At 50.5% G+C, this 139,849-nt stretch overlaps 6 protein-coding genes across 12 annotated transcripts; 3 read left to right on the forward strand and 3 right to left on the reverse strand.

Annotated features, from left to right (window-relative positions):
• Window positions 1-5,615: 5,615 nt before the first annotated feature.
• Ccdc27 (coiled-coil domain containing 27) lies at window positions 5,616-23,472 on the forward strand. Its single transcript, XM_050153398.1, has 12 exons — window positions 5,616-5,795; window positions 6,470-6,596; window positions 7,571-7,681; window positions 8,455-8,609; window positions 13,947-14,126; window positions 14,725-14,817; window positions 15,084-15,489; window positions 15,766-15,896; window positions 19,171-19,248; window positions 19,504-19,716; window positions 21,946-22,050; window positions 23,225-23,472. Exons 1-12 carry the CDS (start codon window positions 5,616-5,618, stop codon window positions 23,345-23,347), a joined length of 1,902 nt encoding a protein of 633 aa, XP_050009355.1. The 3' UTR covers window positions 23,348-23,472.
• Window positions 23,473-24,001: 529 nt separating this feature from the next.
• Window positions 24,002-27,471, forward strand: Smim1 (small integral membrane protein 1 (Vel blood group)). Of its 2 annotated transcripts, none has more exons than XM_050153301.1 (4): window positions 24,002-24,162; window positions 24,446-24,570; window positions 26,339-26,481; window positions 26,675-27,471. In XM_050153301.1, the coding sequence occupies exons 3-4, from the start codon at window positions 26,372-26,374 to the stop codon at window positions 26,799-26,801; spliced, it is 237 nt and encodes a 78-aa protein (XP_050009258.1). In that variant the 5' UTR covers window positions 24,002-24,162; window positions 24,446-24,570; window positions 26,339-26,371; the 3' UTR covers window positions 26,802-27,471. The 2 variants fall into 2 exon arrangements, with proteins under 2 accessions (XP_050009258.1, XP_050009259.1); XM_050153302.1 differs by having other exon boundaries at window positions 26,363-26,481.
• A 1,510-nt stretch (window positions 27,472-28,981) lies between these two features.
• On the reverse strand, window positions 28,982-38,136 carry Lrrc47 (leucine rich repeat containing 47). The gene is made up of 7 exons (XM_050153300.1): window positions 37,522-38,136; window positions 33,376-33,828; window positions 32,275-32,391; window positions 31,438-31,553; window positions 31,003-31,105; window positions 30,427-30,516; window positions 28,982-30,298 (listed from the first exon to the last, which is right to left on the reverse strand). Exons 1-7 carry the CDS (start codon window positions 38,134-38,136, stop codon window positions 30,053-30,055), a joined length of 1,740 nt encoding a protein of 579 aa, XP_050009257.1. The 3' UTR covers window positions 28,982-30,052.
• Window positions 38,137-45,528: 7,392 nt separating this feature from the next.
• Cep104 (centrosomal protein 104) lies at window positions 45,529-76,874 on the reverse strand. 4 transcript variants are annotated; one of them, XM_050153203.1, is made up of 21 exons: window positions 76,507-76,874; window positions 72,346-72,472; window positions 69,694-69,867; window positions 69,360-69,498; window positions 67,896-67,958; window positions 67,538-67,620; window positions 65,614-65,941; window positions 64,353-64,580; window positions 62,358-62,555; window positions 61,833-62,000; window positions 61,156-61,329; window positions 57,994-58,170; window positions 56,029-56,235; window positions 55,408-55,515; window positions 54,069-54,105; window positions 53,078-53,144; window positions 52,789-52,897; window positions 50,626-50,764; window positions 50,464-50,531; window positions 48,035-48,125; window positions 45,529-47,350 (listed from the first exon to the last, which is right to left on the reverse strand). In XM_050153203.1, the coding sequence occupies exons 2-21, from the start codon at window positions 72,456-72,458 to the stop codon at window positions 47,235-47,237; spliced, it is 2,787 nt and encodes a 928-aa protein (XP_050009160.1). In that variant the 5' UTR covers window positions 72,459-72,472; window positions 76,507-76,874; the 3' UTR covers window positions 45,529-47,234. The 4 variants fall into 4 exon arrangements, 3 of the variants coding, with proteins under 3 accessions (XP_050009160.1, XP_050009159.1, XP_050009161.1); XM_050153202.1 differs by having other exon boundaries at window positions 72,346-72,497; XM_050153204.1 differs by lacking the exon at window positions 62,358-62,555 and having other exon boundaries at window positions 72,346-72,497.
• A 195-nt stretch (window positions 76,875-77,069) lies between these two features.
• Dffb (DNA fragmentation factor subunit beta) lies at window positions 77,070-87,649 on the forward strand. 3 transcript variants are annotated; one of them, XM_050153205.1, is made up of 8 exons: window positions 77,070-77,257; window positions 77,414-77,540; window positions 79,131-79,319; window positions 81,169-81,248; window positions 83,581-83,751; window positions 84,771-84,871; window positions 85,680-85,842; window positions 87,242-87,649. In XM_050153205.1, exons 1-8 carry the CDS (start codon window positions 77,135-77,137, stop codon window positions 87,401-87,403), a joined length of 1,116 nt encoding a protein of 371 aa, XP_050009162.1. In that variant the 5' UTR covers window positions 77,070-77,134; the 3' UTR covers window positions 87,404-87,649. The 3 variants fall into 3 exon arrangements, with proteins under 3 accessions (XP_050009162.1, XP_050009164.1, XP_050009163.1); XM_050153207.1 differs by having other exon boundaries at window positions 85,637-85,842; window positions 87,242-87,385; XM_050153206.1 differs by lacking the exon at window positions 85,680-85,842.
• On the reverse strand, window positions 87,625-92,604 carry CUNH1orf174 (chromosome unknown C1orf174 homolog). Its single transcript, XM_050153209.1, has 4 exons — window positions 92,463-92,604; window positions 90,050-90,163; window positions 88,669-89,133; window positions 87,625-88,254 (listed from the first exon to the last, which is right to left on the reverse strand). Exons 1-4 carry the CDS (start codon window positions 92,475-92,477, stop codon window positions 88,147-88,149), a joined length of 702 nt encoding a protein of 233 aa, XP_050009166.1. The 5' UTR covers window positions 92,478-92,604; the 3' UTR covers window positions 87,625-88,146.
• Between the last annotated feature and the right edge of the window lie 47,245 nt (window positions 92,605-139,849).

Below are 139,849 nucleotides of genomic sequence, written 5' to 3' on the forward strand. Positions count from 1 at the left end.
GTGTGGCACGAGTACAGACGCCCACTAGCCAGGAATTCACCAAGAGAGGCTGTCAGCCTTTCTGTGCTCCAAGATATAGGATATTGGGGACTTCCAGGAAATTTGTTAAAGACCTTAAGAGCTGTTGCCTCTCTTAGTGAACTCCCAGAAATGGCGCTATACCAGATGGCATGGGGAGCTTGTCTGGTGACACAGAAGCATTTAGGGAGGGTCCTTGAGTACTAGATGACTCCAGGCCACTTCAGGACAGGGGGCTGAAGAATTTCATATGAGCCTCTAGACTCACAAGATGCCTTAACTGGACTTGACATTTAGATATGACACTCCCCTCCACACACTCTCCACACGTCTGGGGTTAGTGAAGGTTTATAAACCACATAGCCTCAGGCTCACAGAGAGGGCGACCTTCTTCCTCAGTGGGCTGCTCACACTCCAGGCACAATGTGGGGAGTGCTATCTAGTTCCATTGTTGTTTTGAGCCCGATGACCTTGGGAGAAAGCTGGTTATGCATGACTGTCCTCTGAGGCAAACCGACACCATCTTTAGGAGTCCAACTGAGTCTGCTTACTAAGCCTCATTCCATCTGGGCTGTTGGCCATCCTTCTTGGAGGAGGAGAGTATCGTGGAACCCTCACCTCCGTATCCGGCTACCCTCCCATCCAGGTGTATGCAATTCTGATCAAAATTGCGTGTGACCTCATAGTGTCACGGAAGAACTAGAGCGCCAGCTACACAGCTACAGGGAAGCCATCATCCCCGCTGGGTGCAAACCCTTCACCCATGCTCCCACCCCCCCGCCCAGTCCCTCAACCATTGCTGTGAAAGTAAGCCTAATGTGCTCTTTGGGATCCTCCCCCATGAACTTTACTGGACCCACTCCCTAGTTTATGGTTGAGATCTTAGGAGGAGCAGGAGATAATTGTTCTTGTCTTCTCCAGGAAGAAATTTTAGCCACATTGGCTTTCCCCCAGGGAAGAGCAGAGGCATTTTCACTTCCAATTTGTCCCTACGTTGCAGTCTGGATGTGGGTCTAGGAGAGACTTGTACCCTGGTGGTTTTGGGCAATGACAGTTGAAGTATATTCTAGCTGACCCTGTTAGCTGGAAAAGACTCACCCCCAGGCTGGGTTAGTGCTGAGACTGGACCAGGCGGCCACTAGATGGAGCCACAGGATTTCCTGAGGCAGGGATGAGACATTAGCTGCAGCTGTAGGCTGAACTTTCCCGGTGTCTCTTTTCTCCTCTAGCTTGGCCTTTCTGACTCTCCAGACCCTTCCTCATTAATTAAAGACTTTGAAAGCTGCGCCTAATAAAAGGGGAGGAAATCTGGGCTCCGGGCTAGTTTCGAAGCTTTTCTTCCATTGAGCAAATACATAGGTGATGATGGGGCTCTTGAGGCAGGTCCCAGCCCAGGTGCCAGGAGAACTGTGCCTGCCAGGAGCGCCCCATCCTATGGGCTGGGGGTGGGGAGGATCACCAAGGATCTGGCACCAGGTGGCAAAGGCCCACAGGCCTCCTGGGAAGACAGCGGTATGAGGCATGGTGAAGTCAGTGTGGCCTCCAGCTGTCCCCAATCTATTCCAGCTCACAAGGGCTCCGTGGCTCAACTCAGGTGAACCAGATCCAGAAGCAGGTACAGTTGGGGAGGGGGAAGGACTATATTAGGGAACAGCTCTCTAGCCAGGGCCAACATCTTGTGGGTGTCTCCTTGCTGAGGGTTGGGGCTCTTGTCTGGGGGCTTGATGTCAGAGCTGGCCCAACAGAAGCAAGTTCTGGCCTGTGCAGGTGTACCTGTCCCCAGGGGCTTGCCATCTTTACCTCGGAGTCCCTTCTCTAGACCCACAATCTCTCTGCTGGTGAAGTGTCTCCTCTCAGGGGATCACCTTGGCTCATAGACAGCTTTTCTTGATAACTTATACCTTTGGAAAATTAGCCTCTTGGCAAAAACAACAAAAACAGACATTTTAGGGATCTGACGTCCCAACTGAATTTCATTATCCATTATTGTAATTCCTGAAACACACAGGCTGCTGTTCTGTGAGGCACACATCACCTGTGCAAGACACAGTCCCTGGGTCTACGAGCTGGTGTGCCCGTAAGGCTCACACACCTCTGGTGGCTGTCCTCACTTCACGAGTGCCTAGGGGAGAACTCAGCAAGCCGCAGTAGAGACCCAAGACAGCAAGCAGTGCCAGCTCCCAGGGACTCCTGCTTCATTCGACGGGGCTGCCGGTGCCGCCTGTCTGCACTGAAGCCCATGCCACACACATAGCCTCCAAATTTGGAGAAAATCTGTTAATCGCTCCTTGAAATAGCAAGACTAGAGTTCTGATTCATTTATTAAATTTGGATGTCCGTCCCAAGGTAAAACTTTTTATTTTATGGCTGTCACCTGTCCCTCTGCATTTCTGTAGCAGAACTGGAAGTCCACTAGGGTGCCTTAGCGACCACACGTTTATAGCTAGGCTAAACTGAAAAAAACAGAGTGGAAAACAGAAAAATAGGCTTTTTTTTTAAACTTTACTTACTTTATTTTGTGCGAATGAGTGCTTTGCCTACACGTGTATGTCCTTACCATATATGCACACCTGGTGCCCGTAGAGGTCAGAACAGGGCATCAGCTCTCATATGGATGGTTAAGAACCAGCATGTGGGTACTGGGAACCAAACCCAGTCCTCTGCTCTTAACCACTGGGCCATTTCTTCAGCCCCGATATGTGACTTCAAAAATATTTATTTTAGGGCTGGAGAGATGGCTCAGAGGTTAAGAGCATTGCCTGCTCTACCAAAGGTCCTGAGTTCACCCAGCAACCACATGGTGGCTCACAACCATCTGTAATGGGATCTGGTGCCCTCTTCTGGCCAGCAGGCATACACACAGACAGAACATTGTATACATAATAAATAAATAAATATTTTAAAAAATATATTTATTTTAAAGCCAGGCATGGTGGCACATGCTGGAATCCTAGCACCTGGGAGACAGGTAAGTGAGTTGGAAGCCAATCTGGTCTACATAAGTAAGTTCCAGGACAGCCAGAACTACACCCGTCTCAAAAATACATATATAATTTTATTATTTATTTATTTATGTTTGTTTAGTGTGTGTGTATGTGTGTGTGCACACGTGCGTGTGTGTATGTGTGAGCATGTGTGCACTCATGAGGTCAGAAGAGGGAGTGAGTCCTTTGTAAGAGCAGTCCATGCTCTTAATGGTTGAGCCACCTCTCCGGTCCCATTATATGCCTTACGCCTTTCAAATGGGCAGGGTTGTAGCAGTCCTGAGATTGCTACAGTAGCACACAGCTGGCCTTAGAAGCACTTAGAAGCCATACTGGAAATTCACAGAATAACAACCTGAAGAGAAGCCAGTAAGGCGAAACTGACTTCTCTAGGTTTAAAGCGATAAAAACACCCTTTTTCTTTTCCTTCTCTTTGGAACAGTTTCTCACAAGTAGACAGGGTATGTCGAACGCAGGCCTCGAGCACCTCCCTGCTCTTCTCTTTCTCACTCTCCACCCCTCCTCTCTGTCCCCTTTGTCCCCCAGAGAGACAGTTTCATATCGACTTCCACGTCATAAAGACATACGCGTTTGGATGTATCTACGCCAATGAAGAGAACACAGTGTCTTTCTGAGACTGGCTTCAGTCACTAAATATGACTGTCTCCACCTTTATCGTTGTCCTGGAAAACAATTATTCTTTGTGCTGAAGAAAACCTTTCATGAATGTCAATCACACCTAGTTCTCCACCCCTTTGTTGCTGGTTCCATAGCTTGGCCACTGTAAACAGCAATTAGCCCCATTTCTTATTAAAACCTGTCCAAAGATCAAACACAAAAGAGACTTATTTTGTAATTTTATATTTGGCCATAACATTTTAAAAGCATCTGTGGGTCCTTAGAATTGTCTTGGAAGGTATTCTAATCTTATTTCTGTTACTGTGGCAAACACCACAACCAAAAGCAAGCTAGGAAGGAAAGGGTTTATGTCAGTTTGCTGGTCATCTCTGTCACTGAGGGCAGTTACAAAAGGACCTCAAGCAGGAGCCTGAAGCAGAAACCACGGAAGAACATTGTTTATGGGCTCACAGGCTCACACGGGCTCACACGGGCTCACAGGCTAGCATGGGCTCACACTGCAGCTTCTGTATACACATAGGAACTCCCAACGAAGGAGATGCTGCCCACAGTTGGCTGGCCCTCCTACATCAAGACAACCCTCCACAGGCCAGTCTTAACTGAGGGTTTCCTTTCAGATGGCCCCAGGCTGCACTGAATGGACAACCAGAGCCAACTAGAATAGAAGGGAGAAAACCATGATTTTCCTTCAGCCAGCGAGAAGTCCCTCTCCCAAAACGGCTGATGGCCCAGGGGTTTTGTCCTTGCTTTACTATCTCAGGTCTGATCCTTCTTTGTGTAAGCCTGGTCTTGCTATGGTGCCCAGCCCTGTGGAACGCAAAATGGGGGCTCAGTGGCCCAGTGAGATGCTCAGCAAAACCAAGAAAAGGAAAAGGGGGCAGAGGAGAAAACAGGTACTGTTAGGAATATTCTTAAGATGAGCCTCTCTGCCGACGCAAATAATTCCAATCAGACCAAATTAGACCAAATAGAAGATGCCCACGTTTAATGCGGCGTCCCCACGTGGCCCAGAAAGCAGGGCGAGAGGAAGAGAGCTTGGGAGACCACGCTAAACACGGAGACCACGTTAAACACGGAGACCACGTGTTCCCTTTTCTGTGGGAGTGGTCCTGGCCCTCCCTGGCCAGTGCTTGGCTGGCTTTCCTGGAGATGGAGTCGGGACCAAGGCGCCTCCCAGGGGAAGGAGCTTGAAATAGAGCTTCCGGCTCCATTCCTGCTCCATTGGTGCTCCAAGAATGGGTGCCAGGGGCTGGAGTGACGCTTTCATCCAAACACCCCAGGCTTCTTCTTGTATATAGGGGTGTCAGAGGGCTGGGGTCTCACTTTTGACCAAACAGGTACTAAAATAGTCAAGCCAAACCAACTTCATTGGTAACTACATCAACGACCAGCTGGTGGAATCTGCCAAATAAAACCTGTCTGCCTCTGCCTCCCTAGTGCTGGGATTAAAGATGTGCACACCACCGCCCGGCTGATCTCCAGGGCTCTTATTATGAAGGGGGGGATCACTGTTTCTCGTGTTGCAAATGAAGGGGGTGATACTCTGTAATGAAGTGTTCTCTCAATATGCACAGTGAATGCGTGCCAATAAAAGAAAAGAAAATTCCTACTCCTGCGCCCAACAAAAACGAGAGAGGAGGACTCTGGGCCCCTGAGATCAGACGACTTCCTTTTCTCTTGTGACCTCCTGAGAAGTTGTGGGAAAGGCATTTGTGTCTGCTCCCCAAGTCCTTTACCTAATTGCAGAAAATTGAGGAGACTATGACCATCCCCTGTTTCTATGGAGACATCTGTGATGACACACACTGCTCCCAGGAGCCTGTAGGACAGGAGCATTGGAAGCTTGTCTTTTCTAGCTTGGACCCCTCTGAGGGTTCAAGCTAAGGTTGACTTCCCCTCCATAACCGGCGCTGTACAGAAGCAGTAGGCCCTGTGCGATCATTCAGGGTGACTGCCTCTGGTTCCGTCTTCTCGATGAAGAAGGAGAACTTCCCTGAGGAGCTCAGTTTGGCATCTCCTCAGATCAGCAAGGGCCTGGTGCTGCTTCAGAGCATGGCCAACCGAGACTCCCGCGGTCTAGAGAGGAAGCTGCAAGAAGACCATCACAGACCCAGCAAGTCGGCCCAGGCCATCAGTCGCTACTACCGCAAAGTGGTACGGAGTTGGGTGGAGTAGCTCTAACTTCCCGGCACAGCCACCAAGGAGCGAGTCGTTCCTCTTCCATGCCAAAGACCCATGGGAGCTAGCAGCCAGCAGAGCTTGGCACATGCCTATTGGCAATCTGCCACACAGAGTCCAGGAGGCCTGCAGAGTGCTGCTTCTGGTGTGGCAGAGCCCTGGCTGGCCTTGCCCGGCTTCCTGAAGGACTTATGACCTCCTATCCAGAGCCCCCAGGCTTTCTAGGGGGTAGCTGTATGGAGTAGCTGACTTCCCCCTCTGCAGACCTTGGCTCTTACTTGGTCTGGACAGCCAAGCCCAAAGGAGGAAGTCAACTCTGAACCCTGAGCAAAGAGACCCCATCTGTCCTGAGTGTTACAGAGGAAGATGAAAGAGAGAGAAGGGCCCAAAGAAGGGAAGTCCAGATGGAAAAACTACCTGCACCCACCATACACCAGGGAACCAGGGATGGTGATGGCTGTCCCGGTGACTTCCTAGTTGGGTGCTGAAAGCCCAGCCAAGGGTTGTCTCTTATGCAGAGCCTTCTGGGAAAGCTTTCCAGCTGCCAGGAAAGGGGCGGCCCATTGCCACGAGTAACAGCATAGACAGGGCCCCTGCAGCCATCCCGTAGGCACAGCCCAAGCCCCTGGTCTCACTTTTTCTCCTGCCAGAGCCAGTTCAAGAAGCTCAATAGCCCTAAAGGCTTTGTGTCTGAAATGGAAGAAATGAGAAAGGCCTTTCTCATGCGGCCTGGATGCCCCCAGTTCAGTACCAGAGCTACATCTGTATCTCACGTGGGTAAGACCACCCTCCCCCAGACCACCAAGGGTGACGGGAACAACCTGCTGCCTCCTGGAACCCTTCAGCTCGTAAGGAGCCTCTGGGGACGCTTCCGAAATCGTCTGTGGGAGCACAGAGTCTCTGGGACCTGCACAGAGGCTGGGGGATGGCGAGATGCGAGAGGACAGACCTCACACTCATGATTGCTCCTTCTTGCTTTGCTGTTGCAGTGTTGGGGTGGGAGAGGGTTGGAATTTCTAGAAGCTTCTTAAGTCCACGGACACTTCAGTGGGAGCAAACACCCCAAGGACTCCTAGAAGTCTTACATCTTGTTTTGCTGAAGCCCAGGAGAGCACTCTGTGCCTACCCAGGGCACATTACTCAGAGTCAAGGCTACATCCCAACCTCTTGGATCCCTGACCTGCTCTTGTCCCATGTCCCCAACACCAACTTGGGGACTTGTCTGTGAAGTTCAGCAATAGCCCAGCATAGGCTCCACTCCCCGAGAGGAGCTGTGGGATTGTTGTGGGGTGGACTGAGGGCCAGAGTCTAGTCTGTACCTACATTAGCTCATAGACACCTCCATCAGTCCGCTCAGGTGATACACTGTGATTAGGCGGGTAAAAGACAGAGCATATGGGATCTTTTATTGTTGTTTTTGTTTGTTTGTTTGTTTGTTTTGTTTTGTTTTTTTGAGGCAAGGTTTCTCTGTAGCTTTGGAGCCTGTCCTGGAACTTGCTCTTGTAGATCAGGCTGGCCTCGAACTCCCAGAGATCTTCCTGCCTCTGCCTCCCTGAGTGCTGGGATTAAAGGCGTATGCCACCACCACCCTGTTTAAGCCTCTGTTTTGATGGAGCCCAGGGTTCAGTGCCGTGCCTCCATCAGGAAGACTTACTTGTTCCTGGCCTCCTGTTTAAAGATCACATGACAGCCTTGACCCTAGAGATCTTGAAACAGTGAGATCGTCACCTCTGGCACCTCGTACATTCCAGGTTCTGCCACTACGATTGATCTGCCCAGGGACACATGTACCAGCTCCGGAACCTGGAAGATGTCCGAGGACCAGCCCCTGGACAGGCAGGGCTCTGCCACCAGTATGGACGGTAAGGGGATCCTGGAGGTCTCCGCCTTCATCTTCTGGGGTCCTGGGCAACAAAGCTGCACCCCAGGGATACCTGATGTGTCCTCATGGAACTCTTCCTAGCATTGCCTGCTTCTCAGAAACGCTGAGACACAGGCTACCCAGGTCCAGGGCTGTAGTGGGACTCTCCTCTCATTGGTGGAAGACACTACCATTGTTCCTTGTCTATAGCTGAACTGCAGCTGAAATCTGTGTCCTCTACCTTCTTTGTGCCCTTTCCTTCCAGCCCCTAGGGTGCCCCATTCTTGAATAACGAAATAAGCTTTCCTTTGCCAGAGGGTGAGACAAACGTGATAGTTTCAGATAATAACCCGTAGTGAACAACTCCCTCCAGGCTTTAGAAGGTGAAGAACCCCAAATTCTAAAACAAGACTCTGGGGTGCAAGAGGACTGGGTCATGGGGTCAATAAGGGCAGTAGCAGATGGCTTCCTGTCCTGATTCCCAGGCTTTCCTTCTTCTACCCTGGGGTCTGAATATGGACTTTGATACCCGGCCACCCTCCTGAGTGTATTCTTGGTGCGTGTGGACAGATGTGGTGGTTCCAAGGGCTATACATAGGCCTTGTGTCAAGGAGACACAAACTTTAAGCTTTTAGTTTGGCAGTGGATGACAGCTGACTGGACAGATACCGGCCTCTGAGGGAAGGTCTGGAAGGGTGGATATTATCATGGAAGATTCCACTGCATATCCACAGGGAAGAATCCAACTGCCCTCTGGCCCGTGTTCCTCCACAGAGCGCCTCTTTTCATTCAGCAAGAGTGCTTGCGAGCTCAACTACTCACGCAAGAGGAGTGAGCCCCCCACCACGAGCCCCACCAGCAGCCCAACCATGGTCAAGAGGTCCCAGAGAACCAGGATGCCCTGGTATATCTCAGTCATCCATGAGAAGGTAGGGTCCCACACCTGGTCCGGCATCCTGCCCACCCCCCAGGGGACTGTTGTTCTACTGTCTGGCTAGCTGTAGCCTAAAATGACACCCAGACACCCTACATTGGCTGCTATTAATCCAACGATTCTCACACACACCTTCTGCCTCCTTCCTTCCTGGTGTGTGGCACTTTAATCCACACAGAACTAGTTAGCATGTGTGGCCATCAACCAGTCTGTACACCTTCAGCCCAGAAATCCCTGTGAGTATGAGTTAGAGGCTAGCAAATGCCCAGAGATCTGTGCATAAGCCAGCACATCTGGTGGGATCCTTTCTTTAAATAACAAACAAACAAACAAAGTTGATGCTTGTAAGAGTTGAGAACACAACTCACTTGTCTGTCTTAGAATTATGTTGAAATTTGGCATCCAGGCTATTCTGGCCTTGTTTTTAAAAATTCAGAAGCACTTCTGTAGTGATATTTTGTTTGTAATCTAACAAACAGAGCTTGCTTGAAGATCAGGGGGCAGAGCTAAAGCCACTAGTTAGCCATGGAGGCCAGGCAGTGGTGGCAGACTAATCTCAGCCCTGGGGAGACAGAGGCAGATGAATCTTTATGATTTCAAGGCCACCCTAGACTACACAAAATTGAAGCAGTCTAAAAGAGAAACAGAGCCAAAAGGTGGTGGCTCACACCTTTAATGTCAGAACAAGGGAAGTGGAGACAGGAAGGGATATGACTGGACGGAGAGAGGAATATAAGGCGGGAGGAGAAAGGAGCTCGGTTGCCGTCTGAGGATTCAGTCTGAGATGCAGTCTGAGGATTTGGAGAGATGGTGTCACCCCTTTGGTCTGAGCATTAGTAGAGGTAAGAACTCTCTAGCGGTTGGCCTCTCTGCTTCTCTGATCTTTCAGCTAACATCCCCTAGTATCTGTCTCTGGGTTTTTATTATTAATACTAATTAGAATTCGTTCTACACACTTCATCTAGGCTTTGGGAGATTCTCAGTTATCACTATTCCCCAAACTCTGAAGCATTTGTTTTTCTCTCCTACCATTTTGCCCCCTGGGGCTCAAACCCTGGGTCTTTCATGTGCTTATAGCACCAAACCTTCTACTACTTTTTATTTTGAGACAGGGTCTCACTGATTTGCTCAGGATGGCTTTGGACTCACTCTACAGACCAGGCAGGCCTTGAATTTGCAATCCTCCTGCCTCGGCCTCTCAAGTGAGTTGGAATTCCATGCTTACAAAACAGACAAGTTTTAGTAAATCACAGGTTTTACGTCTTTACAAGGTAGGCGTTTCCTCTTTTCTGCTTCCTGCAGTTAGCAGGCATGTAGGAACGGTCTGACTCCTGAAAGTCTGTGTCACTAACCTAATGCGGTGCAGCAGCAGGGAGCGGTGCCATCATGGCCTGTGGCTCCTGCAGCGGCGGCCTCTTCATTCCCGAAGCCACTGGCTCCTGACGTGTCTCCTCCTGATCAGCTGCTTTCTCTGTGCTAGGCTTTCTCCCAGTGTTGGCTTTAGGACGTGCTGGTTTTTTCAAATGGACGCTTGCTCTTTCTAGGTCTTGAATCCATGTGTTCATGCACGCATGTGCAGGTGCATGTGTGTGCACGTGAACATGTGTGTAAAGGACAAAGGTCAACCTTGGCTGCTGTCCTGCCAGTGCTGTCTGCCTTGTTTTTGAGACAGAGTCTCTCACTTGCCTGGATCTCACTGATTAGACTAAGCTGGCCCCAAGGATCTGACTGTGTCATCCCAGGGCTAGAATATAAGTGTGCCCCCACTTCTGGCTTTTTTAATGTTAGGTTAACTTTAAATTATTGGCTTTAATAGAGTGAGACAGCTTTCCATTTTGATTTTATTTGTATTGTCTTTTTAATAAATTATTTCATGTGTATAAATGTTTTATCAGCATGCATATCTGTGTTCTCTGTGTGTTGTCTGGAGAGGGTACCAGACCCCTGGAATTGGAGTTACAGATAGTTGTGAGCCATCGTGTGGGTGCTGGAAATAAAACCCTGGTCCTCTGGGAAAGCAACCAGTGCTCTTAACCACTAAGACATCTCCTCAGGTCCAACAGCTATTTTACGTGGGTTCCAGAGATTAAACTCAAGTATTCCTGTTTGTGCAGCAAGTAACTTTACTGGCTGAGCACCTCCCCAGCTCCCATCCATTTTTTTTAAAAGCTAGTGGGGCTAACAGGAAAACCCTGCACACTTGTTGAATGCACAAGGAAGAACACCATTGGACAGAAGCAAATGAATTTCTGCAAGTCCCAGCCAGGACAGGCCCCTGACAGCTGGCATATGTGTGACATGTCCAGAGGCTCAAAAGTGTGTCTGTCTGTCCCTTGACCCAGCCCTTCTACCTCTGCCATGCTGGCAAAGACGTTCACCACCAGGCTGCCGCTGCTCACCCACCAGGGTGGAAGCCTCTGAGAGATGGCGACAGGCCTGGCTCCCTCCAGGAGCTCAGATGGCATTACTGGGATTGTCTTCGTGTCTTCCTGAGAGGTTGTAGTGACAGGAGAACCACTTGCACCAGCGTATTTGGTCCACGCCATCTTAGCAGTCCCCAGCAGGAAATGTGCCCAGTTTCCCCGGCGGCAGTTCTCAGACTGCTTGAAGGCACGTGCACATGTCTGAGATCACCTTGGTCGGAACAATAAGATGTGTTCTCTGGTATTGTTTTCCCACTTTGCTTTTTTATTTTGAACATTAAAAAAATTAATCGTCATACAAATAATTCCCACACCCCTTTTACATTTTCCAATGCTACGGTGTTGTATGCTGGCTTCTTTCTGATGTGTGGGGGGCGGGGGCAGGGGTATGTGTGTGGTTTTTGTGCTTGCAGACACATGCAGGCACATGTACCCATGTGCATACCTGTGAGGATGGGAAAAGGACCTTGGCTGTCCTCTCCAGTTGCCCTCTGCCTTATTATTCCCTTGAAACAGGATCTCCCACCAAACCTGGAACTAGCTGTTTTTTGGCAAGGCTTGCAGCCAGCATGCTCCAGCTATCTTCTTGTTTGTACCGGGGTTACAGGTGCACAGGGTCTCACATCTGGCTTTCTACGAGGGAGGTGGGAACTCAAACTTGGGTTTGTAGGTGGAATTCTTCATTGGGACGGCCAACTCCCAAATAACCACTCAGAGGCTTATTAATTATAAAGGTTCAGCTCATAGCTCAGGCTTATTACTAACTAGCTCTTATATTTTAAATTAACCTGTATTTCTTATCTATGCTCTACCATGTGACAGTACCCTTTAACAACAGGGAAAGTTCATCTTTCTTCTCTCTGCATCTCCTTGTGACCCCTGAGATTTCACTCTCCTCAGCATTCTCTTTCTTTGCCCTGAAAATTCTGCCTAGCCATTGGCCAATCAGCTTTTTGTTAGCAATGAGAGCAACACATCTTCACAGTGTAGGGAAGGATTATCCCACAGCACAGGTTCTCACGCTTGTACAGCCAGACGTTGATCTTTCCAGCCCCACTTGCTTCTTTCTCGGATTTGTTTTTATTTACGTATGTACATGCATGGATGGACCTGTATGTGGCTATGCGTGGGTGCCTTCAGAGGCCAGAAGAGGGCATCAGATCCCCTGAAGCTGGAGTTATGGGTGGTTTTGAACACCATGTGGGTGCCAGGAACCAAACTCAGGTCTTCTGCATTCTTGCTCACGAGCCATCTTACCTCCTTTTGCTTCATTTCCCCCTCCCATTCCTCCTTCTCAACCCTCTCCCTATACAGTTAACTCTTTACATCCTCTCAGTGCTGGGGCCTGAGCCCAGGCGCCATACATTCCGAGCAAGAGTTCCACCAATGAACGATGTTCCTAGCTCTCTGTCTACTCTTGTGAAAACTTCAGAATGGATATTGTTAAATTGCCCACGTATGCTTTGCATTTGTGATCCCCCTGCTTCAGTCTTCTGAATAGTTAGGAGTTCATCAATTCTTGTGTCTCACACTTTCCCCTGGTTTCTATTTTCATTAGGCTCAATTTTTGGTTCTTTTCTAAATTTAGATTTTTGAGGTATCTATTTTTTTCATTTCTTTTTATGTCATGTGTATGGGTGTTTTGTCTGCATGAAAGTCTGTACACCATGGGTGTAAGGTACTTGTGGAGGCCATAAAAGGCCAGGACTCCTAGAACTGGAGTTGCAGACAGTTGTGGGCTGCCATATAGATGCTAGGAACTGAACCCAGGTCCTCTGCAAGATCAACAAATACTCTTAAATACGGAGCTATTTCTCCAGCCTCTAAGATGGCTGTTTATATTAGTTTATATTTCTCCCAATAAGAAAATCTCAAAACCACAACCTGGCATTTATTTATTTGTTTGTGTGTCCCTGTGTGACTTTCTTCAATGTGCAAATACCCTCAGGACCAGATGAGGGTGCTGGCTCCCCTGGAGCTGGAATTACAGGTAGTTATGAGCTGCCCTGCATGGATTCTAGGAACTGAACTCTGGTCCTCTGCAAGAGCAGAGTAGAGCTGGGCACGTGGGACAGACCTTTAATCTCAGTAGAGGCGGGAAGATCTCTGTGTGTTTGAGGCTGAACTGGTGACAGTCAGCTAGAGCAACAGACACTTGTCTCAGAAAAAAAAAAAAGTATCATTCTTGAGACATCTTTACTTCCATCACAGTTTCAGATTTACCCTGAGGTGTGACAATGGCCCCACATTCAATTTCATTCATTCATAATGTTTCCTAACTTCTCAAGTGGTTTCTTCTTCAGTCCATAGGATACACAGAAGCCTATGACATTATTTCAATTAACTTGAGAGATTTCTAGTTGTCTTTCCTTCCAGATTTTTCCTCCTGCCTGGAAGCCTTACCTTAGTCTTTCTCTGAGTTCATATCTGCTGGTGAGGAACTGTTAGCCGAGGATGCCTTTAACATGCCTTCTGTTGAAGAACTGACAGTTGAGATTTTGAGAAGGCAGACTGAGGGGCTCCCTAACAAGCTCGTTTGTGGGGGGGTCACTCTTGGGTGACATTTCCGCATAAATGTGTGGGCCACCAAGAATACAGGTATCCTGAATTACAGCGGGAATGCTGACCAGGCTCTGGTCCTGACCTAAATGCCTTTGCGCAAGGATTTAGGGTTCACGCCCAGGACAGATGCTAATGCTGTACAATCCCAGGATGTGGCTCCCGGGATGTGGCTCCCGGGGCATGGCTCCTGGGACGTGGTTCCCCAGGAATGGCTGCAATAAAGAGCTGCAAAACTTGTCCTAGGGTTTAAGTGTCCGGGAACTACTGTTCTCTGGGTGGCTGGGAGGGGATATGGGGACAGTTGGCCTTGCCTGGTGGCCCAGGAGTCGTCTCTGGTTTCCACATAGGATCATTCCCTGGTCCGGCTGGGAGAAGAACTCCGGCGCCTCTCGGTGCTGGAGACCCAGATGCAGAAGAAAGATCAGGAGATCTTGCTGCTCCAGAAGGAGAAGGAGGCCCTGAAGAAGCAACTGAAGGCCCTCCTCAGAAGCAAAGGCACAGAACCATCTTCCTCTTCCATCAAGACGGTGAGCCTTCTGCCAGGGGCCTATGGGAGCACTGAGCTAGTCCCAAGGGATAGCTCGTGGACTGAGATAGCCCATGAGCTGCAGGCCCTGCTCTCTCAGACATTAGCAGAGGGTGGGGGAGGCGGGACCCCTATGCCCAGGAATGGCCCTTGGATTGGTCCAAGACTTGATGTCTTTCACACCTGATAACAGCTTGTGCTTGTCCGGGCAGATGTGAAGTGGGAGCAGGGAGGAGGCTGGAGGTCATGGGCAGTGCCTGGGTACCTTGGGAAAAACTGCCCACACAGATAGACTTGTGCTCCCCCATCCCCTCCAAGGGCTCTAACGCAGGCATGAGAGGACAGGGCAGGCAGATGAACTACAAACAAGCATGTTCACTGTGCAAGTGGTAGGGCCCAGAGCCCCGTTGTTCCCCAGAGCTGCTCATGCACAGACCATGGCCCTGTTCTACTGGATGGCACTGCTCCCTTGCCCTCTGCCATGGTTACCGCTTGGAGATACTGATGTTCCCTTCCGGGAAGGTGAGGGACAGGGGCACTCCCACCTGGAGCTCCTGTGGGAGTTTGGAGAGCTTGGGGTTTATAGCAGCATCTGACAGGATCGGTCATTTGAGGCCTCGCTGAAGCTGGGAAAGGTGAGCATGCTGAAGATGCCACACAAAGAAGAGGAGGAGCTTCAGCCCTGGATGCAGGTGTGGAGCAGGCTGAAGCCACAGGCTTCACTCCTTAGATGCTCCTAGGGGAGGAGGACCCCTAGGAGGGAGGCCCCAGCCACAGTGCCCCTCCCTGCAGCCCTGAATGTTGCTGGCCCTCCCTAAATGCAGATGAGGCCAATGGGCAAGCTCAGTCAATGCCCCTCCCCCACCAAGAGCACAGGTACTGAGAGGCGGAGGTACTCCTCTCTTGTACCTAAAGATATTTGTGTCAACGCCCAGTCCCTTTTCTCTCTGTTCCCCAGATGCAGGATGACTTTAACATGACCGAGAGCAGCAAGGAGCCACCGATGGAACCCGGAAGTGTCGTGGAGGAAAAGGGTCCCAAGGGGGCCCCGGAGGAGGCTGGAACTACAGCCAGACCTGGGAGCAGCATGGGCAAGATGGGGACTTTGCGTGAAGAGGGCCCTGAGGAGGAAGAGGAAGAGGAGGAGGAAGCAAATGGACTAGCAGAGGAGGAGGAGGAGGTGGTAGAGGAGGAAGAACTGTGGGAGCTGAGGGAGGAGGAGGCCCCGCGTCCCAAGAGGTCGTACTCCCTGACCGAATCCTTTGAGGAGGAGCTGATGGCCCAGCTGGTGGAGTATGAGCGCCTGTTGTTGGATTTCCAGAGTGAGCTGGAACTCACCAGAACCAGATATTCCCTGGCCACAGGTAGGAAGGGCCAAGGGGCGGCTGCCATGGGGTGCGGGCGCCCAGTTCCACTGCCTCTGCCCAGCGGGCAGGAGAGGCAGGAGATACAGGTCCCTCTCCACCTGGAGTTGCACCAAGAAAGGGTAACGGGGCATTCAGACAAGCAACCCGGGACCTGGGGCTCACAGCTGGTCCTCATTCCCTCGCTCTGCCTGTGACCTGCCTCGCTCTGCCTGTGACCTGCCTCGCTCCGCTTGTGTCCTGCCTTGCTCCGCCTGCGTCCCGCCTCGCTCTTAGGAGCCATCATATCCTTACAACGGCAAACCGACTTCCAGGAGTCTCAGCTGCGAAAGGTCACCATGGAAAACGAGCTTCTGGAAAAGGAACTCCGCGAACGAAAGCGGCAGATACAGGCCATGACCGACAAGGTGGCTGTGCACTCAGCAGCGCCACTAACCAAGTCCAGGGCACCAGCTGGTGGTAGTAGAGCTGAGATTCCTATCAGACTGTGGACAGCCTCAGTCCTACTGTCCTTTGGTCTGTGTCCCTATGTCTTCTGCCATGGTAACCCTGGTTACTTCCCAAACATTTGCCGGCCCCTGATCCCTAGGCTGAGTTTATCCACATTTAAAGTATGCTTAGCTTCTGGGCCTGCTCACGCTTCTGTTAACAAATGCCTGAGACAGAACATGTTATGAAGTAGAGAAGTTTATTTTTACCCAGGCTACCCCACAAGTGCCTCTTCTCATGGCCCCCATCCCATAGCAATGACGTCTAAGTCTTCTAGCAAATTCTTCGGGAAACTCCACTATAGCATCAGATAATGCGTCTCATAGAGTCATCTTCACTGTGACATCATCAAAAGACTTCCTCTTCCCCAGCGTCCTCATCTGCCTTCCAACGGGGCAGGCACTCTCCCTGTCCTTGGCTCACCTAATGTCATCATATCCCAGCTTCCATTCTGTGCTAACATCATTTCCGCAATCACTTGAAACATGTAAGAGTCCACTAAACAACACTGAGATTCCTGTCATGGTCTTAAGCTTTGCTTCTGCACCCACGGCCTTTCCTTTCTTGTTTCTGTGCAATGCATTTCTAGGTTTTTTTTTTTTTCCAGAAAGGAGGTATGCCTGTAAGCTTTGGGAACACAAACCACCTGCAAACGCCTCAATTCTACACGTTAATAACCACCAGATTGACCACAGTTTGGAAATCATTATCCCACCCAGCTGCAGAAGCATTGCCCTGCTGCGAAGGCAAAGACATTGTTCCTGTCACTTCCAGGCCTGCTGGTGGGAAGTCTGAGGTCACCTGTGTGTTCTTAAGGTTATCTGTTGGAAAGCTGTCAGATCCTGTCCCGGGCGGGCATCCTGAGACCTGGCAGAGCCGTGCCTTAGTGCCCGGAGGTGAATCACCTCACACTGTGCGGCAGGCACTGCGTGGCCCTCTGGAAGTGTGTCCTGTGTTCTAGAATCTTTGTGTGCCCTGCTGTTCACTTCCTCATTCTGTTTAGTTCTGTTGCCACACGTGACAAATGCCCTGATAGAAAGTAACTTAGAGAAGCCCGGCAGTGGTGGCGCACGTCATTAATCCCAGCACTCGGGAGGCAGAGGCAGGGGGATCTCTGAGAGTTCGAGGCCAGCCTGGTCTACAGAGCTAGTTCCAGGACAGCTAGGACCATTGCACAGAGAAACCCTGTCTCGAAAAAACAAAAAAGAAAAAGAAAGCAACTTAGGGGGCACAAGGTTCACTTTAGCTCACGGTTCCAGTCCATAGTCCGTCAAGGCAGAGCCAGAAACAGCTAACGTCCAGTCACGAGGAGAGGGAGTGGATGCTTAAATGCTTAATGCTCACACAGCTTTGTCTGCTCCTGCATAGTCTCGGACCCCAGTCAGGGAACGACTGCCCATTTTCAGGCTTAGCCTTTTCAAATCAATTAACAATCAAGCCAATCCCCCACAACAGGTATGACCACAAACTAGCATGATCCAAACAATCCTTCATTGAGACTCTCTTCCCAGGTGTGGGTTGTATCAGGTTGGCAGTTAAACTAACTACATTCTTTTCTAGATTATTTTACTTTTTTTTACCCCACTCCTCCCCTCTTCTCTCCCTCCCTCCTCCCCTCTGCCCTCTACACTCCTGCAGGCAAATGGAAAGACCTAGAAAAAAATGTACTGACCAAGGTAACCCAGACCTAGAAAGACAAATATCATATGTACTCACTCATAAGTAGATAATAGACATAAAACAAAGGACATCTAGCCTCCAGGCCACAACCCCAGAGAACCTAGGGAACAAAGAGGACCCTAAGAGAGACATACATGGGTCTGCCTAGGAAGGGGAAAAAAAGATGATTTTACTTTTTAAAGTAAAGATGATGGTGGCACACGTCTTTAATTCTTGCACTTGGGAGGCAGAGGCAGGTGGATCTCTGTGAGTTCAAGGCCAGCTTTGTCTACGTGGTGAGTTCCAGGACAGCCAGAACTACACAGAAAAACTCTCGAAAAACAAGCAAAAAAATTATGTATGTGTGTGTACATATATGTATGTGTGGATGAATGTGTGTGCATGAGTGTCTGTGCTCACAGAGGCTAGCAGAAGTCAGCCTGGCGGCTGGAGTGAGCTGCTTGTCATGGTGCTGGGAGCTAATCTCCGACTGTCTGCAAAGGCAGTGAGCTCTCTTAGCTGCCTGGTTATCTCTCCAGCCAAACAATCACGATCTTCCTTTCTGATTTCCCTTAGGGAGCTCCAGGAACTTGGATTGGCCCTCTCTTTGTGAGCTGCCCTTTCTTTTAGCTTTCTGTCTCCTTGTCCCTTAGGTTTCCTCAACTCCATCCGTAGCTCTGCTTGGGAGTTTCAGTTTCATTGTTTGAAATGTCCATCTATGCTTTGAAGGTTCTTTTTCTTCTTTTTCCAAACGCCATCCCCTTTCTATTTCACAAGAGCCCTGTCCTCTCTTCCTGCAAAGGCAGCATTGATGGGAGCTTGCTGTCACGTTCTGTGACAAGGTCTAGAACTGAGCCCCAGGCATGTTCATGACAATCCTCCTGCCTCTGCCTTCCTATCCTGGGATCACAGAGTCACTGACGTTTCAACATCTGGCTCTTTCATTTCTGACGAGCCTCCCTTGGTCTCTACTACTTATGTTTGTTAAACTGGCTGCCCCAGGGCTACCTGGAAACTCGGACTTTGTGGTGACCACACTGTGCTCCAGAGTGGCCCCTGGAGAGTTTCCGTAGAGGTCTCCTCTGGTGTCCGGGGCAGTCAAGTTTCCTTGAAAGTGAGGGGCTGAAAGAGCGTCTTGGCTAACAAGCAAAGGTTTCTTGCTCCGGTTCTGGGCCTGGAGGACAAAAAGCTGAGGATGTCCCCACACTCAGCTCACAGGAGAGGGTGGCATCTTCAGGCCTGAAAATGACTAGTCTTTACCAGAGTGGATAAAAGGGCAGGTAGCTGCCAGGCCAGGGCCTGTCTTTGGTTTCCCTGTGAAGGGCTTAGCGTCTGGCTTTCTTGGCTCTGCCATGTTGGATGCCATCCACTGCTCTGTTTCCCATCTCCCACTGTGTCCTTGGCTCTCTCTTCTTGCATGTCTGCAGAAACCCACGGCTTTTTCTTCTTGGGAGGGTGAGGAGGCAGTCAGGTGTCTGTAAGCCACCTGCCCTGGGCCTGGGACCCACGCTGACCCCACTGTCTGCCCTGCAGTTCTCCAGCCTCCGGGAGGAAAAGAAGCAACAGGGGATAATGGGACTCATTGAGAAGGAAAACCTTATCCTCCAACAGGTGATGGCACGGGCACCGCTGAGGCCTGGGCTGGGCTATCGTCCTGTGGGTTGGGGTACCATGATGGACAAGATAAGGTTGGAGAATCTTCACAGTGGAGCTGGCCCTCTTAATCCACTGGGGTCCCCTGGCAATGGCTGGGCTGGGTGGCAGGAACCCGAGGCTCTTTGCCTCATCTTTTGGGAAGACGCGGTAAGGATTGCACAGGAGCAGCTCTGGCCGCACAGCTAACACAGCCCTTCCTGGTTCCTCCAGCAAGTGTCTGACTTGGAGACAGAGCTCCTCAAGCGTGATCAGGCCATCGTGGAGCTGCACAGCAAAGCCAGCGAGCTGCAGGCTCAGGTTGACCTGTATGAGGACCACCAGAGGCGGTGGAAAGAACTCCACAGTGATCTCCAGAGCCGGAATGAGACGATCCAGCAAGCAGAACAACAGACTCGCGTGGTCCTGGAGTCCTCTCAGGCCAGGGTAATACCCACCGTTGCCCCCACCGAGGATTCAGATTCATGTTCATGACCACCTATATCCTTACCCACTACCCGCCCACACGGACCATATGCCCAGCAGACAAGGGCTCTGGCTCATTCTGCCTCAGATTGCAATGTGCAGTGTAGAACTGATGTTTGTGAAGTAGTAGAGGAGGGAGTGAAGGCTCATGGAACATTATGGAAGCAGAAGACAGGAGCTAGTATTGTTCATCAAGAAAGTGGACCTTGGGTTACCTAGAAAAAGAGGCAGGAGGGAGGGTTATGATGTCTGTGTCTGCCCCTCCTTTCATCCCCGCCCCTGCCCCTCCCCAGTGTGTCTCCCTTCCTGCTTCAAGTCCTCTTTATCTTTTCTAAGCTGATTTTTTTATAACCCGTTGAGTTCACTTTGTGCTGCCCATATGTGAACAGCTGTGGGGTCACACACTGGGGGGCACAAACAACCAGTCAGTGGTCACAAAGACTCCTTCTCATACCAGACATTAACTGCCAATAGTTCCTCAGCTGGGGTGGGACCTTAGGAGCCCACTCTGTGCTCCACTCTGGAATAAACAAACAAACAAACGTGTATATGGTGTGTGGGTGCCAGCACACGTGAGCACAGGTGCCTGTGAGGCTAGAAGCTTCAGATTCCTGCAGAGTGGAGTAATAGGGGGTTGAAAACACCCCATGTGGGTGCTGAGAGCCTGTAACCTGTGGTGGTTTGAATGAGAAGGACTCCCAGAGGCTCAGGTTTCATTGTTTACGTACGTACGAGGTCCCCAGTTGGTAGACCTGCCTGGGAAGGAGTCCGGAGTGCAGCCTTGTTGGAGGATGGGCTTTGGGGTTTTGAAAGACTCTACCCTTCCTTGTGCCTGCTTCTACCTCCTACTTCTGGGTCTTGGGTGTGTGTGCCATAATGCCCTTGCTGCACAGTCACAGACTTCAACCCTCCAAACGTGCAGCTCAAATCAAACACTTTTATAAGTGGCCTTGGTTATGGTATCTTATTATAGCAATAGAAAAGTAACTAGACAGAATCAAATTAAGGCAAGGCTCTTAACCACGGAACCATACTCGAGTTTTTAACTGGCTTAGTATTGGCCTCCATGGCAGTTTTTGGTTGCGGAGGTTGAAGGGGTATATATCGTAGATAAGAGAGAGCTGTCTAAAAACCGATAGTCTACAGAGAAGGGATGCTGTGAATTGTTAAGAGGCTGAGGTGGGGCTGGCGTGATAGCCCAGCCATTAAGAGCTCTGGCTGCTGCTCTTTCAGAGTACATGAGCTGAATTCCCAGCACCCACATGGCAGCTCACAACCACATGCAACTCCGGTCCCACAGGGTCTGATGCCCTCTTCTAACCTCTGTGGGCATTGCATGCATTTGGTGCACAGATGTACAAGCAGGCAAAACTCCCATACACATAAAATTAAAGCAAAACAAACAAAAGAGAGGCTGAGGTCTTCAGTGGCAGCTGGAAACTAAAATTTAAAATAATTGTTTGTGCCATTCTTTTATTTTATTTATTTATTGTTTGTTTGTTTTTTGAGACAGGGTTTCTCTGTGTAGCTTTGGAGCCTGTTCTGAAACTCACCCTGTAGACCAAGCTGGCCTTGAACTCACAGAGATCCACCTGCCTCTGCCTCCCAAGTGCTGGGATTAAAGGTGTGTGCCACCACTGTCCAGCTCATTCTTTTATTTTTAAAACATGTATTTTTATGTATGTGCATGTGTAAGTCTGTGTGTATGCATTCAATCCCCTGGAGCTAGAGGTACAGGCAGCTGAGAGTCCTGGGTCCTGTTGGGTGCTGGGACTCAAACTCAGGTCCTCTGCAAGAGCAGCAAGTGCTCTTAACCGCAGCGCCATTTCTCCAGTCCTGTGCTAATATTTTAAAGTCATATGCAGAGCTGGGGATACATCTCAGCGGTAGAGAGCTTCCTAGCACGTGGGAGTCCCTCGTTTCAGTTCCCAGGACTCTTGGTGGAGACGTGCACTTTTCTAGTTTAAAAACATAAAAATAAGTGTGTTGCCATGCTAAAGTTTCTGTGCTTCAATGCGGGGCCACCCAGGAACTGGGGTCTGATCTAGAACATTCAAGCTCTTAGGCAAGTCCCATTTCCAGCCATGACACACAAGAGCAAGAAATAACTTCCGGCCTGCAGGGCTTATGGTGGCAGTGCCGGGCGTCATTCTTAGTAACAGTGGGAGATGGGTTCGCCTTTCTTCACAGCTGGAGCGACTAAGAAATAAGATCATCCAGGCCGTCTACAGCGTCAGTGGGACCAAGAACTTGTCCACGGAGCTCTCTGACAACTACATCCTGGAGTCCCTGCAGGTGAGAGGACTCAAGCTATGTCCCCACTGCTCATCACTGAGGCTGAGGGAGGAGGGGACCCAAGCTGTGTTCCCCCTGCCCATCGCTGAGGAGGTCTGGACTCAGTTTGTAAACCGGGTTCTCATCCCAGATGTATCACCATGCATTGTAACTCCAGGACTGTCCCTTTTCCCTGCTCAACCAGAGAGGGCCAGCCCATCCTTGGAGACTGCTCTAGCATGGAGCTGCTCTCAGCCTCATGGAGGATGGCACTCAGTTCTCCTGGTGCTCATCCCTGCACAGGGAGAGGGACAAGCTATCTGCATTTTGGAAGTTCTCTACCCAGCTCAGCTTCCTTGGTGGAGCTCCCTCCAGAGAAGCTTCTGGGCCAGAGTTCTGGCACAGACTCCTTTCTCTTGGCCTCAGCCTTGCCAACTCCTATGGACCCAGAGTCCCCCCAAAGCAGAAGCTTTAGAGGGTCCTGGGGGTGCAGGCTTTGGTGCCTGTGAACTGGAGTAGTCATCACCTGCCAGCCCTCGGTGCTAATCCTAGCTACTTTGTGTTTCCCCTTTATAAAGGGGATGAACCCACCTTCCCTGAAGGTATAGCCCTGGGGATGGCTGAGGTACGAGGCTGCTCTGGTTGGGGTCGTATGCCATCCAGGATCACATCTCCTTAGCAGACGCTCTGTTCCCAAGGTTCCGCTGCATTGCCCAGCGAACCCAACAGGTTCACATTTCCCTGCGGCTTTGGGGAAGGAGCCTGGGTCACTCCACTGTCACCTGTGGGGACAGGCCTGTGGTCATGTGTCTGCTGGTGGGGAGGAAGAGGGACAGAAGGACAGAGAAGATGCTCAAGGCCCTGCGTCTCTGCTAGGACTGAGAACAGGGCTAGGGCTAGAAAGGGACTGGTCAAGCCCTGCTGGACGAGACGAAACAGCTTCTGGTCTCTAGGAGTCTAAGGTTCCCTTCAGTGCCACACTGACTAAAGGGGTGGGCTCAGTGCGCGGGCTGACTCCTGGGACAAGTGCATATCCCCCCCCCCCCACCCCACCTCCTGAGACAGCATCTCTGAAGTCCCACCACTGGCAGGGATACTACACTCCAACTTGCCTGCTGCAGCAGCAAGTCCTGGGTGGGGGATGGGGGACCAAGGTGCAGGGCTGGAGGCCTCCCATGGACTGTTTCTTGTGCAGAGAATCATCACAGAGAGAAGCGAGTTCTACAGCCAGCTGAAACAAAAAGGCGTCAAGGTGCCCCCGCTGCAGCAGTCAGACATCTCCCTGCCCAGCAAGCTCAAGAAGCTGTCTCCCAAGTAGATCTGGCAGGGACCCCAGGACGTGGCCTGCCAGGCAGAGGCCAGGACCTGTGCGGCTTGCTCTGTGTTAAAGAATTAAACCTTAGAGTTGGCCACAGTCTCATCTTCTCTGCAACCTACAGGACCTCATCCTTTGCACCAGAACCTCAGCGGCCAGGTCCCATGTCACAGCCCCATCTGTAGGGGAGAGCCACACCTCCAGGACCCCTCTTCCAGGCTTCACTTTGCAGAGGGCCAAAGACCGCTCCCCTCCTTTAGATCCAACACTTCTGCCTGGGGCATGCTCTTGCTACTGGGGCCCCTTTGGAGGGTGGGAAAAGCGTGGGATGGGGTAGGTAGTGAAGGGGCTGAGGACAGCTCTTCCCAATCCAGGGCCTCCTGGCGTCTGTGGTCAGGATGTTTTCACATACGACTGTGCCCCGGTACCCTGATGAATATAAAGCGGCCTTTACACACATATTATGCCATACACTCTCCTGATCCTGCGGCCGCCCGTGCACTGGGCGGCATTAGTGCAGACAGAAGGCCCGGACACCGAGCCTTCTCTGAGCCTGACTCTGAGAGGCTGGGCAAGGACCTGGCGCCCTCTGCAGGTCTCTCCGGTGGCCGGCTCGGTTCCGCAACTCCAGCAGCCAGAGGGGTCTGCCCCTCCCGATCTGGATCAGACTTCCCAGTCCACTGCCCCCTTCTCAGCCGGGCCTCCCTCAACTCGGCCCCGCCCTTCAGACCCGCCCCCAGCCTCGGGCCCCGCCCCCGTCACCCCCAGGGCTGGAGACGCGTCCCGGGTTTGCGCAGCGGCCCTGGCGAGGGGCGCAGGTGAGACGCACTCAGCAGGGATTAGCAGCTTCCCATTGCAACCCACGGAGGTGGACCCGACAGCTCGCCCCCACCACTCCTATGTCCTCCCTCCGGGGCTAGAGCTTCCCTGGCCCTAGAATTCCGGAGTGGGAAGGGCTAGATAAGGCCTAACTACCAAGGGCTATCAGGCCCGGAACTGGCTGCCCAGCTTCTCTCGGGACCCAGGAACTCCCTTGGGGCCCGTTTCTTCCTTTCCTTTAGCTATCTGCTCCTCTTCCCACCTTTGTTTTCTGTATTTAAGGCTCGAGGCACCAACCCTACCTCACATCCTGGCTTACCCTGCTGGGGGAAGGTGGGATCCACTGACCAGACCCTGACAGCCTTCCTGGGCACCGAAGGCTTCAGCCCCCACCACGACTCGCCTTTGTAAGTTGGGGTCTCAGAGGTACTCTGTGGGCAAACGGGTCTAACAAGCAGCCGCATGGCATGTTGGACTCCTGTGTGCACACCTCTTCGGGGAGGCTCTGGGTTTGGAGGGGCCTCGTAGGCCCTTCCTACTGTGTCTATGACGATTGTACAGATCAGGGTGCACGAAACCCAGGAGACCCCGGCCCGCGGAGCCCATTGCTCTCTGGTGGCCTGTCCAGCCACGGATGGTTGGCAGATAACAGGATCCCACTACTTCCGGCTTGAACAAATTGGGGAGACCCCCACACCCCAAATTCCACATGTGGGCAGGTTTTGCTGTAGAGATGGTCCTGTTAGAGCCAGTGTTGCATTGATGTCTAGACTGCATGTGTGGTGTAGCAGCTCCGGCCACTGCAGAAGCAGGAAAGAGGTGGCCACTCTTAACTGTGAGAGAGCAAAAGCTTCCTCTCCCCGCATTCCGCTTCACCCCGCACTTTGCCCACAACCAGTGGCATGGCAAAAGAGGGGTTCGGGTATCAAACTCATCTTGGCGTGGCTGCCACTCGGAGCCAACACTCCTGTTGTCCACCTGGAGGAAGGGATTGAGCCTTGTGCAGGTAGCTGGTGTGCTCTGTCTTGAGGCAGGTAACAAACAGGATACTCCAGTCACGCTTGCCACCCCTGGCGGTCAGCCAGAGGCCCCACCTGAAGACACTTGTGGTTAAGATGGCGTCCCTTCTTCCACCCAGCCAGCCTGGCATCCTGGGTTTCTGTAGCCATCTTCTGCAGCCCGCTGGCCTGCTGTGCCTTTGGGTCACTGTGCACAGGGTTATCTAGGACGCATGCTGCCTTCCCATGGCCTCAGCGGCTGTGAGGCAGGGTCTTGGAGCTGGGTGTCGCGAGGGGACACTTGGATGCCCTGTACACAGGAGCCCTAACCTTCTCCTTATCTCAGCCTGTACTTGTAGTGTGTGCCCTGTTCCCCTCAGGTAAACAAGAGGCCACGGGAGAGGTCAGAGGGTAAATGAGAGGGTTAGTCAAGTATCCAGTGCAGGCAGGCCTGCAGGGAGGCAGGAGAAACCATGCATGGCAACATTGTCACTGTGACTCCTCCTCCTCCCCCCCAACCCACTGTCTGTGCCCCTGGGGTGGCTGGCCCTGAAGGAGTCAGGGATGGTTTGGTGGTAGGAACCTTCCTGCTCTAGGCACTCATGTGGCCCCTACTTCCTGCTAATCTATAATCTACAGGGGCCCCAGAAGCCCTGCTTGACGCCTCTCAGGGGCAGCAGGTGGAGGAGGGGAAGAGGACAGCTGCTGCCCAGCAGCTCCCTGGCTGGCTGGACTGGCGGTACCAGCCACCATCCACTGCTCATCCCTCTCCTTGCCAGCCTCTCTGGAGGGCAGCTCCAGGCCTTATCGGCTGGGCCGGGGAGGAAGACAGTTATCGGGTCCTTGGCAGCTACACTTTCCTGGTCTCTGAGGGCGGCACTGGCTGTCTCTCCTGATAAATGTCCTGCAAGGGAGGAGAGCCCCTGACCCCTCAGAAGAGGCCCCAACTGGCAAAGCAGAGGCTTACATTCCTGAGGGTCAGGGCTTAGCCAGGGACCGCCCTGCCCTCTGGGTTGGAATTCTTGCTTTGCTTAGTCCTTCTGACCCTGAGCTAGTTTCTAGTTACCTTGGTAAGTACCGCCCCCTCCTTCCGGGATGACCCTTCCGTGACAGCAGCAGGCCCGCCTTCTGGGAGTCTGGTCTGATACCTGTCTTGTCTCTACTCTGACTGCTGTAGCCTCCCCGTCCCCCACTCCCGCAGGCCTACAGCATGCAGCCCCAGGAGAGTGGTGTCCGCTACAGCAGGTGGGACGACAGCAACCGGGATGAAGTCAGCATGACTGCCATGTCCAGCACAGAGGAGCCCTCATGCTATAGGAGGTAAAATCCCAACAGGCCGTGACCCCCATTGCACTGACCAGCCTTGTCCAACCATTGGGCCGGCCCTCTGGATGGACAGGTAACTCCCAACTCCAGCAAGGCACTCAGGAGGCCCTGGTCTTCCTTCCCCATCCAAACCTATCCAGGTCTCCCTGGAGCCCTGGCTTGGGCTCACTGGTGGTTCTCACTCTAGGCTCTCCCAGAAGTTGTGCTCGGGCAAGCTGGGGATCGCTATGAAGGTGCTGGGTGGAGTGGCCCTCTTCTGGATCATCTTCATCTTGGGCTACGTCACTGGCTATTACGTGCACAAGTGCAAATAAATGCTGCCAGCTCCCACCCCTGGGACTTGTTCCCCTCCTCCCCGACTCGCCCTCCCCAGGCCTGCCCCCCCCCACTCCCACCCCTGGGACTCCCTCCCATGTACACAGACCCCAGGGCATATGAAGATGCCAGGGCGCACTGTGCAGCTCCAACAGCCCGGTGCAGGCAGCGCCAGCCGCTTACTTGCTGGGGATGAGGCTCAGTCTCAGTAGAGCTGGAGGGGACCTCCCCAGGCTGGTCGCTGCCTGTGGTGTCCACATCCCTTTGACCAATGCTAGGCGCCTCAGTCCAGGGCTTGGCCTGTAACTGAGGCAGGCAGGCCACCGAGTGTGCTCCTCCCTGTGGCCTTGGGCTGGGCTCCTGGCCCTCTAGGCCTTCAGGATTCCTGGTTGTGCAGGGAGGGCCCTGAATAATGATGTGTCCCCTACCTATTCTTTTTAGGGGACACAGATAGGGCCCCATATAGAAGACCTGTTTCTGTGCTTGGCACAGAAGCCTTTTCAAACACAACATTGTATGCTTTTTATTTGAGACAGGGTTTCTCTGTGTAGCCTTGGCTGTCCTGGAACTCACTTTGTAAACCAGGCTGGTCTTGAACTCAGATCCACTTGCCTCTCTCTTGAGTGCTGGGATTAAAGGCATGGGCCACCTGGTATACAACATTGTAAACTTTTGTTTGGTTTTTGATTTTTTGTTTTTCGAGACACGGTTTCTCTGTAGCTTTTGGAGCCTGTCCTGGAACTAGCTCTTGTAATTCAGGCTGGCCTCAAATTCACAGAGATCCACCTGTCTCTGCCTCCCTGAGTGCTGGGATTAAAGGCGTGTGCCACCACCCAGCACAAAATTGTATTCTTTAGCAAACTAGGGATGTCTTGAGGGATGGCTGGTGCTCTGCTCCCTGCCTCTCCACAGGCCTGTAGACAAATCACTGCTTACTGAAGGAACAGTGGGTGACTGACTCTGCCAGCAGTGCTGCCCAGCCAGGCATGACTTGCTGCAGGCCTGACCCTCCTCCACAGCTCTTCCTGTTTGGCTCCCTACTGGAATGTGCCCCTCCTGGCTGGGCCATCTCCCAAGAACACAGGAGTCCTAAGGGTCGGGATGTGGTTGGACCAGTCCCTCCTTACTGGACCATGGAGGACAAGGCCTTCAACACTTGAGGGTACTGCGGCCTCCTCTCCAGTGGTCTACACAGAACCTCTCTGGGCCACCTCTCATCCCCGCCGTGCTGTGAAAAGGTTCCAGACTTGCAGGACATTTGCTAGAAAATATTGAGGTGAAGTCTGCACCCTGGGCTGAGAGGGTAGAGGGTATGGGAGAAGGGGAGCCAGACAGTAGGTGGCAGGTGCCAGAAGACTAAACCCACTGCTCTCGGGTTGGAAAGACCCCCCCCCCCATTTGCCTGTACCACACTGACAAGTTGAGGGGCTTGGCCACACTGGCCGGGGAGGGCTGGTATGGCTGGCCTCATTCTCAGAACTCCTGGTTTGTATTGTCCTGAGCTTTGGTGGCCCCCATGAGGGAATCTGCAGTGGAATTGCTCCAACTGGCCTGGGTTCTAACAGACACCACCTGTCCCTACTCACAGGCCCCAACTGAGGTAAGACAGTGGAATGCCCTCCTGTCCCCACAATAGCAAAACAGGCACTGGGAGGCCCCAGGGAAGGGACCTCAAGGCCTAGTGTGGCCACCGTCAAGAGCAGGGCACCCTAGCCTGGTAGCCCTTGGAGTAGGAGCAGGTGTGTGCCTGGACAAGTCAGACATGGCTGAGCCAGGTATATGGGGTGCAGTGGCGGGACAGGAAGGATCAAGTGTGTTCCACCTAAGGGGCTCCAGGTGAGAGAAAGGAAGTGTCCAGCTTCTCTTGGTAGTCCTGCCCCTGGGATGACGGTAGTGGATGGGCATCTAGCCATATCCTGTACTCCAACTGAGACAGGTGCTCTCAGCCCTGGCAACTGACCAGTGCTTTCAGCCTAGCGCTCTCTGGCCAGTACTATACAGGGAGTGGGTAGTCTCAAGTAGTCACAGGCCATGGGCCCTGGCGGGGATCTGGCTGTTTTCCCACGTCAATGCCGGGAACAGACCCTGGCACTGTCCTGTTGATGAGAGCGGGCAGACGGCTGGATGCAGAGAACATGCTGCTTCCAAGGGGTTTTATTAGAACAAAGAGGCGTTCTGCTTGTGTCTGTAAAAAGTTCCAAAAATTTTAATCTCACACGTGGGCTGTTCTAGAAAAAACAGCAGGAACTGGCAGGGGTGGAGGGGTGTGCATGGGGCAGCTCCACCCTTCCACACTTTGGTGAATCCACATGGAATAGGTGAGCTCTTGCCATGGTCACTCAAAGGGACCCAAGAGCAACTGTGCAGTCACAAGCTTTGTCCAGGACACTGCGCCTCGAGGGACCCGCAGCCCCACTGGCTCTGACAACCACAGGCCCTTGCACAGCCTCAAAACTAAAACCACAAACCCAAACCGTTGTTGTTTTACAGAAGACAGGAACTGTCCTTTGAGGTCAAAGACCACCAAAGAAAGGCTGAAGGGCCGGGTCACTTCTGCAGCCAGATGGTAAGGCATAGGATAGGGCCACTAAGTCCCTTGTGCAGCTGGCTGGGTCCTCAGGATCAAGCGCTTTGGCTCCAAGGATGGCAGGTGTGCCCGGTACGTACGCCAACACACGCAGAGTGAGACAGGTGGTGGACAAGGACAGACTGACACGGAAACCTGTAGGGCTGTGTGTGTGGCACACCTTCCCGCCACTGGCCAACAGCTCACAAACCAGCATTCCCATCACGCACAGAAATCTGTCGACTACCCAGGACTACATGGGCATGACCTCTGGGGCTGAGGAGTGGATGGACCGTGCTGGGACGCAAGATCTACAGAGGTTACAATCACATGATGCTCTCCACGTCTCTATTAACATGCTGTCGAGAAGGAAGCGCTGTCCCACAGGATGTCTGCCGCCATTTACCCCGAATTCACACCTGCACATCAAACCCTGCTCAGCCTCTCCCCGTTACCCACACGATTCAGGACATTTCCAGCAGTTATGTGAACATCCACGAGAACAGCAGAATCTATTAGTGCTGTAATGATGACACAACTCACTTTACAACCGTCACCCAGACAAAACGCAGACACCTTTAAACACCCAGAGAAAAGGGACAAAGACCAACCAACCACACAGAGACATCTACAGCCAGTGCCCCCACAGGGGCCACAAGTGGATCCAGTTATGCAGCCTGGATGTCAGCGAACCACAGTCACATAGGGAGGAGTGGTGACCAGGTCGGCCTTGGACGGGTAGACCACCTTTAAGCTGCCCTCCAGGTCCACCACTCGGACCTGCTCCACCACCAGGGGGCACTGTCCATCCTTCCCAGCTCTCTGATTCAAGCTGGGATCAGAAACCCCAGAGCTGGCATCAGCTTCCGTCCCCGAGAGTGCGTCTTCCTCTTTATTTTCTGAAGTGCTTTTGTTCAGTTCTGCCATTTTCTGCAAAGAAAAATAACTTTTTAACAGAGAGGAGAAGTGATCTAGGAAGTCAGGCTGCCGTGACCCAGAGAGCAGCAAGCAGCAGCCATGGAGGGTGGGGACACAAAGCTGCCCTCATGGCCACTCACCAGAATGAGGCTGTCCATGATGTCCTTACAGAGCTGCAGGCTAGTGGCACTTGTGACTTCCAAAAACAAGTTGCATGTGTTTTTCTTAATCTGAAGAGTTAGAGTTCAGGAGAAAGTTATTGGTGCGGGGACACCAGCTGCTCATTGTATTCAGGAGAAAAACCTATGAGCAGAGTTATGCAGGGCTGGAGGTGCAGAGCGCCTGCCTTGTATGCATGAAGCTGGGTTAAGTCCCCAGCACTGTATAAACCAGGCAGGAATGGCGGTACACACCTATAATCCTATAGCGTTAGGGACGTGGAGACAGGAGGATTGGAAGTTCATGGTAACTCTTAAGACTATATATCAAGTTAAAGGCCAGCCTGGGCTACACAAAAACCTGTCTTAAACTAAGAACTTGTAGCAAGGGCCACAGACTGGGGACAGCACGATGGTGACTGTAGAGGTGGGCGGCACCAGGTGTGAGCAATGCCAAGGAGCAGAGGGCCCCAGTCCTCCACTTTGCATATCTCTCACGAGCGGGCATGAGCAGGTGGCGTAGCCTAAAGGACGAGCCACACACCACACACTGCCTACCTTTGTCTTCTCGCTGTTTGTTATAGGTGGAAAAGAAATCACATCTCCTTCGGCATCCACGAGACAGGGGTAGTTTTCCTTCCCGTCCAGTAAGTGAAGGTACCTGTGTGGGAGGGAATCCAGGTGACAGGCAGTGTGAGCCCTGCATCCTCATCTGCCCAGAGACCTGGGAGGTGAAGTGACAGAGGCCTTAGGTCTGACAACCCTGACCACCACTGAGAACCTGATGGCTGCCTGGAGCAGGACCCCCCCCCCCCCACCTAACCCCTCACAATGGAGTCTGGTCCTTTCAGGAGGTACCGACTCTCTCGTAGAAGAAAGTCTGGGGAGAGTCCCTCCCCATCTGCGTATGGTGTCTTCTGGCAGCTGGAGGGCGGGCTGAGATAGAGGGATTTGTGGCGGGCAGTGTGCCGACCAGTCTGCCAGCTGACTGACCTGTGTAGCCCGGAGACGCTTTGCCGCTTCTTCTGCTTTCTCTGCTCCTCAGCCTCCAGCTGCAGCTGCCTTACCAGCTCCTTGGCCTTGGCTTCTTTCCGCCCCAAGGGCACAATCTGTAGGAGCAGAAGCTCATAGCTCATTGTGTTACTGAGGCCACCCATAAGCATGAGGGATGCTGTACACTCTCTACCTTAATCTCTAGCCAGGGAGTGGGCTGCCAAGTCTCCAAGTCTGGAAGAAAGACTATATTTCCAGAGACCCCTCTGCAGAGGAGGTGCTCAGACACCTGTATTTATTTCTATAACAGGCAACTGCTCAGAAGGTCAACAGAGAGATAGGAATCAGTGACCTGAGCTGGCTGAGTCAGGCATGCAGTTGGCACCTAAGTCCCTACCCCTGGGTCTCTATGTAAATCCAAGCCTGGAAATCTCAGCCCAGAGAGCAACCTGGTGATTCAGCTCACACTACAGGTGTTAAGTGGGACCAAAATCTTTTGTTAAAGTTGGCAATCTACCTAGGCATGGTAGCACACGCCTTTAATCCTAGAACTTGGTGCAGAGGCAGGTAGATCTCTGTAAGTTCAAGGCCAGTCTGCTCCACACAACGTTTCAGGTCAGACAGGGCTACAGAGTGAGACCCCGTCTCAATAAAAGTGGGTAAGTACTGGAAGCCCTTTCCAAGGCCTGCCTTAGGACGGGCATCTGCACAGCTGTGCCCTGGGTCCCAGAGCAAAGGCACTTGCCCAGGAAGTACCAGATTAAGCTTCCCAGGCCCCACCCCCAGTGAGTATAGGGAAAGTGCGAGTGTAGACGGAAGGGGCAGAGCAGTTGGTACCTTCAGGTCATCGGGCGGCCGGGCTGCGTACAGCAGGGGCCCGCGCACTGCCTGGAGGTCGTGGGTCGCAATGGTTGCTGCTGTCCTCTTCTCACAGAGGTCGTCATGGAGCTTGGTCTGCAGATGAGAGCAGAGGAATGGGCTTCAGAGTCCCTGCTGTCCAGGGAGGCCTGAAGCTCACCACCACAAAGCAGCACCTCCCTGCCTCCCAACTCTGTGGCTATCTGTGGTCTGCTGCTAGGCTGGGCATGGCTGGGGCGGGGAGGGGGCACTACTGGCTTCCTCCCTGAGCTGCTGAGGGACGTCTCAGATAGCAAATCTGGCCTTGCCTGCACAAGGCTGCACCTGTCTCTGCTGGGTACAAAAGGCAAAGATGTGCTTTTCAGTGCACAGGGAGACAGCTGCCAGGAGTGGTCCAGTCAGCCAGACCCAGGAACTTCCATGAGGATGTGCTGCTGAGAAGGGACAATGGTACTATTATTTATTATTTGTTTGTTGTTGAGATAAGACCACACTGCATAGTCCTGATTGATCTGGAACTTGCTATGTAAACTAAAATGGCCTCAAGCTCATAGAGATCTGTCTGCCTCGCTGGGACTAAAAGTGTGTGATACCAAGTTTGGCAAGAAAAGACAATTCTAACATGGTCTCATATAAAACAGACTGCACTTTACTGCAGAAACCAGAAATTTATCACTAGCATCAAACATCATCAATAAATTCATGTCTAGAGTGGGGTGACATGTGACCACTGTGTGGGGGAACCGATAGCCAGGCCTGGCAGACACTCGACAAGGGTGTGTGTTCTGGATACCAAGGGGGTAGGCAATGGACTTTCTGCACCCTGAACCAGGGCCTGCCATACTACCAGTGATGTAGGGAAACTGAGGCACGGAGACTACCTCGCACCTCGTGACCCTGACCTGCCTGCTGGCTCCAGTGGTACACCCAGGATGCAGCCACTACACCCAGTATACAGGCTCCCCAAATCTATCTGCTGCATGTATACCCACCCCAGCATGCAGCACCCATCAAGCCAGCTCGCTGCATGCATACCCACCCCAGCATGCAGTCCCCCAAGTCCGCCTACTGAGTGCCCACCTGGGAGTTGAGAAAGCGACGGAGTGCATTTCCCGGCTGCAGGTCCATGCCTCTCACGATGGCCCCCACGATGTACGGGCGCACATCCCTGACCTCTGGGCTCACCCTGACTGTCAGGGGTGTGGGGTTCTCAGAGACGTGCAAGACCTTGAGCATCAGCCTGGCTGAGTCTGCTACCTCCTCCTCGCCCTCCCCACTTTCCCGACGCTGCTTCCGCTCCCGCCTCTTCTTTCTGTCCTCCTTTTCAGCACCCTCTTGCCGGCCCTTGCTCCGGCCACCGCGGCCACCAGCACGTAGGTACTCTAGGATGGATTTGGTCTGGCAGCCACCCACCATCTTCTCCAAGCGCTTGTCTCGAAGCTTGTTCCCTTGGAAGTTGATCTCTTTGAGCTTAGGGCAGTCTGCCAGTTCAGCAGGGATCTCGGTCAGCTGGTTGTTGGAGAGGTCCAGTGTCTGGAATGAAAGAGGACAAAAAGTCCTACTGTGGTCCAGGCCCAGCAGCCACAGCCAGGCTAACCCTCCACAGAGGCTGCTAACTCAATGCATCAGGCCTGTCAGCAGGCAGGGGACCGACCAGAACTCCTTCCAATCTGAAAACGGTCCTCAAATGGCACCCTTCTATTTCTTGAATATAATGACAAAATCAAGCAGCAGTAGCCCACTCCCCAGACCAAGTATGACATCAGGAGTGGAACACCGCCTCAGCTGGGGAAGGCGGTAGGGCCACTGTGTCCATGGCACACACGCACAAAGACCAGTGGTCTGTGGAAAAGGACATCCTGTTGCTATCCCTACTGCCGGACAATGCTGCTGTTGCCAACATGGGGGACAGTGCAGCCACTCGGCCTCCATAGTCATTGTGGCTGGGGGGAGCTCAGCAGCAGGCTAGGTGTAAAAATCCCTTTCCAGGGAGACAAACTAATGCCTGCCCTGCCTAGAGAGCAACACTGTCAGTTTGGGGAGCTGGTGGTTTTTAGTGAGCTTTCTCACAGAATGCGGGCCAGGGTTACTTACAGGAACCCCAAAGCGGCCACACCACTGAAAAACCTCATCACAGCGTGGGTAATAGATGGAGAGTCTACACACACACCCCAAATCACAAGGCCACATGCACGCGGGGCAGAATTACATACATTCTGAGAATAGCTGGGAAGGACTGAGACAGCTCCAGCGACCCTCCTTCTCCTAGGATGACATCAACAGTCAACAAACCTGATCTGGTCTCAGTCACAGCTGCTCTGTGACACACACACACACACACACACACACACACACACACACACACACACACACATCCCTCTCAGGGCTGGTGGGGCCTCTGTCTGCCTGGCTCTCTGCTCTTACATCAAGCACCCTTCTGAAGAGCCTGAGAGAGGCCACAGGCACCATGGGTGCGATACCAGAGCCATGCAAGGGCTGCAGCAAGCACTCGGATGCAGTCTGTGACAGCTGTGCCTGGACCTCGGGGTGTGGAAACGGGAAGAGGACAGCACAGGGAGGGGACTTTTACGGAAACACCTGCTCTGGATGGTGGCGCTTCTCAAGCAAGGGAGAGGGAAACTTTGGATGGAGCCACCAGGCTGCTTGAGGTGGGAGGACACAGCACAGAGGGGATCCAGACACACCACCCAGGGACAGCAGAGACGCACGAGGCAGAAGACAGCCATAAAAGCCAAAGGAGAAAAGCATGAAAGAAAAGTGACACAGGTCCTTGAGAAGGGAGAGGCCAGACAACAGCAAGGCCTGCTGGGTAAAATGCAGGGCTGGCCTGCATGTGCAGGTGCCCTGCAAGGGGGTCCTCGAGAGCAGCCCCGCTGGGGAACCTGAGCACAGTGCTCCTCCACCAACACTCAGAGCCAGGAGCTTTCAGCTCTAAGATCTCTGAGATGTCGGTATTTGTGTGAATGTGATGAGCTATCTCAGGAAGGGGCTCAGCTGCTTCACATGCCCACACAGCCTGAAGGGAGCTCATGAAGTGCTTTAACGTGCTGACTTGGACTGCGATGGCTGGCCTTTCCCAGTGTAGCCACCCCAGCGCCCCACGAGTCTGGAGCATCAGATCTGTGCTGTGCCTCTGTCCACTGGTGGCAGAGAGCACCGGCAGGACCTAGCTGCTCCCCAGTGACTCCACTGACCTCTTAGGACCACTATGACACTATCAGGAACCCTGCTGGGTCTGTACCTTCCTCCCAACCCTGAGAATGGAGGCTTCTGTGTTCCTAAGAAGAGTTGTGTACAAGGTCCCCATGACGAACCATGCCCTGAAGGTAAAACACATGAGGTGGAGGCCTGTGGCGGTCCCTCCCTCTGAGGCTACTGGATTTAACCTTCCTTTCTCCAGTTGAGGAACAGGTTTTTCTCAGTGTGTGAGACTCCTAACTCTAGTAACCTGAGAAGCACCACTATCCACTCCAGCCCCTGTTTAGCAACCTTTCCAAGTCCCCTTGGTGTCTTCTGGGGCCCCCAGGATTCACATCGTCACTGTCAAGGTGCCTGCTCCGTGGGACAAACAGGAGATGTGGAAGGACAGACGCAAACCCAGACAGCTACACAACAAAGCTGTCTCAAGTGACAAAAGCTAATTTGTAAAAATGAAATGTCTGGAAACGATCTTCAGCTGGAGTGGCCAAGAAGCTTCCAGAAAAGTAAGGGACTGACATAAAGGCACCAGAAACCAACATGAAGCCAGCACTGTCTAAGACATTGTTATTTGAACTGTATTGTGAGCCACATGTATAATTTTACATTTTTTGCTGTAGCACACTCAAAAGAATATAATGATTAGATGAATTAAAAAAAAAAAGAGGGAGCTGGAGAGATGGCTCAGTGGTTAAGAGCATTGCCTGCTCTTCCAAAGGTCCTGAGTTCAATTCCCAGCAACCACATGGTGGCTCACAACCATCTGGAAAGAGGTCTGGCGCCCTCTTCTGGCCTGCAGGCACACACACAGAATATTGTATACATAATAAATAAATAAATAAATATTAAAAAAAAAAGAGTTGTGTGTTCAGACTACAGTGGGATGAAAACACACTTCTCAGACACTGGGTTGAATGAGATGTTTCTGCTTCCGCTGTTGAAATACAATTTACTGAAGAGCCAGGAAAGCAATAAGCAGGGAAGGGGGGACGGTGGTAGGGTTGCTTGTACAGCACAGCCTCAGAAACAGCCGTCGGAGGGGCATCTTCCAGGGATACCACCTGACAAGGGCAGGACAGCGACAAAGATGAAGACCGAGCCAGAGAGAGGCAGATGGGTCCTGGCGCACAGAACCACAGGGTGAAGTGTTCTTGTGAGAAAGGTGACACTTGCGTGGGTTGAGCCGGGTCTCAGTGCCTAGAGTGGCAACCTTGTCATGAGAGCAGAGCCTGGGCTCCAGCTGCGAAGGGCCCTCCTGTGTGGAAGGTAACAACAGCAGACGCTGAAGCAGGGCAGAATGCTAGGTGCCAGGGGAAGCTGTGAGTGGCTGTGCTTGGGGCATCTGAATGCCTGGCAGGATGTGCTTAACACCCGACACCAGGACATCCGTGGGACATAAGGACAACTGTGGCCACCTCTGCATCAGACACCTGCTAGGAACGAGTCCACAACACAGCGGTGGCGGCAGTGTGAACCAGCCGCTATGCCGATTCACCCTCATTAGGAAAAACTGTTTATTGCTTAGGTCCTGAATTTTGATGTCACTCTCCATGTCTCTCAGGCTACGTGCCAGCAAGACTGTGGAGAGATCAGCCTGGAGTCAGATCCGGCTGTGGCTCTGCATCTTCTGCCTTCCCATCCCTCACTCAACAGACTTAAAGAGCACCTGGTGGGTGTCAAACATGGCGGGAGTCTGGGTCCACAGAACGCATGAGTTTACTATGAAACGGAAGTCCCAACCCGAGCGACCTCTGAAGGCTGCTGTTAGGGTGAACATCGCCAATTCCAGTTCTCTCATGTTTTTGTGCCTCCTCTGGATGCACTGCCACTTGAAAACCCGATCACTTACACACAAAAGAACGAGACCTGGCTCCCTGCTACTGGACATCTCCCGACAACTTTTAAAGTGCCCCACATTCGGAGACGCCCAAGCACGCCGGTCTGAGCTCCGATCTGGGATGGACCGGCGGCGGGGGCCAAGGCAGCCTCCGAGGGGCCCCAGCTGACCTTGAGCGAAGCCAGGTGCGCGACGTCGGGGCTGAGCTCCCGCAGGCAGTTGTCGGCGGCGGCCAGCTCACTGAGCAGGGGCAGAGCTCCCGGGAGGAAGAGCTCGGCGGGGAAGGCGTCCAGGCGGTTGCCGGTGAGGTTGAGGCTCTGCAGGCGAGGGGCGCAGCGCGCCAGGTCGGCGGGCAGCTGGCGCAGGCGGTTGCCGCTAAGGTTGAGGCTCTGCAGCTGGGGCAGCCCAGGCGGCTCGGCGGGACCCAGGCCCTCGCCCGGCGGCAGCGCCTCCAGCGCGTTGCCGGAGAGGTCGAGCACGCGCAGCGCGGGCAGCGGCCCCAGCTCGGGGCTCAGGCCGGGCCCCAGCGCGTTGCGCCGCAGCACCAGGCTATGCAGCTGCGGGAGGCCCTGGGCCAGGCCGGGCCCCGGCGCACGCAGGCTGCCGCAGCCGCTCACCTCCAGGTAGTGCAGCAGCGGCAGCGTGAAGAGCCGCGGCGGCAGCCGCCCTCCCGCCGCCTTCACCCGCTCCTCCAGCCCCGGCCCCGTCAGCAGCAGCTCGCGACGCCGCTCGCGCTCCGCGAGCTCCAGCTCCGGCCAGGCCTCGGATACCGCCGCCGCCGCCATCTCACCCGCCCGCGCGCCGCTTCCGGAGTGCGGCGCCTTAGTTCCGGCGGGAGCCGGAAGTGACGGCAGAGAGTTTGCGGGGTGGATGGCCGGAGACGGTGACTCAGGCTCCTTGGGGCTGTCTAGTGCTGATGGTCCTGGGGATTCTAATAGGGTAGGGTGGCCTCCTTTCCTAACACCCAAACACCAGCTAAGCACACAGTTGTGCTGGGGATGTCGTTTAATTAGTAAAGCCCTTGTCTGGCGTGCATGAATCAGAGCTGGCGGTTTGATTCCCAGCTCTGCATACTCGGTGCATGGTGGTGCACACCGGTCACCCGAGCCCTCAGCAGATGGAGGCCGTGCGGGACACTTGGGGAGTATACAGCTGATGGCAGCTAGCATTCAACAGGTCGACCCCCGAGATGAGTAACTTTGATGGGGAGCCCCACTTGGCAAAGATCGTGGGGTCACTGACAGTGAATCCGTTTGTTTCTGTCTGTGATTTTTCTACCTTTCTTCCCTAAAAAGAGCTATGTGTATTTTCCCTACCGCCTGTGTGTTTATCTTGTATTCCATCTACTGGGCACACATAGCTGTGGGTGGTCAGGAAGATGGTTTCTATTGAAGGTGTATAATGTCGATGAATAGAAATAGTAGGATTATTTTTCATAGCTCAGACTGTCATAGGAAAATTACAATATTCTCAGTTACAAAACAGCTTTTAACTCATTTAATTGATTTTAGACTTCAGTGCAGATTCAAAATGGACTAGTTGCCCTGGCAAAATGTGCACAAGGTCAAGTTCCCAGGTGTCTGTCTGTTGAACCAAGTCAGGCTGACAACATTAAAGACATAACTCAGTGCCGCAATTGACTTCTTTTATGCACTCCTGGCCCCAGTTTGTGATTCAGGACACAAGGTCCAGTCAACAAACTGTTTATTGCTTAGGTCCTGAATTTTGATGTCACTCTCCATGTCTCTCAGGCTATGTGCAGAGAGGCTGTGCCTTCCTCCTATATGGCCAAGCATTGCCATGCATCCAAATACTATGTGAGCCTGAAAATATCATTTATATATTGTCCAGAGCCCCCCCCCCCGGTGTGTGTGTGTGTGATGTAGAAGAGAGACGTAGCAGTGTGAGTGTGTGAAGAAATGTGACAGAGTGGAGCGAGGAAATGTGTGTAGAAGAGAAATATGTGGAGGAAAGAGATGTAACTGTGTAGAGAGATTGTCTAAAGAGATTTTCAAGAGGCAGTAATAAAGTTATTATCAGAACACATAAGTTCTTTTCCTAAAGACCCTCAGATAGATAAGAATTTTTTCTAAGTCCTGTTACTCTGAAGGCATTCTTTCTGCAACCCTGGGTGCAGTCCTGGGAGCTGGCCTGTTGGGCTGCAACAAGGCAGGAGGATTAGGAGTTCAATGCCAACCTTGGCTCTATAACAAGTTTGAGGTCAGCCTGAGCAACATGATACTGTATATAGAAAGTAATAAAAGAGACAGGCAATGAGAATAAAATTTAGTCAGTATGGCATACAGGGATGAGAAAAAGATAAAGGGCTCCAGTGACCCCCCTCCCACCAGGGTACTGTCTGCAGGGTACTGACAAGAGCCTTAGATTTAAGTAGAGGAAGAATTGGGACAAGCAACAAGATGTAGCCCAGTTGGTAGAAACATATGCCAGCCCAAGGTTCAATCCCCAGCCCTGGTGGGAGGGAGCAGTCTTAGGTCAAGGTACGACCTAGCCATCTGTATGTTCTTTCTGGTCCTGGAAGGTGGTCCAAGACGTTGAAGTTGTATCTGCTGCCTTCCTTCAAAGGGGAGCTATCAAGTTTCCATGGGTGAGGCCTAGTGGTCAGAAATAAGGGGTTAGGACGGGGGGGGGGGGGGGGGGGGGGGGGGGGGGGNCTGAGTTCAATTCCCGGCAACCACATGGTGGCTCACAACCATCTGTAATGAGGTCTGGTGCCCTCTTCTGGCCTGCAGGCATACACACAGACAGAATATTGTATACATAATAAATAAATAAATAAAATATTAAAAAAATAAGAGGTTAGGACAAAACTCGCTGCACTGGGCCTGGAATGCAGTAAGTTTATTGTGGTGGGATAATCTTGTATACATAATAAATAAATAAAATAAATATTAAAAAAAGAGGTTAGGACAAAACTCACTGCACTGGGCCTGGAATGCAGTAGGTTTATTGTGGTGGGATAATCCTTCTGATGTTGTGAAGATGTTTTACTCTCATTGGTTAATAATAAAGCTGACAATCCTATTGAGGACTGGGATGAAGGAGGGAGGACTTGAGATAGAGGCAGCCAGCTGCTGGGAAAGCAAGATGCTAGAGGACAGGTAAAGCCACGAGCCACGTGGCAAAATGTGGATTAATAAAAATGGGTTAATTTAAAGGTAAGACTTAGTAACAAGCTTGAGCTATTGGCCAAGCATTTGTAATTAATATAAGCCTCTGTGTGTTTATTTAGAAATGGGTGGTCAGGACAAAAAAAATCATCTATAGTTTGTCATAAGATAATAGGAAGAGTCAGGCACATCTTCGGAGACTGGATTGTGATTACTAATCTTATCTGTGGTTTGCTAGGGAACTGTGCAGGAAAACACAACCAGGGTGAAATGGGGATAGTAGTAATCATGGTGATTATGACTCAGGATGGCTTTGGTTATGTTGAGTAGAACCAATGCAAGAAGAAAGGGCCTGCCAGGCAGTGGTGGTGTAGCCAGGCAGTGGTGGCACACACCTTTAACGCCAGCACTCAAGAGGCAGTGCAGGTGGATCTCTGTAAGTTTGAAGTCAGCCTGGTCTACAAAAAGAGTTCCAGGACAGCCAGGACTGTTACACAGAGAAACCCTGCCTCAAAAAGACCAAAAAAGAAAACAGGAAGAAGGAGGAGAAGGAGGAGGAGGAGGAGGAGGAGGAGGAGGAGGAGGAGGAGGAGGAGGAAGAAGAAAAGGAAGGAAGGAAGGAGGAAGAGGAAGCCCAACACACTGCCAAGGGTCTTTAGAAGAGAAGTAGGAAAAGGAGGAAGCAGACAGATGGACAGTGGTATAGTGAGTAGAGACATGGAGACACCTCAGCGGGTTCTCCCCTACAAAGGAATGGACTTCATGTATGATTCATTGGTTTGAGTCTGGTGAGATTTGTAGCTGACCTCAGCACAGCAGAACTATAAGGTGGAAGCCTCTGTGCTATCCTGCTAAGGAAGCATTGGGAAGTACTGTTGTATTTCAGTAGTAATTATTTTCACCTGTAGGTGGAATGGACACTGGGCTGGAGGGAGGTGTGGTGCTTGTTCCTTTACGAGCACATAAGAGCCTCCTCCCTTGGAGACACACAGTCGTGGTTGGTTGTGCTTTGAAAGTCCTCCACCCTCCTCTCTGGGTCAGAGTCCTGTACATGCTCCTTGACCTACACATCTGTCCTAGTCAGGGTTACTATTGCTGCGATGAAACACCATGACCCCAAAGCAAGGTGGGGAGGAAAGGGGTTATTCAGCTTACATTTCCACAGCACTGTTCATCATTGAGGGAAGTCAGGACAGGAATTCAAGCAGAGCTGGAAACTGGAGGCAGGAGCTGATGGAGAGGCATGGAGGAGTGCTGCTTACTGACTTGCTCCACATGGCTTGTTCAGCCTGCTTTCTTATAGAGCCCAGGACCACCTGCCCAGGGCTGGCACTTACAATGGTGCCCCCATTGATCACTAAGAAAATGTCTTACTGCTGGATCTCATGGAGGCATTTCCTCAACTGAGGCTCTTTTCTCTCTGACGACTCTAGCTGACACACAAATACATCACTATTCAGCCACAACCCTTCCTTTCTTATTCATTCCCAGGATCTCACACTAAAAACATAAATAACTTAAAAGTCCCATAGTCTTTACAAGTTCAAACACATTAAAAATTTTGGTCTTTTAAAAATATCCAATCTCTCTAAAAAGTTCAAATCTCTTTTTTTAAAAACTCAATGTCTTTCATCTGTGGTCTCCTGGGGAAAAAAATCAAATTTAAATACTTTGGTGCTTTAAGAGGGGACAGTCACAATCAAACCAAATTCCCACTCCGTCAACAGCAATGTCCAATGTCTGGATTGACACACGATCTGGGTCACATCCTATGCTCTGCCCCCGGCAGCACACACAGCTGATCTTCTAGGCTTTGGCTGGCTCCACTTCACTGCTACTTCTATCCTTGTTGGCCCAGGGTACTGGCATCTCCAACACTGCTGGGGTTCTCTACTGCAACTGGACTGAACTTTCACCAATAGCCTCTCCTAGGCTCTACATGGAACCAAGCCTCCGCTTCTCGTGACCCTTTCATTCCTGGATCTTGAACTGTTACTGAGGCTGCACCTCCACTAATGGTCTCTCCTGGTCTCTCACCTTAAAGAAATCAGGTCAGGGACTCAAGCATGGCAGGAACCTGGGGGCAGGAGCTGACTCAGAGGCCATGAAGGGGTGTTGCTTACTGCTTCCTTCCCATGGCTTGCTCAGCCTGCTTTCTTACAGAACCCAGGACCACTAGCCTGGGGAAAGCACCACTCACAATGAGCTGGGCCCTCCCCCAGTGATCACTTTTAGAGGAGCAGCAGGAGGCAATTGAAGTTCAAGGTGTTAGCCCACCAGAAGGCAATTCCCTGTTGGATGAATCTCTGATAGAAGAGGCCCTGAGACCTCAGACTCTGGAAGGTCTTTTGCTTCTGCTGTGCCTTTACTTGTTTGCGTGTTGCGGCTGCTGTCTTTTTCTGGTATCTGGCATGGTGTGAATGGGTGTGGGAGATCCCCACTGCCTGTAATATAGTATGCTTATCTCATTCGGCTGGGCATTTTTACCTGTGAATTCTTATGGAGATGATTCCTTCCTAAGCTGTGCTCTCTGACTGATAATAATAATGTTTATACAGAGTTTTGATGAATAAAAATACATACAAGGACATGTTACAGAGCCAGGGCCTATGAGTTTCACCTAAGGAGCTGCACAGATTGCAGCTCAAGTTAATGATTAAGAAAAACGATTGAGGGCTGGAGAGATGGCTCAGTGGTTAAGAGCATTGCCTGCTCTTCCAGAGGTCCTGAGTTCAATTCCCGGCAACCACATGGTGGCTCACAACCATCTGTAATGAGGTCTGGTGCCCTCTTCTGGCCTGCAGGCATACACAGAGACATAATATTGTATACATAATAAATATATTATATATATATTTTTTTTAAAAAAAAAGAAAAACGATTGAGTCCCAGGAGCCGGCTGGCTCCAATTCCTTTCATCTTAATGTAGAAAGAAGTACTCACAGACTTCAGTGGGCATCATTAGCTCAAACAAAGCCTCACAATAACCTCAGATTAGAGCAGATGCTTTGATGATAGCTCTGAGGTCACAAACCCAAGAAGACAATCTAAAGTTTTAGAAAGCCACACAGCTGAATGAGGAACTCTCTAAGTTCAGAGAACAGAACGAAACAGCCTAATTATTACTGGGATTGGTTGATGACCAAAGGTGATGATTAATTCCTTGTACCCATTTCTGCCCTCAATCTCCTGATGTAAACAATATTGATGAGTGGGTATGGACTCTAAACATTTAAAGTAGAGCTGACTGACTCTTTTCCATATAGAAAATTTTAGATTCATGATTTCTTTAAGATTCCTTGTAAGATCACCTTTTAAGATAAGTAATAAAGTGATTGGTCCTTTCTTTGGCTCTACAAAATGTAGCCTGCCTGTAGAATACCTTGCTTGCATACACACTGCTAATCTCTAACAAGTTGCGTGAGTGTGAATATGCCTGGGTTCTTGGGATAATCAATTTCTCACCTGTCATACAAAAAATCATGGAAGGGATATGGAAAACAGGCTGTGTTTTATTTGTACTCATTGTAATAATTCACTTGAAAAACAGAATGTAACCACACTGTAATTTTTATTCTGCCTGAAAGATTTTCCTGAGGTATATAGGATGTAAGTGAAAGAATGAAGAGAGAGTTAAAATAGATTAGAAGGAAAACATCAAGAGAGATAGAAGGGACATTTCTGGATAGAGATAGAAAAGAGAAGATAGACCACAGAAGAATAAAGAAGGAAACCTTCAAGAGACAATGTGTCTTTTCCCTTAACCCTCCTCTGCTGTGGGATAATGCTCTTGTACACTGTAAAGATTTGTCATTTGTATTGGTTTAATAAAACGCTTATTGGCCAGTAGCCAGACAGGAAGTATAGGTGGGGCAACCGGACTAGAATTCTAGGAAGAGGAAAGGCAGAGAGTCACACCAGCCAGATGCAGAGGAAGCAAGATGAGAATGCCTTACTGGGAAATGGTTCCAAGCCACGTGACTAAACATAGGTAAGAATTATGGGTTAATTTAAGTTGTAAGAGCTAGTTAATAATGAGCCAGAGCTAATAGGCCAAACAGTCTATAATTATATAAGCCCCTGTGTGTTTCTTTGGGACTGAATAGCTATGGGACTGGGTGGGACAGAAACTTTGTCTACACCCTTCAGATAACGAAGTCACAGTAAGTGCTGACTCTGTGGATTCCCTTTGTACCCTGCACTGCTGGGGCTGGTCCCCAAGACATTGGTAATCACTAATTGAAGAAATGCCTTCCTGCTGGAGCCATTTCCTCAACTGAGGCTTCTTTCTTTCTGGTGACTCTAGTGTATGTGAAGTTGACATAAAACCAACCAGGACAACACCCAGCTGCTCATCTTTGTCTACATAGGTGACTTATCAAGCTTTAATTCTAGAACCATTCATGGTTGGCTGGCTTTATCACTGGGCCTGCGGAGGAGCAGAAACGTGGTGCTGGAAGCAGACAGAAGAGGTGGTACACCTCATGGGAGAGCAAATCAGAGAGGAGGAGAGGTCAGGGTAGAGAGATCATGCCCCAGCCCAAAGGATGCAACTCTTAAGGCCAGTCTGGTTAATTCTCTCTGGAAACTTGCCCCACAGACACCCAGAACGTGACTTACAAATCCAGTGAGCTGGGCACCGTGGTGATCGCCTTTAGTCCCAGCACCTGGGAGCCAGACTCCTGTAGATCTCTGAGCTCAAGGTCAGCCTGGCCTATACCACAAGCTCTAAACCAGCCAGGGTTGCATAGTGAGACCTTGACTCAAACACAGAAACAGGACTGAAGAAGTGGCTCGGTGGTTAAGAGCTCTTATTGCTCTGTAGTGAGCCTTGGTTCAGTTCCCAGTACTCACATAGTGGGTGGCTTATAACAATTACTCCCATTCCAAAGAATCTGGTGCCTTTTTCTGACTTCCATGGGCACCAGGCACACATGTGGTGCACAAACATACATATTGGCAAAACACACACATGTAAAAGGAGTAAATCTAGTAAAAAAAAAATGAAATCTGTATATAAAATCTTGAAATAAAAGTGACAAACACTGAATGATCTTTTTACTGTATTAATGTACTCAAGTCAAATTAGCACATAAATCCTAAAACAATAAAAATATATTATTTTATACTTCTGGCACCTGAAATAAAGACAAATAGAAAAACTATGTTAAAACATTAAAAAGTTGCAGATTTTCATTAAAGGTATTTACAATGTATTTCAGTATCAGATATGACACAATTCTTTTAAATTAGGATTAATAGAATATCTTTTATGAAAAATAATATAAATAAATATTAAATATCCACAACGTGTCGTACGTGAAGCTTGAGGAGTGTTCCACACTTTGATATTATGAACGGTGGGCTCTTAGCTCCCTCCCTGAATCAAGCACAGTGGTGTGGAGCTTTGAGGCTGCCGAGACCGCCAGTCACCTCTGCAGAAACTCATGATTCTGTAACAGGCAAACACGGGAGCTAAAATGAGGGATTCTTTTTTGTTCTGTTTAATTTTGAGCCAGCGCCTCACTCTGGAGCCCAGGCTTCCCTTAAACTTGTGAGCTTCTGACTCCGGCCTCTCGAGTGCCAGGAGCACAGGTGTGAACCACCACGCGGGCTAAGAAGGAAGGATTTTTACAAATATCTTAGTAAAGGCCTCCGACAGGATCCTCCTCTCAACAGATCCTGCTCCACGCGACACTCTCAGCCAAGCACAGCAGCTGTCTGCCAACATCAGGCGTGAGCTCATGGGATTGACTACCCAGCATGCTTGCTGCTCAGGCACCTATACATATGGATTTTGTTTTACATGGTTGGGAATTTTAAAGAAATATGCCCTAATTTTATAACACTCATTTTCTCAATCCCAGACATTTCAAGGGGAAATGAGGAAAACCTCAGGAAGCAGGCACAGGACAGGGCCTCGGTGGCCCCCTTCAGCCTGGGGCGGAGACAGGGGCATGAGTTTCAGATGGACTCAGTTCTCCACAGATGCTTGTCTGCTGGAGCTCCTGGGAGGAAGGTGGGCGGAGGATGCTGCAGCTGCCCCTGAGGTCTTGTGAGTGACATCCTGTGAATGATCTGGGAAAGTGGGTTCACTTACATCACAGGACATAACACAACTTTTTGGGTTAGCAAATGTGGCCATAAAGAAACTGAGGCTTGCAGGTGGGTAACCAGGGGACATCACCCAAAGCCCATTGAGGACTCTGCAGCAGAGGATCTGAGCCCGCTGAGGGAAGGCATCAAGGTAGGGCTGTCAGTGGGGAATGGGGACAGGTGTGCACAGGAGCACTGGGCAGTGTTCTTAGGACGGCTGCCTTTTGCTTGCTTCCCTTTATTGCTTGTCACTGTATATGCTGTGACAACCTAGCAGACAGGCCGTGAGAGAGACAACACAGGAGGTTCAGTCTGGCTTGCTGCTGTCTGCTAGGGCCACCAACGCTGAGCTTAGCCCTGTGCAAAGTCTAACATGTGCAACAGACACCAGTGAGCTCAAAGTTTGGGGTACATCTCAGTAGTAAGGAAAGTGAGTGCTGTACTTGCTGGCTTCCTGAGCAAGAGGTACTTTTGTGCCTGGGCACTGACAAAGGGCCTAGCGTGGGACGGGTTCTTTGGTCATATCCATACACTCTGTTCCGGCGACACAAGAGGCCAAGGTCAGCAGGCACACAGTCCTGCATCACTATATCAACACACATGGCTTAGAACGGGGAAACTTGCACAGTCCCTGGCAGAGACAGAAGTGGAAACTGTCACCGTCTCATGTACGTCCTGCTGGAGCTCTTACTCGGGCCCCCCCTTGGGGTGGGGATCTTGCTTCCAACCTTGGGTCCTGAGGTGCCTGACTTCGATGCTGCTGGGCCCTTCCCTGTAGTGGAGACAGAAGCACAGGACACAGAACCACATGAAAAGTGGAACTCTTACCTGCAGGTGGACTGCAGACCCCATAGTGACTGTAAGAATGGCCGAGAACCCACACTAGGTTAGAAATGCATATGGCAGCAGGAGAGGAAGACACAGGACGCATGGCACAGAAGGCCATCAGTTCAAAGACCCAACTCCAGAAATGTGGCAGCAGCCACAATGAATGTGACCTGACAAGGAGCCATGGGCTTCTGTCCACTTATGTCTAAGAGGTTGGCTAAAGAGGAGGTCTTGCCACGTGAGCCCTGCTTGAGCCACTATTTCCCGCTGAACCAGGAAGGGAGTGGAGAGCCTTCCTTGTGCGTAAGTACGGAGACGCAGAGCTACACCCCCACAACGAGCCACTGTTTCACGGTATCACCACATCCAAAGGTCTTCTGTTCTGTGTCTTAATCTGAAATGAATGCCTTAGATGGTGGGCTGAAAGAAGGCAGTGGCTTCCTCTGTGGGTGCAGCAGCTGTGGGGAGCCTTACAGCCCCCAGTGAGTTGCCAGGAGGCATCTGTGGGGAGCAGCTGCCCCTTGGAGAATGGGGTTAGCAGGTCAGATGCACATGGACAGGAAACTCAGGATGCATCTCACCTAAGTTGCAGCAGAATGCAGGGCCCCACGTGTGACTTCTGACTCACCTTGCTGTGGGGCTGTGGCCCTGCTGAGAACGTGTGTCTTGCGCAGGTTCATTGTGCAGCCATTAGGGCCCATCAGATGAGCCTTCCACGCCTGCAACAAAGAGGAGGCTCAGCATGTTAGCCTGGTGGCTCCAAGGGACCCGGGGCGCTGCCAGAGTATACAACTCACTGTTCATAATGGGAATGAGGTGCCAACCAGTGAGAGGCCTGGCTCCCTGCCCTTCTTTGGCCTGAGCACCAAAGTCTTACAGGCTGTTTTTGCATTTCACATTCCACCTTGAATGACTGGAACCTGAGTCCTGTGGCTATGAGGACTTATTTTTGCCAGCTGCTAGAAGGCACTAGGCAATGGGCTCTTTCCTTGTTGAGCTGCATGAACGTGTAGGTTAGCTAGCCACTCCATGGCAGCCCAGCCTGGAGTCAGGGAAACCATGAGGTGGTAAATGGACGTTGTCAAACAGAGCTAAGATAGCATAGACACCTGGAATAGGAAAGTCACGTGACAGTGAACAGCCACTGATACGGACAGGGTATTAGTACATGGCAGATAGTGGGCACAGAGGGCAGAAAGGAGGAAGCTGCTGGCTGGTTCAGTACTATTCAGGGCAGAGACCAACAGAGCGAGGGCAAGAGAAAGAAGACTGTGGGCAGCTGGAAGTGGGTCAGTACAGGCAGTGATTATGATGAAAACTGAAGGCTCCTAAATTACAGAGGGGTCTGGACGTGCAGGACGTGCAGGTGTGAACAAGTCCTCTTCCACGGGGTAGCAGGATAAGCACAGCAGTCTCAGCCTGGATGCGGGTCTTACAACAAGCCCTACTCACAGACTGGGGAAACCAACGCTCGAGCTCAAAGCCTGGGCCTGTGACATGGGAACAAAGCACCCAAGCGGGTCTTCCAGCGGGCGTCCAGGCTCCAGAACAGAACCTGACAATAGCAGGGGCTGGACCCACCGACTCCAGGGCTGTCCTAGGGCAGACACTCATTCTGTGTCCTTGGACCTTTTTTGGTTGATGAGGCTACAGAACTTGGGGACAGGGGAGAAGGGAGCATGCCGGGATTCCAGGAAGACAAGGCGAGAAAGGTGCACTGGCTGGGTGTGGATGGGAGACAGCAGACAGCAGTGTGTACTGACAGGGTTGTGACACGTAAGTGTCCCAGCTCTGTCCACTGTGGCTTGGCAGCAGTGGCCCTCCCTGTGCTGAGGCCTGCTGAGAGAGAGAGGGCCACACATCTTGGCAGGACAGCTGATTCCTGTCTGGGTAGAATCTTCCACACAGGAGGATACATGTCAGCTACAAAGCCTCAGAAGACCAGGCAAAAGGACCCTTGCTGTCCAGAGGTGACCATCCATAGGGCAGGGTGGCCATGGCTCTGTATCTACTCCCATCCATGAGTTTAGCAAGACACTAAAAGCAGACAAGCTGCCACCTAGAGACTAGTGAGCTGGCCTGACATTCTGATAGCCATTAAGAGTTGTGTAACAGGTTCCTCCAAGATCGAAAAAAACCTCATGCTGTGGGAAAACTCCTTAAGCAGGAAGGTAAACAGCTTCAGGAAGTCCCCAAAACTGACCAGGTACACTACGCCCCTCCCTGTCAGTGAATGAAGTCAAGCTGCAAAGACCCCAAGACCAGCCCAGCTGCCTGGGAGAGGTTTAGACCAGAGTCACCAGGAAAGAACACCCCATACAGCTCTGTAAGCAGAATGTGCAGTGTGCTCCAGGTTCCCAGCTTCAGTAAATTGTCGCACAGGCTGGGGCGAGCTTTGGTGATAGGACAGTCTCCTATAAGCAACCCCTCACTTATTCTCCTCCTAAGTTATCCCAGTACTACTCAGGCTTCACCAAGTTGGACTTTGGTAGTTTCTGTACTGTGTGGGCTCCTTCTCTGGGGTGGTTAGATGTGTGTTGTGTCTCCCCAGTGAAAGTCTTGTCACACAACACTGGGGATGAAGAAAGGTGACAGGAAAGAATATTGGACTCCATAGCATCTCCTGGGGCAGAAGCACAGCCAAGAGAAGGTCTCCAGAGCTGCCTGGCATGTAGGGCACCACCACTGTGCTGTGCAGGCAGAAAGGGGGTAGGCCTGTGGATACCTCAGCCCCTGCATGCATCCCCAAATACCAGAGGCAAAGCACATGACAAAAAGCAGCCTGTGTCCCCATGGTACCTGCTCAGGACAGGGGGAGAGCATGGCCCTGAGTAGGAAGAGAACCATCAACCACCATGGGGCACATTCTTTTACTCCAAATGGTTATGGGCTACAGACCTGACCATGATGCCACACCAAGAACTGTAAAACCATGGGTGCCCAGTGACCAAGACTCTGCTGTTAGGAAGTCAGGAGGGCACTGTGCCTCCTAACTGTCATCCTGAGAGTGCGTTCAGTGCTCCCCGGCTGCCCGCATCTTGGTTCAGGCCCCCTTACCTCTTCTCCAGGGGCAAAGTTTTCATGACACAGAGGACATCGGTTTGCCACCTTCTCCGATTTGGCAGCTGCAATGATTTCAATAAGAAGACTTGGTTACTTGGATGACCCCTCAGTGAGAGGAAGGGTCCATCCAACCCCACAATTCTAGATGGCACTCACGGTTGCACTCCTTGGTTTGGATGTGCCTGGGAAGCTCCTCCATGGGGACAGCCTCACTGCAGCGGTGGCACTTCCCAAACCCATGCCTCTTGTCACACTCTGTCAGCAGGTGCTCCGTCAGGCTGGAGATCTCAACCACCTGTACCGGAGACAGAGCCGTGTGACTGCTGTGGGGAGGCCAGGGCAGCTGTTCTGGATCCTCTGGCATTTGTTTAACCAACAGTGTCCGCAGTCACACACTTCGTAGAGACCCTGGGTCCTCCTCATGTCACCTGAGTGCCATGGAAAGGCCATGGTATGGGCTGGGGCTACAGCTGATCTGAGTGTCTGCTGTGGCTCTGGGTTCAAATTCTGGCTCCCCAGTATTTCTTAAGAATGTGCATATGAAGAAGGTTTTCCCACCCATCCAACACTTGCTCAGAATACCTTCCGCATAGACATGGAACCACACACTGCTGAAGACGTCAGTTGCACACCTGGGGCTGTCAGAATCTGTACTGCCGGATGGAGGAATGAGTGTCCAAAGGGTGAGACCTGCCCTCTTACATCCTTCCCTGTGCACCAGATGAAACGAAACACTTCCCATTTGTCTTCACTGCTTGAAGACAGAGGCCCAGAGCAGGAGGGAAGCAGAGCAGGGCATGACCCCTAGGAAGGACTTCTGTTGTGGGATATTTGTACACTGTGTGAAGATGGGTTGTGGTTGGTGCAATACAAAGCTGAATGGCCAATAGCTAGGCAGGAGGTATAGGTGGGACTTCTGGGTCAAGAGTGGAAGGGAGATAATGGAGGCCTCTTTCTCATTGCTGTGGGCTATAAGGTGGCCAGGACTCTGTACCTCTGGGCACTAGTTCAGTAGAAAAAGCCTGTCCAACAGGACCCGGCTAGACATGTGGCCCAGAGTTGCCCTGTGGTCACATCCACAGGACCACGCTTGGACATATGGCCTAGTGCTGCACTATGGCCCATCAACAGGACTAGGCTAGGCATGTGGCCCAGTGCTGTGGTCACATTGAGACTCCATAATTAACTTGACCATGGCCATTGTAGAGCAGAGATTGCTGTGCTGATCTTGAACCCATAGTTATGGCAATAAAATTATGCAAAACAATACACTGATAGCCTGATACATGGTAAGGGATGGAACTGCAGCCCTCCCAAGATTCCACCCACCATTCCTGATCCTGCCCCTCAGCTGCAACACACAGGAAGTGGAAGGTTCACTGAGGATGGCACTCCACTGAGATGGCTTTTGTCAGCTGTACCCTGAGCTGGTGTCTTATGGAGGTGAACAAATGTTCTGTATATCTCCCTAGGAAAACCCACACAGCAAATCAGAGCCTGACTATAGACACAATAGAGCCAAGGAAGAGTGTTGGACAAGCTGCTGCATTGCCTGTTATGGGAAACAAGAGGCATCTGCAACTGCGGCCCAACCATCTAAGGTTGAAGCATGTGCAGGAGAATCTCAGTGTGCCTGTTCTTGTCTTGTATAGCTGGAGGTCCTGAAAACACACTCAGCTGGAGCATATAATAACATGCCTTCAGGCAGCACACTGGGGACAGGACTGGAAGCAGGCCACGGTAGTGCACATCACCTGGCTACTTGCTGGAGATGGAGGGCCACACAATGCCCACGAGCCATAAGTAGCTAATAAACTTCCTGGTAAGTTGGACTTAGAGGATCCTAATTAGTGTCCTAGCTGGGGACAATGGATGCTTCTTTGTGTGTTCCAGGAGTAATGAAACATGAGAATGCCAACAGCAAAGCTATTCCCAGCAGTCCCAAACTGAAGCAGTCAGGGTATGAATCAATCATGGTCTATGCAAAACACATACATAGCAACAGGCAATGGACACAGGAGAGCGTGGGCCCACACAACAGGATTCCACTTACAGGAAGGCCAAGCAACAAATGCTGTAAATGTTGTCAAAGGGGGACAGGGACAGACTGAGTTGCAGGTGGTAGAGGGTGGCTGACAGTCAGTCACTCTGGGTCACAGCACAGACTTCTCTGCTCTCTTCATGACTTCCCTCTCAAGCTTCAAAGATTGGGGCTACCCATGCTTTGGTCTTTTTCTCAAAACCTGGGTGTCTTAGTGCCCAGCACCTGACCTGCAGTGGTCACCTGTGAGTGGCCATGGCCCATGCCCAGCACCTGACCTGCCTGCAGTGGTCGCATCTTGTCAGCATGAGGCAGTGTTTCCAGTAGTGGAGGTCCAGGCCCTCTTCTGTGAAAGATTCATTCCTCTCCCCACAAAAGATGCACAGACTACAATGAATTAGAAAAGGCAGAAGTGAAGGCTTTGCTCTGGCTACTATGGCCACTCAACCCCCAATGCATTAGACTCAGAACTCGCTAGGCCCCTCCTGTCCTGAAAGGCCTGGTGCTCCACAGGCAGGCTATTCCCCTTGAGAGCCCCAAGTCACAGACACAGGCAGCGTCACTCACTTATCCAAATAATGGTTATCTGGGATTTCCGGAGCATCTGGTGGGGCAGCTTTCCTTCCTTGAGGGTCTGAGGAGATTAAAAAAGCACAATCTAAGTAATGTTTGGTTGAAATGTTTAAAGTTTCAGCAAAAAATAGTAATTTATGAAACTGTCAGTTTGGTTTCTATAAACCAGTGGTCAGGTGTCCAAGCACAAAGTAAGCTCCAGTTGGGGCTGCAGAATCAAGAGAAGCAGCTTTCTTCCCTTTTCTTCAGTGCTAGGAGCCAAATCGAGGCCTTGCACATCCCAGGCAAGCACTGGCACCATGAGCTACAGCTGCAGCCTCAGGTTTGTGGCCAAGGCCTTGCGAGGCAGCTTGGAGTAGCTGCAAACTTGCTGCAGTGCTCTGAGTGAGCACGGCCCCCACAGGCTCACGTCTGAACACGTGTCCCCAGGTGGCGGAACTGTTTGGGAAGGATTAGGAGGTGTGGCCTGTTGGAGGAGGTGTGTCACTGGTGGCAAGCTTTGACATTTCAAAAGCCCACCCCATTCCCAGCATCTGTCCCTCTCTCTGGTGCCCGTGGATCAGATGTGAGCTCTCAGCTACTGCTCCAGCACCATGCCTGCCTGCTGCAGTCATGCTCCTGCCAGGGTAGTCATGGCTCACCTTCTGAAACTGCAAGCCCCAAATAAAGTTTTTCTTTTATAAGGTGCCTTAGTTATTGACATCTTATCACAACAGAAAAGTAACTAAGGCATTTGCCATCCTCCTGCCTCATCTGCCATTCACTGGGCTCAGATGTCTGACACCAGGCCTGCTAGAGGAAGTGATTTTATTTTGTTTTTGACACAGTCTCACTATGCAGCCCTGGCTGGCTTTGTAGCCCAGGCTGGCATCAAACCCACAAGAAATCCTCCAGTCTCTGAGGGCTGGGATTAAAGGAATGCATAACCATGCTTGACAAAGGAAGTGAGGTCAGTGTTGTGGTGTCTTGGTTGGAATTCGCTCACCTTGATTTCTGAGCTTCACACCATCATTCTCCTTCTCCTAGGACACAGACAGCAACGGTCAGAGTGAACTGCAGCTGTGAGTTAGTCTACTCACACTATCCTCAAAGTGTATGTCTAGGTTTTGTTTGATATTTCTATCAAAGAATAACAGAATTCATGTTTTTCTATTCATTCGTTTAGGACAGTCCTTCCTGTCTGTCTGTCGGTCCGTCCATCCATCCATCCATCTATCTGTAACAGTCTCATCTGGCCGCAACATTGCAATCCTCCTGCCTCAGCCTCTTTAGTGCTGTAATTATAGGCACTGGGCTCCACAACACTATGAAAGAGTTATCAGCAATCTTTTCAAGCCAAACCTGGTGGTGAACACTTGTGATGTTGGCACTTCGTAAGCAGAAGCAAGAGGATCACAAATTTGAGGCCAGTCTGTGCTACTGAATGAGTTCTAGGGCAGCCTTAGCTACAACTGTGAGACTCAATGCTAAAAACAAGAACAAAACAACTCCAACATTTTCTCCTGCTCTCTTTAAGCCCCTTAGCTCCACCATTCCATAGACACACAAATACCAAGGCTACCAATCTTCTCCACAGGTGACTGTCATTCCTAGGAGCCAGGTGATCATCAGCCCCAGCACAGGTATGATGGGCAGCAGGGCCCTGGTCATGTCCTAGCTAGCGTGTGACCTGGAGTGAGCCTCTCGTTCATCACACTTGTGAACCAGTGGGAAAAACACAGCATGACTGCCCGTCCTCCCCACCCCCCAGTGGTGATTGCCATAGTGCTACAGTGGTAGAGGAGGCAGGGGAAGGAAGCGGCCAGCTCCTGCCCCCACCGCTTCTCCTTTCCTTACTGTTCCTCTCACTTTGGCCTTTGGTGGGAAGGTCTAGGGACCTCCAGCCCTTCTTGGGCAAATGTATTTGTAGATGTGTTTTCTGCTTCTCTCTTTGTTCTTTCCCATTTGTGTGGACAGTAGCGTGTAGACCTCCGCCCTCTCCACAGCATCCTTGGGTTTATGTAGTAGCTGTGGCCACGGGCACAAGCAGCTCGGAGGCAGGCTCCAAGTACACCTGGTAAGACTGAGCCTTCATCTGGGACTGTGGCCCTCCTTAACTCCTCTGCCCTCCTACAGTTTCAAAATTACTTTACTTTGTGTGTACGCGTGTATGGGGGCGGATGCATGCATACCACGGTGCAAAGTGAAGAGGTCAGAGGACCACTTTATGGAGTCAGTCCTACCACGTGGCTCTCAGGGAGACTCAACTCAGGTTGTCTTGAGAACAGGCAGGAGGATGCTCCCCCCAAGCCTCAGAGCAGCAGTGGAGCTGGCTAACTACTGACCTGGGCTCCGGCCTGGGTCTCTCTCAGCGCTGCCAACTGGCCCTGCAGAACCTTCACCTCTTCCTTCTTCTGCTTTTCTGCTTCTTTAGTGGCTGCTCTTTTCTGGGCCTGGTTAAAAAAACATTTTCCCCATTAGAGGAACTTAATTAGGGTAGCTTCAGACAGTGGGAAACAAACTGAAGCATCTAATTTGGACATGACTGTAACTCGTATTAAAAGGAAATTCTTCGGTAATTTACTAAAGGTTTGTACAGCACTGATCCCGCTCTTCCTAGACAGGAAACACTGGTCTTACAGGCAGGGCACAGACAGGCCAGGGCCTCGCTCAGGGGTATGCTTCTTACCAGACTGTGCTTCTCCATATGGGCTCCTAGAAAGAAACTGGCCGTTTATTCACATCTCAGGTAGCACTGCGCGCGCGCTCTCTCTCTCTCTCTCTCTCTCTCTCTCTCTCTCTCTCTCTCTCTCTCTCCTCAGCCCAGCCTGTTCTATATTCACAGCAATCCTCTCGGCTCAGCCTCCCAATGCTGAGACCACAGGTATGAGTCAGCATGGCTGGTCCGTGGTCCAGGTTACTTCTTCAACCCAGACTGCAGTTTCATCGATCCGTGAGGCACTCACCCTGACTTCAGCCTCCGTCGGCCGGCCGTCTATCTTAGCGATTCCCTCAAAAATGGCTTTGTAGAGCAGGTTCCTGCGTGTGTTGCTGTCTTCCGGGGGAAGGTGCTCCAGGGTGAGGGCTGGGTGCTGTCTGTACAAGTCCAGGATGATTCTGACTGCTGTCTCTCGCACATCATACACCTTGTGCTCCAGGGCACTCAGTGCAAACTGCCAAGAAAGCAGTCTCAGCTCTGCTACTGATTTTCTAATAACAAAGTTAACTTCTCCCAGCACAAGAGACACCCAGGTATACCACAGAGACTTGGAAAATAAAGGCAAGAGCAGAGGGGGCCACACACCCCGAGTTCTCTTCCACATGTGACACAGCCCACTGGAGTCTAGCACCACTGGTGCACTGGGAAGCCCTCCTTAATTTGCATCCACACACTTCCTACTGGGAAACACTCCAAACAGGGATGAAGTGGGTGGCGCCTCTGGGATTTTTGTCTGTCTGTCTGCCCGGGCTGTTTTCTTCCCCTGCCTGCAGGTTCCCATTTATCGGCAGCTGACATGTGCTGCTGCCTGCAGGCTGTCACTTTGCGCAGTGTCTGTGCAGTTTGTTGTTTTGGCATCATGAGCAGGGTGCTGGGATGCAGCTAGTGTTAAGAGCACTGGTCTAACATATCCACGTGTTCTTTCCCTAGAACCGTAATCGATCAGACCACCAAAAATACTGGCGAGATGGCTCAGCCAGTAAAGGTACTTGCCACCCAGCCTGACTGCCTGAGTCCTGGCCTTGGGAACCAGAGTGGAAAGAGAACATGACTCTTACAAATTATCCTCTGACCTCCATACACACGTTGTGCTTTCTGCTCGCTCTGTCTGTCTGTCTGTCTATCTATGACAGTCTCATCTATGCAGCCCAGGCTGGCCTCAACCTGGTTATCTCCACATGCACACTGTGTCTTCTGCTCCAGCGGTTCCCAACCCCCAAATGACCATCGGAAAACACAGATATCTACATTATGATTCCTAACAGCAGCAACATTAGTTATGAAGTAGCAACAAAAATAATGTTATGGTTGGGTCACAACATGAAGAGCTGTATTAAAGGGTCCCAGCATTAGGCAGGCTGAGAACCTCTGCCTATGACTTTCCTTTTCACTGCACTGTGGTGCTGTCACACCCAGGTCAATGCCTCCCCAGTGGCTCTGGGCCCTGGGCCTCCCACATTTCTGAAGAGCCTGAGTCCCACTCTTAGGCTCTACCTAGACCTGGTTGTGCGCTGTCACCATCTGGCTCTCACACTGCGTCTGTTTCCTCTACTCTTACATCAGAGATTCTGGTCCACCCTGCTGCCGAGTCTCCCGGCCTCTGCACTGGGTCTACACTGCACAGCCACCCCGGTCCTGCTCACCCAGTCTTGCAGTTACCCCGTACCCTTCTTCCTTTCCTTCATATCATCAGGGGGCACTGGTTTATTTTGTTTCACCTCAGTCTTGGGTCACATACACTAGGGGTGTCTTGTACTATAGACAGCGAGGTTCAGTCATGAAACAAGTGTCTGGCAATGATCCAGGCCGGAGACCAAGGTAGGGATGGTTTGTTTATATTCTCTGATGTATCTTAAGCAAATAAGTTTTTTTTTTTTTTTCAGGTTTTTTGAGACAGAATATTATGTAGCCCAGGCTGGTCTCAAACTCACCGTGCAGCCAATGATAATCTTGACCTCCTGATTCTCCTGCCTCTACCTCCTCCATGCTGGGATTGCCAGAGTGTAAAGCCTGGTGTATGCAGTGTTGCAGATTGAACCTGGGGGTCTATGCTTGCCAGGCGAGCATTCAGTCAACTCCCCAAAGAATGACTCTCATGATTTGCTCCCCACTTTAGATAGTGACCGCTCCCGCATGCTCCCTGGCTCAGTCACTGATTGGATAGCCCTGCCCTAAGCTGTGACCAATATCCTGTCGCATGAGGCTGGCTCACCTTCATCACACTGTCCACGGTGAAGCCTGAGTTCCCAGTGCCCAGGTCTCTCAGCAGCCGGGCCAGAAGGTCCACCTGGCTCATTGCCAGATGAGTGGAAGCATTGGGTTTCAGTGGCTGTACTAAGTAGGATGGAATGAGTTGGAGAGATTTCACCTCCTTAAACAAGGCCATTTCCTACAAGACACAGCATGATTTGTTCATTATTACAGGTAAAAAGCTAGAGGTAATTCAGTACAGCTTAGCATGACTGTCACATTGAACACTGAGGGAACAAACAGGGAAGTGAAGGGACGGTGACAGCCACACAAGAATTATGAATGGGAGCTGGGGTTTCTTGGAAACAGTTAGGGAGGGGGTAGAACCACAGATCTGAAACAGAAGAGATCAACATGAGAGTCAGGAGAACGTTGAAAACAAACTGAAAACCTGAAGGCTTCTGTTCTTGGAATTTCTCAACCTCAATAAAACCATTTTCTGAATGTAAAATGTGGGAAAAGATTAGGCTTAGAGATAGAATTTCAGCATCAAGTGTCAATGATTCTCTAGTAATGTGATCACCGGTGGGCCAGAAAGAAAGTCCTATCTATTGCTTCCATTGTTGGGTGACAGGGTCTCACTATGATGCTTAGTCTCCTTGAACTTGCTATACTGTGCTCAGTATGTAGTCACAATCTCTCTTTGTATTTGGGCCATGAGTGATGAGTGACGGCTCAGATACAAAGGACAAAGGCACAGTAAATATGGCCTCCAGAGGTCAGGACAAGAGGTTCCTGAAATGACAAGTGGGCCTGATCATGAAGGCTCAGGGACAGGTAACCTGGCAACTTTGAAAGTTTATTTTTATTTATGTGAGTGTGTCTACGTGTGCACTTGTGCTATGTGTCTGTGTGTATATGCCACAGGAGTGTAGGTGGTGGCCACAAGAGGGCACTAGATTCTGTGAGCTGGAGTCACAGGACGGTGTGAGAAACCACACATGGGTTCTGGGAACCTAACTGCAGTCCTCGGAAAGAGCAGTAAGCACTCGTCACAGAGCTGTCTCTTCAGCCCTAGTGAGGGAGCTTTAGACCACCCAGAAACTAACAGGAAAAGCCAGGCAGAGAGGCACACTCCTGGAGCACTAGCAAAAGGGATGCTGGGGCAGGGGACCTGTGTGTTGAGGGTAGCATGGCTAAATGGTAAAACTGTCTTAAAAAAATATTGAACAGGGCTGGAGAGATGGCTCAGTGGTTAAGAGCATTGCCTGCTCTTCCAAAGGCCCTGAGTTCAATTCCCGGCAACCACATGGTGGCTCACAATCATCTGTAATGAGGTCTGGTGCCCTCTTCTGGCCTGCAGACATACACACAGACAGACTATTGTATACATAATAAACAAACAAACAAACAAACAAATAAATAAATAAATAAATTTTAAAAAAAATATTGAACATGAGCTGAGTGTGGTGGCACACTCCTGCAGTTCTGGCTGTGGGAAGGCAGAGGTAGGAGGAACACCTGTGCCCAGAAGGAGGCGGCCTGGGTGACATGGCAGACCCTGTCTCTTCAGGAAAACAAAAACCAAACCGAATTCACACATAGAAAAGAAATGAAGCAATACACATTTTCATTTGTGCTGAGACTCATGAAATCCTCCTGCCTTTGCCTTTCAAGGGCTGATGTATCTTTTTACGGTGACACCCTGCCAAGCTCTGTGCTACAAGCACATGGCAGCACTTCTGCTTTTTGTTCTTTTCATGAGACAGGGTTTCTCTGTGTGTCAGTCCCGGCTGTCCTGGAACTCACTCTGTAGACCAGGCTGGCCTTGAACTCAGAGATCCACGGACCTCTGCCTCCCAAGTGCTGGGATCAAAGGTGTGCGCCACCACCGCCAGCCTGTTCTGCTTATTTTTTTCCATAATTGCTTTCCCTGAAAATAAGTTTCTTAATAAACCAAGTCTGGGATTCCTCATATCTTGAAGAATGACAAGAGCCCTAAGACAGATGTTCTAAGTCACAAAACTTGCATCAAATTTTAAGGAGTTCTTAGGTTTTCTCCAGTCCAGATACGGAGCTTTAGAATCCCAAAATCTGCTGGGCAGTGCACACCTGTACAGGGCTTAGGAGGCCGAGCCGGGAGCACCATATCTAGTTCCGGGTTACTCTTGGCTACGCACAGTACCAGCTGAGCCAGGGCTACATGAGACCATGTCTCATAATAAGCAAAGCTTCCTGAACTAGATGCGCTCATCAGCTAACTTAAATAAAGCCAATACTTTCACAGCACTTCCTAAACGCTTGCCCAGGTATGACATGTGACTTTCACACCGAGGACAGAGTAAGTGTGCTTGGTGAAAGGGTGAGGACGGACTCAGACAGGACTGGGTTTCCTTTCCATTTTTGTTAGCAGCCCTCTAAGTGACTGCACCCTGTTCCTCTGATCTCGGCATGTGTGTGGGTGTGAGCACACCACAGAGGGAGAGTGGAGGGCAAAAGACAGTTTGCTGGAGTTCTTTCCTTCAACCCTGTGAGTCCATCTCAGGGAGTAAACTCAGGTTGTCAGGCTGGTGACAGGCGCCTTTTACCCACTGAGCCATTGCTCCGGTCCTTTCTTTATGTGAATGGCAGTGTGTGAATATCTATGTATACCAGCATGTGTGTAGGTGCATGTGGAGGCTCGAGTTGATTTCAGGAATCTTTGTCCATACCTAGTCCATCTTATTTGAGGAAGGGTCTCTTAATTGAACCCAGAGACTGCAGACATGGCTAGTCTTGCTAGGCAGCTTGCTCCATGCTTACCCTGTGTTTATGTGGGTTCAAAGGATTGTATCTGTGAATCAGCAACTGCTCTAACTGCTGGATCATCTCCCTAGCTTTATACAATCTTTATTGTTATCTCCGATAAGCTGGGCGTGGAGTCATGCTTGCAATCTGAGCACTTGGAAAGTTAGGGCAGGAAGATCACTGAGTCTCAAGGAGCCAGCCTGGACTACATGGTGAGTTCAAGTCCAGCCTGCATTACAGAATGAGGCTGTCTCAAAACAACAACACAAGCTGGTGTAGACAGAGCTCATTCCTCCCAGCACTGGGGAGCATCACGGCAGCTGTCTGAGGATCAGCAGTAGAGAACCCTGTGAGGCAGAGTCAGACAATCACAGGAAGGTGATGGGGAGGTTCAGACCTGAATGAAATTCAGAGCCATGACACGGAGGCGAGCAGAGGAATCTCCGGTTCTGGCGAGTAAAAGGGGAATGGTCCTCTCTACACAGTGCGTCGTCTCCAGTTTGCTCAGCTTGTGCTTGGGAATGTACTGGGTAATTATCATTTTCACCAACTTCAGCGAGGCCTGAAAGACCTGAAGAAACGAGGTCAGACACATCAGCCACTGTGGTGGGAGTTCAGGAGGAAACAGGAGACCAACAAATGTGAACCTCATACTACAAACTGCTTCCAAGTACAGCACCCCACACCCGGAGCCCTGCTCACTGTGCCCCCCCCCCACTCGACCCTCCTGACCACGTAATGCCAGCTCAGTACTCCTGAGAGACACCCAGCCTCTCCACTTTTCATTTCTGAACACTCAATCTAAAGCCTGTCCGGAGCTACAAAAAGAAACTCAGCTCGTTGGCCCCACAGCCTCACGAGAAGGAGAGCACTCAGCACACCTGCTGAGCTCTGTGTGGAAACAGGGGCTGTGCGGAGCAGAGACGTGCCCAGGAAGCATGGCATCTCCCATCTGCCATTGTCCTGGAGCTAGGATGTGCCTCTTACTGGAGAACCCTCATTCCTGGTCTGTCTCACTGAAAGCTAAGTCACAGTTATGTCAATGACCTGGGGATAGCAGGCAGAGGGACTTACTGAGGTCACGATGTCCTTTATGGCTCTTCTGATGAGAAAGACAGATGCTCTCAGCATGTTTTTCAAATCCTCCTTCTGGGTTCCAACAGGCATCTCCATCAGCTTCTGGTACAGTGCCAGCAGGGCATCTTCCCGGCAGGACCACGTCTTAGAATAGGCCCCAGCCACCTGCCAGCCAACAGCAGTCCTGTCTCAGCTCAGGAGGCAGACTGTCCAGCCCCACACAGCCATCCCAACTGCCATCCTGCACTTCAAAACTCTTCTGTAGGAGGAAGCCCTCCGCAGAATTGAGGGGAAGAGCTCAGCTACACTGGGGGGAAATTAAGACCTGAGACCTCTACATGTGAACGGCAGGATGTACACACACACACACACACACACACACACACACACACACACACACTAAACAAAGCAAAACCCCTGCAGCAATTTTCCCCTTCTCTCCCTATGCTGGTGTGCTCTGTGTCTGCATGTATCTGCACACTTGCATGCCATACACATGCATAACTTGGTTTTGATTTTTACCAAGGGTTCGCCTAAGATGTCAATGGCAGAACTGGCTTCTCTCAAGGCCTTCTCTGTCAAGGGCTCTGGTTCCCCTGAGACACCCCGTCTCTGGACGTCACTGCTGTCTGCGTCTTTCACTTCGGGCTCGGTGGATGCTTCCCCCAGTTGCTTCCGAGTAATGGGAAGAGGCCGCTCATCGTAGGGCACGGCATCCACCTGGAGGTGTGCAGAGGTGAGCAGAGTGCTGGGGGTGGGTGCTCTGCTGGGGTGTCTCCTCACAGACTGCTGGGCGAAAGCTCTAAAAGAGTCAGTCTGCTAAGCACCAGGATAGAATAATTCCTACAATTATTCTATCCTGTAACTGTAACTGTATCCTGTAACTGGAAAAAATTGATGAAGCCTTCCATTCCTGTCAGACTCACCCAGACACGGAGCAGCAGCACTGCCTCCTCAGAAGTCAGCTCAGACTCACACTAGTCACCTGCAGCCACTCCAGTTCGGCTGACACAGAGGACAGGAGGAAGGGTCATCCCATTATTTTTCAGACTAGTGTCTGTTGACATACTCTTACTGCATTGCATAGAGCAATAAACATGCTTCTCCTCTGGGGCCCACTGAGGGAAGCTGTAACAAGCCTCCTCTGTGGTGCTCCTTGGTGAGGCAGCTGCCAACCCAGCCTTCAGTCCTCAGCACCTAAATCACCAGGCACTGCTCTTGGTGCCCACACAGCAGGGAAGATGGACCTTCTGCCCTCACGGCCCCATTCAGTCAGAGACAAAGGCACAGAATTGAAGAGGCAAGGACACAGCAGGGTGAGAGCGGAGAGGGAGCACACGGTGCCGAGAGAATGGGTGAGTGCACACGTGCGTAAACTCACTGTGTGAAACCCTGAGACACATGGAAGGCTAGGCCACAAGGGCATCGGGACCCTAAGATGGACACGTGGGTCAAGGCCCCTTCTGTAGAGGCCTGGTGGAGCAGTCAGCACAGGGATCTGCTCTGCTCTCGCGGCTGCTGCAGAGGCTGGAGTGCATGACTAAGTTGGTCCAGCTGACTGAAGTGAGGACCCATGGGCAAAAGGTGCTGCCGTGACAGCAGGCAGCCCAGAGATAAGGAGCCGGGGAGTCACGTGATGGGAAGAAATCTGCTATGGGAACTCCTTCAGCCAACAGCCTTTAAGATACTGGCCCACTTGGGGCATGGTCAAATACACTATATATACAGATATAAAACGTGTGCGGCCCCTTGGCTGCTGGATTCGGCTCCTGTGCCCCACTCATGTAGAAGACTGATGGTCTGTGAGTCTACCCCCAGATAAAGAGACCTTTATTGTACTCCATTCTGGGCTAGTGTGGGGCTTTATTATAATCGACAACAGAAATCAGGTTGCTAATGACAATACTGAGCTCCCAAGTCAAACTAGTCCTGAAACCTGCAGGACCTACTGTGTTCCCAGCTAGAACAGTCAATAAAAAGCCCAGCTTGACTCAGGTTTCCTGTTACCAAGCTGTTCTAAGAGGCATGGTGACCACAGGTACATAACTGAGGTGTCATCTGAAAAAGTATGGATAGGGAATTTACCCATTTATTTTGAGACAGGATCTCACTCTATTGACTTGGATGTCCTGGTCCTTGCTATGTAGTCCAAGCTGACCTGGCAGCAATCCTGCCTCAGCTTCTTGAGCGCTCCAGGAATGGGCATTTTACACATGTTCACTTATTCCTTGAAGCAATGCTTGAAGTAGATGTAAAGACTTTGTGAGCCCACAGATGACATGGCAGACCCAGGGAGCCCGACAGGCCAGGTGACAGATGTGCCTCTCAAGGGACGTGGCCAATGGACTATGCTTGCTTGTGCTCTGCTCTAGCCAGCATCCCAGGTCCCTTCTGGACTCGGAGAGGAGGGCTGGCCCTGGAGTAGGCACGTACCTATGCCTTGGGATTAGTACCTAGTCCAACCCAGGTCCTCAGTGATGCAGCTGGTAGCAGTCAAGCTGGCGTGGAGTAACTTACATGGCTCCTAGGTACAGGGCCTGCGGCAGGTGGGGACTGGTCCACTGCTGAATGTCGAGGAGATGATGCCGAGGGATATGCCAAGGGCTTTTCCTGGAGGGCAGGGCCTGCAAATGTGCCTTCTGTTTCCAGCTCTTCTGTGCACGGCAGTGAGGACGCTGCCTTCCAGTGCTGGGGACTGCTGGGAGATGCAAGGGGCTGGAGGGGCAAAGCGAAGGGCCTCTGCATCTGGAGGAAAGATGAACAAGGGGCCATGACCATCACAGGCCATCTGAAGGACAAGGGGCCATGACCACTGCAGGTCATCCGAAAGACAAGGGGCCATGACCACTGCAGGTCATCTGAAGGACAAGGGGCCATGACCATTGCAGGTCATCTGAAGAACAAGGGGCCATGACCACCACAGGCCACCTGAAGGACAAGGGGCCATGACCACTGCAGATCATCTGAAGGACAAAGGGCCATGACCACTGCAGGCCATCTGAAGGAAGTCGTGCTGAGCACACAATGGCCTATTGGTTAGTCACAGGACCATGGCATCACCTCAGCTGTCTCTGCCACAGTTACAGCGCAGATCACAGCAGCCCCAAATACCTGACAGCCTGAGCATGCATGATTGGGCATGATCACAAACATACTTGTGCTAGAAGCACAACAGTAGGCAGGTGGCACTTGGGCAGGACTCTGGGTTCAGAACTGGCCTATGCTGTTCACAGCTGGTCAGGTGACTCTTCACAATCCAAACAGGCAGGGCCGATGGATGGCACACTGTGATTCTCACTGATCTATGTTTTACTTGCCAGGAAGGCAGAGGTAGCTAAAGAGCCAGCAGTACCAGTCTGAGACCAGTAGCCTGGAGGGTGGGACTGGTGAGAACTGGCAGTCTGTATGCACACATCTGCATTCAGCATCTGCCTGATGAACCGTAAGGTTATGGATCTTGCTAGAAGTCTGTTTCCACTCACTTAGACTACTCAGGGGGTTTACACCTGAGGGCATGTGGCGCAGGTACCACACTCCATACAATATGGTGACTGGGCTGGAGGGGTCCCTGAAAAGTGACAGTGCCTTGATCTTCCAGCCCTGGGCTCCCTCTCCTCATCTTCTAGTGAACTCTAGAAGATCCCATCCCAGCAGAAACCTGCTGACTGCACATGGCACGGAGCAGCTGCTTTAGTCCACACATTCACAGAGCCCAAGCACAACTCTGGTTAGCCCTTCACTCTCTCCCACTTGCCCCTACCCTGTGGCCCATTCTGACCTCTGGCTCGCCCTGCAGGAGGCCGTGCAGCTCCAGCTGTTCATACACCTGGGCACGGTAGCGTGCCATCTGCTGCTTCTTCTCTTTGGCCAGGTCGTAGTCTTCCTTCTCCACTGCGCAGCGCTTCTCCACCTCGAAGCGCCCCAGGCGCTCACCGACCTTCTGTAAGTCAGCGATTGCTTGCTTCAGTTTCTTTGCGTGATCATAGCGCTCCTTCTTGACCGCATCCCGTTTCTTTTCATCCAGCCTGCGAATGATCTGTGCAACTTCGGGGTCTTGGTACATGTCAAAGGCCAAGTCATCGAGTGGAGAGATGTAGTCAGATCTCCTGAGGAGAGAAGACGACCCCAGGTCAGGAGAGTCAAGAGCTCGTGCCGCACACACAGGTGAGAAGGTCCCCTATGTGAGGGAGTACAGCCTCAGCTGGTCAGGCTGCAACTCTTGCTCCTGGTGCTTGACCGAGCTGTATGTCAGGCCAAACCACAGATAAACTTAGCATCCATGACCACATGTATGCCACTATTCTTAAAATTTACAGCATGGTAGTGATGAACTTCACTCTGTGGTCACAAAGTACAGCAACAGCATTGCTGGGACCACTGCAGACTCAGGACCAGCTCAGGGTCTCACAGCAGCTGCACTGGCTGCATCAAGTAAGCCAAACACAAGCTGTGACCTGGGTATTTTACATAGAGGTAAAGTTTAATTAGATATTATTTGTCACAAAGACTTTAGTTGGAAAACTTTAATAATAAGTTCAAGTGGGACTTGGGCACACACCACATTTAAAAATCCCCAGGTTCCTTTCTGCCACTCCATGCCCTTTGCCTGGCAGCCCAGTGACTGTGAGGGACAGCTGCAGTGGCTCTGGGCATTCCTTCCATCCAGTAGTCTCAGGGTTGATATAACATACATGCTGCCCCACACGCCACATTATTAACTCTCAACACTATGCTTGCAACTCTACATCACTTGGCCACGATGTCACAGAAATAATATAAAGGTTTTATTTTTAAAAACCTCACCAGGAAAAAGGAAAAAAAAGTTCCATGTTGCCATAGTCAGAATTTGCAGGGCAGGAGCACACTCACTCTTATGCAGCACCCCAGGGAAGGTCAGGTTCTCACACCATGAATCTCAGCACCGACACTCAACTCCACAGAGTCCTGGGGGCCAGACAGGTCAGGCCAGGCACAGCCTGCCCCACCACTGAAGCTGGAAGCTCTGCTGGAGCGTGCCATTGCTGCTGTGGCTGCTGTGTGGGCTCAGGCTTTGGGGAGGCAGAAACCAAAGGGTGGCTACCAGGAAGGAGCTGACTAGCGGTGACACAGCTGCGGGTGCACTGGCTCTCTCTGAGCACACCCTGAGCACTGTGGGTGCACTGGCTCTCTCTGAGCACACCCTGAGAGCTGCGGGTGCACTGGCTCTCTCTGAGCACACCCTGAGAGCTGCGGGTGCACTGGCTCTCTCTGAGCACACCCTGAGCGCTGCGGGTGCACTGGCTCTCTCTGAGCACACCCTGAGAGCTGCGGGTGCACTGGCTCTCTCTGAGCACACCCTGAGCGCTGAGGGTGCACTGGCTCTCTCTGAGCACACCCTGAGAGCTGCGGGTGCACTGGCTCTCTCTGAGCACACCCTGAGAGCTGCGGGTGCACTGGCTCTCTCTGAGCACACCCTGAGCGCTGAGGCACGGTGGGCAGCTGCATCACTGTTCTCAGGCACCCGTGCTAACACCTGAACACTCAGAACTGAAGCAGTGCAGGCGTGCAAGATATGCAGTCACCTTAATCTCGGCATGGATATAAGACAGCCCGACCAGTGGCTTCCTGCTCTCACCTGACCTAAGCCTCATGGAGACCCCAAATCCTCCGGAATGACCAAGGTGTTATGAGCTGTCTTGTGAAGGAATGGGGAAAGGTCTTACCCGGCAAAAGTTCCTTCTAGGGCTGGGTCCTCATTGTGGGGACTGTGGCCAAGGTAATGGTCAATCAGCTTCTCTCTAGAGGTCTTTGGGGACAAAACATCTTCTTAGACTCTCAGCAAAAAAAGGACAAAACAAACCTTAATTTTACAACTGTTTAACAGAGACGTGCCAGTAAGACTCAGTGGCCCTAGTTTTCTGGACAGGCAGCTAAAATCCTTGAGGAAAGTTTTGAGGCCTTCTTAATTGATACATTTGTGTGTGTGTGTGTGTGTGTGTGTGTGTGTGTGTGATGAGAATTAGTGATTCCTCCTCCCACAGAAATTCCCTTTACTTTAGGAACTAAACTTCTCATACTTACAATATTGCTTTCATCACCAAAATCTGCAGGGTCTCCAATGATATTTATCGCAACCAAAGCCACCTAAGAAATAGTGAAATCAGCAGAAATCAAGTATGAAGTGTTTGAGATGCCTTGCCCGTGTTGTTATCAGGTAGGAGGGTGTGCGATGACAGTAAGGGGCACGCTGATGTAGAGAACTGTGACGTGCTCAGCAGATAACAACCACTGCTCTTCTCATGCTCAACCAAGTTGCTATGGCTTACAGGTTTCTAAAACAGTAACCGCGAACCTAGACTTTTAGCAGTCTCCCAATAAGAGGTCTCTACCCACATTACCCCAGACGAGGAAAAAAAACTAAATTGACACAGCCCAGCTAACCCAGGTGCTTCACCTCTCGCCTTGGCAGGGAAGTCGCTCTCCTTCCCACCCATCACTGTGGTCCAGGTTCCTAACCAGTTCCTAGCAGCTGAGCATCTCATAACTCATTCACTTGCCACAACAATGTGATCTGTTGGCTTTCTCCTACTGCTCTTGGAGAGGCAGCAAGGGGTACAAATGTGTGTGCAAACAAGATTGTTCTGGGCACACCTGATCTCCTTTGTCAGGGTGGGATTGAGTTCTACCACACTCTACCACTGAGCTACACAGCCTGTCCCTAGCGCTGGGCTACACAGGCTGTCCCTAGCGCTTTGGCTGGCTTTTGGGAACATATTCCTCATACTGGGTTGCCTTGCCCAGCCTTAGTACAAAGGCAGGTGCTTAGTCCTACTGCAACTCCATATGCCACGCTTTGCTGATACCCATGGGAGGCCTTCCCCTTCCGGAGCAGAAATAGAGGAGTGGACTGGGGGACAGGGGTGGAGGGGAGATGGAGGGAGGGAATGAAGGAGAGGAGGGATGAGAAACTGAGGTTGGGATGTAAAGTAAATAAATAATTGATTAAATTTTAAGGAAGGAAGGAAGGAAGGAAGGAAGGAAGGAAGGAAGGAAGGAAGGAAGGAGAAAAAAAAGGCAGCAGAGCCGCTGGAGCAGCTGGAGCAGTGGCGGGCAAGCGGCTTCCCTGGCCATGGACAGTTCAGACAGGTTATCTGCTTCATTCTGCCAGAACAGCTGCCAGTCAAAATCACACACGCTGTCAGCTAAGGAAAATACGAGGTAGGAACCGTGGAAGCGATTTTACCACAGCGGTGTCAAGCTACTGCATACAACTGAAGCGCAAACCCCAGGAACCATTCTTGTACTCTCTTTCATCTGAGTCTGGTCCAATCAGAGGCTCTTGTGTGCCCCATGACTACATGCCAGAGTTAACATATGGGAGAGTCTGGCTTCAGAGAGCAACAGCTGCTCACACAGTTGCTCCCAGGAGTGTGCAGGTATGAGGACACCTGAGCAGTCTGCTCATGGAGGTGTGTGGTGAGGGGGTAGAGGGTGTGGGGTGTGCTGTGGTGTCAGGACAAAGACACACACACACACACACCTTACCTGATTATATATGTTGTACTTGTTGGTGTGGTTTTGGTGAAAGATCAGCTTAAGAAACTGCCCCACAGCATCCACGTAAACAGACTTGAGTTCCCGGGCTTTGCAGCCTGTCTTTTCGTTGTCACACAGAGAGACATAGCTGGAAGGAAAGTCACACCTGATGAACTGTCCACAAAGCTGTTCCCACTCCCACTGAACCCCACAGATACGGTAACCCTGCCTGTTAAGCATATGAATCTCAGGCATGTGTTGGGAAGATCACAAAGGGCTGAGAGGGACAACCCACAAAGCTGTCAGGTTGAGGGCACCCCTGTGCACCGAGTCTCATTCTCACCCCAGTCTGCGGAAGCGCTCTGCTTGGTACGGCACCAGGTACTCAGGCAAGCTTTCACTGATGTAGAACTCAACCTTACTGGAGATCATGTACTGGTGAGCAAGGAGCTGCAGTTTCCTTATCCGACACCTCTCCACCATCTGGAGAACAATCTCTTGTGGAAACTGGCAGAATCTGAAAGCAAACACAGCCTTGGGTTTCTGAGAAACGTCTGTAGTTTCCTGTCGGCCTGCTTCCAGGCAGGGGAGTGTGAGGCGCGGCATTCTGGATGTGGGGTAGCATCTACCTGACTAGAAGACTGTGCTGCCCCTCCCTTCCAAAGCCTGGACCTAAGGCTGACTGGCTCTGCTGGCCACCTGCAAACCTAACTTCAGGCTGCTAAGACTAAAGGCTACAGTGGCCTTCAGGTTAATCAGGAGATAAATCAGCCATTCTTCTGGGGCTGTACCAGTAGGCCAGGCAGAGCCAAAGGCTTCCTTCCCCACAGGAACCTGAGTCCTTAAGCGAAGCATCTGCTTACAACACACAGGCTGTCAACAAACAGCAGGGGACTTCCAGGCGCAGGCTGAGCTGAGAGCTACACACTGCATGACCACCAAGCAAGACTTGGCTAGAGCACTGCTTCTGTCAGCAAGGAACCTACACAGCCAGGCACAGCCGTGACTCAGCAGTACAGTACGCTCAAAGGACAGCACTGACACACGCTAGCCAGCAGGCACTGTGGGCATGTGGAACCAAGGGAGCTCTGAAGAACAGGGCAGTCAGGGAAGGCCCCTCCCTTCACAGATCTCAACATTACTGCCTGGTGACCCGTGTGTGCACGCGTGCTCACGTGTTATCATTGCTGGCCAGGTCCTTCTTCCACATCCCACTAAGAAAACCCATCAACACAGTAAGGCTCCTTTGAGGTTCTTCAAGAGTAGAGCCATTTCCCCCGACCAGGTGGAGCACAGTGAGCCTGGGTGTCACTAACACATCAGCCCTGTGCTCACCTCCCAGTTCTGACTTCTTCAACTCAGGGTAAGTGCTCTCCCACTGAACCACACACTTATAAAATACATTGACAGGGACAGACTGCTTTGCCTTGAATAACAACAGCTCAGTGGGTGAAGGTGCCTGCTGCCAATCCCTGGGATCCATACAATGATAAAGAACTGAGTCCTTCAAGTTGACCTCTGCAGTGGCATTTCATTTGTATTCTGACAAATAAAGCCTGCCTGAAGATCAGAGAGTAGAACAGCCACACTGGTCAGCCTCACAGACCAGGTAGTGGTGACACACATCTTTAATCCTAGTAGTCACAATAGTTGCCATAGAAACCAGGCAGTGCATGCCTTTAATCTCAGTGGTGCACGCCTTTAATCCCAGCCCTAGAGAGGATTATAAAATGGGAGGAGACAGCTCTCAGACATAGTCTCCTTCTGAGATTCTGGAGGCAGGACCGCCATATCTGACTGAGGTTGAGGTAAGAGCAAGTGGCTGACTACTTTGCTTTTCGGATCTTTACGTTGAAGCCCAATTTCTCTCTGAGTTCTTATTAATCGTGCTTCAGACCTCCAATCTCCACACACATTGAGAGACATGCAAGGACATGCACATTAATAAATGTGGAAAAAAAACTCTGAAAACCGAGACTATGCAGGCTGCAGTCATCAGCTCTGGAGATTTGAAGCCTGAATCCCAAGGCTCTGAGAAAGACATGGCAGGAACTTCCCCCATCCCATAAGTAGCACCCTGTACCCAGTTCCACCAGAACCCTGAGCAAGCTTTCTGAACCACTCCTGACAGGACCCTTTGTCCATCTTGGTGACACTTGGGGATACTTTCTCTTGACTCCTGCAACACATTTGACCTCAGGTAAATCAGGAGACGCCTGGGCCGAACCTTGTGTGACTCTGTCCGTGGTTGCGGTACACAACCCTTTCCTTTGGTATCATCTGGAAGCATGGTACTAACATGGATACAATTAAGAGTTTAAAGGAAAACCACAAAAGTACCATGCTGGGGTGACTTGCATAATCACTGTTACAAAGTAGCTCTGTGTGTTTACTTAAGAACCTATGAGCTTCATGGACTCGACTTGCAGGGCAGACACAGCTAAGATCTTTGCAGAGGGAAATGCAGAAGGCAGAGAGTGGAAGCTTTGCCCTTAGCAACTGGAGGGAAGCAGAACAGAAATGGGGAGCTCGGAAGAAAAGAGGGTGTGGCTAGGAGCATGAACCTGCACTCCTCAGTGGGGACAGCATGCCTGGGAGGGAGTGGACCAGGAAGATCGACACTGTCAGCTCCAGCAGGTTCTGCTCTATCTTCTCTGCTTGACTCTTCCAGTCTCCCACAGCTCAGGCACGGAGGAGGGGTCCTGCTTACCTGACACCTACAGCTCCAGCAAGCGCCTCCCTACTCTACCTGTTTGACTTTTCCAGTTCCTGGGAGGTCAGGCATGGGGGGGGGGGTCCTGCTTACTGGGTCCCCTCAGACATTCCAAGAGGAAAATGCACTTTAATTTTAGTGATTTTAATTTAGTTTTCACTGAAATACACCATGTACCCGACTAGAAATGCATTCCGTGTTTTTAGATCGAGAGTCACCCACTCTACCAGGTATTCAGACCCAGAGATGTGCTTTCAGCCCTGCCCCTCAGGCCAGCCTTACTTTGGTGACCTCCAGCCACTGACAGTTGGTGCGTGGATCATTAGTTCCCGAGCACTGAAGCCATCTTCATGTCCAGAAGAGCTGACCACTACAAATCCAATCTTGTGGGGCATTCTGCACACATGGGCTGTTCAGAAGATCAGGGAAGAGTTCTGAGAAGAGATTCAACTAGGTTAGATGAGGTGTTAGCTCACGTCATACAAGGTAAGCCACAGAGTACTCAGACTGGCCCATCACTCCAAAAAGGTTAGTTTGTCTACAAAACATTTTAAAATGGATGCTCTAATTCTACTTAACACACCATTTAAGCTATCTTGATTTTCCTGAGAGTCTGACCTGTGCTGCGGCTGAGTTACATTCTCACTAATGATCAGAGTCTGCCTTTGTTGTGTGTGAAAGTTACCTCACTGGGGTTTCTGCAGATGTGATCAAGTTAAAATGATACCCTATTGGGGAATTCATGTGGCTGGTGCACTTGGAGAAGAGGAAAAGGATCTGGGGTGAGTACCACTAAGGGACAATGCCCACCTAGCATACAGAAGGCTAGATGTGGACTTCATCTCCAGAACCCATCCCCCACAAAACAATCCCTAAAAAACACAAGAAACACATGCAAGAAGTGGAGGCTCAGACACACTAGGGGGTGGGAGTGCCACATACTGAGAGACTGGAGCCACTCAGTTAATGCTAATGCTGGTACTGGAAACCATCAGGAGCGAGAAAAGGCTTCAGGCTTCAGAGATGCTTGTCCCCGCTGCCACCTCAATGCCAGCTCTGAAATTCCTAAGCCACCCCGCTTGTCACACTCTCATGGTAAAACCAAAGCTTTTGGTAGGGTACGAAGTCTTTTGGTATTATCAAGGAAACAAACAACTAGCAAGGATTAGGGAGGACACCTAATTGTTAGTGTAAACGTGCAGCCCTGTGGAATGCAGGACACACAGATGCACTGGTGCAGATGTGAGCACAGTTGAGTTGGGAACCTGACTCAGAACATTTAAAAGTGTTATCTGTGAACAAGATGGACCAGGACCATCTGTTGGCTCCTAGATCCTCAGAGGATGTGGAAAACCACCCAGCGATGTCTTGTAGGACACATTGCTGGGCCACCTGCCCTCGCCCTCCAGATGGGCACAAGCAGTTGTCAGTTTCTCCCTGAACCTAGACAATCAAGCTAGGCCAGAAGCAGGGCAGCTCTCCCAGTCCTAGTGAAGAAGGAGTGTCACTGCTTATACTAACAGAAAGTCTGCTGGAAGCCAAGTCGAGGGGAGACATGGTCAAACTTGAGGGAGCTTGAAGAGGAAAAACTGGCTGAATGATTCTTTCAGTATGATTTTTTTGGTGAACTGACCTGTGCTCACCACTGTCACTTGGAGGACACGTGCTGTCATGTCTGCTTTGCTGACCTGTGCCCTACCTCACCACCATCACTTGGAGGGTGCTTGCTGACCTGTGCCCTACCTCACCACCGTCACTTGGAGGGTGCGTGCTGACCTGTGTCCTAGCTCACCACTGTCACTTGGAGGACGTGTGTTGTCATGTCTGCTTTGCTGCTTGGCACACATGCTCTCCATGCTGGAACACAGCACAGAGTCAGCGATGAGCTGGTGTCTCTGCACTCCCCTCCAGCCCTGGTCGGGACCTGTTACACTTTCCCAGGCTCGGGCAGTCCGAGAATTCCATATCCATGCACAGTGAGGGTTCATGGATGGGAACACACATATGTGTTGCCCAGAGGGAACAGGTGACGCTCAATCCCAGGATTACACTGAGGCCATAGCAGAGGAGCTCTCTCCCCAGAGAGACTCCTAACACAAGAGTCCAAGCTGGGTGATGGTGGCGCACACCTTTAATCCCAGCACTCGGGAGGCAGAGGCAGGCGGATCTCTGTGAGTTCAAGACCAGCCTGGTCTACAGAGCTAGTTCCAGGACACGCTCCAAAGCCACAGAGAAATCCTGTCTCGAAAAACCAAAAAAAAAAAAAAAAAAAGAGTCCAGGGCTACTGAGGCCACCAAGAGAGGAGGCCCTGCCCAAGTGAAGCTAACCTTGGGCTGGAGCAGCAACGTCAGAGAGCAACACAGGGGCATGGCTACTTCTCAGTTATCAAACCAATCAAATACTTGCTAAGTAGACAACTGTTGGTGAAATAAATCATCATCAGAAAAAACAACAATCCTCCTAATACAGGAAAAAGAAGAGCATTAGAGGTTTCTTGGAATAAGATGCATCACTGAAATACTCTGTAGGCAGTGCTATCCAAAGTACGTCGCAGGAAGCCTGGCTCACGTGAATATGCCTGATGGATAATTCAGAGCTTTTGCTTACTTTCATGGGATTTGAAAAGGACCATTTCAAGGATCAGTGCCACTCTGATGCTTGCTGGTGTGTTTTGCTTTTGGAATGTATGCACTAAACTACTAAAGCCAGCACAGCAAGTCACCATTAAAGGTGCTCCACTGAGTTCCCTGTGTCAGAGCGGAGGAAACTGACCCAGAACACAATCAAGAGTGGTTCATACGCACAGCTGGGTGACTTAACATGCGTCTCCTCTGACTGGGAGACTACACTCTCATAACATGTGTCTCCTCTGACTGTGAGACTACACTCCCATAACATGCGTCTCCTCTGACTGGGAGACCACACTCCTAGGTCACTCAGGTCCCCGAGCCTGGAGCTCCTCTCAGGCACTACACTCCCCTTCAACACTCACAGAAGCATGTAAAGTCTTACTGCATTCAGTCACTTCCACTGCCTTGGCTCTTCTGTTCCACGCATGTTCCTACCAGACAACATTCTTTACACCCAATTTCAGTTACCTCTATTCAGGTCTTAATCCCAAAGCCCTCTGTGGCCTCCATCTAGGAATTAAAATGCTGCTTCTGTTCTGATACCTCGTTTCCCCCATTCTTACCTCTTATCTTGAAATTTGTTATTTTTGAGACAGAGTCTCAATATTTAGCTTCAACTAGCCTAGAACTCAGTATGTAGACTGCAATGGCCTCAAACTCACAGAGATCCTCTTGCCTTGGCACGCAAAGTACTGGGATTAAAGACATGTGCCACTATGCCTCAGCGTGTTGTGAATTTTAGAAGGATCCAAACACTTAGAGGTATACCCCTGGCTCTGACTTCTTCAATTATTTGACCATCTTCAAGGGCCTGGCCTATGCCGGTTGTGGTTGCACACACTTTTAATCCGGGCACTTGGAAGGAGGATCTCTGAGTTTGAGGTCAGTATGGTCTATGTAGGAGTAACAGGGTTACATAGTGAGACAGTTTTAGACAGACAGACAGACACACAGAGAGAGAGAGAGAGAGAGAGAGAGACAGAGAGAGAGAGACACAGAGAGAGAGACACAGAGAGAGAGACACACACACACACACAGAGAGAGAGAGAGAGAGAGAGAGAGAGAGAGAGAGAGAGAAGCAGGCCAGATTTCTACCTTGACAACAGTTTTACTCAGTTGGGTCTGCATCTCTGGTCTTAACTAGCACCTTCTGGTGTGCACCGAGACTTACAAACAGAACGTTAAAGGCAGATACAAGTGTGTCCCCAATAAAACCAGAACAAATAACTGGTACTGAAGACCCTGGCAAGAGGGCTGTGGGGCAGTGTGCGAAACACCCGGAACTCAATACAAAACAATCCACTTTCAGTCCTGACACTGCAGGAGACTTCTACTCCCTACTCCTCCCCTTTGCGCCAATCATCAGGAGCCTTGGCACATGCTCGTGGCTCCACAAAACACACCGCGGAAACTTCTGGTCACCAGACGTAGGTGGTGTCCCAGCTGTCCCTAGGGCAGCCATAGCCAACAGTGTCAGGTGACATTTACCCTAACATTGCTTATAAACTGTAACTAGGCACAAACTCTTATATTTTTGGTTGCGACCCTTCCCTTTAAAGCCATCTCTCTAGCCCCAAGTCCAAAAACAATGTAGCAACTTCAAACATTTTGTTACAAAGAAATAAAAAAAAATGTTTCTAGTTTTCTTTTCAAGAAACGCAACTGTTACAATATTAAGTGTTGGTTTGGGTCCGATTAATCTTAAGGATTGAAAGTGTTTTTAGAGAATCTTTAAGCTTAAAAAACATCTCAAACCAAACCCAACTACGAAACATACCCCGCAAACAACACTCATCAAAGTGTCTGGCTTACCAGGGGCCAGAGCTACAGTCTTCAGCCTCTTGGTAACTGGTTCTGCTCAGTAACGCATCCAGAAGAGGACAAGGAGGGGCTGGAACCGGATTCCCGACACGAAGGCCGAGATGCGCTACCTAGAGGCCTCGAGCAGGCAGCGGCCACGTCCCTCCACGGCCGGATGTCTTCCGCCTCGGTGCCGCTGAGGACCGAGGCTGCGCGGGGTCACAGGGCGCCGCGGAGACGAGCAGGAGGGACGCTGCCGCGATGTCGGCCTCCGCTCGCTTCGGAGGGGCCTCGCCTCGGTCCGGCCGCCCCCACCCCGGGCCACTGAGGCGAGGGCAGCGGAGGAGCAGCCCGGGCTTCCTCTGCCCAGCGCCCGGGCCGCAGCCACGCTCCCATGGCAACCAGGCCGGCCCGCGCTGTACGCCTGCGCAGCCGTCCGTAGGCGCCTGCGCGCGCAGCTACGCCTCGCCGGTTCCGGCTGGGGAAAGGTCCTGCAGACGGACGTTTCGGGTCGCGCCTGCCAAGGAGTAGAGAAAAGCGTTCCGGGCGGCGCCTACGCGCCACAGTTCCGGGAGTGGCGAGGAGCGAGGGTCAGTCGTCGTCGTCCGGTACGTGCAGTGTCTGCTGCCGGAGTCCTGCCATGTGCGCGGTGCTCCGCCAACCCAAGAGCGTCAAGTTGCGAGCCCTACACAGCGAGTGCAAGTTCGGCATGGCGGCCCGGAGCTGCCAGGAGCTGCTGCACAAGGGTTGCGTCCGCTTCCAGGTGGGTCGGGGTGGCGGGGCGGGGACCCCGGCTACTACGTGCGCACGGTTTCCGTCCCCTTAGATGGACTTGGACGGGCGCTGGGCTCCTGCAGACAGGTGGCACCCTGAGCGGACTGCCTGTGGGCAGGACGAGCCTACTCTTCCTGTTCTCCAGCTCCCGGTGTCCGGTTCCCGGCTGTGCTTGTACGAAGATGGCACGGAGGTGACTGATGACTATTTCCCGAGGCTCCCCAATGACGCCGAACTCCTGCTGCTCACTGCTGGCCAGACCTGGCAGGGCTGTAAGTAGTAAAACTTTGGAGATGGGCGGAACCCACGCCGTTTAAGCCCAGGTCCAGGAGCCCAGGCACGAGCCTAGTAGATCAGGTCAGGGGCACTGAATGCCAAGAGTTTTTGCTGAAGAACTCTATTTCCAGTGTATTATTTATTTATTTGTTTGTTTGTTTGTTTATTTTCGTAACTGGAAAAGCAAGGGGGGAGGATTGGAGGAGCCTGGGGAAGGTTTTGCTGTGCTGTGCTGTGCTGTGCTGGGCAGGGCAGGCATGGCTCACTCATCCTTGCTCAGGGCCGTTCTCCAACGTGTGAATGTTGAAATGCTCTCAGGGATCGTAGTTTTTATTAAAGCTCTTCTAGGTAGGTGTGTGATGACAGCTCAGTGTGGCCTTAATCCGAATTTCCCCGGTGGCTAATGGGATTGGATATCATTCTGTGTTCTTATTTGCCACCTGCAGGCACTCCTTGGTGAAGCAGTCTTCATGTCTTTTGTGTTTTTTAATCGGATTTTTTAAGCTGTTGAAATACTTACCCCACCCTCAGCAAACCCTGGTTCTGGCTTCCATGTCACATAATGTGGTTTTCTTATATCCTCTGTTGGGTTCCCTTTCATTCTCTGTTTTGGAACCGAGCTCCAATCAGCTGAGCTAACCGGCCTTGCTCTTTTCATGCTCTGTAATAGAGCAAATGGTTCAGATTTGGGAGGGAAATGGAGGCCAAGGTTACATGTAGCTGAGGCTGGCCTTAAATTCACTCTGTAGCTAAGGCTGGCCTAAAGCTTTTGTTTCTCCTGCCTCCAACTACCAACTTCTGGCATTCCAGGCATGTGTCCCACACCCAGCTTAAAAATTTTTGACTTTGATGACATCCAGATTGTCATTTTCTTCGCTGTGCGTTTTCTTTTCTTTCCTTTATTAATATTACTAATTTACTTATTTTTGATGTTTCTTCATGTTCACTGTGCATTTTCACTGTCCAGGAATCTCTTGGTGAGTCCTGTCTTCCTGAGGTTTCCCCCTGCATTTTCTACATCTGTTGCTCTGCCCACAAGACCTTATTTCTTCAGCTTGTTGACACAGTGGATCTCACTGAGTTTTGAGTATGAAGCAGAGTTGGAGCCTCACTTGGCTGTGGTCTGTGCTTTTTAGTTGTCGCTGGATTCTGTTCGCTCCTGTTTAGTTAAGATCCTCAGGAGAATACACTTGGCATTCAGCACCTGCTAGGAAAGCCCGTTGTAGCTTGCTTCTTGTGGAAAGGGTCCCTGGGAAAGTCGGGAGAGGGACTGTGAGGCCTGGAAGTTGGGTCCTAAGGGAATGAGCAAAGGAGGTGACCAAGTGTGGAGGAAGAGAAAGCAGAAGAAGAGCAAGTGCACTATTCTAGGGCACTGCAATCCCATCACCTGGCAGGATGTGGCCAGAGGAATGGAATTGGCAGCGTCACCCTGTGGAGGATTCGAGTGTCAAGTGCCAAGGCAAGGGTTGGTGACACCAGAGTCTTGAGTCTTCACTTCTGGCTGTCTCTGGGCTTAGTGGACAGGAGCCTCCTCTTGGGACCAGAGCAACATGAATGTGTTTCTGTTTGTCTTGTGGTGGCGGCAGATGTGAGTGACATCACCCGCTTCCTCAGTGTGTTTAATGAGCAACATGCTGGTGTCATCCGGGCTGCGCAGCAACTGCTATCACATGAGCGGAACCCACTGAGGCAGAAGCTGCTGGCTGACCTTCTGCATCATGTCAACCAGAACATCACTGCTGAGACCCGGGAGCAGGACCCGTCCTGGTTTGAAGGTACGTGGACTGGGGTGACCATGTGGCCAGGATGTCTGGGACAGGCAGGGAAGGGCCTCTTTGGAGCAGAGGCTCGGGAGGATCTTTGTCCACTTCAGATCCTGATGCTTCCCAACCAAGGGTGACTGGCCTCTGGAGTGAGTGATAGCAAAAGGTGTCCATGAAAAGGCATCTGGCCAGGACTCCTGGGTGGGGGCAGTGTCCTGGGCAGCCTTGAAATAGCTTTCTTTCTTTTTTTCTTTTTTCCTTCCTTCCTTCCTTCCTTCCTTCCTTCCTTCCTTCCTTTTAAATCATTCTTCCAAAAGCCATGGCAAAATGCATGGAATGTGGAGTTTATCATCTTACCATTTGAGAGAGAGAGAGAGAGAGAGAGAGAGAGAGAGAGAGAGAGAGCGCGAGCGTGTGTGCGTGTCTGTGTGTCAGAAGACCACCCTGGGTGTCATCCTCAGGAATACTATTCATCTCCCTTGAGATAGGGTCTCATTGGCTAGAGCTAGGCTGGGCTGACTGGCCAGCACACTTCAGAAATCTCTCCTATATGATTCATATCCTCCCTAGGTCACTTAAGGTACCTGGTTCCATGCAAATGCTGGGAAAGTAGTTGTCATCTGGTCCCTTTAAGGAATAATGACAAGAAAAACCAGTCTATAGGGTTCTGGGAGATGGATCAGTGGGCATTGCTTGCTGCTTGAGCTTGGGGACTTGAGTTCAGATCCCCAGCATCCATGTAAAATCCAGGTGTGGTGGCATATGTCAGGCAGAGTCAGGCAGATCCTTGGGGTTCACTGGTCAGCCAATATATCCCAAACAGTGAGCTCCATGTTTAGTGAGGGTGGAGAGTGACAGAGGAAGACACTCAGTGGTGACCTCTGCTCTTAACGTGTGTGCATGGGTGAGTGCACCTGCACAGATGTACACACACATGTGCACATTCATGTACACCACATGCACACATGCACAGAATTAAAATTCTAGAAAACAGGAAACAATCTACATGCTTATTCAGATATAAATTTTTAAAATGATTTGTTTATTAGTTTTGGTTTGTTGAGACAGGGTTTCTCTGTGTAGCCCTGACTGTCCTGGAACTCACTTGTAGACCAGGCTGGCCTCGAACGCAGAGTTCCATCTGCCTCTGCCTCCCGAGTGCTGGGATTAAAGGTGTGCACCTGCCCGGATGTGAGATTTTTAAAGGGTTAATGTCTGTGGTTGGGTGAATCTACTGTAGAGTAGGCTGGGCTGCAGAGTTAGTGGCACTCCACATATCCAAGCCCCTTCACCCTGTCCTGCAGTCGGCACTGGCGTTTGCTGTCAGAGCCCATGCTCTGTGGGTCTGCAGCCCAAGCCCTCTCATGCTCGTTTCGAGCTCTATGAACAGAACCCCTCCCCAGCTCCTCCTTCACGTGGTATCTTGTGTGGGTGGAATCATACGGGGTTTGTCCCACAGCTCCTCTCGTCAGCATGCTGCCCTTTATGTTCGCCTGGGTGACCAGCGTCCTTCCCTTTTAATAGTGTCCAATCGTACGGATGGAGCACACTTTTGGCCCTCTCCTCTGCTGCTGACTACTTGGGTTGTTAAGTCCAGATTGAGGTGTCCTTGAGTAGTTGAAATTTCTTGAGGGTTTGAGGGCCAGCCAAGAAGAAACCTCTTAGCAGTGTTTGAGGTGCCTCAAAACCAGATCCCCCAACTAGAGAACACGCACCCTGCCGTCAGGCATCTCTGCGGCTGATGCAGTCCCTGATACACCTCCCTCTGCTCCTTTCTTGTCTGCTTGGCTCCTGAGCCACTTAGGACACAAACCAAGAGGTCGTGGTCTGCCTGTAGATCCCAGAGTCATCTTTCTTGTAGGTTTGGAGTCTCGATTCAGGAATAAGTCTGGCTACCTGAGATATAGCTGTGAGAGCAGGATCCGGGGCTACCTGAGAGAGGTAAGGCCATGCTCAGATCACGCTGAGGGAGGATGGTGCAGTTGGTGGGGTTGCCACTCCACTGCTGATGCACGTCTGCAAGGTTGCCTGTGAGGCTTGTGTACCTCAGAGGAGCAAGAGCTTCCTGTCTCCTGCATCTGAGCTCTTCTGTACTTTAGCCTCTGACCCCGTCATCTAGCAGGTATTAGAACCTTTCTGGGCCATGTCCTTTAGATAGGGTCAGAGGCCTCAGCCTCAGCTCTTTGCCAAGGATGCTGTTACGTAGAACAGCACCAGCTGGCGTCTTATGCAGCAGGCAGGTCTGTTCTGATGAGCTTCATTCCGTTATGGAGAGGTTTTTCTGCATCTCCTCCATTGCTCTGATGATACCCTCACGATCGGGTGGTTGTTTCCCCCCAACACTTGTATTTATTTATTCTCTGGACGCTTGGCAGTCCTCTGACCTTGGAAAAGTGGAACACAGGACCAAAGACACTTTTGCTTGGGGTGCTTTGTAGATAGGCTGTGAGCAACTGACTATTGGGTCTCAGCTCTGGTCTTCTCTGGGAGGGGCTGCCAGCGGCTCCACTGCACCTAGCCTGAACTCCAGGAGGAGGCTGTCCTTGGTGTCCTGATACCCTGGCTTCCTTTCATGAAGACACGAATGCCAGTGAGGTGCAGAGTGGAAGGAAGACCCTCTGTGGTGGATGGGACCTGCCCATACCGAGAGCATGAGGTGCCCCTCATTTCGCCAGGTGAGCCTTCTGTGCCTCTCTGCACTGGGCTCCACGTGACTGCCTTCACTCAGAAAGGATGAGCAGTGGATGGGTGGTTTGGGGACAGCAACTTGTTTTGGGGACCTTCTTCTCCCTGCTCTCCTTGGGGTAACTTGGGTAACCGCCCAGCAGTTGGCTAGTGGCACAGACCTGGGGCTTCTCCATCTGTCTGTCTTTACAGCATCCTCTTCAGCACCCAGAACATGGATCTGTCAGTGTCTGTCACCAAGATTCCAGTTCACTAACCAGAACTAACCCAGCATCTGCTTGGGTTCCTACCCCTGAGCTTCTTGGTTAAAAGTAGATCCTAAGGCTGCCTTCTTCCTCCGTGCACACCCTCCTCCGAAATCTTCTTATCTCATGGCGTAGCTCGAGCTGGCTGTCTATGGGGAAAACCTGACAGAGCCCCTTGCTGGTTGAAGCCACCCTCCCTTCCTGACCAGGCCTGGAACCTGACTGCCCTGACTGTTCTCTTGTCGCCATGGATACTGCCTGCCTGCCCCGGCCCCGCTGGGCTCAGAATCTCCACTGGGCATGCTCCTAGGACTTCCTTCTCAGGCTGCTGCGGCACTGCCTGTACTCACCTACCTGTTAGCCGCCCTCCACACGGGAGTGAGATCCGCAAGGGCAGTGTGGTGGGCAGTGGGCACAGTGGTGCTCCATGCCTGACTGCTCTGCCCAGGTTTCTTCTAGGTGGCAGTAACAACCCCAGGCAGACGGGAAGGCTGATAGAATTCACAGCTCGAGTTTGCAGAAACAAAGCTAGGCGTGGGTCCCCCTTCACCCTGCATGGCCAGGCAGCTGGAAGGGCAGGCATGGGTTCCCCTTCACTCTGCACTTTCTTTGTTTTTAAACCTTTCCCTTTCCCCTCTCTCTCACGCAGTGGGGTCAGCTTGGCCTTTGCTGCTCATTTGCATGTCAGGCTCCACATTGATTGGCAGGTAGAAAGTGCTGCAGGAGCCCTTACATGGCTGTGCGCTGTCCCCATACTCCCCATATCTACCTCAACCCGCTCAGTGTGTCACAGCTGCCGATGTGTGGTGTCCAGTGTTTTGTACTTCATGTGGCCTTCCTTGGTGATTGTCCCCACATGACCTACATCGCTGGTGCCCTGACTGATCCTAGTACTGACCCTCTGGCTGCATGGACGGGGGCCCCCTTGTTGGTGCTGCTCGCCTTATCACAGAGGGAATGCTCCTCCTGCTGACCATGGGATCTTAATTCACTCCCTCCCCCCCTCCCCACCCTCACCATGAGATCTTGCTCTGTAGAGCAGGCTGGCCTTTGGATCCTCCCGCCTCAGCCTCCCAAGTGCTAGGATTACAGATGTGAACCTCTCTGCCTTGTTTCATTCTCCCAGCCTGATGGGAGCATTGTTGATTCCACTTCACGGCCCCCCGAATGGCCATGATATGATAGCTGAGCAGTGGTCAGACACTCTGACTGTAGAACTAGGCGTAGGCTGGCTGCTGACAGCTGATGCGTGGCGTAGGTTGGTGATTGAAGGCAGGCTTTTGGGCACGGGCAGGCCACAGGCAGGCCACGGGCTCAGCAATGCCTCTGGCTCACTCTCACAGGTGAGTGCTCACACCTCTGCGGTGGATGCAGCGGCGCGAGAAGAATTCGAGCGGGTCCTCAGCTCCATGTGCCAGAAGCTCAAATCCCAGAAGTACAATGGCAGCTACTTTGACCGAGGTGCAGAGGCCAGTGAGCGGCTCTGTACTCCAGAAGGCTGGTTCTCCTGCCAGGTGAGCTCTGTGCCCTTCATTCTGGGGTCACTGCCTCCTGGGGGTGAGAGGTGGGTAGGACATTCAGCAGCTGGCCTAAGAGTAGGTGCTGGTAGCCCTCAAGTTCAAAGTGTGGGAGGAGGCAGGGATGGTGGCGTGCAATTGTTGGGGTGTACAATTGTTAGTATATGGCACCGTAGTCATGAAGGAACATGTTGGGAATAACAGGTCTGCTCCTGTGTGGATCTGTAGAGGCACCTAGCGAAGGATGATTCTCTAGTATCAGAGACAGAAATGCCTTCATCTTTTGAAAACTCAGAATATTAAGATTGGGGCAATGGAATGTTAGGGGCAGGTAGAATTCCAAAGACAGCATTTTTTAATATTAGGCTTAGTTTTTTGAATATGAGTGTTTTGCCTGTGTATATGTCTGTGCCCATGTGTGCTTGGTGCCTGTGGAGACCAGAAGAGGTTGTCAAATCCCCTGGAACTGAGGTTACAGATGGGTGTGAGCCACATATGGGTGCTGGAATCAAACCTTGGTCCTCTAGAAGAACAGGCAGGAACCTCTGAATCGTCTCTCCACCCGACAAAGAGAGAATTTTCAATCTCCAATGAACAGCAAACACTTTTGTTTTTTTAAAATGAGGTCTTAATATGTAGTTGAGGCTAGACTTAAGGTCACTATGTAGCTAAGGCTGACTTAATATTTATTTCCTTTTATGTATATGTGTGTAGTGTTTGTGTGGGAGTGTGCACATGCCACGGCATGGGTGTGGTCAGAGGACAGACCACACCTGGCTTTTAAGTGACTTCAGGATCCAAACGTGGTTCTCAGGCTTGCGTGGAAAGTGTTCTTCCTGCTGAGCCATACCCCTGGCCTTAATCTCTGCCTCTTAGTGCTGGGGATCACTGCCTGGTTCAAATGTTGGTTCGTGGATTCAACGCCTTGTGGGGCCTGCTCCTTCGCAAGCTTGTTGGCTTGGAGGACAGTAACGTACCTCCCTCTGCCTTTCCAACCCCTGCCTTGGTCCCTGCAGGGCCCCTTTGACCTGGAGAGCTGTCTTTCCAAACACTCCATCAACCCCTATGGCAACAGGGAGAGCCGGATCCTCTTCAGCACCTGGAACCTGGATCATATGTGAGTGTCTGTCACTGAGATTCCAGTTCACTAACCAGAACTAACCCAGCATCTGCTCAGGCAGCTCAGGTCTGGTCCATTACACCTGTGTGCTTCAGGCCCAGGGACAAACCCCAAGCGCTTATGGAAGGAGCATCTGGAGCGATGCTCCTGACCTTCCAGCTGTCAGTGCCCAGTGCTAAACTGTCCCGCCCCCTCCCACCCCCATCTGTGGGTGGATCTGGTGGCCTGGCTCCTCGTGGCCCAATGGTGGATTCTAAGAGATTGGGTTCTCTGTGTTTGAACCAGGAGTCTGCTTTTGGGCTGTGTTGTGGGAGGTCAGGGCCAGTAGGATGGTATTGCAGCTGGGCAAGCTGAAGCCACTCCTAACCAGGGCAGGGTAGGACATATTCTTACAGCTCTTGATTGTAACTACCCTTGACCTTGCTTTGTGAAGGCAAAGTGCTCCAAGTGTCCACAAATGGCTACCTGACTCTTGGAGTCAAAACTATGAAACATATATAAAGAGTGAGTTTTATTTGAGGGCCCCGTTATCTCAGTACTCAGTGCCCCTGCCGTTTCCACGGAAAACCACTCTCCTGAAACGTGCCCCGTTAGTGCCTGTTGTACACCTGTGCCAGCAAGTGTGGACTTCCGTGCCTGTGCCGCGCTGTCCACACAACTCAGTGCACAGCAGACTCCTTCACCGTTTGCAGACTAGCCCACATTTGTTCCCTCCTGGGCATTTAGGCCGTTACCTAACCCTGGGATGAAACTGTCTCCCAGTTCCATCCCTGTCCGTCTGATCTGTGGACCGGCTGCAATGCAGATTTGGACCCCACCCAGCATCAAGAGGGCGTCCGGGGGTCTGGTGTGGACTCTCCATGAGAAAGAGTGCCCTGGCTCTGACCTCCAGGCTCCTTGGGAAATGGATACTGGTGTTCCCCTTCGAGTATCTCCAGCCTTCTCTGAATGTTCCAGCTCACGTGCTTGCAAGTTGCTCCATGTCCTCGCCACCAGTGTCACTGTGCCTCTTTGCTTTTCCCTGACTGAGGAGAGCACCCACTCTGCAGCTTCTGTGTTTCCTGGCTCCTGGGAAGGCTGAGGCCTCTTTGCCATTCATGGCTTTCTTTCATGTTGCTTCCTTTTGCTCATTGTTTACTTTTTGTCCCGGGCACTGATTCTTTCCTGGCTGTCTGTGAGAGACATTGTTGCTATAGTTTTGCCACATTTCTGATGTCTTTTATAACAACCTGATGGGGTGGCCTTGGCGAGCCCTTGGAGACTGGGCCCCTTTCTTAGGGTCTGAGGCACTGTTGTCAGGATCCTGACTGCAGGCCCAGAGCCTGCACAGATCCTGCCATTCCTCCTGCAGGTGCAGGGGCCTCTTGTTTGCTCCCCATTGCCTGCAGCTGCGTTTGCCCTATGTTTAACTGCAGGGTGTTTTGCTTTTTATTTTTATTCCTACTTTGCACTCCTCTTAGGGTTTCTCCTTGTTTTCTAGTTTCTCTCTTTTAACAAATGCTGAAGTCTGCGTGTCTCCGGCTGCACCCGACCTTAGTGTTTTGGGGTCAGTGTGATTGTTCTGACGTGTGAGCCTTTGGCAGGTCTCGGAGTCCTAGGGCTGTTCCCTCATTCTGCTCTGATACCTGAAGGTTGCGACTCTGCTCTTTGCCTCACACTCCCCCGACTCGGTTTCTGTTGCCATCAAAGAGGAGGTATCTAGTTGGCACATTAATTGCCTTTTGTCCTGCACGGGTCCCTCCTCCTAGTGGCTGCTCAGCATGAATAAGTGTGACTGGGTTCGTCTCGTTTTCTGTTTGCTGTACCTGTTGTCCTGGTCTCACTGTGTAGCCTGGACCCGCCTGTTACTCTTGCGGGGCTGTGTTTTGAGTGCTGTCCTGCCTGGCTGTAAGCCTGCACGGATGCTTGTTTTCATCTCAATACCCACTTAGGCCGTCCGCTTCCCTGCTCCTGCTAAGGGCTGGTGAATGAGTGACCCTCATGCTTCTTAAGGAGGGCCTGGGGGTGAACTCCCTCCTAGAACGTCTACCACTGAGCGAGTGCAGGGTGACTGTCTCACACTGGGTGTGGGATCACAGGCATCTAGGTCCCTTCTCTCCCTGGTGGAGGCTGATCGCATTGATCCCTGGTGCCTGCTCATGGGAGCTGCTGCCAGTCAGCATTCTGCCTTTTCAGTGAAGACTGGTTCGTCCCCCTTACCTGAAAGGGATACACAGTGAAAATGACTCCAGCTTGTGTCAAGTTGACCGAAATCTAAGCAGCACAGCAGGGATGTGTGCTATGAGTGTCTGTGGCTGCTGGGAAGGGCACAGCACCCTGCGGTGCGTGGCACTGACAGCAGATGGGCTGTCTTCCCTGACTTGGCAGAATAGAGAAGAAGCGCACCGTGGTGCCCACGCTGGCGAAAGCAGTCCAGGATGGGAGGGAGGTGAACTGGGAGTACTTCTACAGCCTGCTCTTCACGGCCAAGAACCTGAAGCTGGTGCACATCGCCTGCCACAAGAAGACTACGCACAAGCTGCAGTGTGACCCTAGTAAGATCTACCGGCCCCAGGCAGGATCCAAGAAGAAGCGGCCTGCTCGCAAGCGCCCGCCGGTGACACACGCCAGGCCCTCTGAGGTGATGCAGTGGTGATGGGGCTATTACCCTTACATTTTGTCACTCTAGAAGCCCAGCCTGAGTTTTCTTTTTAAAAGCAAGTATATTTTATATGTTTTAAAATGTTTAAAATTTTTTACATTTGCCATACATAAAATAAAGATTTTTCCAAAATAGACGTGTCTAAAAAGTGTGCATGTATCGAGAAAGGTGGGGCCAAGGGCACAATAACAGCAGCCGGTGACGGAACCATTGTCCTCTTCACAGCCGTGCGCAGCAGTGCCTCAGGACAGCGCGGTGGAGCTTTCTGAGGACCCGCTGCCTGTCTTACAGTCATGGATGCACACTGTTCACAATGTGTGGTCTTCCATGTTTCTGAGGGCTGTCCTTTTCAAGTACCCGGGACATGTAAAGTCACCGCTGGCTGCCAGGACTGGGCTCTCTGAAGTTTGACATTTGTATGTGTGTGTGTGTGCCCGAGTTCACATTAGTGTACCACGTGCATGCAGGATTGGATACCCGCAAGAGGAACCCTCCCGTAGGGGCGGGTGTTGGCGCTGGTGACCTTGTGTCAATTCTGTGTTCAACTGACAGTGTGTTCTCTTGGAGACGCCATCCATAGATTCTCAGACTCGCTGCGCCGTCTGCTGAACACGACAGGGGAAGACCCACACTACATCTCGGCGTCGTCCTCATCCTCGTCCTCTTTGGCTCTGAAATGCATTTTTCTGAACTCTCGTCTGCTCATGGAAGGACAAGATGAAGAGGCTGGTGGCAGATCCTTAGAGGGAAGAAAACATGACTTCAGTCTTGAGTGGCACTGCCTGGGCACCAGATCCAAACCTGACCACGGTCTGCTCTAGGCCCTTGGTAAGAAGGATGCTATCCTACAGTCTAGGGGCAGCAACAGAAACATGGCTGCATGCTCACAAAACCACAGCTCTGACTTCCTAACCTGTTCACTGTCCAAGATACACCCAGGGGGCTGGAGCCAGGAGCCCTGCCTTCCAGCCTGTAAGCCCGAGAGTGGGGCGCTGCAGGGGAGAAGCCTCCCACTTACACAGACCTCATTTTCTTTTTCTCAGTTATGTTTACCTCTGAGTTGTGGCCTATGGATACACAGGAACCTGGGAGCCCATGATGGCAGCTGCAGTTTGCTGCCCTCACTGCAGGAGAGACAGGAGGCAGCACTTACCTGCATAAGCTCAACATTCCCGAAGAAGCGACTCACAGGCATGGGCTGGTTGCTGTCATCATCTAGAAAGACGCTGCTGTCCATCTGGAGCACAGGTGCCTGCACCTCCTCTGTCCTGGGCACTGGCTCGGCCTGTCTGGCAGAACTGCCATCAGGTTCCTGGGCTGCAGCCACCCTGCCGGGTTCTGGTGTGGGCAGGCCACCTTCAGTCTTTGCTGAGGGTTCCTCACTCACAGGCTGGCAGCAGCCCTGGGGAGGCTCTCTACTCTCCGGTGCAGGGACAGCCGTCTTAGCGCTGGCCTCTGCAAACTCATTGTCACAAGAGGCCTCGGGGGCCACTTTTGGCAAAGAAGAAACGTCACTTTTATGGTCAGCTTTCTGTAGTTCTGCCTTTACAAGGTGACCTTTGTCATACTTGAACTTTTTGGAAGTACGTCTGTCTGTAGTCTTGTGTGACGAGGAAGCCTGCCAGGAAAGAAAAATGTAAGAGAAAACCAGACCTATCTGGCAAAGGCACTGGGTTCAGCGCCAGAGCCCCCTCTGTCCTGCTGCTAAGGGGCAGAACAGACTGGAGGCCAAGGGAGACTCCACAGCACTGCTCCAACAAGCTTTCCCAGGGCTGTTTTCTAAAGTACATGCTTGCCTGCTGTAAAGTCCTAGTAGGGATGTGCAAGACGGCTTAGAGAATAAAGGTGCCTGCTGCCAAGATCACATCCTCGAACCCACATGACAGAAGGAGAATCTCCCATTGCAAGTTGTCCTCTGGCCTCCACATAATGCACCGTGACATGTGTGCCTCACCCCCAAATAAATAAAAATGTAATTCTAAAATATATAAAAGAAACCAGTTTCCATCTCCCCACTCGGAGCAAGCTCCCGGCTCTTTTGCCTGGACACTGCACACCAGCAGACACTCAGGCTGGCTGCAGCAAGGTGTCAGCATGCTGTCCTGAGTGGTGCTGAGTGGTGCTGTGCCAGACACAGAGGCCGGTCCCAGCCCCAGCTGCGACGGTGTGGGGGTCAATCCCTTGCCTGGGGCAGCTGCACTGTGGTGTGTCCCTCCTTGCTCCACTCTAGGGGTGAAGCAGTGACAGACTCACATGGCTGCACAGGCCACCTTCAAAGCGGCACTATGCGGAAAGCTGTCTGTCTGGATTGCTAGCACACTTCCATCCACGCACGAGCATAGTGCACAAAAGCAAACTCAGCTGTGTTGCAACGTGCACCCCTCTGACTGCAGTGACAACATGTACAGGACCTCTGAAATGTCTCCCAGTCTACACACAGCAGCAACAGCTCATATTTCACACAACACATCTCGGGGTGACTACTGTAGAAGGGACGGAGCCAAGGCCTCGGTGTCCTTGGTAACGAAGCTCACCAGACATGCTGTCTTGACAGATGTGGAGCTGGCAATGCCCTCGGCAGAGGCCGACCTGGCTGGAGAGTGGCTTCGGGCCTGAAGGCGCGCTGAGGATCGCACTCCACCTGTGAGCTGGACAAGAGTGACGCTCAGAGAGCGGGCTATGGCACACCAGCCGAGCTGCGGCTTCTCAGCTCCGAGCCTGAGCGTTTCTGCCCACACTCCCTCACCTACAGGCAAAGACTGCTTCGGCCTAAGGTGGTCCAGCCCAACTGTCTAGGTTTAGACACAGGGTCCAGGGCCAGAGAGATGGCTCAATGGGAAAGGGGGCTTGCCACCAGAATAGCGGACCTGAGTTCAATCCTAAGGACCCAAGTAGTGGAAGGAAAGAACCAACTTCTGGAAGTTGTCTTCTGGCCTCCACCCGTGCTGTGGCACATGCCCCCCCTCAACGCGCGCACGCGCGCGCACGCGCGCGCACACACACACACACACACACACACACACACAATTTAAAACAAAAGATGCAAGGCTGGCTGCCCACTTGTCCACTGTGGAGGCTCAGGACCATCAGTCCCCCTGGCAAAAGCAAGATGAGTCAGAAACCCCAGTTCCTGCACTCATCTCTGTCCACCCCTTCAGCAGTCCCCATCCTACGGACCAGAGCACATAGCTCCTGCTCCACGTAGTGTTTATTTTATTATTATTATTTTTTATTCTGGGGTGGCATCCAGGGCCTACTGTGTGCTTGGCAGAATCTGTACCTTGTGCTATAGCTCCAGCCAGGACCTTGCACCCCTGAACCTGCTGCTGTTCCCCAAGTGCTTGGCTTACAGATGTGAGCTGCTACGTTTGGTTTATGTGGGACGGGGATCAAGTTGCGCTAGGTAAGCGTTCGCCCAGCTGTGCCACACTCCCAGCTCCACCCCTTCAAAACATTTTCTTGAGAAAGGTTCATCCAATTACTCTGACAGGTCTTGAACGCAAGCTCCATCCGTCTGCTCTAGCTGTTTGAGTGCTGGAGTCACAGCCTCCGCCACCACACACAACTGTCTCTCACATCAGCCTATTGCCGCAGCTGGCCTAGAAATTCCTGGCCTTAAATCAAAAAGTACTCGAAGAAATAATGGCTGAAAAGATCCTTTGTTTACTGAAAGCAGAAATCCATACATGGAGGAATCTTAAACTCAACTTCAAGGTGACAGGCCACCTCTGTGACAAAAGAGGAGAGGAGGATAAACCACCGACAGGACCACCCCGTAAGAGTGCTAATCTCGGAAAGACTGGTAAGAAGCCAGCCCCTTACTCAGCAGAAACAGTGGGAGCCACACTGAGTGCACTTGGTACACTCAAAACAAAATGCCAGCTAAGAAAATCCGCACCAGGAAACCTGTCCTGTAAAATGAAGGCACGGATAAAGAAATTCCCTGATGCCAACTGAGGACAGCTGCTTTAGAACAGCTGGGAGCGCTGGCTGAAGCTAATGACCCCAGCAGGGGCCCAAACACACACAGGGGCACCCCGCCCCAAGGGAAGTCCGTGTACAGGATACTTTAGACACACTTCTCTCGGGTAAATGAGGCAACCTGGTCATGACATGCAAGCAATAACAAAGGGGTGGATATGAGGGCGCCTTGCTGGCCCAGGCCAGTGGCTCCTGTGGAAAATGGGAAAGTCACGATTGCAGGGCTGGACTGTCACTAGATGGCAAACAAAATATCACAAAACGTGGGGAGCGACCCAGGCGAGTGAGGCCGCTCTGTATCTCACTGGCACGGAGGCAGCTCAGCTCTGCAAACCCTCACACGAGGGAGGAAGCAGCACAGCGAAAAACTGCTAAATTCAAACCTCAACGCCTGTGCAAGCAAAGCGGGGGGGGGGGGGGGGGGACAGCAGCTGACATGGCACACAGCTGCCTATCAGCGACACTACAGGCAGCCGCCTATACAGTTCAGCCTATGTCAGCGGGATTCTGGCCACCTGGAGACGGAGGGCACACTTCAGGCTAAAGGACACGGTCCCCGCCGTGCAAGCCCTGCCGGGTCAGAGTCCCTCTGCAGGGGGGGGGGGGGTGAGGCCCAGCTACCCTCCCCACTGTCACACTGCTGGTCCTCTGCCCCGAAAACGTGACGCAGGGGTCTGGCTGAGGCCGGCTGCCCCGTGCGTGCCCGGGTCTGTGCAGCGTGGCCGGGACAGGACGCCAGGGCAGGGAGCCGCACTGTCAGGGGCCCCACTCGGTCCCAGCGCCAGCCCTGAGTCCTGCAGCCCCGAGCCCGGAGGAGGCCGTGCAGGAGCCGCACTCCCGGGGCGGGGCTGGAGGGGATCCGAGGCGGCCGGGCCGAGCAGCCGCCGCCGGCCGAGTCAAGCGAGGCGCCCGCCCCTCCTCGGCTCCCCAGACTGCGGCTCGCGTCCTGCCCGCCCGGCCGCTCACCTTCCGGCTCCTCATGAGTGAGCGCCCCGGACCCAACGCTCCGCCGCCGTCTCAATCGTGCGCCCGCCAACGCCGCCAACGTCGCGTCTGACGTCACCGCCGTACGGCCAATCCCGGAGCGGCGTCTCCAGATCACGTGCAGTGGTCCTTCCAGCAACCAGGTTGAATTTGTAGCTGGGTCTCACACTGGCAGGTGATAATGGTTGAAAGTTAAGAACTTTCTCTGGGTGCTCTGCTCCTATTAAGCTTATCATGGTTGGCTGAGTCCTACAGTGAGGCCTCAGACAGGTGGCCCAGGCCTAGCTCTGCCAGCTGCGGGTCCTGGCTTCATTGTGGGCCTCAGCAAGAGCCTAGCGGTTAGATGCATTTGCAGGAAACAGTTTTCGAGTTTGACCCCAAGACCCACTAGGTATCCTGTGACCAGATTGACGCTCCCTCACGAGACTGACTCATTCTCTCTCAAAATAAATAATGTAAAAAATAATAAAGATCTTGAAATACAAATGAAATCTTTGGTCTCAGCCTCTGGTCTTGCTGGGTGGCTGGGACTGAGCGTAATGGTTTAAGTAAAACGCTGCAGGTTCCCGAGTGGTGACAGTGGGCAACGGGCCAGAAGACCATGCTGCAGGTCCCTGAGCAGCGGCAGGCAGCAGGACCAGAGACCACGGTGGACCACGAAGGCAGCCAGTTCCAGGAAAGAAATAAAGAAATTAAAGACTTCCTACAATTCAATGAAAATGAATTCACAACATACCCAAACCCATGGGACGCAGTGAAAGCAGTAATAAAGAGGAAAGTTCATATCACTAAGTGCCTACATAAAGGATTTGGAGAAATCTCACGAGCGACTTAACAGCACACCTGAAAGCTCTAGAACAAAAAGAAGCAGACTCACCCAGGAGGAGCAGATGCAGGAAGTTATCAAACTCAGGGCTGGAATCAATAAAACCGACATCAAGAGAACAAATAGAATCAATGAAACAAAGAGTTGGTTCTTTGGGAAGATCAACAAGATAGACAAACCCTTATCCAAACCAACCAAAAGGCAGAGAGAGAACATCCAAAGTAACAAAATCAGAAATGAAAAGGGGGACATAACAACAGACACTGAGGAAATAAAGAGACTCATTAAGTCGTACTTTGAAAACCCGTGCTCCACCATTGGAAAACAACGTTTTTATGTGAGCCAAGCATGACAGCACCTGACTGTTATCTCAGCCCTTGGGAGGTGATGGTAGGAGGATCAGGACTCCCTCCATTCCCAGATACATAGAGACTGCAGGGCTATCCAGGGCTATCCAGGCTAACTGTCTCAATGCAATAAATCAAAAAGAATTATTTGAATTTGTTCTGATGCCGATTTTAATAGGAAAGTATTTCCACCTCTGCCCTGGCCTCCAGAGCACCCTGAGGAGAGAAGCCTTGTTTGTCTTGGGCCCTAGACTACATTTTGAAAATTATTTTCTTCAAATATATCTCAATTTGAGAAACACAGAAAATATTGGGTGGGTGATTGTGCAGACGGAGGGAGAGGTGCCACAGACCACAAAGCTTGGGAGGGGAAAGGCCTGGGGGAACACCACTTTGTAGACTTTCGCAGGCCGTTTGACCTATCACAGGTAGTTCCTACTTACGAAATGAAGACAACCGCCTCGTTCTCCTAAGCATTCAGCTGTATTCTGCACGTAAAGTGCTTCAAACAGTGCCCGGGGCACAATAAACATGTAACAGCATGCTTCTGTCCTTGTGAATTTTCACATCTGAAAAATGGGGAGAAAAGTACTCCTAGCCAGTCAGGGGATGGATTTTCTAGAGGGCTGGGGAGGGAGCCATCTCTTTATAACTTCTGGTAGACCAAGTTCTAGGCATGTCACTGGGGAGGCAGAAAGGACATGACTGTCTGCTCCCTAAGAGTCCATGGTGGAGTCCAAACATGTAAGTCAACAGAATCAGTCCAACAGAATTGGGGCTGAGGGGCCCAGAGGAAGTTCTTCAGGAGCCTGGGGTGTTAGGGACACTTCTGAAGGTGGCAGAGTTGTTCAAAGTTACAATACACCATTTATGCCACCATTTCTATACTGCATCCCCTCTTGTTCCTTCAGAAAGAGGTACCTACTAATCTTCATGTTCAGCCTTTTTTTCTGACCATGGCCAATAACAAATCATAATTAATTCCCCTAAATGATGACAAAGATCCATAACCCATTGTATGACTAAAGTCCACCCCCTCCACCTCTTGGGAATGCGGGCATCATGTTCTGTAGACTTCTCCATTTCTGGGGATGATGGAATCTTTAGTGGACCCTCAGGAGACTGGGATACTGGTCAAGTCCTGGAGAGCCAGCTGTATCATTTGTTGTTCAGTCTCTGTGTAACGGAAAACTGCAGGGCTTATCCAAAGTCCTGGCGAGAGTAGTCTGTGAGACTGGACCATCTCAGCTAGCAGGTTTGAAGTTGTTCCGGATGTAGAATTTTGAAAAAAGTGTCATAGACATACATTCTGAGAGGCTGGATCACTTGAACTTCTTGTCTTTATTGGTATCTGGTTCTTTTTTTCTGAAAACATACAAACTTTTTTTTTGTAGTTTGCAATATTTGTATTTACTCAAAAATCTTTTGTTATGTTCATATCATTCATTTCAATTACATGTGATTCTTTTTTTTAAGACTGTGCCTCTTTGGGGATTTTATTTTATTAAATTTATTTATTTATTAAAGATTTCTGCCTCCTCCCAAAAACAAACTTTTAAAGGTAACATATATCTCCACATTAACCTAAGTATGGAATGTGCAGTGTGCCCACATAAGTTAAAGATTGTTTTTTGTTCTATGTTTGAGCAGGTAAAAGACACCTGTTAACTTTATAGTTTGTTTGGATTGTATAACCAAACTATAATAAAAATCTTTCTCCATGCCATATGAAATAATGTCTTTCTCGCTAATGCAACACATTGCTCAGTTTCCATTCTGAAGCCCAGTTATCTCGAGAGTATTTAGGGTGGTTAAGGATGAAGCCCAGTCATCTCTAGTGTATCTAGGGTGGTTAAGGGTGAGCCAAGTTATCTCTAGAGTATCCAGGCTGGTTTAATTCAGCGGTCCTTTCCACATTCCAGTGTCTCTCAGCATCTGCAGGTCTCTCTTCATTAGCATTCAAAAATTCAAAGTCGACCATTGTGAATCTTAGTTTAGGATGTGCCATATTTGTTTATGCTGTGGGAAGTGTGTTTAACGATGCAAAGACAGGCTGCATTCTTTTATGTTCACTTGTTTAACTCTGTGAAGCTGTGTTACTTTGCCTGCCTAAAACACCTGATTGTTCTAATAAAGAGCTGATTGGCCAATAGCAAGGCAGGTGAGGGATAGGTGAGGCTGGCAGGCAGCGAGAATAGATAGGAGGAGAAATCCAGAGAAGGGTGAGGAGCAAGAAAAGGAGGAGAGGAGGACGCCAGGACCAGCCACCCAGCCACCTAGTCACACAGCCAGCCAACCACACAGCCACTCAGCCTCCCAGCTACACAGCCTCCCAGCCACCCAGCCACATAGTCACCCAGCCATCCAGTCACCCAGCCACCCAGCCACATAGTCACCCAGCCACCCAGTCACCCAGCCACCCAGCCTAGTCACCCAGCCACCCAGCCACAAAGCCACCCAGCCACACAGCTACCCAGCCACCCTGCCACATAGCCACACAGCCACACAGCCATCCAGCCACCCAGCCAGCCACAGAGTAAGAAGGAAAGAAAGAAATATAGAATAAGAAAGGTAAAAAGCCCAGAGGCAAAGCATAGTTAAAGAGAAATGGGATATGTTGAGCTAGAAAAGCTGGCTAGAAATAAGCCTGGCTAAGGCTGGGCATTCTTAAGTAAGAACAAGACTCCATGCATTTATTTGGGAGCTGGGTGGTGGGCCCTCAAAGAGCAAAAAAACCAATTACAGTCAACAAAACACCCTGTGTATCCAGATGCCCTGTGTATTTCCCATCTTTATGTGGATTTAAAAAGATATTATTTTACTCTCTCTTCAAGACTTTATTAATTTTAAACCATTTTTTCTATGATGGTCTATACCCTTTTCTTTCTTCAGCATCTGAGCACATTTTTAGATATACTGTCAATTTTTAAAGAGCTTTTCTGTGTCTGGACCTGGCTTTACTAAGCATCTGCAGTGTTCTCTGATCATGTGAGACAAATCTTAAACTTCTTGTCAGCAGCCATGCGGCTCAGCTTAAGTGTGTGGCGCTGGTGGCTGGCTCTAGCCCGCAGGCAGCAGCCAGTAGCCATACCTCTGCCTGCCACCAAACACCAGGCCTCCTGAGAGACTGCAGGGCTAGAAAGCTACATCCAGCTCCTTGTCAAGAACTTTTCTTAGCTTTCTCAGACCCTATGTTTGGACATCAGACACCACATGTAGCAAGTCTTTCTCTGTACCACCAGTTCCCAAATAATGCCATGGAGACTTATTATTAATTATGAAAGCTCAGCCTTTGCTTAGGCTTGTCCCACTAGCTCTTATAACTTGAATGAACTCATTCATTTTCATCTGTGGTCAGCTGCGTGGTTTGTTACCTCATTTCTCCACAACGTTCATGCTGCTTTCTCCACGCCTGGCTGGTGACCCCGCCTTTCTTCCTCTCCAAGTCCTCTCTGTCCCCAGAAGTCCCGCCTAACAGCTTCCTGCCTAGCTATTGGCCATTCAGCTCTTTATTAAACCAATCATAGTGCCACATCTTCACACAGTGTGAAGGGATACTCTGCAACAGCGTCCCTAGGCCCTTATCAACAAAACTCCTCCTTTCAGAGCTCATAAAGGGAGGCTCCAGACAGTCACCTGGGTCTCTTGAATTGTGGCTCTCTTTGTAGTGTGTCTGACCCACGTGGTTTCTTTCTCATTCATTAGTTTGCATATCATCCATTTATTGTGAAAGGGAGGCATGGCCATGATTTACGTGATGAAATATGTCAGAACTTTAGCGAAAAGGGCAGCTTCATGTCCAAGAATATCACCAGCTCTAAATGAGAAATAACTCTTGTCATCTAGACCCACACTGGTGCCTCCGTGCTCTGGTGGGATTGGCTCTGACTTTCATACTATTTGGCAGAATGTCTCTACCCATTCCTTAGCATCTCACCCCACAGTTGCTACTCTTTCCCGGACGACATTCCTTGGGGATTTTTCTAGAAGCATAGTGCTACCTGGTTGGTTAGTTTCAGCTACACGCCTTTTAACCTCCATCAAAACTGTAGAAGAATCTTTCTCAGTGCGTGTCCTGCTGTGATTTTCTCTCTTTCTAGAGATGGGAGCCCTTCTAGTGAGCAGGGAGTGGTGGTTAGGGCTCTCCTTCTAGGCTTTTCCAAGTAGCCAGAAAAGTGAATGACCCCGACTTTGCTCTTGGATAATGTTTCTTACAACTTTCTGTTCTGTATTCTCTTCTGTAATTCTTTGATTATAGAGCCAGGACCTGAACACCCCTGGCCCAGACAGTGACCTCAGGTAAGAGACATCCCCCAAAGACTGAGGGTGTTGTGGGCTTCTGTTTGGAGCTATGTGTTCATCCACAGGCTGTGGCGGCAGAATTCTTCATTCCCCTGCATCACCAAGCTCTCGCTGTGGGTCTGGACTGGGGAGATGTTGCAGTATTGGCAAGTGAGTCTCTCTCATGCCTTTTACAGCCTTTGGACCAACGGGGGATGCAGATGCTACTGAAACACCACACAGAGCGTTCTGAACATTTTCAAGATAACAAGAGCCATGCGGGGGAGGGAGGAGAAGCTTCATGGCATGGTGGGTGTCAGACTGTGGCGACCCTTGGTCACCTCTTTCTTTATTCACCCTTTCCAGGCCAACAGGAGAGAACAGTAAGGATTCTCAGAAACAATTGAGATCTGGTAGTGGCCCAGACTGGTCAGGTGACTCTCTCTGTGAGGTGACACACGCTGAAATGGATGGAGATGTTCTTCCAGACTTCTCCCCTCCTTTCTGATTCCCTTGTTGGTGTGTTGGGATACAGAAACTCCTGGGATACAAGAGCAAGGACCGACTATTCCCCCAAGTACTGGAATACTCTTGTCCACTTCTTATCTTCATTTCGGGATCAGTTCTATCTACTGACCTCCAGGATGAGGGAGTAGGGGGCTGGAGGGCACCATGCTGTGTCAGGGTATGATATTATGCAGCACTTGTATGTGGTTTGTCTCCCACATGGACCGGGGTCTGTTGAGGACATGGGTCCAGCACAGTGGCTGGGATGTGCTGGTTGAGCCCCGGTAACACTCACAGCCCCATGTAGATGGAACGATGCCCCCAGTTCCTTTCCTTTTCTTCTCTACCTGCTCCATGGAGTCTAGCCTCAGGCTTGTCCTCATGCTTCAGCCTCCTGAGTGTTCACAGAAAAACATTTGTGGGGTGGGTGGCGGTGGCACGCAGAGAGCGGGAGGATGGCAGGCTCTGGGGAAACTTGGTATGCTGGTACACGACCCACATTCACTGGTTAAATACTGTGTGTCCGTTGCTCAGTATTTGCCTTTGACAAACTGTAGACCAGAGGAGAATTTTGAACTGATTAGTAATCGGTCAGTAGCCTCGCTCACCGGGGCACCTAAGCCAGAGCACATTTAATTTCTGCTGAACAATGGAGGCCCCTGTGACGAAGGCATGTCTCTTGCTTTCTGAGTGTGTTTAGAAGAATGTCGCAGTGGCTGGTGATATGGCTCAGAGGGGAGAGGCAGTTGCCGCTGAGCCTGAGGACCTGAGTTCCATCCCCGGAACCAACATGATGGAAGAACCAACTCTTCCAAGCTGTCCTGTGACCTCTACATGTTCAGACATGTATGCACATGCATGCACATATGCATGAATGAACACAAAATAAGTACAAAATATTGCATGAAAGAGATAATATAAACAAATCCCCAGAGAGATTTACAGCCCACTTTGAAACACATTCTCTTACTTGTCCCGATGAATATTTCCCCATGACCCTGCTCATCTCCTGTTTTGCCGGCAGCAGTGAGCTACAGCACGGTTGCCACCTGCACTGGATCCAGCACGCACTGATCACACACTAGCTAATGGGGCGAGGAGGCAGAAAGAGGGTGAGCGGGATCAAGGACCTCATCGGCAAGGAATAGGAGCAGATGTAGAACCAACTTGGTTAGGACAGACTGCCTGTGGTGGGTGGGACGGCCTTGGGCTCTGGGCTGCAGGAAAAGTCCCTGAAGGTGGAGGTGGCTGAAGGGGGGGGGCTGAGCTTGGGTCTGCATGGAAGCTCTGTGCCTGCTCCTCTCAGAGCTCACTGGGGTAAACACTTGTGGCATTTAAGCAGCTTTGCTTTATAGATGAATCAATAGCTGTGACATTAAAATATTTGAGTACAGTAAGCCAGCTTCTGCCTCAGGTAGCCCACAACCCACCGGGCTCAGGATCCAGCTGTGGAGCGTCACACTCATTCTTTTTTAAAATTTTTTATTATTTATTATTTTTATTGAACTATATATTTTTCTCTGCTTCCCTCCCTCCCTATCCCCTCCCCTTCTACCCTTTCCCATGATCCCCATGCTCCCAATTTAATCCCAAATCTAGATTAGATTCATGTATGTCTCTTTGGGTCCTCTTTGTTGGCTAGGTTCTCTGGGATTGTGAATTGTAGGCTGGTTTTAACTTTGCTTTGTGTCTAAGAGCCACCTATGATGAGTTTGTATGATATTTGTCTTTCTGGGTCTGGGTTACCTCATTCAATATGATATTTTCTAGATCCATTTATTTGCCCGCAAATTTCAAGATGTCATTATTTTTTTCTGCTATGTAGTACTCCATTGTGTAAATGTACCACATTTTCCTTATCTATTCTTTGATTGAGGGGCATTTTGGTTGTTTCCAGGTTCTGGCTGTGACAGACAATACTGCTATGAGCATAGTTGAGCACATGTCCCTGTGGTACAATTGAGCTTCCTTCGGGTATGTACCCGAAAGTGGTATTATTGGGTCTTGAGGAAGGTTGCTTCTTAATTGTATGAGAAATTGACATACTGATATCCAAAGCGGTTGTACCAGTTTGCACTCCCACCAGCAATGCAGAAGTGTTCCCTTTACCCCACAACCTCTCCAGCATAAGTTGTCATCAGTGTTTTTAATCTTGTCCATTCTTACAGGTATAAGATGGAATCTCAGAGTTGTTTTGATTTGCATTTCTCTGATGGCTAAGGATGTTGAGCATTTCCTTAAGTGTCTTTCAGCCATTTTAGATTCATCTGTTGAGAGTTCTCTGTTTAGGTCTGTACCCCATTTTTTTAAATTGGATTATTTATTCTTTTGACGACCAGTTTCTTGAGTTCTTTGTATATTTTGGAGATCAGACCTCTGTCTGATGTGGGGTTGGTGAGGATCTTTTCCCATTCTGTAGGCTGTCGTTTTTGTCTTGTTGACCGTGTCCTCTGCTTCACAGAGCGTCTCAGTTTCAGGAGGTCCCATTTATTAATTGTTCCTCTCAGTGTCTGTGCTGCTGGGGTTATATTTAGGAAGTGGTCTCCTGTGCCAGTCACATTGGTTCTTGGGCCGTAACTTCATAATTCATGCTGAGGGCAGGTTGGTATCAGCTGTCAGAGTCGATGGCTCCTCAGCCTGCTTCCTGACCTCTCCCAAAGCTCACAGCCCCATCCAGACTTCCCTTCTCCCCTCCGCTGCTTGCAGGGAACCGGAGGTCCCATGTCTACATCCCACACACTGGCAATCCCACTCATTCTCAGTCTCCCGTCTCTCCCTTCTTGGGGGTTCTTTCTGTCTCTATCCATCAGTCACGAGTGTTTGAGAGATCGAATCTTTTTTTCTTGTAGTTGATGACAGCTCTAGGTCATTTTGGTCGCACATCGGATACAAAAAGGAGCTGGGAACCTCCTCATGGTCAACCAGAAATACTCCCCAATGGCTCCCCACACTCCCAAACTGTTGATGTCATCTGATTGTTCATCTGATAGACTTCATTTAGCCCTGGAGTGAGTTTCAGCATCGCAAGGAATGCCACAGACTGCACAGAATGCACAGGCACGGAGCCCCTGGGCTTGGCTCGGAAAGGGTGTCTACTTGGAGAGTCCTAGCATTCACATCTGGGCATCAGAGAAACACCATGGTGCTGTGGGCTTTGGGAATGGTCTGTGTCAGCTTGCCCCAGCAATGCCCGGGGCATCCTTTATTCAAGTGTTAGTGAAACTGCAAACCTTAAAGAGTGTTCACATCATGAACCCCGACATCTCTGGACACAAAGGCTGAGCCTCTCCCAGCCATCTGCCAGGTCTGTGGCCACAGCACAGTCACAACATCCTTTGAGTAAGAGGCACGGCGTTTGCAGAACTTTGAAATGGTTGTCTTCAGTTAAGTAAAAGCAAACCCTATTTTTGAGAACCTTTGGGCAGATAGGAAGAAACACGGATGCAAAGCTCTATTTTGAGGGTCCCTCACCTTTTAGGGGGCACTAGCAACAGTGGGGAGCTCCAGTGATCTCATTAAATGGGAACTGGGGCTCAGACGGCAAGGCAGAGAGGGTGAGTCAGCCTTGAAGCAGCTATTTCCGCCTCCACTCGGATGCTCCAGCCTCTCCTTGCCCTTTTGGCTCACTTGGCTAAACATCAGTGTCACAGTGGGGACAGCAGCCGGAGAAGAGGGCTTTGCCCGTGGATGTGAAGATCATTAACTGGTGTTTCCTTTCCCTCTGTGTGTGGGTAATGACATTGCTGAACACAGAGAAAAAAAGCAAGTTCCAGGAGACCTGTCAGGGCCAGAGGCATCTCCTTTATCAAACCCAGGGCACAAACCATGTATGGTGGCTCTCGATGGTGATCCCAGTGCCTGGGAGGCTGAGCTGGGAGGATTGCCATCAGTGTGAAACCAACCTGGGCTGTAAAAGGAGTTCCTGGCCACACTAGGCTAAAACCTCAGTGGCACAGAGGGGGCTGCTGGTGAGATGGGTTCACAGTTAAGAGCACTCCCTGCTCTTGTGGAGGTCAGTTCCCAGCACCCACATCAACCAGCCCACTACCTTTTTTTTTTTTTTTTTTTTTTCCAGTTCTAGGTCTGATGCCCTCTTCTGGCCTTGGGACACTCACAGATGCGCGCGCGCGTGCACACACACACGCACACACACACAAATTCTTAAAAGAAAGAGCGAAACCCTGTCTCAAAACAAACAAGTCAGGCATCCATCCATTCATCTTTGATACCTTTGTCACCAGGAAGGACACCCAGGAGAGGCTGGCTGTGGGGGTTCTGTTTGTCTTTTGATGGTGATGACTGAATTCAAGTTGGTGTTGAGGTCCGAGTCCACAAAGTGCACACACCCTGAGCTAAATCTCACCGGCTTTTAAGTCACGTGGTTTCTTCTGGCCACAGAGACCAGGGGATGGTGGCCTCTGAGGTGGCAGGGAGGGCATCAGGAGGCGCAATGCAGGATGGGCACAGAAGGTCTGAGCGCCAGCCCCAAAGAGCGGGTAGAGCTGGGAGGCCATCTTCCCACGCAAATCTTGCTCTTGGGGACGGATGAATTTGGATAGCACCATCATCTTCAGGAACAAGAAGGTTCAGGGGAGGAATCTGCCCATTTCCATACTGTGAGTCTGTCCTCAATGATGAGTTCAGAGGTTCCCCTGCAAGAGCACGTACAATGAGCCCACAGGTCAGTAGGAGGCGCTCCAGGGTTCTTGATGAGGCCAGAGAGGTCTCTGCTTCTCCTTGTAGATCAGCGCGGTGTCTCTGTTCACTGCGGCTCCTCTGTACAGAGAAGACCCAGGTACCTTGAACGGTGTTTCTGCTGAAGTTCCCGTGGCAGCAATCCAGCCTGCTGCTTCCTAAAAGCAAGCACAGTTCCAGGTCAGTGCATCTGGGCAGCTAAGTGCTGGATAAATGACACTGTGTGTTCCTATGGGCAGCAGTGCCAGGACAGCCTGCTGCAGGTCCCCAGCGGCTGACTGTGAACTAATGTCGTAGACATAAACGCCTCTCAGGACAGGCTCTGCCAAGGTTGCTGGGTCCCTGGATGTCTCCCAGTGGTCTTGTCAAACAATTTCACCTATTCTCTTGGAGTGTAAGCACCCCAGGCCTCACAGGCTCCTTCTTTGCAGAGTTTGGGTGTGAAGAAGGAGTAGGAGGCAGTGTCCACCTCCTTATCCGGTTTTCACAGTGTCCCTCGGCTTGGGGCATCAGCTCCTGTGTGTAGGTTGCAGCTAAGAAGGTTTGTGTCTTGCCTGGGGTTTTATGGCAACCATCTGGAATTCTTGGACATTCTTAGACTAACTCTGCTGACCTGAATTTACAAGCAAAAAGGTGGGGATAATCGAACTGCTGATTTGCTATTTCTAGGAGTCTACAATTAAGTATCCCCGGGGGACAGGATGGGACCAGATGTTGGGGAAATGGATTTTTTCTCTAATCTCTATCTCTCTCACACATACAGGAGCAAAAGTCCAGGCTTCCCGCAAAAGTAAGACACAGAAAATGGCACACAAAATGACTTCTAAAACCAATCGACATACCAAGTATCCAAGGTCAACTCCAGGTTCCACAGTCCCAGAGGGACTTGTAGAAACCTCACAGCTGTTACCGTCTTGGAGAGCGTTTCTTATGAGGAAAGGGCATAGAGTAAGACCAGCCAATGACATGCTGGAGTGAGGATGGGGTGGTGCTTCAGGAAAAGATCAGAACATCCTGTGTTGTCTCCTAGGCGTTGATCTTCTGGCCAGATGTGTAATGAGACAGTTAGGGGTGAAACTGCATCTCATGTCTGGAGTTCTTATTAAGGCTCAGTTGCACAAGGAGACCCCGTGGCTGTCATAGCCTCTCTGTTTTAATTGGTATTCATGGCCCTTCTGGGTCGGCCATTCTTACAATCAGTTCGTCTCTTACCACCCTAAATAATACCATTAGCCTACCCAGGGTGACCCAACATCCCAGACAAAGAGTGCATCCTATTAGGGCATCTTAGAGGTCATGCTCCTGCGGGAGCCGAGGACAAAGTCTAGAATCATTGGGATAACGATGGCGTTCTCCCCACATTGTCCTGGAGAGCACAGCACACACCAACTGGGGGAGTGAGGAGATGAAAGAACACAGCTCTGGTGGGTCTCCAATTCCCCTCTCGGCGGCTGCCTGCTGCTTTCTTCTCTTTCTCCTTTTGTGACTTCTGTTGAAATTCCCCCCAGAACAAACGTCTCTTGCACGCCCCTGATGACAAAGAAAGGTTCTGTAGAACATTTTCCTCCTAGGGAAACAGGCACCCCGCCTCTCTCTCAGTGAGAGGGACATGTTCTTCTGGATAATTTTAAAAAATTTACTGACAATCCTTTTGACTCTTTTGCTAAGGGGAAGCAACCTTCCAACAGAGAGACACACAGATAATGTCCTTTTAATATTGGTGCAGAGCCTAAATCAGGCTGGCGACAGCCCAGGGGACATCACACTTGCTAATGGACTCCGCCCTCTCTTTTGAGAGGAAAGCCTGTCTCTCCCTCCCTGTGGTCAAATGGAGCCTTGGTCAGGCTCCCTTCTCAGTCAGCCCTACCATGACCTCAGGAACATCACCAGTGTGGGGTGGGCAGATGAGCAACCTTTCCTGTTAAGAGGTGACCACGTCCAGCTGCTGCTACTGCCAGCCTCGCTTCTTCCAGCCTGAGGCAGGTCAGGGGAGCCCTTTCCAGGTGGGGAGTGTTGCTGCTCTGTACACAGCAGCCCTTGTACTTGTGGCTTTTGTGGGTACCCACAGGCTGGGAACCACAGAGGAAGATATTTTCTGGCTTGAGAATCTGGGGTTGGATGGAAAGAATGTCCTAGCAACGGCTTTGCAGCTAAGGTCTCACCAGGAGGGACACCTGACACAGAGACCGCAGGGTTCCTACCAAGCTCCCCTGGTCCAGAATTTCCAACTGTCCCACCTGGGATTTTATTCTTAAGAAACTTCGAATGTGGTGTGTGTGTGTGTGTGTGTGTGTGTGTAGTGTGTGCACACAGACGGTGAGGTATGGTATCAGATGCAGGCTGTGGCTGGAGATGCAGAGGAGAGGATAAACTACCGGATCCCAGGGTCTCCCAAGAGAGCAGAGAAGCAGGGCAGTCTGCTTCAGAAGCTGCATGATGCCCCAGCCTTGCGGACTCAGCCACTCCACTTCTGACCACAGGGCCTGGGGAGTGTGGGACTGCAGCAACTGCGGCTTGAAGAAGCTCGTCCTCAGTGAAGCTGTGGACATCCTGTGGCTTGGCTCTTTATTGATGGTGACAGGGATGGCCGTGTCCGTGTGTGTGGAGAGTACCTGGGACTGAATATGGCTAGTTCATAGTTTCTCTGTGTGTCACCAGGTTGTTGTCACAAACCTATGGTATGCACAGAGACGGTCTTATGTGACACCATGGGGCACATGGAAGGGGCGTAAGTTACCCAAGGTCACAGGCAAACAGTTCCTAAGGCCAGAAGTGGCTTTGAACCCACTGGAGGTGTCTCTGGTCACCAACACCAGGGGGCAGGATGAGACAGGAAAACAGGCAAGCAGCCATGCTACGTATTTGCCCACTATTCCCAGGAAGTGGCTGAGATCCAAACTCTCAGGATGCCGTTGAGGAAATGGCACAGGCATCAGGTCAAGGAGAGAGAACAGTTCCTTTCCAGTGGCGTCCAGAATCTTCTGTGAAGAATGGAAATGGTGGCAGCAGAAAAACCCATAGAAAATGTGTCTTGGGCTTTGGAGTTCTCCAGAGAGAAAGCATCAAACTCGCATCAGCAAGAAAAGGCAGAGTGGTCGCCTGCAGGATGGGCACCCTACCCGCCGGACCAGAGCCTGTCTGCTGTGACATAGTTCAGAAACCGCCTTCACTTGTGTTCTCAAGGTACAGGTCAGCTTGGGATGCCATGGGTCCTGGGTGCCCCATGTCATGGTGTTGCTGGGGATCTGCCTTCTTTGTACGAACTGGGCTCCTGGATGCCCTGGGGCCATGGTGTTGCTGGGGCTCTCTGCCTTCTGGTATCACTCATCCCTGGGAGAAATAGTCTCAGGTCTCTTGACTCTCTCAACCTTCCCCTTCACTACCAGTAGGGACTGCTCCTTCCCCTTCACCAGCCACGTGGGAGAAGCCCAACCCCTCTACTGAACTCTCTAGAAACCCACCCACCTATTACACTGGGCTCCAGGCCCCCAGGAGACCCACAAAGATTCAGGACCCAGCTCCTCTGATATCCCCTCCTCCTGAACCCCCATTCCCATGGAGGCTTTCCAGGATACACCTTTTATCCCTTAGAGATCCATTAAATCACGGGGAGGCACTCAACAGTGTGCTGGTCTACTTAAAGAAACAGGCTTAGACTTGCATGAGGGTTGGCTGAGCCTTGGGCGGGTTGTGGTGCTTGTCTGTATGTACCCTCTCCTGGGATAGTCGTTCCTACCAAACTGCTGGGCTCAACTGCCAACGCAAATACAGAGGTGGCAAGACTGTCCCATGCCTAGTGAGCATATGCTACCAGGGACTTCTGGGAGAGCCCAGTCCATAGAATAGAGGTGCAGTGTGACACATGTCTACACCATACTGTGAGATGTCACTTGAAGTCACTTAGGCCAGGCCCCGTGTCTGCAGCCTCAGCTCCACAGCCCCATGCAGAACTCTGCTATATACATCAGAGTATCCAATGAGTGGCCCCAGGGGAACATTGTGTTAACTTGACTCCCACACTCTCCTTGGACCGCGGGTAAGCTACATGAACACCGCCACCCACAGAGGGCTCATGATACCCTTGTCACCAGGCTGGCTGCTCTCTGGTGTCATCTGCAGTCCTCTCAGAGCTGTCTGTGGGCCCCAGGTCGAAAGGAACGAGGCTGCTTTGCTGTAGGAGGTGATGTCCGCTGTCTGTGCAGATGTGGGATTCTCCTGTGAATGTGAGATTTCCATGCTGGCCTCTCCAGTTCTTCCTCTCTGGCTGTAACTAAAGCTGTTCTCAGCAGCTTTAGGTTGAGTTTTCATGCTCACCTCAGATCGTCTCTGCACCTCTCTGGAGCCTCAGCAGGACTCGGTCACTCTCATCTCCTCCATCACTGACAATGAATGGGATCTATTCTGAGGAATGCATCGGGGAGCTGGGGGATTAGGGGACCATGAAGAGCCACCCGCATGTCTGAAATCTGTACTGTCTTCTGTCTGCCTCCCAGCTACACTCTTTGGGGATTGTCTAAGGACCTCTGGTCTGTAGACTCCTAGGCAGGTTAGCTGTGGTCATCAGACCATGTCAGTGGTGATGAAGTCACCTTAATCTTATCATCCCTGGCGAAATTTCCTTGATACCCATCGTACTCAGGGAAGAATTGTCCTCAGGGACTTCAAGGCTATGTTTGGTTCCCCTCTAGAGACTAATGGATCTCCACCACCCCCCCCCCAGAGTCATAACGTCCCCTGCAGAAAGAAAAGATCCTGCAAGGATTACTGGTTTCCCACCCCACTTTAATCCTAGCTCTGACCCTCAGCTCTTCTGCTGGACACCTGATTACCTCATGCCGGCTTGCTCTCCACGGCTTCCCTGAGGCCCTACTTTGCTCTGAGGTGGTAGCAGGCCTCCCTCGAGCCATCAGTACCCCCAAGAAAGGAAATAATATGGAGATAAGCATCTTGCCAACCATGTTCTTAGAGTCCTGTTTCTTCTACCCCTTGGTTAGAGAACATGCTTCTGCCCCAGCTGATGCAAATAGACCCTCCAGAACATCCACACATCTTGGTCTCTCACAAGCCAGAGGATGGGGGTATCACTTTTCACCTGGCCAGCACCGTCTCAGCCAGACTGGGAGATGCATATCCTGGAACCTGTCCCCGGGGCGTCTGGGAGTTCTGGTGAGATTTGGAGCTTCAGGGTGGAAGTGATTCCCTGGAGGTCAATGGTGGGCTGTGATAGCATCAAATTCATGTCCTTCATCAAAGCCTCCTTTGTGTCCACACCAAGGGGACCACTTGGGGACTAGACACCCATTCTCAGCTCCCAGAACACACGCAGAGCCTTTAGGTTACAGAGCCACCGGCCTTCTCGCCTATCCTCTTCTAAACACCCCAACCCCAACATTTGTAAGTCCCTGATTTCTTGATGGAGTCGCTTCCCTTAAACCTGTGCACAGACTGTGTTCCTTGGACGTCTGTAGGCACTGCTGCCCACTGGCACAGGGGTTCCCGCTGTGCATAAAGGAGATGTGCCAGCTGCAGAGGAGCGTGTCCCTTCCCACACCCTGTATCTCACTGCCACCGCGGCAGGATGTTCCGTGTGCAGTCATGAGGTCCAGTTCTCCATGCTGGCTGGGTGTGGCGGCATCTTCGGCCCACTCCCGATGTTTCCGTCCAGGTGGAAGTGGTCTCTTCATGGATCATGGCTTCTTGTCCTGGGTGGACTTATGCCCATGGTATACTTGACTCATCAGTTATAACAGAACCTAAGAATCCGTGAGTTGGGAAGATTGTATCTCTCTCCCTGCTCCCCCTGAGCCACAGCTAGATGAAGTGGTGAGCCATCCCAGAGTCTCCCATTAGGAGGGCTTCACTAGGTCTGCTCGGGGTTAAAAGCCTGCTTGGATCTCTCCCAAAGCTGTGTATCCAGACCTCACCTCATTCATTGCCAATTCCATTGACTCATGGGTCTTATTCCTCATCTGGTTCATAACTTGAGTTGGAAGAAAGGTGGTATTATTTGGATCCCCTCAAAGCCCTTGACAAAGTCAGGTTAAAGACAGCATTTTAAAGGGTCATTGTTCCCTTCCCGCCTTGGTGTCTCTGTAATTGTCAATGAAACTCTGGCTCTGGCAGTAGCAAGCCTCAGTTGGACTCTGAGAGTTGTCTTACACCTGTATATGGCCTGGGCACAAGTGCCTTCCCCAGCCCTATGTCCCTACAGTGAAACAGTGAATCGTGTTCTACATCATTGAATCAGAGGGGATGCTCACCGAATGTGCAGGTGCTCTGCCAACATCCAACCAAAGGACCCCCTTTCCCATCCCAGCACCTTTGCATGGGATGTGCCCTGGCAGCAGGTGCCACGTGCTCACCCTCATCCTTGAAATCCTTGTCCAATTACTAACAAAGGATCAGGGAAGAACTGAGGTCCTTCTTTGATGTCTAGAGAGGGGTGGGCACCCAGGCTCAAAGTGGGTAGCAGATTGGAGGATGTCCCAGGTACAGCAGCAGCCTTAACAAACATCTATCCTGCCACTCTTGGCGGCTCCCCAGGGACCACAATGTGCGGGAAACCACAGGCGTCCCTATTGAGTCAGAGGATGGTATGGCTCTCTCTCATGCTGAGGACGTTTAGAGACGATGGTTCAATCATTTCCATATATTTCCCTTTTTCGTGTATGTACAGATCTCCCAGTAAGTTTGAGTTAAGTGTCCACGACAAGGATTCTAAAAGCAGCGTGTGAGGAATGAATACACTGTTACTGTTCGCTCTTGGCGGCTGATCACATGGTAGCAGACTGGAGAGATTGGATACAATGTGGTACTTGCTCCAGACACAGATCTGACTGAAAAATTTAAGTTCAGTGCTGCAACTCAGCAGCGATGTGAACTTGACCACATTACTTAATCCCTTTGAGTGTCAGCTTCCGTATCGACTGTGAGGCTGATGTGCAATAGGGCTCTTTGAATTCTAGGTGAAAATGTGAAACAAGCCAAAGAAAGAATTGACGCACACGCGCAAGCCCTAGGGTCCAGCTTCCATCTCTGCTCGCCTTCAGCGATGCTTTAAGAGTTCAGGGCTTACATCCCAGATTTCAGCCACTCTAGGCTGGTCTGACATCCTTGTGCTCTGATGGGGTACCAGGCCCTGTCACAAGCCAATCTTTGCTGCCATGGAATTGCTAGAGCCTAATTGGTCAGACCTGCCAGGGAGCCGAGGGCAGAGTCAGTTCCATCCTAAAGAAATCTCCACTGCCCCAGGAAGGTGGGTGCTTCCTTGGGGTACCCAAACCCAATCTCACAGACCACCACACCTGCTCACATCTAGAGACGATGTGTGAGAGCCTGTAACAGCGCTTGCCATAAGTGAGGCTGGTGAGGCTTCACTGGGGAGGGGGGGTGTCTTCCTTTCCTAACGTTGAGAGCTCTCTGCTCTTTGGGACTAACCAGGACTAAGTAGCCACACAGACGGCAGGGATGTGGAGGTGAGGTAAGGAGGGGCCACGACATGCAGTAGGAGGCTTTTGCTGGTAACAGAGCCCGTGTTCTCAGTAAGAGGGGCTCAGAGGACTCACCTCCTATGCAGACTGTGTGCATCTGTGGTGTGAAGGGCCTAGAGAAAACATGTGGATGCTGTCACTGTAGACTTAGGGGGTGAGGAGCTGGCACTTATCCTCCTTCATGGGATAAGTGCACATGTCTCTACACGTGGGGAAAGAAAGTCAACTCTTGAAGTTGCATTCTGAGACCTACATAGCACATTTCCTGAGAAGCCCCTGAGCTGCTTCCATTGGAATTCTCTCCTAAAATGCTTGCTACCAACATCTCAGCATGTGGAGTGATGACAGGGCGTGGCCAGACAGCTGAGAGGATGAGCCCTGAATCAAGGGCTGCTGGTGGCTCCTCACACTCGGCTCCCCAAGGAGGCAGAGGGCTGTTCTGAGTGGATATGAAGGACTCAGTGCAGAGCCCTCCTTATTTGCCCAGCAAGGTCCCCCCTCATTTCCCTCCCACCTCTGGACCCCTATACAGACATTCACCAGCTACAAAGGGCTCAACCTCTACAGTGCTATTTGTGGCTTTCACGACTCGTGGGTCTCCTACTTGGTACGGAGGAAGCCTTTGTGTACAAGGAAGGCCAGCAGAGGAGGCTGGTTCCTCCTGCCATTTAATCCCAGCCCACGGCGTCAGCTGCCTTTGCAGGGACAATTTCTTTCTTTTTCCAAATAGGGACTCAAAGTCATCCGTGTCTCTAGCTGCTACCACTCCTTAGGATCTGTGGTGCGGGGTAACTGATGCTCGTCTTTGTCCTAGGAAACCATTCTCTGGGAGTAGGCACCATGAGGGTTGGGTTTACCTTGAGACACATATTCTTTTTGGTTTCTTTACCTGGTGACAGAGGCAAGTTGGCACGGTGGCTGGCCCCAAGGGACCCCAGGAGGCCAAGAGTGAGGAGTGGCAGACTGGGAGCTGCTCACATCATGAGGTGCTTTGGATTGGATGGGCAGATGTAACTACTGGAGGATGTTTTCTACCCAAGTCACCTTCATGCACTGCAGCAGGCTGCCCTGGAGGAAGATGCCCGGTCCCAATCACCCTGTACCCCTTGCAATTAGCTCCCTCATCCCTCCCTTTCCACACCTTGCTCTCCATATCTCCTTAGCCTTTGACCCTTCCTTGTTTCTGGGCCCTCACTCCTGCACTGTTGTAAGGAGGCCGCTTGTTCTTTTCCGGCTGCTTAGCCCTGAAATAATCACACAAAAACTGTATTATTTAAATCAATGCCTGGCCCATTAGCTCTAGCTTCTTGTCAGCTAGCTTTTACATATTCATTTAACCCATCTCCAGTAATCTGTGCATCACCACAAGGTCGTGACCTACCAGCAAAGTTTCAGCATGTCTGTCTCTGGCGGAGGCTCCACGGTTTCTCTCTGACTCTGCCCTTCTTTCTCCTAGCATTCAGCTTAGTTTCCCCTGCCTACCTAAGTTCTGCCCTATCCACAGGCCAAGGCAGTTTATTGACCAATGGTATTCACAGCGTACAGAGGGGACTCCCACACCACGGCACACATCTTAGCTAGGTGAACTCTGCATAACCGGGACTGTCAGATCTCCCTGTTGTTATCACCGCTTCCCCACCTGCCAGGTGCTCACTGGTTGTCACTGGCCCAGCAGTGAAGGTTTGGGTGTGACACAATGCTCCATTGACCTTGGAGAGGTCAGTCAGACCTGCCTCTTCTTTAGGGAAGGTGGGAGCTCATTGCAGGGAGTTTCTTCAAACTGTCTTGAGGGTCTGGGGAGATGGTTTAACCATGAAGTGCTTGTTTTGAAAATATAAGGACTTTGGTTTGAGTTTCAGGACCTGTAGAAAAAAGCCAGCTTTAGGGATGTCTTTAATCCCAGCCCTGGGGAGTGGGAGACAGGAGGATGCCCGAAGCTCACTGGCTAGCCAGTCTAGTTTACTTGACAAGTACCAGAACAGTGTGAAACCTGTCTTAGAAAACAAGGTGGGCAGTATCTGAGAAGCACTACCTGACATTGACCTTTTGTCTTTATATGTATACACACACACACACACACACACACACGCACACGCACATGCACACACAGAGACTGAGAGAGACAAAGATAAAGAAAGACAGAGAAACAGAGAGACACACACAGAAAATGCACACCTACAAAAACTAAAACTAAAGCAAAATCAACAAAAACCTGCACTGAGTTCATCAACAGATAAGCCATGGCCCCTGGGTGAGAGGGCTGGTCTGGAGTGGGGCAATACGTCCTGTTGAATCTCTTCTTCCGGGTCATGACCACATGGGTTCATTCACTTGCCTGTAAAATATAAAATGGAGTTTCACAGCTCCAACAAATGGGTCTTTTTTTTTTTTTTTTAATGAGTGAAATGGGAATTGCCATGAGATTTAAATGAGATGGTTTATCCTTTATATGGGTTCTGGGGATTTGAACAAAAGTCTTATCTACTTAATCTTCTCCTAGCTCCCGAATCCCCTTCTTACCTTCATGTCCCATGCAGAGCAATGCCATTGCTTGGGTAGTCACCATGGGTACAGACTGTCTCCTGACACTGTTTGCAGGTCACAGGCAGAAGGTTCCCAGTGACTAGGAGCAAGTCTGTATTCCGCATCACAGAGGCGTGGGTGTCTGTAAACATGTGTGGAATGGTATTCAGAGGACAGTAAGGCTTCTCTTCTTAATCTTGGGCTGTTACAATGTTGTCATGGACTGGTAATAAAATAAAGTGTTACTGACAATTCTGGAGGCCACTAAGTCCGAGGTTTGAGGCGGGGTATGTAGCCCAGGTGACCTCAAACTTAGAATCCTTCTGACCCGGCCTCCCTCCCAAGTGCTGGGATGACAGGCATGTGCCCCTTACTAAGTGTTCTGGTTAGTTTAATTTCATTCTGTTTTTGTTAACTTGACATAAGACAGGGTGACCTGGAAGAGAAAATTTCAGTTGATGAAATGCCTCCATTGGGTTGGCCTATGAGCAAGTCGGTAAGGCATGTTTTTGATGATTTGGGAGAACGTAGCTCATTGCTGGGGATCAGTGTTGGGCACTTCGTTTTCATCTACTTATGATGTCCATTGCTCCACAGGGCTGTGGACATGGTGTTGGGGCATGACTCTTCCCATCTCATCCATGTTGCTAAGTTTGATCGGAATGTACCCCATGGCTTCAGTGCTAGGCCCTCACACCTTTAACCTCCAGCCCTGGCTGTGCCCTGAGCACTGAGAGAGAGACAACCCAAAGTCAGTTTTCTATTACATCTCCTCTCTACATGGTTTCATTCCGTGGTCAATAAAATAAGGAGATGGTCCTGCTCCCCTCCATCAGGCCTTTTCAAAGGAAAATTGGGGAACACCCATGGAGCCATGATGTGAACTGGCCACCAAAGGCCTGGTCCTACCTAGACCATGACTTCAGGTCTCTCATTGACGTCTTCCTCCTGCCTTTTCTCAGGACCACACCCTGGGGACAGGTAAGGATCCCAGCCTCATGCCAGCTGCCCCCTCTGTACACACAGAGGCCCACTCCATTCCTGGACACTGCATGTTGTGGGTCAGTGGGCAGACCACTGGATGAGGAGCAGCCTTAGGCCTGTGGTCAAGACTGAGGGAAGGGTATGTCAGGCCTGGTGTGTCCCGAGGAGGGACCTACAATGTTGGTCACTGGAGCACAGGCATCTTTGCGTGTTTTGGCCCCGTTAGTGTCTAGAAACCCAGTCACACAGTGTGAGACTCTGAGACTGGGGGCTTGTAGCTGTTGGTTGAGGGAGAGTCTTGGAGGGACAGGGAAGGGAGAAACCTGCTCATTGGGAGGTGAAGGAGTCCCCATCCCAGTGAGCACATGGCCTGGATCATCTGGGGCCATCCTGGCTCCCTGAGCGCCAAACTTCCCTGGTGATGGTCACATTGCTAGTGTAACATGATTGTAGAGTCGGAGAGATTAAGGGCAAGCTTGAAGTTCTAACAGATACCCTGACAGCTGTGCTCAGCCAGGGCGGGCTTTCCCTGGGGTCTTCCAGAGGGCTACAGAGAATGACCTCAGGGCAACTTCAAGGATAGCCCAGGAGGAATTCCATCGAGGGACCCACCCCATGGCAACCTCCATTCTTCTCCGGGAGCTCTGCTTCCACCATCCTGTAGTGGTCTTAGCTTGCCTGCACCCACACGCGCCAGGGAGCCCCCCATTCTTTGGGTGCTTCCTTTATCAGTGCTTCTGTGTCTAACATAGTTTGACAGTGCGGGTAAAGACGACATGCTCCTTCTTAGCTGTTGGCACCCAGGGGAGGAGAAGGATGATACGTAGGAGGAGGACTGTGCTCTGCGTGTTTGGAGGTGCTTAGTCTCCACAGGTTCTGGAGTGCGGCTCCTGTGTTTGGAGGCTCTTGGGCTGCACAGGTTGTGCCGGTTGTCACTTTAGCGATTCCCCCGCCTCTGTGTTTTTCCCGCAGAGAAAACCTCCTTACAGAGGCTCCCTCTGAACCACAGGGTTGACAGTCCTAAGCCAAGTACACGACTTTCTCCAGTCTTCTCTGCAAGCGTGTCCCACCTGTGTTTGAGGGTCCTTTGTCCTTACATATGCCCCCTCCCCAGGACATACCAGGATGATCAGCTGCAAACCCGTCCCTCTTGGTCCCTTACCTAAGAGCCTCCGAGTCTGCCTCTCTGCCAGCTTCCCTGCCCTGGGTGACCCTCAGTGTCTGCAAATCTGCTGAGCAAAGTGACTCGCACACGCCTCTCCACAGACAGATGACAGATGTCTTGCTTGGCTAAGACCATCTGGAGTCCTCTCTTCAGCCCTAGCAGTTTGTGTACCCAGCAGGTGCTTAATGTGTGTGGAGAATCCTCCCTCCTGCCTAGGCCTGTCTCCAAAGCACCTGTCCCTTGGGTGGTTGCAATGTCTTGCTGGGATCTTTCCCTTTTTCCAGATCTTGGATTTCCTCAGGGCAGGGCAGAAGCTCATGATTAGTGTTCTCTGTCCCTCAGGTAGGGTCCATTCTGTTGCACAGTGTTCTCGGGTTTAAGTTCTTTCTCCTTGAGGGGGGCTGGGAGGGAATCTCCACGTCCCATTTCTTCAAAGCCATTGTTGAAATCCACGAGCCTGATTGGCATAGCCGGCTCAAACCGTCTCTTCCCTCAGCTCATACCCATTGGTTTCATCCTTAGCTGTCTCCTCTGCCTGTGGGCTGTTTGCCTCTGACCTGGAGAATGCTTCCTCTCGGTGGTGTTCTAAGGGCAGGCACTCAGAACCTTCTGTGATAAACACATGAAACACGCCTCCTGCTCCTACAGCCTAGAGAGAGCCTTGGTGGTAGCCAGAGGCACTACTTCCGTGGCTCCTTCTGGTGCAGGAGAATTGTCTGTATTCTGTCAATCATGTTTTAAACAAACGCTGATTGGCCAGGCAGGAAGTATAGGCGGGTCAACCAGACAGGAAGTAGAGGCGGGCGATGAGACCAGGAGAAGTCTAGGAAGGAGGAAGCCCATTCCTCAGAGTCCTGTGCAGACCACGGAAGAAGCAAAATGTGACCTGCTCCGCTGAGAAAGGTAACTAGCCATGTGGCTAACATAGATAAGAATAATGAGTTAATATAAGCTACAAGAGCTAATAAGAAGCCTGAACTAATGGGCCAATCAGTTTTATAACTTATGCAGAACTTCTGTGTGATTCTTTGGGACTTGTTGGCTGTGGGAACTGGGCAGGACAGAAACCCCAACAAGCAGGACCTCGTGTTACATCTTTCCTAGGACCAGCTGTTGTCCTTGTGAAGTCAGAAGACTCCTCACACAGTAGACAAATCAGAAGCCTGAGGCTGTAGAGCCTGAAGTGAGTGAGGGGCCTTGAAGCTAGGCCTGGCAGGGACTCATGAAGGGATGTGGAATACTTGATTAGCCAAAGTCGGGGGAGAGGCTACCCACCCCTTCATGAGGCTACCCACCCCTCCATGCTGTTTCTGTTGTGGCGTGCCACGTGGCTAAGAGGCTTATGACTCCAACCAACACGAAGTGTTTCATTTACAGCCCGGAGGTCAAGGCTGGTTCCACTGTTAGCTGCAGGGATCCCACCGCTTCCCTTGTCTCAGTCTCTAGAGGACACTCACTCCCCTTGGCTCATGGGTCTGCCACGATCTTCCTGATAACAAGGCTTGTTGTTGTTGTTGTTTGTTTTTTAAGACAGAGTTTCATGTATACCAGACTGGTCCTCAGCTCACTACATGGCCGAGGATGGCCCTAGACTCCTGCTCTTCCTGCCCCCCCCCCCCCCAGATGTGCCACACACTTGGCTTATGAGCTGCTGGGAACCAAACCCTGGGTTTTGTGCACACAAGGCAAGCACTCTACCGACTGAGCTACATGCCCAGCCTAGGCACCTTTAAAATTTTTATTTATGGGCTGGAGAGATGGCTCATCAGTTAAGAGCATTGCCTGGTCTTCCCAAGGTCCTGAGTTCAATTCCCAGCAACCAGATGGTGGCTCACAACCATCTGTAATGAGGTCTGGTGCCCTCTTCTGGCCTGCAGGTATACATGCAGACAGAATATTGTATACATAATAAATAAATATTTTTAAAAATTTTATTTATAGTAACTTAAAATATTTTAAAACTTATTCTTGCCAGGCAGTGGTGGTGCATGCCTTTAATCCCAGCACTTGGGAGGCAGAGGCAGGCGGATCTCTGTGAGTTTGAGGCCAGTGTGGTCTACAGAGTGAGAGGAGAGGCCCCAAAGCTACATAGAGAAACCCTCTTTCAAAAACCAAAAAAGTTTATCCTTTGACAAAATTTCATATATGTGTAAAATACATTTTGGTCGCATTCACCCATGTCTTATTCCCATACCATTCCCTCTGCATCCATTCTTCCCAAGAAGCATCCCTCTTGCCTTTGTGTCTTTTTCCTCCTAAGTTTAGTTAGGTTTGCTTGATGGGCATGGGTGTGACGTCACTTACAGGAGCACGGTCAACTTACCAGGGGCTCCACTGCCACAGAAAAATAACTTTCTCTCCTTCAGCAACTTTTAGCTGCCAATGGCTGCTCACGAGCCCCCTCCCATCCATGCTGGCATTTTGACTAATTTGATCTTGTACGGGTCCTGTGCATGTGACCACGGCTGCTGGAAGTTGATGAGTGCAATGCTCACATCATGTGTAGCATGAATAATAAAACCCGGGGACATATTGGGGTTCAGCCTGAAGATCAGAAAAGCAAAGCAGCCAAACATTAGAGGGGCCTTTTACCTCTAGCAGATCTTCAGACCAAAAGGGCGAGAGCCTGTCTCCACGAATCCTCTAACTCCACACTCCACTGAGCTCCTGTCTCCTTCTGCCTTATAGTCCTCTCTCCACTCAGCCATTTCACTCCTGTCTCTACCTCCCTAGCGCTGGCATTAAAGGTGTGGGATCCCAAGTGCTGGGATCACCTTTGTGTGAGCTCTGTTTCTCTTTTAGATCTGGGTCAATTTCGTGTAGCCCAGGGTGTCCTTGAATTCACAAATATCTACCTACCTCTGTCTCCTGTGTCCCGGGATTAAAGTAAAGGTGTGTGCCACCACTCCCTGGCCTGTATGACTGCTTTGCCTTCTGATCTTCAGGCAAGCTTTATTTATTAAAACACAAATAATAGGGGCTGGAGAGATGGCCCAGTGGTTAAGAGCACTGCCTGCTCTTCCAAAGGTCCTGAGTTCAAATCCCGGCAACCACGTGGTGTCTCACAACCATCTGGAATGAGGTCTGGTGCCCTCTTCTGGCCTGCAAGCGTACACACAGACAGAATATTGTATACATAATAAATAAATANGGCAGATGTGGAAAAAAATCAGCTTGCAACTGAGCTACACTCTGCCAACACTGTGGCACTTAGGACTAGCAATTTGACTTGAAAAGGCCCAATAAAAACAAATATTAGGGGCTGGAGAGATGGCTCAGAGGTTAAGAGCACTGCCTGCTCTTCCAAAGGTCCTGAGTTCAATTCCCAGCAACCACATGGTGTCTCACAACTATCTGTAATGAGGTCTGGTGCCCTCTTCTGGCCTGCAAGCGTACACACAGACAGAATATTGTATACATAATAAATAAATAAATATTAAAAAAACAAACAATATACCACTATAGTCATGCCCAGAAGACAGTGTTTCCCTGCACTTTTCTCCATCCTCTGAATTTTTTATTCTTCCTGTCCCTCTTCCGTTGGTGCTCCTTGGACTTGGAGGGGGTGTTACAGATGTGCGGTGTAGGATTATTTTTATTATCACTTATTTGTCTAGTGATAAGTCACTGCATTCACCACAGTTACTAAAGAAAGCTTCTTCCCAACCAAGGTTGAGAGCAGCATTAACCCACGGGTATAACTATTTAGAAGGCATTTTAGGGCCCAAGATCTCCCCAGTCGTGTCTTTTGATCAGTTTTCAGTGCCAGGCAGGAGTTCCCTCATGTGGAGCAGGCTTCAAGTCTAATGAGAGAGTGATTGTTTTCTCCCGGAAGTTAAGTCATGCCACTACTGCAGTGGTGTGCAAGGCTTGCCTGGCAGGTTGGCGTATTGTGGTACATGGAGCTCCTTGCTGGGTGAGACCGTTGGTGACTTTTCTTCCCTAGTGGCCTGTGTAGCACATTTCTCAGTATGAAAGTTAGTGAAAGGAAGCAAGATTCTAGATCAGCTCCAGCTTGATTTCTTTATGCCTTGCAAGCAGAGTGCATGATGTCTTCAGCTTATAAGATCCCACCATCTAAGCCGGGCAGTGGTGGCGCACACCTTTAATCCCAGCACTCGGGAGGCAGAGGCAGGCGGATCTCTGTGAGTTTGAGGCCAGCCTGGTCTACAAGAGCTAGTTCCAGGACAGGAACCAAAAGCTACGGAGAAACCCTGTCTTGAAAAATCAAAAAAAAAAAAGATCCCACCATCTAGTTCTGTTGGGCCAACAAAAGCAATGGGAACAACCTGTATTTTTGGGGTGACATGGCTCTGGGGTCTCACTGACTGTGGCAGTTTGAATATAATTGGCCCCCATAATCTCATCGGAAGTGGCACTGTTAGGAGGTGTGGCTTCGTTGAAGTGGGTGTGGCCTTGTTGGAGTGCTGCAGATTTATATGTGTTGTTGCTTTGAGGCTGCCAATGGAATCAGCCTTGGTTCAGAGGGCAGGGCCACATTCAGCTGGCAGGAGTGGACCATAGAGTTTTCTGGTGGACTCAGAGAGTTGCCAGAGGACAAGGAGAGGAAACAGGAGGTGCAAGATGGAAGAGAGGTAAAAAGACATGAGACAAGGCGTAGATTAATATAAATGGGTTAATTTAAGTTATAAGAGCTAGTGGGCCAAGCCTAAGCTATAGGCTGACTTTCATAATTAATAATAAGTCTTCAATGGCATTTTTTGTAAACTGGCAGCCCAAAGAAAAATTCGACTACTTTGTAGGAAGTGTGTCACTGTGAGGGTGGGTTTTGAAGTCTTTTGCTCAAGCTTCCCTCAGTGTGATGGCAGTCAACTTCCTGTTGCCTGCAAAATGGGGGTCTCCCAGCTATTCCTCCAGCACCACATCTGCCTGCAAGCCATGATGATAGACTGAACTTCTGAACTGTAAGATGCCATTTCAATTAAATATTTTACTTTAAAAGAGTGGTTATGGTGTCTTGTCACAGCAAAAGAGACCCTAACTAAGACACTGACCCACAATGCCTCGGGAGGTATCGCATACTCCCTGTCTTCCTGTATGATTACTTTGTGATTGCAATGCTTCCCCATTCTGTAATCTAGGGTAATCTTTCTGTGAGGATTTTTTTAAGAGAAATATGTCCAACAGGTTATATGTATGTATGCATCTAGCTACCTTGCACGTCCCTGGGAATTTACTGTAGGACTCCCTGTGAATACACAAAACCTCCAGATGTTCATGTCCCTTACATGAAACAGTGCACCGTTCACATTTAACCTATACGCACTCTACCATAGACGTTAGTCGTATTTATTAGTTTATTTTGCAGTACTGGGGTTCAAACACACAGCCTCAGGCGTCCTCCACAGGAGCTCTTCTGTAAAGCCACTTTCCAAGCTCTCCCGTAGGTCTACCAAGTCCCCTCTCCACACTCATAGGTTCCAGTGATCAGGACAGGGTGTGTCTGGAGGCCTTCACTCATCTCTCCATAACTTCAATAAGCGATCCAATGTGAATGTTATGTAAATCTAATGCAAATGTCATGTAAATCTAATGTAAATACTATGTAAATCCAATGTAAATGCTATGTAATCCAATGTAGGGTCCCTGTAAATAGTCGTTATCCTGTATTGTTTTGGGAATAATGACAAGAGAAAAAGTCCCCGTACAGACGTTAATTTTCTTCTTTTTAATTTCTTTGATTGATGCAGGGTTTTTGTACATATTCATAAAGTACGATGTGATGTTTTGATTCACAGCTACACTGGGTAGCGATCGACTCAGGTAATTAGCATATCTATCGCCTAAACATTTATCATTTTTATGGCGAGTGGATTCAAATTCATCTCTTTTAACTATTTTGAGATATGCAACCCATTCCTGTTAATTACATTCAGCGTGCCCTGCTGTCAAATGCCCGTTCTCATTCCCATACCAACACCAATGCTGTGAGCTTCCCCACCTCTGCCTCCTGCCCCAGCTCTCTTTGTCTCTGGTCAGTTTCCATGTGAACAATTGTTTTAGGTTATACTTGTGAGTGAGTGGACGCAGTTCTTTCTATAGTTTATAAACTTTTAAGATTTATTTTATGGATATGGATGTTTTCCTGTATGTTGTATGTGCATGCCTGGTGCCCATGGGGGGTGTCAGATCCCCTGGAACTAGAGTTACAGATGGTTGTGAGCTGCCAAATGGGTGCAAGGAACTGAACTTAAACCCTGATTCATTTCTCTAGTCCTTGTTCTTTTTTTGTTTTTGTTTTGAAATCTGAAGTTGTTTGAATTCATGGATATAAATCCCTGGGACTGGAGGGTCAGCTGCAAACTGACATCAATCAGTATCAATCTGTCTGCCTCTATCATCTATCTCTTGTTTGAAAATAAATTTGTTATTATTATGTTATTATTAAGATGTGTTTAAAGTGTGGGCATGGATACCTTGTAGAGGCCGGAGGATAACTTTTTAGAGTCAATTTCATTCTTCTATCCTGGGTACCTAGGATAAGACTCAGGTTGTCAGTCTTATGTGGGAAGTGCTTTTATCCACTTTATTTCAGCTTCTCTCTCTTTTTCTCTCTCTCTCCATCTATCCATCTACTTACCCACCCTATCTATCTATCTATCTATCTATCTATCTATCTATCTATCTATCATCCATCATCTATATCTATCTATCTATCTATCTATCTATCTATCTATCTATCATCTATCTATCTATCTATCTGTCTATCATCTCTACCTCTTATCTATCCAACATATAGGAGGAAATATTTAATTGAGGACTTGCTTACTGTAGTAGGAGGCCACTAGTTAGTTCCCAGTCACTTAGCCCCAAAATAATCACACAGAAACTGTATTATTTAAATCACTGCTTGGCTCATTTGCTCTATCTTCTTATTGGCTAACTCTTACCTCTTAATTTAACCCATCTCCATTAATCTGTGCATCACCACAAGGTCGTGACCTACCAGCAAAGTTTCAGCTTGTCTGTCTTTGGCAATGCCTCCATGGCTTCTCTCTGACTCCACCTCCTTTCTCCCAGCATTGAGCTTAGTTTTCCCCACCTAGCTCTGTTTCTCTATAGCTCTGCTATAGGCCCAAAACAGTTCCTTTTTTTAATCATTGGTAATCACAGCATACAGAGGGAAATCCCACATCATCTTACGGCTTCAGAGAGTCAATTATCATCATGGCAAGGAGTGTGGAGGCCCATAGGCAAGCGTGGTGTTGGAGAAGCAGGTGAGACCTGCATCCTGATTTGCAGACAGGAGGGGGCGGGGGGGGGGGGAGACTAGTTTTGGTGTGAGCTGTGAGCCTTTGAAACCTCAAAGCCCACCCCCAGGAACACACCTCCTCCCCAAACAGTTCTGCTAACTGGGACCAAGCATTCAAATGTATGAGCCTGTGGGGGGCCATTCTTATTCAAGCCACCACAGCATGTATACGTGTGTGTGTGTGTGTGTATGTGTGTATGTGTGTACATGTGTATTCATCAATCATCTAACATATATCTTATCTATCACTAATAAATCTTATATTATTTATCTTATCTATAATGTATGCATGCATGTGTGTATGTATTTATCTATCATCTAACTCATTTATTTACTCATCTATTTATTAATATTGGTTCATCTATTATCTAACTATATGTCATTGATCTCATATGTCTATTATCTATGTATCTGTCTATGATTCATGTACGTATGTATGTACGTATCATATGTCTGTCTGTATCCATCTGCCTACACACCTCTCTACCTAGGATTTATTCTGAGACTTGACTTTCATGATTATATAGGCAAGAAGTCCTGTGATCTGTTGCCTGCACCTTGAAGAGCCAGGAAATCCCATGTGTAGTTCAGGGTAAAGGCCTGGAAACTGTAAAGTCATTGGTGTTAGTGCCTGAGTCTGAAGGCCCACGAACCAACAGGTCTGATGTATAAGGGTAAGAGAAGGATGCTCCAGAGAGACCACCACTGTCTTCTCCTCTGCCCTTGTTCTTCAGACCCAATCTCATTGGATGGTGTCATCTGTTTCCCCATTCAAACGCTTGTCTCCCCTGGTAGCATCTTCACAGACATGCCCATGGTTCTCCCAGCTTCCAGGGCTTCTCCTGGCTCAGTAAAACAGCATAAAACTAACAATTACACTGATTGTCTCAAGGAGCTACATCTGCCAAGTCCTCCTTACCTCAGGTTCCAATGACTAGGACAGGAATATGTTTGGGGGGAAGCTTAATTCATCTGGTGCAGCATCAGGAGCCCTGGTTATGGGGTATCTGTCAGTGTTCGGAGACACAAGAGGAGTGGGGATTAGCAAAAAAAGGCTTGCCTGGGCCAAGGGGCTCCACCTGCCCTGCGTCTGCGGGGACGTTTTTCAGTGCTGTTGATGGGGGAGATTAAAATTGCATCTGGCTGTGAACGCTCCTGCCCCCAGCACCTGCCTGTGACAGAAGCGGCTGCTGTGCAGAGGTTCATTAAAAACGAAAACACGATGCTGATTCCCACCAAACTTAAGTGGCTTAAGCCAGTGTATGTGAATAAATATTTCACACAACAGTTTACAAGTTCCCACGACAGCGTCTGGGGTTTGGCCAGGGGCTTCAGGGAAAGCTGCTGTTGTCTCAGCTGGGGCTTAAAGGAAGTCCACCCCAGCTTCCCTGATGTGCCCACTGGGTGCTCAGGCCCGGCTGCAAGTCACCTTTGATGCAGTGACCAGTAAAGTTGGAGGCTATCGGAGAATCGCCGTGAGTGATATGCCAGCCATTGAACAGCTGCGAGCGGCTTTGCTTTAGGGAGGGAAGTTAAAACTGTACCGGGTTGGGAGCTCACTTTTGCCCCACTCCCCTGGCCATTTGTAAAGAAGTGGGTGGGGCCATGTCTGCCAGGTGGTGCCTTGACGTCAGGACCTCCTTGTGGTGTGTCTGGAACACTTGCCATGGATCCAGGACACCCACCATCGCTCTGTGCCCCTTCTCTAGCCTAGAAACTACAAGGGACTCATCTTTAGGGAAGCACACAGGGATGTTTGGTGAGGTGCGAGACACCAGCAGCCAGAGGTGTGGCCAGTGAGGCCACTTCACACCTGCCTCCACTCTTCCACTTTGTGACACAGGCATCACGTACATGGTTGTCACTGGAAAAGGCGTTTTCATCTCTACACAAAGGAGAAGGCTATGGATGGTGTGGTGACCTCCATGTCCCAGACTGAAGGCCCAGTCCCAGCACCAGAGAATAAGATAGGATCTGGAAATCCTTGCAATTGACATCAATTAAAATGAGGTTCTTAGAGCAAGCCCTAAATCATTTGTGCACACACACACACACACACAACCGCAGACACACACACATAGTGGCATAGATACACACATGGAGACATGAGCACACACAATACATACACACACAACCACACACACACACACACAGTGGCATAGATACACACATGGAGACATGAGCACACACAATACATACACACACAACCACACACACACATACACAGTGGCATAGATACACACATGGAGACATGAACACACGTATAGAATCACTCCTGGTGGTTACTCCATGCTGATGGACTCGAGGTGGCTCTGTTCCTGGAGCTGTCACATGGTCCTCCGGCCCCAGATACCTCTCTGGGTCCCTTCCATTTCACCTAAGGGACAGAAGTAGATAACCTCCATAGGCCGACTCCCCTGAGCCCGCCCTGGTTCCCCGGGGTCTGTCTGGGCCTCTGAGCAGCGGCACTGGCAGCCAGCAGAGGACCAGCCCTGCCTCTCCTTCCGGGGTAATGTGTGCTGATAATTTTGTTTGTGCTGTTACAAACAAAGATTATCTGAAGATCAGAGTATGAAGATAAGCCACTAGTTAGAGGCCAGGCAGTGGTGGTGCACACCTTTACTCCTAAAGTAGATCTCTGCGAGTTCAAGGCCATCCTGGGCTATCCGAGATTGATCTATTCTAAAAGAGAAACAGAGCCAGGTGGTGATGGCTCACACTTTATTCCCAGCACTTGGGAATCACACACCTTTAATCCCAGCACTTGGAAGGTAGAGACAGGAAGGGATGTAGTGGGGTGGAGAGATGAATATAAGGCAGGAGGAGACAGGAGCTCAGGATTCAGTCTGAGGACTTGTAGACACAGGATACCCCATTCGGTCTGAGGATTTTGTAGAGGTAAGAACTAGTGTCTGGTGCTCTGCTTCTCTGATCCTTCAGCGTTCACTCCCTGATATCTGACTCCAGGTTTTTATTATTAAGACTGATTAGAACCTGCACTACACCAATAACCCACGTTCTAGGCCAGGCGCCCCCAAATGACTTCTCTTCCCAGGCTCCTCTCTGCTCTAACCATGTCAACCTGTGGCAGCTATAGCTGGGGAGCAGGTTCTGGAAGTGGCCTGGGGGCCTCCTCTGCATACCCAGCTTCTACAGCTCGGTGGTAGAAGACCTGAGACTCAAACAGGAAGTTAACCTCCTTCAGAGGGTCTGCTCTTATAGGCTTCTGACAGAGTTTCTACCCCCAATGTTGACTTGGAGGCTGAAGTGTGAAAACAGAAGAGCAGGGCATGGCCTTCTGTGCTTTCTCTGATGCTGGGAGACCCCATCCTGTTCAGTGGATAAGAGCTTCTTTCCCATAGTTTTCTCCTCGGCGCCATGTTTGGATCTGAGCTGCACTGCGTTCGGGTTAGATAATGCTGTCATACCCAGCAAACCCGCAGCTAAATTGTAGGATTCTCGAATCTACCTCTACTCAGGGTGCCCATCAAAACTTCGGTGTGGGCGGGCCTGCCTCCCGTCTCATCTGAGCCAGGTTCTGGTCACTGTTTTCCTCTGCATAAGACAGGACAGCTGGCTTCAGATTCATCCAAGCTTCTGCCTCTCGGCTCCCATAGGAGCTCTGGAATTGCAGACTTGCATGGGTTCTGGGGATCTAAACTCAGGTCCTTGTTCTTGTGTGGTGAGCGCGTTACCCACCGAGCCATGTCCCCAGCCCCTCATGTGCCTTTGCATGTTGTCTTGGTTATGGTTTCTATTGCTGTAAAGAGGACCATGAGCACAGCAGCTCTTATAAAGGAAAACATTTCCTTGTGGTGGCTCGCTTACAGTTCAGAGGTTCAGTCCATCAAAGCCATGGTGGGAAGCAGGGCAGCCCGCAGGCAGACATGGTGCTGGAGAAGGAGATGAGAGTACTTGCATCTTGATCTGAAGGGAACAGGAAGTGGTCTGAGACACTGGGTGTGGCTTGAGCTTATATGAGGCCTCAAAGCCCACCCCCACAGTGACACACTTCCTCCATTGAGACCACACCTACTCCAAGAAGGCCACACCTCCTAACAGTGCCACTCCCTGTGAGCTTATGGGGGCAATTATATTCAAACTACCGTACATGTCTAGAAATTTTCACTGGGTGTCAGACTTTGATTTAGGAAAGGGTTATTTTGGTTGCTGATAAAGGCAAAGCAAAGTAAAGCAAAACAAAGCAAAACACCTGACTAAATTCCCAAGTTCTGTCCTGGGATGTAGTTAAATTTTTTGAACACACTTTATCCTTTCAGATTTGGCCTTTAGCTTTTGTTAGGTGGGATCAAACGGGTGTCTGGGCAGAGATAATCACTCCTAACAGTGAGGTGAGCTGCTCTACCCAATCAGTCCCTCAGGAGTGCAGAGGGCTTCCAGGCGCCCTGTGGGAACATTAACGCTTTCACACCGTGGTGAGTGCAGGCACCATGCACCGATTCATCAGATACTTTGGGCTCCTCTTCCCAGCTCCTGGTCCTTCCCTGGATTCACTAATTGCCACCTTTCTGCACAGTCGGAGGAACCTGCTACACCTGTCAAGAGTGATCCCTGTGCACTGCCTCCTTGCCGCTCTCGGCTCTCATGGCCTCCCTGGACAGTGAGCTTCGTCTCTTCCGCTTAGGGGTCTGTTGCACTCTTGGTTCCCTGATGCTGTCATCTGTGGTGACGCTGGGACTTGCTTCTTCTGTTGGCCATTGCTGAAGAATTGCTGCCGTGGCTGTCTGTCTGGCACGGCTTAACAACCACGACTTCATGTTCATTGTTTCTACCGGGAGGGAACATCCAGTCTCTGTTACTGTACTTGGTGAGACACGCCTGTGCCTTAATTGCTGAGGAAATGGCGTGAACACTTAGTGAACACTCACTCTGCCAGACACACTGCTGAGAACTTCTTTTTTCTTAACTGTCACATCTTCCCTGTGATTTGGTAAGGTGGGCATCACTGCCACCCCCTCCTGCACATGGAACAACTGATTCTTGCCCAGGCCACTCAGTTCCTAACTGACCTGGGTCACACTTCTAAACCATCCAGCTGGAATGCCGACCACAAACCACACCACAGAGCATCTGTGGGCTTTGTGTCAGGCCCCTCCAGAGCAGCCAGGGCTGGGTGGAGCCTTTCTTCCCTACCTTTGTCTGGTCAAGCATTTCCTCCCTCACTTTGTTGTGTGCTCATCTTCTGGCTTGGATATTTCCGGGTCTGGGTACACACAGCCCACGGAAGTCCAGCTGCTGCTGAGGTCCTTCTCATTTTACATGTGGGGACATCGACGGTTGCATGGTTTGTCTTGTTAGAAATGGCCTTGGTGGCTCATTTCCAAAGGTGCCTGGATCCAACATCAGGTCACCCTGCCACACACACAGCTGGAAGCTTAGAATAGAAGCTAAGGTTCTAAGTTCTTCTGAAAGGTCACGAGTCTGATAAGGCTTAAAATAAGCAGAATGTAAAATGTAAAGATGAGCAAACGCCCGGCTTTTGTTGATGAAATGACAGACGTTACATGGCAGAGGAAAAGATCAGTTCGGACGATGTGTAAGGTTGAACCCTCTTGTAAAGATTGTTCTCGGGGGGCTGAAGAGGTGGCTCAGAGGTTTGGAACATGTGCAGAGGACTCAGGTACAGGTCCCAGCACCTGTATGATGACTTGCAGCTGTCTGGAACTCCAGCTGTAGAGGATCTGATGCCTCTTTCTGGCTCCCGAGAGCAACTGTCCCACCCACAGAAAATCAAGGATAGAGATAAATTCTAGAAATTTGTTCTATGCTTCAACCAGCACCTGCCCTTCTAGGCTGATGCCCTGACTTTTTGAGATTCTAAAATAAATTGCCTACATTTCTCTTCTCTGAGTGTCCAGTGCCCTCAGGACATGAGGGTCTGTCACTCACATGATGATGGGGAAGTAATCCAGCCACAGAGCCAGGTCTGCCTCCTCTGAGAACTTCTGGAAGCTTCCCTGAGCTCTGCCCTCTCTAGGCCAGCCTTGTGGGCAGCCTGCCTGCCTCTCTTTCATCCTCTGACTTCCATGGGTGTTGGCTAGCTTGTCTGCCGCCCCTTCAGAGGCTCTCAGCACACAGGGCAAGGGGCTTTACTTGTGCTTTTGTTCTTTGCGCTAAGAGTGGAAGGCGTCATTAGATGAGGATGAATGAAGGAGTCTGAGACTTGTGATGGACAAGCTGGACCTCTGGAAACGCTCGTTCTGAGACAGGGTGGGCTGCGGGCACATGTGACCAGGGCTCTGCCTCCTCCTGCCCCCATACAGTCTCCTTCCTGAGCCAGGCTCACTCATTCATCCACAGTGGGAAGGAGATGTGCAATCCTCATTCTATTTCTGATCAGCTAATACAGGTTATGTGCCCATTCCTAGACCTATAATAGGCAACCAGAGAATTTGCATGCCGATTGACTGATGTATCATCCATCAGCAAGAAAGAGGGTGGGCTATGACTGGTTAATGAAGATCCTTCTAGAGTAAGATAACAATCTGTAGGGAATGGGGAAGTAAGAGATGCATGCTGGGTAATGAGAGATACATGTTGGGTATTGAGAGATGCATGCTGGGTATTGAGAGATGCATGTTGGGTTCTGGTGAGATGGGGGGGTAGGAGTGGGGTGGGGAGGGGCAGTAGACAGAGGCTTGGTTTCATTAGCAGCTCATCCAGGGCCCAGGGGAAACGCTACATCTTGGGTCACCAACCTTTCCCTCAAGAAAGACTTATATGGGGTCCAACAACAAACCTTTCTAAGAGCCCCATGGAGTAAATTACCTCAGCTCTGTATCAAGGTTATGGATCACAGCTCCCTGGGAGTCTTTCAGGCTCCCCTTGGGAAGGGATTGTGGTCACCCCCTGAGAAGTCAGGAAACAGTGCAGAGAAGCTAACAAACATGTCCAAGTCCAACTGCTGGTCAACAGTAGAGCTGGGGCCAGCGCCCATGTCCCTCTTTCCCTGACCCAGACACAGGCCCTCCTTCCTCCCGTGGTCTCTGCTTCCCCCCTCTCCTCCTCCCTCCCCCTTCCTGCCTCTCCTCTCATTCTTCCTACCCCCTTCTCACTTCCTCCCCCTTCTTCCCTCCCATTCTCTTTCCCCTACTCCATCCCCTCTCCTTTCTTCCTGTCTTCCCCTTTCCCCTCCATACCTACCCCTTCTTGCTTTTCCTCTCCCCTCCTCCCTCCCCCTTCCTCCCTCTCATTCTCTCATTCTTTTTACCCCCTTCTTCCTTCCTCCCCCTTCTTCCCTCTCATCCCCTTTCCCCTCCATCCCTACTCCTTCCTGTTTTCCCTCCCTGTCCTCTTTCCCTGTTGTCACTCTTCCAGCTCCCTCTTCTCTCCTTCCACCCATCTCTCTCTCTCCTACCCTTCCTCTCTCTCCCCTTTACCTTCTCCCTTTCCCTCTACCATCCCCTCTCTACTCCCCCTCCATCCTGCCTTCTGTTTCCCTTCACTTTCTAGCTCCTCCCTTGTTTCTTTCATCTACCTCCCTTTTCTTCCTCTCCCTCCTCCATCTCTCCCCATCCTGCTCCTTCCTCCCCCCACTCCCTCCTTCTCTTCCCATCCCTCCCTCCTTGCCCCTGGAGCCAGCAGCAGCTGCTGTGTTTGCAGTCATGCCTCTCAAATCACCCGCCAATGCTTGGGAAAATGCAAATAAAAGCAAGATTATGATATTTTTCGTAAATAAGCAATGTAGCAACTCAAATCTGGTTTGGGCCGTCATCCGAATCCACCGGAGAGATATCGGTGTTGAAATATTTGCGTACATTCTCGTGGAACATTTACTGTGGAAAGCTGGGCTCCAGGAAAAGCTTTCCTATAAATTATTCATGATGGAATCCAAATGAACCGCCAAAGCCCTCCCACCCAGGGGCTGCCATTTTTGCCTTTCTTTTTTTTTATTACCTCTGAAGCGCTACTCTTAGTGAGCATGTAACACTGTCCACCAGTGGGCGGCATAATTATCCGGAGAGGTGGGTTGTCTGACTTGGCAGTGCTGACCCCATGCTGACCCCTTCAAGGAACCTTGCTTTCTCTAAGAGGATTTTCTCTGCTGGTGGATGTGCTAATGTCCTTTGTTGCCCAGGAGCCCGGTGGTCACAGGGTAGCTGGGTGGTGCAAGGCCCTTTACAAGCTGACGGTCTCCCAGGTGCTGCCCACAGAGACCCAGAGACTGTTAGTGTTGAATTGTATCCCCACCCTATTGTAGGTGCGGATTGGGGTCCAGAGAGCACCCACTGATTTCCAGATTCTTGTGTCTGGGAACCTTGGTTTATACATTATACCTGATACATAATAGCAATAGAAACAAGAGCTTGCTATCGGAAGTGGTTGGGGAGATGGATCAGATTGTTCAGTGCTTGCTGTTGAGTGTAAGGACCTGAATTCCAATTCCCGGCACCCAGGTAGCCATACACCTCTGTAGCTTTAATGCAAAGGGAATCAGAGACAGGCAGAGTCCTCAGAGCTCAGCAGCCAGCCAATCTAACCAGTTAGTGAGTACCAGGTTTAGTGCAAGATCTTGTCTCAAAAGACAAGGTGGAAAGCCATAAAGGAAGACACTAATTGTCACCCCTGGCTTTCTCACGCAGGTAGGAGGGTACTGAGCTGGAGTCCAGCTGAGGATACACACTGAAATTCTGTTACAGACAAGCAAACACCAAACAGGCTAGAGAGATGTCTCAGTGGCTGCGAGTTTTTGCTATTCTTGCAGAGGACTGGAGTTCAGTTTCTAGCACCCACATCAGGGAGCTCACAATTACCTGTAACTCCAGATCAAGGGGGTTCTGATCTCCTTTTCTGGGCTCTGTGGACTCAAGCACACATATGGGTGCACACTCCTGTGCTTGCACACACATATGAATACATAATGAATATAAACCTTAAAAATAAAAAAAATACATTAGGTGAAACAAAAGGTTAGGAGATTAAAACACAAACACACAGACATGGGGAGAATATGCCGGCTGTGAGCCAGGAGAGTCTCAGGAGGAGCTGGCCCTGCTGCCCGCTCTGGGGCCTTCCATTTCCTGTGCCATGGGGCAGTGTGTCTATGTGATTTAAATCATTTAGCCAGTGGCCCTGTTATATCCAGGAAGGTAACTCAGAGGAGGAAATGGCAGGGATTTTCAGAGTCTAGAGCCTGGTGTCTGGCTGGAGGAATAAGAAGCTTGGCTTCCTAAACAGCCCCAGGATCTTTCCTGAAACCAGAGCTCGGGGAGAGGGAGGCTTAGGCAGGAACTCTGCCAGCATCTTCATTCTTCCCCTTGGAAGAGTAGAGCTGCATGTAGATATCTGCAGGATTAATTTTACAACTCAGACGGAGTGCAGGGATGAGAAGTGAGTCCCACTTGCTCAGAACAACACCTCAGACAATGCTATTCCCAGCACTAGTCTTTCGTGCTTGCCGTTCATGATGGGCCGTGTTCATCCTACTGTGACCTCTCAAGGACCCCAAGGCAGAGGACTGGCTCTGAGGGGCGAGGTAGCATGGACTACTTTGCCTAGGTCACCCAGAACCTCCATGCTGCAGCCTTTGGGGACAGATGAGGGTTGACCTATCTAGAGAGCTCAGGGCCAGGGAGCAGTTACAGCTGGGGGTAGAGGGTCAGGGGACACACTGCCTGGAATTGCAGCTCATTTCGTGGCTTGGGGCTTACTTTCTCTTTCCATGGTCATTCTCATGGAGACCAGCTCTGTCTTCAGTCATGATCAAATGTACCCACGGTTTTCCACAGTCCCTTGGCCTAGTGGAACAGGAATCCACTTCTGAGCTCCTGCCTTGACTCTTCCTTCTGTTCTTCCACATCCCTGCTCCCGGAGTCTGGTCTGCCCAGGCCTTGCAGTATAGCCAGGCTTTGGAGCCTGTCCATGACTCTGTGGTCCAACTTGGGCCTTGGGGTCTGTCCAGTAGTGTGTTTGACCTTAGCTCATCTGGTTGCTTTGGCTCTAGCCTAGACTCTGAGTGCTGTGTGGCAGTGGTGTGTGGACTGGTCTTAGGCACAGCTCTCTCCTGTTTCTTGTGGCCAGGGCACTGACCTGTGAACACCCTTCAAGGGTCTGCCTTTGGCTTCACATTGCTTTTTGTGGCAGTCCTTTAGATAGCCACAGAGGTCACTGACTGAGTGAGCTTTAGGACTGACGACGCATTGAGTAAAATGACCCTATGTTCTTAGCTCACATCTGCAGAGCCGAGCCTTTTTCTCTCCTGGAAAGAGCAGCCTGTGGGCATTCTAGAGGCCTCACCTGTCGCCTTGGTGGAGGTGGGGCCATGTGGTGCCACTGTGGTGCCAAGCTTCCTGCACACCTGCTGACTCCTCCTCCCTGTGACCCAGCCTGCACTTCCACATTGGAGCATCCTTTGCTGGAATTTAGGGCGAAGTGAGCCCTGGCAGCTGCAGGGACTCCCTGGCTGCTTGCCCTTCATTTGAAAAGCAATGGCTGTGATAGATACCTGTGGTTCTGGGCTCTGGCACAGGGGATGGTGCCCGCAGTTCTGACCCTGGCACAGCAGGAAGCATGCAGGATGGAGGATGGTGCGAAGACAGGAGAGGGTGTGGACAGGTGCCTCCTGAAAACCAATCAAGCTTGGAAGGATGGCAGTGGCCTTGCGGGGGGAAGGCACGCCTCTGCCACTCGGTGGAGTGTTCCAACACGCTCATTCCTGGAATGCATCCTCACCATCTGTCTCCCGAGCTGGCAGAGAGGAGTTACAATTTGCAATTGTAAATTGTCTTTTTTCCCCTCTTTCACGCCACATGAAGCAGCTCTGGTGGCTTGAAGGGGCCGTCAAGGTTTGCAGTGTGCCTGGCTTGTTTTCCACATGACAGGAAACACCCCTTCTTGAGAGTCCTGGGGCAGGTGCGTGTGTGGGAGGCGGTAAGGGATGCAAGCACAGGCATTGCTTTGGAGGATGATGGCAATGATGTGCAGGCCAGGCTCACTGAGAGATCAGTTTCCCTGTCTGATGGGACATCGACAGTGGGGGCTGTGGATGTGGGAGGAGGCTTCTGCTGCCTTTGGTCAGTTTTCCTGTGAACCCAAGGCTGTGCTAAATAATAATGTAAATTAAGAAAAGAACCCGAAGAAGAACATGATCAAAATATATTTTATGATAAATGAACAAAACCATAAAGTAAAATTCAGGGATGATAGATAGTTCAGTGGGTAAGTGCCTGCTGGACAAGACCACCTGAGTTGGACCCTCAGACCTTACATGGTGAAAAGCTGGGCACCGTGGCAGGCTTGCAGTCTCAGTGGTGGGGAAGGGGAAGCAGGAGGATCCCTGGGGCTTGCTGCCTATCATGTGGCCCGGTGGGTGAGCTCCAGGATGATGAAGAGAACCTGTCTCAAGAGAACAACCAAAGAAGACACCTGAGGTTAACCTCAAGGAGGAGTGGGGGACATTTCTGTGGGTGGGCTGGGGTCAGAGACAATCCCAGCCTGCCTGTGGGAGAGGATGTGGGTTGGGCAGGAGGTGAGTACAGACTGGAAAGCACCAAGGCATGGGCTAAGTGCATTCAGGGTGGCTGGACCACACACGATGCCACAACTTCAGGTTGCTGGATGGGTCTTCCCAGCCATGATGCTTTCAGATTGCAGCAGGCTTATCAGAGCCATTCCCCCGGGTAAGTGGAGGCACAGCTGCGCCCTGTCCTCTTCTCTCTGCATCATGTGACCGGAGAGAGGGATCTAGTAAGGACATCAGGAGTGGCACTGCCCTGAATGGCAGCTGGGAAGAGAGCCATCCCTGTTCAGGAACACCCATTCGGGCTTTGAAACTCAAGCTGAAGTACTGTTGTGTCATATTGTTGAGCTGCCATATGCGCTGGCTTTATTGGAATGGTTGGCGTCATCTCCGTCAACACAAGTAGGTGCCTTCGTTTGTGTAGATGATGTGAGATGTTTTTCCTCGCAACTCAGAAAATTGCCACAGTGCTAATTCAAAACAAAACAAAACAAAAACCCCAAAACACCAAACAAAAACAAAACCATGAGCAGAACGGCTGGTTTCCATCGCTCCAAAGCTTCTAGGTGCTGAGCCCTGGTGAGGACGAAACTTCTCTGCTAGGTTAATGCAGCCTTGGCCTCTGTGTGATGCCGAGGAGGCAGGTGGCCAAGCACACCCAGTAGGTTAGCCTCTGAGGATGTCTGAGGGACTGTCACAGACATCGTGCTAGCTGATGTGGGGAGACCCATCTTAATTATGGATAGGACCATTCGCTGGGTGAGGAAGCCTTGGCTACGTCACTGGAGTGGGCAAGCTGGGTTCGTCACTGTGGATGTGATGTGGCCAGTGCTTCAGGTTCCTGCACACTTGACTTCCCAGCAGTGATGGGAATTGTGAGCCACACAGCCCTTTTCTCCTTTTCTTCTTTACGGTGCTTTTGTCAGCGATAGAAACGAACCTAGAACACTCGGAGAAAAAGAGACACCACTCTGGCAGGAACAGCTTAGAAGGCTGTTTCCCAGCATGCAATATTTCAAGGACAAGCCACCCAGCCTTGCAGTCTCAAAGGGCTGCGTTTCCTCGGCCTGCTGTCTCACTCTTTCACCGAGTCTGATATGGCAGCTCCACTTCCCTCCAGCATTGCTGTGCTCCAACAGCTGACACAGTACCAGAAGAAGGGGAGAACTTACATTCTTTTTAGGACATGGCTAACTCTGGCTCTTGTCACATTGTGTTCTTCAGAGTCTCTAGATGTGGTCACAAACAGCTGCAGTGGTGCAGGGACGGGAAGTATCCATCTGTTTAGTTATGGCATTACTAAAAGTTATGACATTAGGAGGCAAATACCCACTGTCTCAGTATTGTTTGGGTGCTACAAATGCCATAAGCTAGATGACTTCTGGGCAGCAGACCTGATTTTTTTTTTCATTGCCTAGAGGCTAGAAGTTCAAGGTCAGGATGCTTGTGGATTGATTCACTGTGTGGTGACGACCAAACCTGTCTGATTGCAGTCTCACGTGGGAGGCATAAGCTCTCTTGTTTCACTTTTTGTGATGGAGAGCGTCTCACAATGAGATCCCTGTCTCTCTCCATTTCTGTCTTTATCTTGGATGTGAGTAGAGAGGGAATGGACTGGGAAGGAGTACCAGAGAAGAGAGGAGGATGCTTCCTGGGCATCAGGAGAGAATGCTGGTGGTTGACCACATGCTGTGGGGAGTATTAGTGGTCTTCAGAAAAGCAGTCACAGTTGATGCTGAGAAGGGAACCCAAGATGCCTGCCCTGGAAGGAGAAGTGGATGGTAGGCTCATCTGGGCACACAGATAGGGCAGCAGGGTACAAGAGCAGGTTGAGTGAGGCCCTCCAAGAATGGAGAGGGTCAACAAATGAATGCTGCCACCAGCAGCCAAGGAAGCCGTACAGAGGAACCAGGAAAGGCGAGTCAAAGTCAAACCCAACACTACCTTTCCTTCCTCAACCTCATCAGTTCTGTGGGAAATCCTTCCTGGATCGAGGCCTAGAACACACCCTAGGAGGCAGTATCATCTAGGAGGAAGAACAAGCTGCTTCCACCTGGGTCAGCCATGGTATGCACATCTATACTGCTCTGAAGGCTGAGCTCAGGGAACTTTCCTTGCAGTGGCATTCCATTTGTATTTTAATAAATAAAGCTCACCTGAAGACCAGAGAGTAAAACAGTCCCACTGGCCAGCCCTACAGACCAGGCAGCAATGACATACACCTTTAATCCTGTAGCCATACTAGCTTGTCATAGAAACCAGGAGGTAGTGGTGCTCGCCCTTAATCCCAGAACTAGAGAGGATTATAAAATGGGAGGAGACAGCTCTCAGTCTCAGTTTCATTCTGAGATTCCTGGAGGCAGGATCACCATTTCTGACTAAGATAGAGGTAAGAATCAGTGACTGGCTGCTTTCCTTTTCTGGTCTTCAGGTTGAACCCCAATATCTGTCTCTGAGTTTTAATAATCATGCTTCATTTGGTGCCCAACTTGGGGAGATTAGATTCAGAGTTCTTGTTTTGAAAAGAAATAAAAAGGGGGAAGTGCTGTTTGATAATGCTCTTGTACCTTGTAAAGATTACTCACTTGTATTGGTTTAATAAAATGCTGATTGTCCAGTAGGTAGGCAGGAAGTGTAGGTGGGGCGACCAGACTAAGAGGATTCTGAGAAGAGAAAAGGCTCAGTCTGCAGTCTCCAGCTAGACACAGAGGAAGCAAGATGAGAATGCCTTACTGAGCAAGGTACCAAGCTATATGGCTAAATATAATAAGAATTATGGGTTGATTTAAGTTGTAAGAACTAGTTACTAATAAGCCTGAGCTAATAGCCCAAGCAGTTTATAATTAACATAAGCTTCTATGTGCTTCTTTGGGACTGAACAGCTGTGGGACCCAGCAGGACAGAAACTTTTGACTACATTTCCTCTCCATGGGCACTGGTACCTCCCAGTAGGATCTGGTGGAGCCAGCCACTCAGGGAGAATGGTCTAGGACATAGGATAAAGCAGGTGATGATACAGGTGATGGGCAAGAACTTCCAGTGAGTCACCTCTCTCTCCATCTGAGGCTGATCTGATTTCCATTCTATTTTTATCACCCTAGACCTTTCCCTGTTTTAACTCTAGTGGCAGCAGCTAGGGCATGGGTGGGCTTCACTCAATGGCCGGAGATGTATTTCCTCCAAACTTAGGAGAAAGCCCATCTTCTTAGAGGCACGGAAATGTCATTTCCCCTATAAGCCAAACGTTTTAGATTATCTTCATTTAATTTGACTAATTTAGGAGGAAAGGAGTGATAATTTGTCAGTGTTGCGTAGTCTTTTGGAGAGACATTAATATTCTGATTCCAAGAGGGGTGTATGAATTCCTCAGCCACAGATAACACCATTATGTTCTAAATTCTTTTCCCCGAATTAGTACAGATGGCTAAAAATATTCTCCCTTTAATTAATCTTCCCAACAATAGTTTTGTGAATACAAATAGATCATTAGCCCCATCCGAGAAGGGGTGGGTGATGAAGGAGAATCAGGTTGGCTCCTATTACAGTCCTGGAAAGTGCTGGATCTCAGGGGTGCTTAGGGTCACAGGCCCAGGGGTAGAAATTGTACCTCACCACTTTATTCCAGTTATTGCTGCTTTGGTCTTGCTGAGGCTTTCAACTGGACCCTCTTTCCCAAGAAAGGCCAAGAGAACTGGCTTTTGCCTAAGGAGCCTGGGCTGTGTTGGAGGTCCCAGTACCATTCTACATCTGCTTAGAAACACCTTGTCCTTTTAGCAGCAACCAGATACAAGTGAATGTCTGTTCATTCCAGACAGGACATTAGAGACAGACTAAAGAAATTATCCCACTCAAGTCTAGCTTAGTGAACCAGTGAGAGATTTTTGGGGGGGGGGGGAACATAGGTTACTTATGGGAACATAGGTGATTAAAAATCACCCTTGACATTGGAAATCCCACCCCAGCAAGAGTAATGACTCAGAAAAGCTGCATCCCTAGAGCTCCCTTTGTGGCTTGCAGTTAAGAGGGTAGGAGACTCTCTTCTTCTTAGCAGTTACTTCTTGTATGCCCTTGGGGGAGGCCCTTGTGAGTCCTTTAAGTTTCAGGAACTTCCTGGGCCTTGTAAGTTTTGGTTACTTATTTGTTTCACTTCCCTTCTGAGTCTTAGGATCCTCCATCCTCCCACTGATGAAGGAATTTTGAGTATGGTGGGACCTTTCTTGTCCCCACTGTGCTCTGTCCAGGATCCTAAGATGCCATACACTCAACAGCTAACAAAGACATCCCTAGGCAGTGCTATCTTGACCAGCTCAATGGGTGAGCTCTGGATTCAAGTGAAAGATTTTATCTCTATATCTAAGGTGGAGAGCAATTTAAGAAGACAGCTAACATCAACCTCTGGTCTCCACACACCTTTATGTAAATGCCTCCATGTGCCCCCTCCATGAACATGAATATACACAAGCACACATCCCAAATAAGGCACACAGTTACCAAAGAGACAGGTTGAGATGTAGTTATCAGACCATTTACAAACATGTTTGAGGAATACAAATCTACAGGCCTTTTGATCAATGCATGAAAGGCCAGCGGCAGTTCTAATTAAGCCCAGGATTCTGAAGGAGCCAGGGGTGAAATGTTCTGCATATTCCCAGTCTCTTCTGTGGCACAAAGACGCCTAGGATTTGTCTGTCACAGAGCCCTGAGTTCCGCGAGGCTGTCTCATGAAGGTGATGGCTGTTTTCACGATGGAAGGAGGTGCCATGTACTGTCTACAGACAAGTGAAGGATAACGTGTGATTTATTATCATTCAAATTCCCAGACCTCATCATTGTCTGCCTATGGTGAGCAGAAGGTGGGGTGGGGAGGTAAACCCGTGTCTTAGTTACTTTTCTATTGCTGTGATAAGACACCAGGACAAAGACAACTTATAGAAGAAAGTTTATTGGAGGCTCATGGTTTCAGAGGATGAGTCCATGACCATCATGGCGAGGAACATGACAGTGGCTCTAGTGGCCTCCCTGAAGCCAGGACAGAAGGACTCATGTCCCCTCTGATCTGTGCCCACCTTTCCTGTGTGGCCACAGGAAATACTTGTTACAATACCAGAGGTTCTGTTTCACTATGTCCACATGGGTAGAGATGACACTCAAAGTGTCAATCCATGTGAATGTCCCTTTTCCCTCTGACACTGGATCGTACAGTGTCAAGACTTATGTTGATGTTTTACTCCTAGCACGCATGGGAGCAGCCCCATTTGGAAGCGGGGCTGTTACGGTTTGAATCTGAGATGCCCCCATCAAGATCCTGTGAAGTTGCTGGTGTGAGGTCTCTGTGTGGGTTCTGGAAGGTGTGATGCTGAGTAGGGGCTCAGCCCTTGCGGGTCAGATAAAGTGGAGATGGTATCTGGATAGGCGAACTATTGGAACAAACATATATGCACACATGGGAACTTTAGCTGAGGGCCAAAGTTTAACTCTCCATTTTATTTTTTCTCTGTTGGTTGCTCTTCCTTCTCTGTTCTTTCTCTGATCTGTTCTTTTCCCCTGTGGTTTTCCTTTCTTCCCAGCTGCTTCTCTTCTCTTTCTTTCCTGATGTTTTTCTGTCTACATCTTTCCTTCTCCTCTTTTTCTTCTCTAATTTTTCTTTTTCCTTTTATACCTCCTCATACAAAGATTTCTGTGCAAGAAAAGATTATCTCATGATTACAAGTTACATATTTTCACAAATTAAAATCTTTACAAAATTAGGATCACGTTACATATTTTCCCTAGAAGCTCACAGTAGTGCAACATTTTCTT

The sequence above is a fragment of the Alexandromys fortis genome, unplaced genomic scaffold (assembly GCF_014885135.2).
Source record: "Alexandromys fortis isolate MF-2015 unplaced genomic scaffold, M_Fortis_MF-2015_v1.1 scaffold_88, whole genome shotgun sequence".
Classification (NCBI taxonomy): Eukaryota; Metazoa; Chordata; class Mammalia; order Rodentia; family Cricetidae; genus Alexandromys; species Alexandromys fortis.

Coding starts and splice junctions, on each gene's coding strand:
- Ccdc27 (XM_050153398.1), top strand. CDS start 5,616: ATGAAGAAGGAGAACTTCCCTGAGGAGCTCAGTTTGGCATCTCCTCAG. Junction 8,610..13,946: donor TCTCAGTCATCCATGAGAAG/GTAGGGTCCCAC, acceptor GTTTCCACATAG/GATCATTCCCTGGTCCGGCT. Junction 19,249..19,503: donor AAAACCTTATCCTCCAACAG/GTGATGGCACGG, acceptor TGGTTCCTCCAG/CAAGTGTCTGACTTGGAGAC.
- Smim1 (XM_050153301.1), top strand. CDS start 26,372: ATGCAGCCCCAGGAGAGTGGTGTCCGCTACAGCAGGTGGGACGACAGC. Junction 26,482..26,674: donor GAGCCCTCATGCTATAGGAG/GTAAAATCCCAA, acceptor TTCTCACTCTAG/GCTCTCCCAGAAGTTGTGCT.
- Lrrc47 (XM_050153300.1), bottom strand. CDS start 38,136: ATGGCGGCGGCGGCGGTATCCGAGGCCTGGCCGGAGCTGGAGCTCGCG. Junction 33,829..37,521: donor CGCACCTGGCTTCGCTCAAG/GTCAGCTGGGGC, acceptor CTTTCATTCCAG/ACACTGGACCTCTCCAACAA. Junction 30,517..31,002: donor CAAACAGCGAGAAGACAAAG/GTAGGCAGTGTG, acceptor CTAACTCTTCAG/ATTAAGAAAAACACATGCAA.
- Cep104 (XM_050153203.1), bottom strand. CDS start 72,458: ATGCCCCACAAGATTGGATTTGTAGTGGTCAGCTCTTCTGGACATGAA. Junction 58,171..61,155: donor TGGCTCTGAATTTCATTCAG/GTCTGAACCTCC, acceptor TGTGTCTTGTAG/GAAATGGCCTTGTTTAAGGA. Junction 50,532..50,625: donor CCAAACCAAGGAGTGCAACC/GTGAGTGCCATC, acceptor AAATCATTGCAG/CTGCCAAATCGGAGAAGGTG.
- Dffb (XM_050153205.1), top strand. CDS start 77,135: ATGTGCGCGGTGCTCCGCCAACCCAAGAGCGTCAAGTTGCGAGCCCTA. Junction 77,258..77,413: donor AGGGTTGCGTCCGCTTCCAG/GTGGGTCGGGGT, acceptor CCTGTTCTCCAG/CTCCCGGTGTCCGGTTCCCG. Junction 84,872..85,679: donor ACCTGGAACCTGGATCATAT/GTGAGTGTCTGT, acceptor GCTGCAATGCAG/ATTTGGACCCCACCCAGCAT.
- CUNH1orf174 (XM_050153209.1), bottom strand. Junction 89,134..90,049: donor CTGTCAAGACAGCATGTCTG/GTGAGCTTCGTT, acceptor CTTTCCTGGCAG/GCTTCCTCGTCACACAAGAC. Junction 88,255..88,668: donor GGAATGTTGAGCTTATGCAG/GTAAGTGCTGCC, acceptor CTTCCCTCTAAG/GATCTGCCACCAGCCTCTTC.